The following is a 144,179-nucleotide window of genomic DNA, read 5'->3' as shown; positions in this document are numbered from 1 at the left end:
CATCTGTAGTGGGATCTGATGCCCTCTCCTGATATGTCTGAAGACAGCTACAGTGTACTCACATACATACAATAAATAAATCTTAAAAAAAAAAAGTCAGGTCTGAGTTCTATGCCAGCCTGATCTACAGAGTGAGTTCCAGGACAGCCAGGGTTACACAGAGAAACCCTGCCTCAAAAAAAAAAAAAAAAAAATCAGAAAAGCAAAGCAAAAGGAAAGCAAAAAGGGAGGGAGGGAGGAAAGGAAGAAACTTATCTGCCCATCCTCCTTGGAGTTGCTATGAGGGTAAGGGGGCCGGCTGCTTGGTTTGACCTGAGTGCCTCAGTTTTAGCTCTTACTGAGCTGGGCACGAGGAAGCCCTAGACACAGGAAAACAGAGCTGGTTATCCTTGGGATTATTCTTGTGGTTATGCTGGCAACCAGAATCCTTTCTTCTCTATGTTGGGGACATATGGTCAGGTCCTAGTAACGAGTAAGTCCTGTCCATGTGGTCATAGTGGTTGTTTAATAGATGGGTCTACACAAAGCTAGTTTATCACTAGGACTTTTTTGCTAGGGGTATTAGGAAAAATGGGCTGCTTTAAAATGTGGGTAACTTACCATGGCTGCTGTTCTAATTTCTATGTGGGCATATCCTGGCCTCACAGGGAAAACCAAGGCCCTCATTGCTAGACCACTCGAACAGTCTCAAGTGAAACCAGCTGCAAACCTGGACCACCGCCTCTCTAACAATACATTTACTTCTCTGCCTAAGCGGATGCTGCTACTGCTTGCCGCACTAAGCATCCTACCTGCTGCTGGGCAGGTTGGCATAGACCTGTAAGCCCAGCACTCAGGGGAGAGGCAAGAGTGCCATGAGTTTTATTTTATTTTGGGTGTTTTTTTTTTTTTTGAGACAGGGTTACCCCATGTAGCCCTAGCTATTCTGGAACTCACTATGTAGACCAGGCTGCCTCAAACTCAGAGATTCGCCTGCCTCTGCCTCCAAAGTACTAGGGTTAAAGGAGTTCAGCAGCACTGCCAGGCTACTCTCAGGGCCTGGTGGTACATGCCGGTAATCCCAGAACTTGAAATGCTGACACAAGATGGTGACTGGGGGTACCCTGAGCTACACTCAAGAGCTTTCTCAACAACAACAACAACAAAAAAAAAGAGGAGGAGGAGGAAAAATAAAAGGTAGCCTACTCCTGTATTGATCTAGTTCTTTGTCGGCTCTCAGGGCATCTTCTTAATGATTATCTTACATAGCTTATAAAGTAGTTTAAAACTGTACTCATACCAGCAGCCTTTAATTCCAGCACGGAGGAATCTGAGGCAGGTGGATCTCTGTGAGTCTGAGATCAGCCTGATCTACATAGAGAATTCCATGGCAGCCAAGGATACATAATCAGATCTTATCTAAAAAAAATGTATGTATTCATACATTCAAGCATCTCCATTCTAGAAATGTGACCCAACCAGCAAAAAGATATGATCATGCATGAGTTGTCAGGCACAAAATTTAACAAAGCCTTGGAGTTAGCGAGATGGTTCAGTTGGTAACATGATGGCTACACAAGCAGGTGAACATGAGTCTAATTCCCAGCATACACATAAAAGCCAAGTATGGTGTCTGTAATCTCCCCTCCACCTCGCAAGCATACGTGTCTGTAATCATATGCTTGGTGGAGGTGGGGATCCCTGGGCCCTGATGAACAACCAGTCTAGTCAAATCACTGAACCCTACATGTCAGTGAAAGACCCTGTTTCAAAAATGAGACAGAGCAATTGAAGACACCTGACACTAACATCTGGCCTCCACACACATGAACACACTTGGATATTACAGCCACAGAAACATATATGTGTTCATATGCACACACCCACCCATGTATAACAGCTAAATCTGATAATAAAACGGGGTGTTTACTTTGTGTCAACTTGACCAGGCCACAGGGTACCAAAACTATCGGGCTATGTGTTTATTCTAAGTGTAGCTGTTAATGTCCCTAGATGGGCTTATGTTCAAACCAGTGACTGGTGAAGAAAGAGGCCTCCCCCGACTCCAATAGGAGAGCTTCCCCCAATCCATTGAGAGGGCCTGAAGAGAACAAAGGGTGAGTTTGGCACAGTCTGTTCTCCATGTGAATCCTTTGACATTGGTCTCTGGCCTTAGACCCAGACTGGGACTTCCACCATTGGCCATTGGCTTCTCAAGCATTTATTTGTGGATTGAAGCCCATATCATCAGATGACAGTGCTCAGGCCTTTCCCCCATATGAATATTAAGAGGTGGTTAGGTTCCCGTGAAGCCATGACAGTAAGGGATTCTTGGTATGATCCGTGCCCTGATTAAAGGAAAATGCTTAACTGTCCTAACCGTCCGTGGTCACAAGGGCCAGAGGGTGGAGGACAGAACACACAGAGGAGCAAATCAGCTGGGATTGCTTTTATTAGGAGAGCTCAGAGGAGCTGGAGAGAAGATACAAGCTCAAATCCTCAACACCAACAGAAAAACAGCCAGGTGTAATCCCAGGCAGAAGAACTGCTGGGCTTCCTGGCTGCCAGCATAGCTCCAGAGTGAGTGAAAGCTCCTGCCGCAAGGGGTTAAGACAAAGAGTAGCAGGACGCCTGACATTTTTCTCTGGCCTCTGCAGCAGCACAGTCAAACAGGAGCCTCTTCATCCACTGCACCATGTCGCCAGCCCTCAATAGTCTTCAATACTCACTGTCCTTAACACTGGAAGTGCTCTTTTGGTTTGGTTTTTGGTTTGTTTGTTTTTTTTTTTTTTTTTAGAGGGCTGGAGGTAGGGATGGGGGTGGGGGCAAACCACATAGCCCAGGCTGACTTCCAACTTGAGATCCTCCTGCCTCAGGCCCTCAGGTACTGGGATTGGAAGAGTGTGCTACCACACCCAGCTAATACCAGAATCTTAACACAGAAAGTAGAAGAGATTTAATGCATCATGGGATATGCAACCTCAGCCAGCAATTTTACTGCAAGCATATAGCAGCTCGGACCAGAGCCAGTGTGAGAAGCTATGCAGCAGAGGGGGCTTAAATTAACCCACTTACTAGATCCCTGATTAATTATTAAGGTTTTTAGAGAAGCTTTCTATGTGGTAGTAGCCTGGCCCCTGTCGTAGCAAATTGCTATTTTAAAAAAAAATGTTACATAGTAGAGCACCAAGCTAGGATCTTAACACATTTGTGCTCACCCTCCCATGATTTGTTGTGACAGTATCCTGCTATGTACTCCAAGACTGGCCTGGCACTCGTGGTCTTCCTGCTCTAGCCTCTGAAGGTGATCACACATACACACTCTCGCTGATTTCTGTGGTTCTCGTGTGACTCACTTTTCTGGTGTTTTGATTGGATGTTGCTCTATAAAGGCATCTTTATATTGCAAAGACATGCTGTACACTTCACATCCCAGGTATGATTAGTTTTCAGACAGATCCAGCTAAGATTGGCCTGTTCATATTCCACCCCCTAGGGAGAAGGAACCCGGAGCCCTGGCCAAGATCTCTGTGTACTCCCTATGGTGCTGTGGGCTCATGGCCTGCTGGCTGACTCTGCTGAAATCTTGGTCTTCATTCGGCAGTCTGACTCCACCCTGTCATCAGTCCATCCCATAGTATTCATACCAAGAATGATTCCGAGGCTCTGAGTAGGTGGTGGTCTACCATGAACGGTCAGAGGGCAAGAACCGCAGAAGCAACTTAGCCTCAAGCCCCAGCCCCAGCCCTTCCCAGCTGCCTCCAGCCCTGAGCTCTGCTCTTGGCTTGCCTCAGAACAGAAAAACAAACCAATGTGAAAAAAAATGAATACATAAAATTCTTTCCATTTTTTTTCCTGTAGTGCAGTTTGACCTCCTCAAGTTCCTACTTCCTAAAGGAGACTTAAGCCTTCATTCAGGAATTAAAATTCCTATCTTTAGAACTCTGAATTAACTGGTATTTTAAGAACAAAATTTTTAAAAAGCCTTTTTGTTTGCCAGGCATGGTGCATGTCCATAATTACAACCTAGTATGTAGAGGCAGGAAGACCCCTGTGAGGGGGTCTGTGAGGGAGCCCGGTCTGTATGACAAGTTCTATAGGCCAGTCAGGGCAACAGAGTGAGACCCTGTATTTAAAAATAAATAAATAAATAAATAAATAAAATAAATGTTCTCTTTTTTTTTTTCTGTTTTTTCCCCATTTTTTTAATTAGGTATTTTTCTTCATTTATATTTCAAATGCTATCCCAAAAGTCCCCTATACCTTCCCCCCCACTCCCCCCTCCACTCCCACTTCTTGGCCTTCTTGGCCCTGGCGTTCTCCAGTACTGAGGCATATAAAGTTTGCAAGACCAAGGAACTCTCTTCCTAATGATGGCCGACTAGGCCATCTTCTGCTACATATGCAGCTAGAGACACAAGCTCCAAGGGTACTGGTTAGTTCATATTGTTGTTCCACCCATAGTGTTGCAGACCCCTTCAGCTCCTTGGGCACTTTCTCTAGCTCCTCCATTGGGGGCCCTGTGTTCCATCCAATAGCTGACTGTGTGCATCCACTTCTGTGTTTGCCAGGCACCGGCATAGCCTCACAAGAGAGAGCTATATCAGGGTCCTTTCAGCAAAAAACTTTGTTCTCTTATAATCCCTAAGAGAGTGTGACCAGAAGGATCAGGAGTCCAGGATCAAGTCCATCCCCAACTATATGGTGAGTTTAAGGGTGTTCTGGGCAACATGAGACCTTGACTTCAAAAAAGGAAAAGGAAATGAGAGAGAGGAAGATGGTGGAGGGAGAGACATTGGTTCTTAGACGTCGGTGCAAGGAGACCAAAATGAGAAAAGAGGGGCAGGGGGAGGGAAAAAGGAAGACACTGAAAAGGGATCCAAGTAGAAAGGTACTAAACCCCTGTTTTCATTTTAAATCCCATCTCCTCCTTGTGCTCAGTCTCTATTACCCCTCAGCGTTTCCATCCCCGCACTCCTCTCTTCCTTCTCCATCGGACTTCTGGGTTGGGTACTGGGGTAGGGCAATGAATTACCAAGGTAAATGGAATGTTACTGCCTGAAGGTTTAACTCCTCAGTCCCTGAAGCCAGAGACACGAGGGAAAGAGTCCCTTAGATTTTCTTCTTGGTACGCTCATTAAATGGTTACAACTGGTCAACCGTAACAATGAAGGAGGCTGCCAGTAAATAGGTAACGGGTCTTTGGAATTTGCAGTTTCATACATAAGACCATTTCTCTTCTTCACCAAACCATAGTAATACCTGAAACAGACCTTGAATCTCCAGGCTTCTGAGATAGGCAGACTGAGTCCATGCCCAGGACACGTGTAGACCTGTCAGAGGCACACCTATGCTGTGACTGGGACATGTCAGAGGCACACCTATGCTGGCCGTGTCTGCTGGATGGAGATTGGAACCCTTCTCCTCGGAATGACTTTACTCACTAAGATGTCTTTTAGAAGACTGAGCCACCTCTAGTTTTCCTAATGACTCTAGTAGGCAAGTAATGTTTTCACAGGCAGTGGAAAGTTTTCTGAAGTATAACTCAAAAAAAAAAAAAAAAAACCCTGAGAAACTCCCAGAGCTAAAAGATCTTTAAATAGAAATCAGAAGGCACCAGGCTGGAGTAGCACCTTGTAAATGAAGTGAATCAATGGAGTAAATTGTCAAAGGAAGCAATTGGGAAGACATGGGAAAGAGAATAGACAGTGAGCTCTTGAAGCTAGTGGTGGTGGTTGTGTCTAAGTAAGCTTTGTTGTTTTCACCCAGAGTCTGAGGTAGCGCAGGCTAGCCTGCGACTCGCTATGCAGCAGAGGATGACTTTGAACTGCTGATCCTCAAGCCTTCTGTGGATGCTGGGGTATCTGGGCTCATGCTGCCACATCTGGCTAGCAGCTGTGGTCTATCCCTCCCTGTACTCTCATTGCCAAGAACAATTGACAGACATTGTCAGAATGTGGGCCTGCATCTTTATGCTAGAAGACAGCAGCCAGCCTCCCAGAAGCTCACCCACTGTGACAAAGAGTTTAGAAGCTGTCTCTGATGTGGCTTATCAGGAGCCCTTAAATAAAGACCCCAACCAGTTCCCAGCTCTTCCATGCTTTTTGTCACGTACACTACTATATTGAAATAAATCTTGTGATGTGAAACTTCCTTCCAGGCCCCCAAACTTACAAAATCCCAATATCCCCTTTGTCCTTAGGATTAGTTCAAGGATGTGACATCTAAATATGCTCTCCTGGGCTCCCACTCACCATTCACCATCCCCCTATGGGACCCATCTCTCTCTCTGTCGCTTTTATTCTCACTTTTTAAAAAAGTATCTGATTTGTATGGGTGTTTCCCCTGAGTGTGTGTGTGTGTGTGTGTGTATGTGTGTGTGTATGCAATATCTTGGAGGCCAGAAGAGGGCATTGGGTTCCCTGGGACTGGAGTTACTATGGACAGTTGCCATTCAGGTACAGGAATAGAACTGAGGTCCTGTGGAAGAGCAGCCAGTGTCATTAAGTGCTGAGCCATCTTTCAATCCCCTCCAGAGCGTTTACTAATTCTTTGTTGAAAATGGACTTTTCTGATACACAAATAGAAAGCATGAGGATCTCAAGACTGAGACCCCGGATTCCCAAGGCCAAACGTGACCAAATGTTTTCTAAGTGAATGATTTTTTTCTTCCTTTCTCCTCTCTTCCTTCCCTTCTTCTTCCACAAAGATGGAGCCTAACAAGCAAGCGTTTTCACACACACACACACACACACACACACACACACACACACACACACATATATATATATATACATACATACATATACACACACACACATATGTGTATACATATGTGTGTGTATAGTGTTGGGGGACACTTGTTTGCCATATTGTCTGTGTGAAGGCCAAAGGACATCATTGAGACATTGAGAGTTGGTTCTCCCTTTCCATGATGGGGGTTTTAGGGTTATAGGTTTTGAACTCAGGTTGTCAGTTTTGGCAGCAAGCTCCTTTACCCACTGAGCCATCTCCATGGCCCTAGGTTTGTACTTTACCATTGGACTATATACCCCAGACATATTTGAGCTTTATTTCCCCACTTGCAACCAATATAATGCTTGACTAATGTAATCATAATGATCAAATGACACCTTTTTAAAATGTGCTTAAAATAAAAATGAATATTAGCTGTCTCTCAAATCTAATAAAAGAAAATATTGGGGAAAATTAAATGTGTGGGTTATGATGAGGAATAATATTTTAAAATAATTTCTTAATTTTTATTTTATGTACATTGGTGTTTTTCCTGCATGTGTGAGGGGTTGGATCCCCTGGAACAGAAGTTACAGTTGTGAGTGGCCATGTGGTTGCTGGGAATTGAATCTAGGTCCTTTGGAAGAGCAGTCAGTGCTCTCAAACGCTGAGCCATCTCTTCAGCCCTGAGGAATAATTTTAAAATAGTAAAACCTCTCAGACAATAAAAAAGTAATGAAAAAAATCTGAAAAAAAAATTCTTTTTAGTATTTGTAGAACTGGCCTCTCACCCAAAGCCGTCTGGACACCCAGGCTGAAGAAGCCGGTGTATCCTAAGACTTTGGGAAAGGCAGCGACAACCCGTACTTCTGAGCTTCAACCAAACCTAGGAATAAAATGAAATTCCATTTTCATTATCTCAATCGGAGCGGTAAGGCGTGGCGTATGTAACCTGCCAGTGCTCACAAGTGCCCAGCTGCTTCTCAGAGTTTCCAGGCGTGGCCTCATGCTGGGAACAAGGTGGACTTGCTCTTAGCCCACCATCAGCCCCCTTGGCCATCTGGGTTGCACAAGGACTCACCCAAGCCAATCCCCTGTGCTGCCTGGGTAATGCACGTTCAGGGGGGATAGAGTCTCCCCAGTGCATATTAACGTGATCATGCAATGCCTCCCCCAGAACCTCCCTCCCTACTCCCCACTTACGTGTTTAAATAGAGTCTTTAATCGATGGGGCTGGTCTAGAATGTTGTTAGGAGGCTGGCCCTACACAGAGGAAGTGGGTCTGTAGGGTAGGCCTCGAGGCTTGGGAGCTTGGCCCACTTCCTGTTCTGCTTCTGGACTTGTAGGACACCTATTTTTGCTGTCATGCCTTCGATGGATAGGGTTCTTTTTTCCTCTCTTTTAAAGAAAGATGTATGTCTACACGGTACATACGTGTATCACATGTCTGTCCAGTACCCACGGAGGCCAGAAGAGGGCATTACATTCCCAGGAACTACATCCAGTGAGTGCTGGGTACTAAATCCAGCCTAGTCCTCTGGAAAAAGCAATCAATACTCTTAACCGCTGAGCCATCCAGACACAATCTTTAAAAATTTAAGGATTATTCTATAGAGGCATACTTAAGGCCCATCTCCCAGGTGATTCTAGATCCTGACAAGTTGATGTAGTAATTCTAACCATCACTTCTAGTGTTTTGGAGGTGGAGGCCTGAGCATCAGGGGTTCAAGCTTATCTTTGACTGCATGGGGAGTTCAAAGCTAGCCTGGGTTATATAAGATCCTAGAGGCAGGGGCTCGTGTGTTGGCACATGCTTCAGGAGGTAGAGGCAGGAGGATCTCTGTGAGTTCAAGGCCAACCTGGGCCACACAGAGAAACCCTGTCTTGAAAAACAAACAAACAAACAAAACCACTAATAGGTTTTATCCAAGGACACAATAAGCTAATTGAAGCCAAATTTGAGAGGATAAAGGCAGGTTTATTGGGAGGCAGCTCTCAGGTGGATTCCCAGTTTCACAGTGAAGCCATGTACCCGGGCTAAGCACGGCCTTTTTATAGCTGCTTAGGTGAGGACTGATGATGTGTCCTCTAGGAGCTGGGATTATGCCCATATATGGTCAAAATCTGAGTCTTTGGCCAGGTACTCTTGGACTGGTCATGGAAACACAGAGCCAGTAGGTGATGACGTGTTAGCACAGTTTTTTCTCTGTGTGGGTGGGGTTGAGTGAAGAAAATGGGGTGGGGTGGGAGTGTTCCTAGCTTGTGCAGGGGTTACAGCTAAACAACAACAACAACAAAGAGTCCATTGTACCATTGATGTTATCTATATTTTATTCTTTTCTTTGGTATTCTTTCTTACTCTTTTTTTTTTTTTTTTGGTTTTTTTTTGGGGGGTGGGGTGGGGGTTTCGAGACAGGGTTTCTCTGTATAGTCCTGGCTGTCCTGGAACTCACTCTGTAGACCAGGCTGTCCTCGAACTCAGAAATCCGCCTACCTCTGCCTCCATAGTGCTGGGATTAAAGACATGTGCCACCACTGTCTGGCCTTTCTTACCCTTATCTTAAAGCCAAAATAAACCCTTCCTCCCATAAGGGTTCCTTGGTGAGTGTTTTGCTCAGAACAATGGGGAAGTAGCTAACACAGAGGGACATGGAAGCATCTTATTTCAACCTTTTAAAAAATGTTCATTTAATTCGTGGATTCTTTTCTGGGGAGAGGGGGGAAGTTTCGAGACAGGGTTTCTCGGTATAGCCCTGGCTGTCCTGGAACTCACTTTGTAGACCAGGCTGGCCTGGAACTCAGAAATCCGCCTGCCTCTGCCTCCCGAGTGCTGGGATTAAAGGCGTGCACCACCACGCCTGGCTAATTCATGGATTCTTGTTCTTTTGGCCACTTTCTAAGGATTATTCTATTCTTGATAACTTATTCTGGGGTGTTTTGTTTTCTTTCTGGTGCTGGGCTGTTTGAACCCAGGACCTTGAATAAAGCACAGGGGTTAGTTGCTGTTGTTGCTGTTGTTCTTCCCATGGGCTGAGGAGATGGCTCAGTGAGTAACAGGGCTTGAAGCACAAGCTTGAGGAACTGAGTTCAAACCCTCCGCATCCAAGTACAAAGCCAGACCTGAGCGCAAACCCTTGCAACCCGAGTGCTGTGGCAGGGGGGAGGCAAGATTATTTCTGGGAATTGTCTGCCACCTCACTCTGAATTCAGTGAGGAGTAGGATGCCCAACTTCCTCATCTGGCTTCTGCCTGTGTGCCAACATGTCCACATGCATGCACACTCACACAATTATACATACACTAAGCGTATATGCAACACACATAATTTTTATAATGCCCATCCCCCTTTATTTGGATATTTTTACTGGATACAGAATTCTGGGTTCACGGTTCTTGAGCATCCTTCTCCCGCTTCCTGTTGGTTTCCATGGTTGGGGACAAGCAATCTTTTGCCAAAGGAACTGGCCTTCTCTGTGGGTAGGACATCGCTTCCCTTCCATTTCTCTCAGGGATTCATTTTCCTGTCTCTCGTTTTTTCACAAGTTTGATTATGGGGCTGGTTGCGCAACTCAGAGTTGGCGATTGCCTGGCATGCACAAGCCCCCGTGCTCCACCTCAGCACAGGAAGCACTGCTGGGACTCAGTCAGCTGCTAGAATTATATAGGCTCCCATCGAACTTTGGTGAAATCCCCCCTACCCCCCCGTGGCTGTCAATCTCTCGCTCCACTTCACTGCTCGTTCCCTCTTCCATAACAAGGTATAGACTGCGTTCCACTTGCTGGCTCTGAGCTGCCGTTCAAGGCCTCCCATTAGGCCGCTGTCTTCATATTGAAAGTGAGAGTCCTGCTAATCTCACTCCAAGCCCACCCATTCACCTTATCCTCTCCAGTCTGTTCTGACCCCATCTAGTGTGGTTCTTTTTATTTTTATTTTACACAGAAAAACCTCAGTATATTTTACATTCCAGAAAAGGACAGGGAGCTTGGGAATGACGGCATGCACCTTTAATCCCAGCACTCAGGAGGCAGAAGCAAGTGGAGCTCTAAATTTGAGGCCAGCCTGATCTACAGCGTGAGTTCCAGGACTGGCCAAGGCTACCCAGAAAAACCCTGTCTTGAAAAATCAAAGAGAAAACAAAAACAAACATAGAAAGACAGACAGACATCAGACAGACAGATGTAGGAAAGAAAAGAAGGGATGATAAGGGTTTTTCTGCAATCTGTTAGTGTACCCAGGATGCTCTTCTGAGCTGTCCTGTCCAGAGTCGGTTTCCTCAGAGGCAAAGGTGATGGGCCCTCTCAACTCCCTGGCAGAGCCTGGGCTACCTGCTTCCCACTGCCTGGTGCCACCACACCCCTAGCCTTCATGGCAGCCACTGAATGGCGCTCCTGGAGACAAGGACCAGTCACTCATGTTGTTAGGCCTGCCATCATGGAAATAATATTCTGCCTATTGGAGTTCGTCGGAGCTGGACATGGGAAGAATCTCTCTCCATCCTTTAAAGCAGTGCTCCTTGACCATCCTAATGCTTCGACCCTTTAATACAGTTCCTTATGTTGTGGTGAGACCCCAACCTTAAAATTATTTGCTACTTCATAGCTGTAAATTTGCTACATTTATGAATCATAATGTAAATATTTTTTGGAGATAGACGCATGCCAAAGCGGTTGCAAGCCACAGCTTGAGAAATGCTGCTGTAAATAGTTACATTATTATTATTTTAACTTTATTTGTAAAACTATGTATATGTGTGTGTGTGATTGTGTGTTTGTTCATGTGAGTGTATTATTTCTGGAGGCCAGAAGAGGGTGTCAAAACCCCCAGATCTGGAATTACAATTATGAGATTCCTGGTGTGGGTTTTGGAAACTGAAAAAGTCAGGTCCTGTGGAAGAGCAGTACAAGTGCTGAACCATCTCTTTAGCCCTTACTCATGTGTGTGTGTGTGTGTGTGTGTATGTGTGTGATGTATGTTAGCGATGTGTGTGTGTGTGTGTGTGTGTGTGTGATGTATGTTAGCGATGTGTGTGTTAGTGGTATGTGTGATGTATGTTAGTGATGTGTGTGTTAGTGGTGTGTGTTATCAGAGTGTGTGTGTGTGTGTGTGTGCGCGCACGCGCACATTTGAGTGCTTGTTTCACAAGCCAGAGGCCTCAGATCTCCCTGAAACAGCAGTTGTAGATGGTTGGGAGCTACTTGATATGGATGCTGGGAACCAAACTTGGTCCTCTGCAAGAGCAGTTCCTACTTTTAACCACTGAGTCACTTCTTCAGCCCTCTGTTCATTGTTTTTGAAACATTGTTTTCATCTTCCACTATTTCATGTAGTCCAGACTAGCCTTGAACTCACTATGTAACTGATAGTGACCTTAGATTTCTCATCCTCCTGCCTCTCCCATCAATATTGAGATTGCAAGTGTGCATCATCACGCCCTATTTCTGTGTACAGGGGCTTCATTATTATAGCTAGGCAAGTGTTCTACCAAAAGCTAATGAGCTATGTCCCTGGTTTTAGTTTTTATATTTTCTATATTTTTTATAGTTTTTTACTTTTCTTTCTTTCCTTTCCTTTTCCTTCCTTGCTTCCTTCCTCTTCCTTTTTTTCTATGAAACCTTCCTGTTATTTGAGACATAGCCTATGAGCCCTAGGCTGGACTTGAACTCTCAAGAATCCCCTTGCCCCAGTCTTCTGAGGGTCAGGATTACAGGTGTGTACCACTGTGATGTTTGAGAACGGCCCCCATAGGCTCGTATATGTGAATTCTTAGTCACCAGAGAATGCCACTACTCGAAAGGAGTGGAAGGAATAAAGAGGGATTTGGGCCCAGAGTCTCTTTCTGCCCATGGCTCAAGCTGTAGTTCTCAGCTCTTACTCCAGTGTCCGCCTGCATGCTGTGATGCTGTCTCCTGTGATGATGATGGATTAGCCTCTGAAACTGTAAGCAAGCCCACAGTTACAGGCTTTCTCTTATAATAGTTGCCTTGGTCATGGTGTCTCTTCACAGTAATAAAACAGTGACTAAGAAACCACCATGCCTGGCTTTAACTGAAACTTTCCCCCTCTTCTTCAAGCATGTCCATAATCTCTTCCATGCCATTTTCTGAAGTCTGTGTCCAATCCTTTTCAGACATTTCCTGTGGTGGTTTGATAGGAATGGCCCACATAGACTCCTGTGTTGGAATGCTTGGCCATAGAGAGTGGCACTCTTTGGAGGTGTGGCCTAGTTGGAATGGGTGTGGCCTAGCTGTAGGAAGTGTGTCATCTTGGGCTTTGCTTTGAAGACTCTATGCTTGATCCATGCCCAGTCTGGCAACATCTCTCTCTGCTGCCTGAGGATCAAGATGTAGAACTCTCAGCTACTTCTCCAGTCCTATGTCTGCCTACATGCTGCCATGCTCCCTGCCACGATGAAAATGGGCTGAACCTCTGAAACCGTAAGCCAACCCCAATTAAATAATTTCCTTTATCAGAGTTGCCATGGTCATGGTGTGTCTTCATAGCAATGAAACCCTAACTAAGGTAGTTCCCATGTCTGACATCCTGGGAGTTTCCCCCAGTTCCTGCCTGTTCTCATTAGAGTGAGGTTTTCTCAGTTCTTCAATAATGAATGACATGTTAATAATTAGACACTATACATTTTGGACAGTATGTTAGGAGAGTTTGGGTAGTCTTAACAGGCTTCCTCCAGCAGTTCATCAGTGGTCCGAAGGTATCACTCTCTTGTTAACTGACTCAGGAATAAAAGACTGAGCTGAGAAAACATGAAGCTGTCCTCTAACCTCCACACACATGCCATAGCATGCCCATGTGCACATGCACACACACAATTTTAAAAGAAGGCCTCTTTTTCTCTCAGGCTTTTCTGGTTGACTGATGGCCATGTGGTGAGTGCTAAACAATACTAAGTTTAACTCCCTGCCTGTTATCTCTGGGCCTAGTATTCCCCTTTTTCTATATGCCATGGGTCTCTTGGATCAGGGATGGGGAATGGAGAGCAGACAGCTGTTTGGTGCGGTTAATCTACCACTGCCTTAGACCGTGTGGTCCTCAGGAAGATGCTTTTCTTTTTTTAAGATTTATTTTATTCATATGAGTAAACTGTAGTTATCTTCAGAGGGCATCAGATCCCATTGCAGATGGTTGTGAGCCACCATGTGGGTGCTGGGAATTGAACTCAGGACCTTTGGAAGAGCAGTCAGTTCTCTTACCCGCTGAGCCATCTCTCCAGTCCAGGAAGATGCTTTTCTAACTGGATAAAATCATCACAGAGGGTCTTGGAACTGAGCTCACTACAGGCAAAAAAGTAACTGTGATGTTTTGTTGTCAGATTGGTTAGTTACCTCATCAAAATGGCAACAGCCATGTGGCATGGCCACCGTCTTGGTTGGTGACATTTTCAAGATGAGGAAGGCCATGTCATTTTACCACTGTGAGCTATCAAGTTCCAGGTCTGGGCTACATATTAAGACCCTGTGTCAAGACAAAATGAAAGGGAAATATTGCCTGTGGAATGGGAGAAAATATTTACAAATCTTATCTCTGTGTAGGAACTTGGATCTACAATATATGAAAGACTTATAGGAACAAATAGGACAAATAATTTAAGGAAAGACTCGGGACTGAGTAAGCAGATCCCCAGGGATAGAGATGGCTCAGTGGCCAGAGGACTTGCTGATCTTCCCAAGGACCTGAGTTCAATTCTCAGCACCTGTCCTGGCTGGTTTTGTGTGTCAACTTGACACAGGCTGGAGTTATCACAGAGAAAGGAGCTTCTGGTGAGGAAATGGCTCCATGAGATCCAGCTGTAAGGCATTTTCTCAATTTAGTGATCAAGGGGGAGGGCCCCTTGTGGGTGGTGCCATCTCTGGGCTGGTAGTCTTGGATTCTGTAAGAAAGCAAGCTGAGCAAGCCAGGAGAAGCAAGCCAGTAAGTATTAATGCCTCCATGGCCTCTGCATCAGCTCCTGTTTTCTGACCTGCTTGAGTACCAATCCTGACTTCCTTTGGTGATGAATAGCCAGGTGGAATTGTAAACTGAATAAACTCTTTCCTCCCCCAACTTGCTTCTTGGTCATGATGTTTGTACAGGAATAGAAACCCTGACTAAAAGCCGGGTGTGGTGATGCACTCCTTTAATACCAGCACTCGGGAGGCAGAAGCAGGCGAATTTTGGAGTTCGAGGCCAGCCTGGTCTACAAAGTGAGTTCCAGGACAGCCAGGGCTATAAAGAGAAACCCTGTCTTGAAAAACAAAAACAAAAACAAAAACAAAAAAACCTTGACTAAGACAGCACCAAACTTGAGGCTTACGATTGCCTGTAACTCTGGTCCTTGGGGATCCGACCCTCTTCTATGTTATGGTGTCCAAAACCAGAAACCAACACCAAGATGCTGCAAGGCAAAGTTTTATCTTTATGGCCAGGCCAGACTTATGTTCTCCTTTGGCAAGAAAATAAAGCAGCATAGACCAGAAGCAAGAGGACACTTTTGTAACGAGCGATCGAGTGATTACAGAACCAGGATTTTGTAGTTATTTTTGTGATGGTGGGAAAGGTGCGTGCTATGAGTTTGGGGTCAGACAGTTAGCAAATCACAGAGCATTTTACGGTCAAATCAACTCTTGGGACAATGGAAACAGTTTACAATGTGCAATTCACAAGATTATTGGTGAAGAATAAATTAAACAAACAAGGTGACCTCTAACTAAGGGCAGGATCAAAGTCTACCATTGTTTAATAAAACTGGACTCAACTGTCCCTTAACATACAGCACCTGAACATATATGTGCACAAACTCACTCACACACAGACTACACATACATATACATGGCATTTTAAAAGCTTTTTAAAAAGAAGACACACAAATGGTCAACATGAACATTGACAAAAATGTTCAAAGGTTTAGTCATCAGGGAAATATGCAAACCCATAGTGGGAGATGCAGTTCACAGGAGTCAGGATGGTTATAATGAAAAAGTCAGGCAGTGAAAGAAGAGACTCAAGGTCACTCTTGGCTGTCTAGTGAGTTTAAGGCCAGCTTGTGATAAACTTGACCCTGTCTCAAATCAAATAGAAAAAGTAAAAAAAAACAAACAAACGAACCTGCTGACTGAAACAATCAGTGTACGAGGAATATGCATATAACTTGTTCATATGTGCATATGACATGCATGTGCAGGCCAGAGGTTGATATCGGGTCTCTTCCTCAGTTACTTTCCACCTTATGAGTGTGCATGTATTTATTTTGTGTGCACAGATGGAAGTCAAAGGACAAGTTGGGGGTGTCTGGTCTTCTACCCTTTGGTCTCTGGGTACTGAGCTCAAGTTACTTTTGACTGTCAATATGGCAGTGTTGTATCACCTGGGCGTGACATATCTAGATCAGGCTGGCCTAGATTGGGTTAATTAGTGGAAAGACCAGTGTTGTAAGTGACAACATGCTCTGGATCCTGAACTGTGTGAGAAGGGAGAAGTCCAGATGAGCACCAGCATGCACACATTAATTCCTTACTTTTAACTGCTGTTGTAGTAGAACTAGTGGCGTCACATTCTGCTACTGAGACTTTCCCACAAACATAGACTGCAACGTGGAATTTTGAGGGAAAATAAACCCTTTCTCTCCTCTGTTGCTTTTTCAGGGTATTCTATCAAAACAACAGAAAAGAAACAAAAGTGCCTGGGTAACCAGGAACCCCTGGGTGACGGGAAAGAGAGGGTGTCTTGTCAGCCAGGGTACAGAAGTTGTTGAAGCTTGGCCAACCCAAGAATTGCATTTCCATGCAGGTTTAGGACACGATGGTATGAACTATTTGGGTCAGGGATGGCTTAACTTGTCCTTCACAAACTGAGGCAAGCACACGTCATCCTCTGGGCCCAACAAAATGTGTGCCCAGCCTTCCCACCCACAGCACTCCTTACCAAGGTCGCTTGCCCTCCTTCTCCTCCCAGTGATTCTGTTCTGCTTGTCTCAGTGTTCAGAAACAATGCTGGCCTTTCTGTTGGAGAAGGAGGAGGATGTGGATGCCAGGGAGCAGTCAGCCACAGCTCCAAAGACTGCAGAAGTCCAAGACAATCTGAGTCATGCTAATCTCTCTCTGCAGGTTCCTGGGCCTCTGCTCCCCCTTGTGGTTCAGAGGATAGAGGACACACAAGAAGAAATTTCCGTCTCGCATTTTGCTGTTAAGATCTCTTGAGCACTGGTAAAGAGATGAACTTCAATGGCCCAGGCTAGAAGATCAACAATTGATAATGGGACCTTATGAAAATGAAAAGCTTCTATAAGGCAAAGGACACTGTCATTTGTACAAAACAGCAGCTGGCAGATTGGGAAACAGAATCTCTCTCTCTCTCTCTCTCTCTCTCTCTCTCTCTCTCTCTCTCTCTCTCTCCCTCTCTCTCTCTCTCTCTCTCTCTCTTTGGTTTTTCGAGACAGGGTTTCTCTGTGTAGCTCTGGCTGTCCTGGAACTCACTTTGTAGACCAGGCTGCCTTCGAACTCAGAAATCTGCCTGTCTCTGTCTCCCAAGTGCTGGGATTAAAGGCGTGCACCACCACCACCTGGCTTTTTTTTTTTTTTTAAGATTTTATTTATTTATTTTATGTATATGAGTACATTGTAGCTGTCTTCAGACACACCAGATGAGGGCATTGGATCCCATTACAGATGGTTGTGAGTCACCATGTGGTTGCTGGGAATTGAACTCAGGACCTCTGGAAGAGCTGTCTGTCCAGCGGGAAAACAGAATTCTCAATAGAGGAATCTCGAATGTCTGTGATGCACTTGAAGAAATGTCCTTAGTCATGGGAGAAATGCAAATCAAACTACCTCTGAGATTCTATCTTACACCGATAAGAATGGCTAAGATCAGAAACTCAAACGATAGCTCCTGAGGATGTGGGGCAAGGGGACACTCCTCCATTGCTGGTGGGAGGGGGCACTCCTCCATTGCTGGTGGGAGTGCAAACTCGGACAACCACTCTTGAAATCAATTTGTCAGTTTCTCACAAAACTGGGAAGAGTTCTACATCAAAACCCAGAGATACCACTTCTGGGCATATACCCCAAAAATGCTCCACCATCCCTCAAGGACACTTGCTCCACTATGTTCATAGCAGCTTTATTCATAATAGCCAGAAACTGGAAGCAACCTAGATGTCCCTCAACCAAAGAATGGATAAAGAAAATGTAGTACATCTATACAATGGAATGCTATTCAGGTATGAAATCATGAATTTTGCAGACAAATGGATGAAACTTGAGAATATCATCCTGAGCAAGGTAGGCTAGACTCAAATGGATATGCATGGTATGTTCTCACTTATAAGTGGATATTAGCCATAAAATACGGGTGCCATGTTATGCTCTGCAGACCCAACAAAGCTAAACAAGAAGGAAGGCACAGGCAAGGATGCTTGAATCTCACTTAGGAAGGCAACTGTCTGAGTTGGGAAGTGGAGGGGGAGGTGCATCTTGAGGATCCTCCAGAGACCTGGGATGAGGGAGGTGCCCAAGAATCAATGGGGGTGACCTTAGAGTACCTCACAACATTGGGCATATGGAACCTGAAGGAGCCACCTCCTGTGACCAGGCAGAAATTCCAGTGAAATTATAGGGACACCAACCCACCCACAAGACTTTCTACCCAATACTTATCCTGTCTACAAGAAATTCAGGGACAGGAGATGGAACAGAGACTGAGGGGAATAACCAGCGCAACTAGAGATCCATCCCATGTGCAAGCACCAATTCCTGAATGGTACTCTGGTATGCTTACAGACAGGAGTCTAGCAAGTCTAGAGAGGCTCCACGCAGCAGCTGACTCAGATGGATGCAGAGATCCACAGCGAAACAGTGGATGGAGCTTGGGGACTCTTATGGAAGAGTTGGGGGAAGGATTGAGGGAATAGGAACTTCTCAGGAAGATCACTTGGACCCTTGGGGCTCTCAGAGTCTGAACTACCAACCAAAGAGCATACATGACCTACACCTAGGCCTCCCCGAATGTAGGTAGCAGATGTGTAGCTCAGTCTTCATGTGGGTCTCCACCAACTGGAGGAGGAGTTATTCTTAAAGTTGCCTGTATGTGGGATATGTTCTTCTAGCTGAGCTGTCTTGTTTGGCTTCAGTAGGAGAGGATGCACCTAGCCCTTCAGAGATTTGATGTGCCAGGGTCAGGGGATACATGTGGGGTCCTTCACCCTCTCAGAGAAGAGGAGGGAGAGGGGAAAGGGTTGTGGGAGAGGGAGATGAGAAGGGGGGGCAGCGATAGGGATATAAAGTGAATAAATAAAAATAAATTAAAAAAATTATTACTAAGGTGGGTGTGGCCTGTGATCCCAGCACCCCTAAAAATGGAGGCAGGAGGATCAGAAGAGGTTCAAGGTTATTTGTCATTGCAGAGCTACGTAGACAAACTCTGTATCAATCTCGCTTTTGGTTTTTTTTTTTTTTTTTGGATGGATTTTTTTAAAACTTGGTTTTAAAAGTCAGAGTGTTTATGATGCTCATTGCAATCTGTGAGATGAGCTGGGTGCTGCAGGAGCTCCCCCCACCCTGGGTCCAGAGTGTTGCCCTTTTGTGAAATCCATGCCTGAATATGGGATGGCATGGTTTAAGTACCTGTTTTTGACCCGATCCCGGCAGTGCTTCAACTCTCAGCCTTGGCCCTCCAGTTGTACTTTCTTTTGGGCTTAGTACGGCAGCCACATTTGACACTGGCTGATCTCTCAGTGGCCGGCCTTAGAGCTGCCCTAGCAGCACAACATGTGTCTTGCTGGGATGCTTTGTAAAACTGCAACTTCTTTTGTAATCTTGTTTCTGTGCCCTCCTCTCATCTTGCTAGGCATCACCCCAAAGAGACTGGAAGAGAGCTTGGTGGTGCACCCTTTAATCCCAGTATTAATAGACAGAGGCAGGTGGATCTCTGAGTCTGGGGCTGGCCTGGTCTCCAGAGGGAGTTCCAGGAAAGCCAGAGCTACACAGAGAAATCCTGACTCAAAAAAAATATATTTGGGGTTGGGGATTTAGCTCAGTGGTAGAGTGCTTGCCTTGCAAGCACAAGGCCCTGGGTTCGGTCCTCAGCTCCAGAGGGAAAAACAAACAAAAAACCAAATCAAACAACAACAAAAAAAATTTATTTTTATTTTGTGTGTATTGGTGTTTTGCCTGCATGTATATCTGTGTACCACATATATGCCTGGTTCCCACAGAACCCAGAAGAGGTAACTAGGTTTCCTGGATCTGGAGTTACAGACAATTGGAAGCCACCATGGGGTGGGGGGTGGGGCTAGAAACCAAACCTAGGCCCTCTGAAAGAGTAGCCAGCAGCCAGTGCTTTTAACCTTTGAGCCATATCTTTAGCCCTGGATTGGTACTTTTAAATACAAAATTGTAAAGGTTTAAACTAGCTTATCTAATCAATAATCACACATTCTACCAAGAGGCTGGGTAGATGGTTCAGCAGTTTGTGGTACATACTGCTTACAGAGGACTGAGTTCTATTCCCAGCACCTACATTATCTTACAGCCACCTGAAATTCTAGCTTCAGGGGATCTGATGCCCTCTTCTAGACTCCAAGGACCAGAACACTTGTGGCATATAGTCACACAGACAACACACATATGGATGAATACAAAATAAAGATAAATGCTTAAAAAAGTAAGTCGGGCTCTGCCTGTGATCTCAGCACTCGGGGAGCCTAGGCAGGAGGCTGGTAACTGCAATGCCAGCCCGAGCAACCTAGTGAGACTGTGTGTAAAAACATTATGGAGCTATAGAGATGGCTCAACAGTTAAGGATGTATTACTCTTGCAGAGGACCCCAGTCAGGTTCCCAGTACCCAGATCTGGTAGCTCACAACCTGTTGCCTCTGGCTGCTCTCACATGTATACATACTGTAGGCTTAGATTTTTCAAAATCTACTTAAATAAGGGTTCTCAAATGCTTTCATTTCCTCCCCCCGTCCCCCGACTCTAGTCCACCGTCCAAAGGCAGGGGAGAAAAGATGATAAATAGGACAAGGGGATGTGGACCTATTTAGAAGTAGCTCTTTGGGATAATTATAGGGTGTTGTTGGGATACCAACAGTTCAGTTCAAAGAGTGTCACCAAACACGAATCAGTGGCAGTGGTAAGACTCAGCAGAAACTGCTAGGCCTTCACCCGATAGGCACATGTCAGTGGAAGCAACCAGAACCAGCTGAAATTCAGGGAAGTTCTCTGCTGTGCCTCTCAACAAAGTGAAGATCAGCAAAGACGTGAGACCGACAGACAGAGGAAGTGTTGCATGGCTAGCAATGCAAGCACCCATCACTGTCTGTTGGGTCCTACTTATCCATCTCCAAACATTGCCTGCCCTCTTGTGGAGAGTCGTGCCGTGAGCAATCGCAATTACAAGATGGCGCTGGCTTCCGCTGTGCCCAACTAGTAAACAAGCCTTGTGCGCAGGTGCGAGAGTGAATTCACGCCAAGTCACTGCCTATCTCGGGGCGTAGTAATGAGGTGATGGGCGAGCAACAAATCAGGTGCTGACACGCCACACTGAGGGCTATATAAGCAGCACCATTTTCCGGGTTCTGGGTCTTCCCTCCTGAAGAAGCAATAAAGCTTGCTGCAGAAGAATCCGGTTGTCCGAGTGTGTTCTTGCTTGCGAGAACAATGGCTCAGGACAAGTGGTGCCGAAACCCGGGAACTTCAGACCGTCACTGGCGCAAGGGAGATCCCCCGTTCGCATTTACCCCAGCTGCATGTCAAGCTTTACAAACTGTAGAAAAGGCCTTACAAGATGCTCAATTACACCACATTGAAGAGTCAAAGTCATTTGAATTGTGCATATTAAAAACTGCACAGTTACCAACAGCAGTCTTGTGGCAAAATGGACCCTTATTGTGGGTCCATGTGGGAAGCCACATGTGCCGTTGCAGGGTGGCACAGGCTATTGCTGGCCACCACACATAAGTTTGGGCAAACTACCAATGCGTACTTATGCAGTAAAGTTTTTCGCCAAAACACTGCCTGGCCCGGGCATGATAATGAGGCTCTGCAAAGTACTAAGAGAGTTAACCAATCAGATGTGAGACATGCAAATGTGGTATGATAATGAGGTACTGAGAGAATAACCAATCAGATGTGAGGCATGCAAATGAGGTATGATAATGAGGTACTGTGAGGTACTGAGAGAGAGTAACCAATCAGATGAGGAACATGCAAATGAGGCATAGTGCATAACCAATCCGGGTGTGAGACACGCCTCTCCTAGGCCTATATAAGCAGCACCAGTTCTGGGATTGGGGTCTCTTTGCCTCTGCAATCAAGCTCTCCCAATAAATGTGTGCAGAAGGATCCTGTTGCAGCGTCGTTCTTGCTGGTCGAGTTGGATGCGCGCAACAGGTCCACCCTAATGCTTCCCCTGCAAAAATCATTGAGTGGTATCCTAATGCAGTTGCTCAACTTGCACTTCGGGGGATAAAAGCAGCCATTACTCATTTTGGGAAAGAACCTCATATGCTAATTGTGCCTTATACTTCTGCTCAAGTTCAAACCCTGGCAGCAACAACTAACGATTGGGCAATCTTGGTTGCCTCTTATTCAGGACAAATTGATAATCATTATCCAAAACATCCAATCTTACAGTTTGCCTTAAGCCAAGCCATAGTTTTTCCAGTAATGACAGCCAAACACCCACTTCCGGATGGGGTAGTAGTATATACAGATGGATCCAAATCTGGCATAGGTGCATATGTAGTAAATGGCCAAGTAACATCTAAACAATATAATGAGACATCACCCCAGGTTGTAGAGTGTTTGGTGGCTCTGGAGGTCCTTAAAACTTTCCTGGGACTGCTCAATATTGTATCTGATTCCTTATATGTGGTTAATGCAGTTAATACGCTTGAAGTTGCTGGTTTAATTAGACCCTCTAGCAAGCTTGTTCACATTTTTCAGCAAATTCAGTCAACCCTGTTACATAAAAGAAATCTTGTATATATTACTCATGTCAGGGCTCATTCTGGCCTTCCTGGCCCCATGTCTCATGGAAATGACTTGGCAGACAAAGCCACTAGAATCGTGGCTGCTGCTCTGTCCTCGTAGGCAGAGGCTGCAAGGGAGTTTCATAAACGCTTCCACGTGACGCTGAAACTTTACGCCGCCGTTTCACTTTAACCAAGAAAGAAGCTTGTGACATTGTCACCCAATGTCAAAATTGTTGTTAATTTTTGCCTACTCCTCATGTAGGGGTAAACCCCCAAGGCATCAGACCATTACAGGTCTGGCAAATGGATGTCACTCATATTTCCTCCTTTGGAAGAAATCAATATTTACATGTTTCCATTGACACCTGCTCTGGTGTTATGTTTGCTACACCTTTAACAGGTGAAAAAGCCTCTCATGTTATACAGCACTGTTTAGAAGCTTAAAGTGCTTGGGGCAGGCCCACAATCCTTAAAACTGATAATGGGCCAGCATATACCTCTGCTAAATTTCAACAATTTTGTCATCAAGTGGATGTCACTCACCTGACTGGCCTTCCTTATAATCCTCAAGGAGAAGGCATTGTGGAACGTGCCCACCGTACACTCAAGTCTTATTTTATAAAACAAAAGGGGGGAGTTGATGAGACCCTGCCCTCAGTGCCAAGAGTAGCTGTATCCATGGTACTCTTCACACTTAATTTTCTGAATCTTGACGAGCAAGGTCGCTCTGCAGCTGATCGACATAGCTCAGACCCTGATAGACCAAAAGAAATGGTGAAATGGAAAGATGTCTTATCTGGTCTGTGGAAAGGCCCGGATCCTATTTTAATAAGATCCAGGGGAGCTGTCTGTGTTTTTCCACAGAGTGAAGACAACCCATTTTGGCTGCTGGAACGACTCATCCGCAAGATATTTATCAAGGATGGTGTGGAAGATGCTGACCTCCCGAGGACTGCTCCTGATTCTGACAATGCTGAACTTGTCTCAGGTTCCTAGTATGATGGGCGAACAGAGATGGGCCATTCTCTCGGCTTTTCCTAAACCAATGCCAGTTCGCCATGATGCTATAATTTTTCCAAAATTCTTTACTACTAATAAAAAACTGGACTTACCATATTTGCCATTTGACCCTTTACGGGTCCGGTTAGGAGAATATCGCTCCCTCCAAGAACAGGGTTCCCTATGTTTTCAATTATCACAAAAGGGGGACTGTATTCTGCTCAGTATCCGTATGTTAGGATCATTTTTGGAGAGTGGGACTGTAAATTTCACCCAAACCCGAGGAAAAGGAAGCAATGATATTATTCATGTTACATGGTTTTGGTGGCAATCAACAGTCTGGCTAAACAGTACATTCCCGGCTCCCAATTGGAATGAGACAGAGCGTCCTCGTCAACCCAGGATTGCTCCTCATTGTGGTGGAGAGGATGTAGGGGAGTTGCCACCATGGTCAGACTGCCAGTCCTCTGTAGCCAGATGGATTGATGAACACAAATATTTTACCTTCTCCCCCAATATGTTGTTTGGGCCTAAAGAAGAGTTTGTAATGAGAACGGGCCTCTTCTTGCAGAACCGCAAAATGAGCCCTTACTGCAAATGGCTACTTTGTGGGATTAAGAAAAGCTGTACAGTTCTTAATCCCCTTGTTTTCTTAAAAGGAGGTGCTGTAGGAAAGGCCATTTACACTAGTCTCTCCAATTATACCCTGATTGGGGCATATGGACCAACAAAAAAATATATAATTCATACTAAAGAAATCTCTGGTTTAAATAAGACACAGATTAATCCGACCAGCTATATATTGACTCCAGTATGTGTCTATCCTCCCTTTTTGTTTATTTTGTCTAATGATTCATTTAAAAGCTATGTAAATGATTCCTGTTAGATTTCTCAATGTTGGAATGCAACAAAAGACACCCGTGCCATGCTGGCCCAGATCCCACATTGGATCCCTGTTCCGGTGGAAACACCCTCCACCTTAACCCTGTTTCGACAAAAAAGAGATTTTGGCATTACTGCTGCCGTGATCATAGCAATTTCAGCCACTGCAGCTGCTGCTACAGCTGCAGGGTACGCTATGGGTAGTACGGTCCAAGCAGGCACAAAATTAAATCAGCTTTCAGTCGATCTGACTGATGCCATCAATGTCCAAACTTCTGCTAGTGCCAAGTTAAAGGGAGGGCTGATGATTTTAAATCAGCGCCTTAATCTGGTTGAGGAACAGATAGGTGTCCTATACCAGTTGGCCCAGTTGGGTTGTAAAAAAAAAATTGGGCGCTCTGTGTATTACCAGTGTCCAATATGAAAATTTAACTCATGCAGCTAATCTGTCTAGACAGCTCTCCTTGTATCTTGCAGGAAATTGGTCCAAGGGGTTCGATGAGACTCTTGAGGCCCTAAGGGCGACAGTTTTAAGGATCAACTCAACGCGAGTGGACCTCTCATTGACAGAGGGCCTCTCCTCCTGGATTTCATCTGCATTTTCTTATTTTAAGGAATGGGTGGGGGTAGGTTTATTTGGTACTGCCATCTGCTGTGGACTTGTGTTCATGCTCTGGTTGGTTTGCAAGCTCAGAGCCCAACAAACACGTGACAAGGTCATAATAGCTCAAGCACTTGCTGCCATAGAACAAGAGGCCTCCCCTGAAATTTGGCTATCTATGCTCAAGAATTAGTCGGCATTTGTCATTTTTTTGGCTGGCCTCTTTTGGAGAGTTCGCCCTACGTCATTTAGTAGTTACTGTCACATAGCACTGCAGTATTCAGGTACGGGCAACTTTCCTCATGCACAGATCAACCTAAGACACGGGGCCCAGTAGCGATAGGGCTACCCTATGACGGGAAAGGCTGTGACATTAGAGGAACGATCTAAGACAGGAGCCAGAGCGGATGGACATAATTACACAGACCTAGTCCAGCCTCATTTTAATAAAACAAAAAGGGGGAGATGTGGAGAGCTGTGCCATGAGCAATCGCCATTACAAGATGGCGCTGGCTTCCGCTGTGCCCAACTAGTAAACAAGCCTTGTGCGCAGGTGCGAGAGTAAATTCACGCCAAGTCATTGCCTATCTCGGGGTGTAGTAATGAGGTGATGGGCGAGCAACAAATCAAGTACTGACATGCCACGCTGAGGGCTATATAAGCAGCACCATTTTCCGGGTTCTGGGTCTTCCCTCCTGAAGAAGCAATAAAGCTTGCTGCAGAAGAATCCAGTTGTCCGAGTGTGTTCTTGCCAGCGAGAACAATAGCTTGGGACACCCTCTCACAGGTCTGCTTCAGCAACACATGAGTCTGTTTCAGCAAAACATCACAGGAGTCTGCATCACATGACATGACCAGAAACTTCCAGTTTAACACACACACACACACACACACACACACACACACACAGTTTTTAAAAATATAATCAATTTTTCAAAAAAAATATACAGGTAGATCTGGTGAGGTGGTTCAACAGGTAAGCACTTGCTTTCAAGCCCAATGACCCGAGGCTAATTCACAGAATCCACAGAGCAGTAGCAGAGAACTGACACCCCCAAGTGACCTCTGACCTCCACATGTAGGCTGTGACATGTATGCTCCTCCATGAAAGCTAAAGAATGACATAAAATAACTTTGTATCATATATAAAATGTGGTAAGAAATTACGTTTTGAACACTTGATGAAATACAAACCCAGACTTAATTCAGATTTAAATCATCCTTAATGTTCACTCAGTGCTTACTTAGTCTTCTGGGTGTGTGAAATATCTAACTTTTTGCTATGGAGAATTTCAAATTGAAAAAGTAATGGGAATGTGGTTCAGTTGGTAGTGTGTTTGTCTTGCATGCATGAGGTACGGGGTTTGGTTCCTAGTATTACAACCAACACCAAGCAAACAAACATCAATTTGCTTTAATGCACATGTGCTGCTACACTCGAGGTCCCAGCCCTTGGGGAGCAGAGCCTGGACTGCCCAACTCATTTGTCTTCATAAATAGAAAGAAAGAAAGAAAGAAGCAAAGAAAGAAAGAAAGAAAAAAGAAAGAAAGAAAAAGAAGGAAGGAAGGAAGGAAGGAAGGAAGGAAGAAAGAAAGAAAGAAAGAAAGAAAGAAAGAAAGAAAGTAAGTAAGTGTGGGGCTGGAGAGATAGCTCAGCGGTTAAGAGCACTGACTGCTCTTACAGAGGTCCTGAGTTCAATTCCCAGCAACCATATGTTGGCTAACAACAGTCTGTAATGGGATCTGATGCCCTCTTCTGGTGTGTCTGAAGTGTATTCATTAAAAAAAAAAAGATCTGGGAGGTGGGGGTGGAGTGGGTGGGTAGAGGGGAGGCTTTGAAGGCTCTTGTTGAGCAAGTCTGATGATGTCAGCTTAGATCCTCGAAACTGAAGGTAAAAGAAAACACACACACACACACACACACACACACACACACAATTTAAAGAGCAAAGAAGACCTGTGCCTAAGCATCGCCTGACCTCAACCCTTCATCAACATTCATCATATTTTATCCACGGCCATTGCCTCTTCTCCCTCCTCTGATTTTCTTTTTCTTCATGAAATGAGCCTTTGTCACCTGTCCTTGTGTTTGCACACAGCAGATTAATGATACAAACAGAATAACAATGCATCGACCCAGAAATCATAAGACTTGGGTGGTTTTCTTTCCCGAGTACAGTTCCTTCCACTGGCCTTGGTCAGGTAAGGGTGTATCAGCCATAAAGGGTGGCAGCCTTTCATGTTTTCATGCAGGTGACATAGAATTCAAAAAAACCTGGCTGGGTTCTAGGCTGGGTTTAAATTCACAACTATGGTATGACCCAACAGAATGAAACCGAGAGCCCACACACCACTGTATGATTCTTTGTTATTATTTGTGTGTGTGCATGGGCATCCCTGTGTGGAGGTCAGGAGCCAGTCCTTCCCTTCCAGGGATTCAGGGATGGAACTGAGGCCACCAGCTTTGCATGGCATGGCAAGTGCCTTTACCTATTGAGCCATCTTGCCAGCCTAGGGCTCGTGTTTTGAAGTGTGTTCCTCAGCACATGGCAAGGTCATTGGAGGGGGAGCGGGGTGGTGGCACTACGGAACCTTTAGGAAGAGGGGCCTAACGGGAGTAGTCGCTGGGACTGAGCCTCTGAAAGTCGCCACTTGGCCTGTAGTTCTAGAACTCTGTTGGCTGGTCTGTAATTATGGGAGGAGCCTTCCCTTCACATGGACTGAGGTGCTCGGAAACCATGAGCCAAAAAAAAAAAACCAAAAAAAACAAACAAAAAAAAAAACCCCAAAACAAAAAACCTTTCCTCCCTTAAGTTAGTTCTTTCTTGTGTTTCATAACAGAGACACAAAAGCAATACACAAGCTTTTCTCTAGCCTACACTAATAAAAGTACGTTGTTATGCTGTTATTGAAGTTTAGTTTTCACTTGTTATCTTAAAATCTCTCTCTCTCTCTCTCTCCCTCTCTCTCTGTTTCTTGCATTTTTTTTTTTTTTGAGATATGACCTCAGGCAGCCAAGGCTAACCTTGAACCCTGATTCTTCAGTTTTCACCTTCCATGTGCCAGGATCACAGGTAGGTGCCACCAAGTCTGCCTTTGTTGTATAGATTTCTATACATTAACATTCTAGCTTACTATTTTATTAAATAATATTATTAAGCCTAGTGGTGTCTTTTAAAAATTCTGCAGGACACTCTCCACCTCTAACATATGTTGAAAATATAGGTAGTGTCCCATCTACAAACCTACTAGCAAACCAGCATGCCCAGTCTCTAGTAGTTCTGACTGCGACTGGTTCCCTCCTCCCAGCTGCCTACCCCTTCAGAGAATGGAAAGGAGGCTGGCAGATAACGTGCTTCCCCAGAAGCAGCTGATGATAATAACTGGAAATCATGCTGGTGATGCAGCTTGGTGCAATAATCCACCTGCCACCAAGCCTGATGACCTAAGCTCAATTCCCAGAGCTCACGAGCTAGGTGGTGAGATGTAACTCTCGTGCGCTCTCCTGACTCACCTATGCAGGCACAAATGCATATATACACATGCACACAATAAATGTAAAAGGAAGTACAGCATCATATATACTATTTCGGGGGTGGGTGGGTGGGTGGTGTTAGCTAATGTCAGCAGAGAGCGCAGACAGTGTGGGCAAAGAGAACATGGGATACCTCAGACACAGCTGTCCCAGGATTCACAGCCACAGTCCAAGGCGAAGAGTCAAGTCCCCAGAAGCTGCAGCCTTGACCCTTCTGAGGACACACTGGCTCTAGCCCTAGACTGGCCTTGCCAAGCCCACTCCTGGACAAGGACTCAGAGTTAAAGTTTCCTTTGTCCTTTTATCAGGGCGTCTGAGAAAGTCTTGGGGTGGTTTGTCTCCCCACAGTGATGCACACCTGGAACCCCAGCTCTCAGGAGGATCATCAGTTGTTCAAGGTCATCCTTGGCTACACAGCTCGTTTGATCTTCTCCCTGGTTTAGTGATATGCTGTCTCACATTCTCTTATGATTCAGGGCAGCACAGTGAGTCAGTGGGTCACACAGTCCTGCAGGCAAACAAACCATCCTTCACGCTGTACCATGTTGCTAAGTGATAATGTTTATTGGTTAAAGATATTCAATACATTCTGACCTATGATGGGTCAGTTTACATGGGACAGACATGGTTCTATGGTAAGTCAAGGGGTGTTTGTAACACTATTCAAAATGAACACAAACTTTTCTTCCACAAAGTTAACATCCTAGTGGGAGCCGGGCGTGGTGGCGCACGCCTTTAATCCCAGCACTCGGGAGGCAGAGGCAGGCGGATTTCTGAGTTTGAGGCCAGCCTGGTCTACAAAGTGAGTTCCAGGACAGCCAGGACTATACAGAGAAACCCTGTCTCGAAAAAACCAAAAAAAAAAAAAAAAAAAAAACATCCTAGTGGGGAAGTCAGACAAAAATTTAGTCATCAAGAATGGGGTAGAATGGTGCATGCTGGCAATCCCAGACCTTGGAAGGTGAATGGCATGTGTGTGCTATTACAGCCAGTTTGTTCAGTGCTGGGACCAAACCCATGGCTTCAGGTAAGCCAGAGCAGCTCTCTGCTGACTGGTCTACATTGCCAGTCCCATGCCTATCAGGTCCCCTTCCCCTTCATCTGCCATGTTCTCCATCCTTCTTACAGCTCATCTCTTCTTGTACACTCTTCTTGTTGCTTCCTGCTGCCCCACTCATGTATTTGGCTTCTTTGGTGATGTACATCTTTGTGAAATTTAAAACATTCCATTTTTGCTGGTCAGTGGTGGCACACACTTTTAGTCCCGGCTTTAGGGAGGCAGAGGTAGTTGGATTTCTTTGTGTTTGAGGCCAGAATGGTTTACAGAGTGAGTTCCAGGACAGCCAGGACTACACAGAGAAACCCTGTCTTTTTTTTTTTTTTTTTTTTGGTTTTTCGAGACAGGGTTTCTCTGTGTAGCCCTGGCTGTCCTGGCACTCACTTTGTAGACCAGGCTGGCCTCGAACTCAGAAATCCGAGAAACCCTGTCTTAAAAACAAAACAAAACCACCACCACCACCACATTATGAGCTAGCAAGAAGGCTCAGCTGGTAAATGTGCTTACTGTGCAAGCCTGCAAGCCTGCTGGCCTGAGTTTGATCCTCAGAACATGCAGACAAAATCCAGATGTAAGCCATGTGTGTTGGTCCATGCCTTGGAAGGTACAGGCAGGTAGATCTCTGTGAGTTTAAGGTTAATCTGTGTAACTTAACTGTTTCCAAAGTCTACTTTTAGTGATGGTTCTTAAATGCTTTAACCTCCCTTCTAGCTCACCACCCCACCAGAGATAGTGGGAAAGAAAGGATACAGGGGAAGTGGACCTGTTTAGAAATGGTTCTTTGGAGCAACTCCCATCTGCGTTGTCAGGAAATCAGCAATTTAGTCCACAGGTCGGCAGTGGCAGCTCGATCCATTCACAAACACTTCACGGATACATCAGCAGTCCAGTTCAGTAGTGTGGGGATAGCAGTAGGTGGCACGACCTAGCAGGAACACCCAGGCAGGAGGGATTCGGACCAGCAGAGATGTCAGGAGCAGTTCTCAGCTGTGTCTATCTCGACTGAGCAAAGAGCGAAGAGCATCAAAGATGCTAGATCAACAGTTCAGTTATGCAAGCAAGCCAAGCCCAGCCTCCATCACTGTCGGATGAGTTCTTTTTATATTCCCTTCAAACATCAGGTGTCCTCCACAGGTCTTGCCTCAGCACTTGCGTCTTTCTCAGCTGACATCACTCTGTCCATCAGCCTGAGTCCAAGGAAGTGGCAAGAAACAGAGAGGCACACTACTAGAAGTTTTTTGGTACGTTTCTCTCTCTATGGAATCTAGACAAATGCAACCCAACTACGCAATGCAAGGCGGACCAATACATGCCTGTCATTAGCAAAGAATCCTTCACCACGTGTCTTTTCACATGCTTGCTTTAGCAGAACATCCTCTCTCCTGGGTCTGCTTCAGCCAAACGTTCCTTCACGAGTCTGCCTGAGCCTTTCACCTGTGTCCACTTCAGGAAAACACTCCTTCATGAGTTTGCCCCGCCCCAGCAAAACGCCATCTAACACAACTGACTTGTCAAAGAACCCTTAAGCTTCTGCTTCAAATCTGATCTACATATGGAGTTCAAGGACAGCCAGGGCTACATAGAAGGGAACCTTGTCTCAGAAAAAAAGAAAGAAAGAAAAAAGAACATCAAAGCAAAACGACAACATATAAAGCTGGATGCAGTGGAGTGCATCTTCACTCCCACAGTCCCTGCCATGAGCTGGGAGCTGAAGACAGGAGAATGAACAGTTGGGGGGGCCAGCTGCTCTGGAATACTCAGCCAGCACAGCAGCAACAAGGGAATTCGTGCCTCAAAAGCAAAGTAGAAGAGAGAGAACCAACCTCCGAAAAGTTGTCTTCTGACCTCCACATGTACTCTGTGGCTTGTGCATACCTTCATTCACACATGCATTTTTAAACTAAAAAAAACAAAACAAAACAAAAACCCCCCAAACCAAAAAACCTTAAGTTGAATCTTTAATTCTTGATAATTTTTGACCTATTTTATGTGACCCTTTGTAGTCCCCCAGATTTGTAAGTAATTTGCCTGCTGAAAGCCGACTCCTATGCAAAACCAATCTGTAGAACCCAGTCTCTTCTCTATCATCAGCACAATGATTCTCATGTGTGTGGGTGAGCACAGCCTGTGGAGGAGGTGGACGCTGCCACCACCAGACTGAAGAACTGTAAGGCTGAGCAGGCTCAAGTCCCCGGGGGAATCTCAGAACTGAGAATGGCAGACATGGAGGCAGCTCCCTGCCAAACTACCTGATCTGGAACGCCTAACTAACCATGACACCCCACTGAGAGGGCCATGACAATCGGCCACCTACCAGAAAAACCTGGAGTTCTCCATGCTAATGAGGCATCTAGATAGAACCCGGCTGTTCAGGCAATGAACTTCCCTTTCTGGGCATTCCTTCCCGCAAAAACTATTTAATCCGTGGTTCACCTCAAGTAAAGCGCATACGGTCATATCTACCATCAAATAAAAGTTTGGACAAGCAATGACCAGCTTTTCCACAAGAACCCCCGGGAGGGAAGGTGGTGGTGATGAGGCCTTTGTGGTAAAGAGCCATGACTGAATCTCCTGGAGAAGGCCTTTTCTCTCCCAGTCACTCCATATTGTTGGCACTCAGTTGGAGCAAAGCAGATTCCATCTCCATCCTGGATTGAGCCTTCCCCTTCCCGCCTGGTGAGTAGTCACCCTGAGAGGAAACACAGACCTTCAGACCCCGTTCACAACTCCCAGCCAGACACCGGAGGCGCCTGGGTACACAGAAGACTTGGAACCACAGCATCCGTCTCAGACTCGGCTGTTTCTCACTGTGGGAAACACGGACTGGGACGCCTATTATGGGGCACCCAATTAGTGAGGCAGATGCGCAGCCGGACATCCGCTGTCCCACGGACATCCACTGCCCCACGGAAGACATAACCAGCTGAGGCAGGCCACAGCCGGAACTCCTCTGGCCTACTCATCCACCCTGCTCAGTGAGTCTCACTGCCCTTCTTTCTGGCAACATGCATTCTCACCAAACACTCAGATACACAGGTACCCAAAGCAGGTGCCATTCTTGGTTACGTCCCTTTCCTTATTTTCCTGTCTGGGTGTTAGTAAATTCAATTCGAAACTCAAAAACCTATCAGTTTTGTTTATCTTCCTTAGGTCAGATTTGATGATTTTTTTTTTTTTTTTGCCTGATTTCTGTTTCACACTTTGCCTCACTACATCCTTCTGATGCACACTGGGCAGGGTGGCCGTGGCATTTACTGTAAGTGGAAAGTTTAACTAGAATAAAGACATTTTTATAGTGCACTGAGATGGATCAGTGGCTAAAGGGCTTGCCGCCAAATCTGAAGACCTGAGCTGGACCAGAAAAGGATTCCTACAGGTTGTTCTTTGACCTACACACACACACACGTTTCCCCCGAAATAAAAAGTAAATGTAAATGAATGAATGAATAAATAAAACTTTAATAAAATAAGCTTTATTGTTAATGAACAAATATAATGTATAAAGCAAAATTATTACATGAAGAAAAAATAAGATTAAAAAAATGTGTGCTTTTATTTTCAAAGAATCAGCACCACTCAGGGTACAATCCTTTTTCATCATCCATATATACAGATATTTAATTTTTTAAAACCAAGATAGTGTTACACAAATACCATTTTTGAATTGCCATTTTCTTAATGACCCCCAAGGTTTGTATGGCAACACAGTTTCATCTTATCAAATATCCCATGTTTTCATTTATCTTTCAACTGTCCTGAATATATCCCAGAATAGGATCTGGGGCAGGCTGTAATTTCCCCAAGTTTTGTTTTTTTTAATTTTTTTTTTTTTATACAGCCATTTTTTTTTCCAGGCCGATACATTTTGAAGTGTATACACCAGTTATGCTCTGGAACGTCACAGAATTTCTTATTTCGCCTGTTGTATTTCTTATAAATTGTGTGTTCTGGCATTGGAGAGATGGTTCCTCTGTTAAAGCACTAGCTGCTCTTCCAGAGGACACAGGTTCGATTCCCAGCACCCACATGCAGCTTATCATTTCTGAAACTCCAGTTCCAGGGGATCTGATGCCCTCTTCTGACTTCAGGGGGCATCAGGAACAAACATGGTACACAGACATACATGCAGGCAGAAACATATATATATATAATAAAAATATATTTTATCATATATATATGATAAAAATGAAAAAAATTGAGTGTTTGATGTGAAGGCTTGATAGATTCAAGTTAGTTTTGCCTGGAATGTTTCATGGACAATATTGTTCATCAACATCTGCTCCATCAAGAATGGTGAGATGGCTCAGCAGGGAAAGGTGCTTGCTGTCAATCATGCCCACCTGAGTTCCACCCCTGAGACCCACGTGGTAGAAGGGACTGACTCGGGAAGTTGACCTCTGACCTCTGCATACTCCTCAATAAATAAAACATAATAAAAATAAACAGTAAAAATATCAGACTTGTCTTCTGGGAGGCCTTCAAGAAACATTCTATGTATGTGCGCGTGAGGGCTGGCCCCAGAAGTAGCCACAAGTGGGCAATGGATCGCCTTGAGTTACAGGTGTTGAGCGTGTGCCTCAAGAGGCTACTGGGAACCCAGGTCGGCCTCTCACTCAGGCAGAGCAGCAAACAGTCGTTAACTGCTAATCTATTTCTCCAGTTACCCAGGGAGGCCTTTGTAAAATATATATAAAAAATTGCTTAAGTACGACTGATTGTACTAAACAGATTCTAGACACTGACTACAAGTTCCATAATGATTTGTGGTGTCACTCTTCAGCTTCCTTTCATTCTAGTCTCTACCTCCCTTTTAAGTTCTGGATATGGGATACATGTGCTTTTTGGTCTGGGGCCTCTTTCCACTTAAGTCTCTCCACCCGTGCTCTCTTTTAATGTCAAATTGCGAGTATTATTTTAAATTCATCTTCTGGGAGGATATTTCTTAAATTACCTTGCTTATGCTATGTTCTTCTAAGAGATCTCTTTTTACGTACCTTACTACCGACTGTGTCCTTACCTGGAAGACTGCGCGAAGGTAGGGACTTTGTCTACTTTGGACTGGTGGTGGTGGTGGGGGAAGACTGCACACACAATGGACCTTCAACAGCACATCACAATACTCCCCAGGGTCTGGCCTCATAGGAGAAAGCATAACAAAGGAGTATTTCACCACCGGGCAGAATATATTGATCTATAAAATTAATTTTTGTAATAAAAAAGGAAAAATACAATCAATTAAAAATATTTAAAAAGAAAAAGCAGAATCTAAGGAGAATTTAAAATCTTCTTGAGCCGGGTGGTAGTGGCGTATGCCTTTTATCTCAGCATTGGGGAGGCATAGGCAGGAAGATCTTCGAGAGTTCGAGGCCGGCTTGGGCTACAAGTCAGTTCCAGGATAGCCAGGGCTACACAGAGAAACCCCGTCTCGAGCAAAACAACCAAACCAAACCAAAAGAACCAAAAGAATCTTTTTGAAAGTTTAATCATCGCAGTAGGCTACCGCCTCATCCCACCACGCAGGCGCCGCACAGGCGAGCCCAGATGAGCGACGCTTTGGTGGCACCATCACGTGACCGAGCGGCGCGCCCCTCCGACTGCGCCTGCGCGGGGGCTCCCGGAAGTGGCCAGCTCGAAGCGCTGGCGGCTCAGTCCGTCGGCCCGTCGGTCCGCTCCTCCGCTGCAGGTGCCGAGCGCGCCTAGGCCGTGGTCGCTGTCCCTCGGTCTGTGCGGCCCGACGCGGCGGCCGGGCGCTCACCATGGCGTCGTTCATCTGGGTGCAGCTGAAGAAGACCTCGGAGGTGGACCTGGCCAAGCCGCTGGTGAAGTTCATCCAGCAGACGTACCCGAGCGGCGGCGAGGAGCAGGCCCAGTACTGCCGCGCGGCCGAGGAGCTCAGCAAGCTGCGGCGCTCGGCGCTCGGCCGCCCGCTGGACAAGCATGAGGGCGCCCTGGAGACGCTGCTGAGGTGGGCCCGGGCGGCGGGGCTCCCTCCCAGCCTCCCTTCCTGTCCCCGCTCCCCTCCCCAGCCTCGCTTCCTCCTCCCTTCATAGCCTTTTCCTCTCCCCCGCGCCTGGCCTCTCCACTCTGACTCAGGCCAGCAGCGTAGGTGTGGTCAGCATTCTTTCCTGGTGAGAGGACTCATAACCCTGCCCTCCCTTCCAAGTGCCTTCTGTCACCGAGGCTCCTTACCTGGGAGGACGTCTGCCGTGTAATGATCTCTCTGGTTACAGCCGTTTGACCGGTTTTCACTTTTTGGGTGTTACAACTGGAGTCTCCCTTTTACAATCCCTGTTTGTGACTTTATTGGACCACGTCTAGATTTCCTAATAATAGTTACAAAAGGGAAGGGAGAGAATTTGGACACTAAACCAAATGTCGGTGACTTATTACATTGTTCACTTGAAGTAAGTCATCTCATGTTCCGAATAATCAAGTGACAGACTGACAGTTGTAAAAGGTAGGAGCTTCAGTCATTTGAAAGAAAACTTGAATGACATAGTAGACCGCTGAGACTGGTTACTTAAAAAATCCTTTGCACGTATGGAATACCCTGGTCCTTTTTGCAATTGGTGACAACCCAGGTACTTGATAATGATAACATTTCCGTGATACCTTATGATCCAATTTCTGGTAATATGATCTCGTTTCATGCAAGGGACGCTGGTGGATTAGGGTGAGAACAGAGATGTCCAGAGACACCCCTTAGTCTCTTAGACCCCTTGGCATCATCTTGCTCCCGTGATGTTTCCTGCATGTGTTGCCAGATGGCCACTAGCAGCCCTTACTGTAGTTAGAATGACTCCCAGCACTGAGTAGACTTTATCTGTTGACAGAGTGTGGAGCCAGATTTCAAACAGTTCTCTCACGAGAGTTTTAAAGTGGATTTGCTTTAAAGTGCCTGAGTTTTGTAAAACTGTAAGGAACGTCTGAGAGTGCTGGGGTGTAGTCACATAGTGCTTGTCTACGGGTGGTATATGCGGCCTGTGTATCCAGCAGCTGTCTCAAGCGCTTGATGCACATTGTATCATCTGTGCCTCTAAGGCAGTGGTTCTCAAACTGTGGGTCACGGCCCTTTGGGGTGGCATATCAGACATCCTGCATATCAGATATGTATATGACCATTCGTGACAGTAGCAGAATTACAGGTATGAAGTAACAACAGATTTTATGGTTGGGCGTCACTACACCAGGAGGAGCTGTATTAAAGGGCAAAGCGTTAGAAAGGTTGAGAACCATTGCTGTGAGGGAAGCTTTGTCTTCACCTTACAAGTCTTCAGATAATGCCTGAGACATTGAGTGCATCCTTGGGCTGCGTGCTTTGCAGCGTTTGAGTTCTGCCCACTGTGATATACTTAAGTCTGCTTAAGTACATTTGTAATTGTTTTAATGTACTTATTTCTAAGAATGTTCTCTCCTACTCTCTGTTTCTGTCTCTGTGTGTGCATGCCTTGACATGTATACGGAGGCCAGAAGACAGTATAGTAGTTGGCTTTGTGGTCAGGCTTGGTGGCAAGCATCTTCCTGTACTTAGCTTTCTGGCCAGCCCTGAAGAGATGTTTATTTCTAAACTAAAATCCATAGGGATTTTACTTTACTGCATCATTTCCTATGTTGGATGTGTTTTGGGGGGCATCTTTCAGTCATGCTGAGAAAGCATATTGGCTTTCTTTCAAGTTGTGTTAAACTTGCATAGGTCTCTATACTGTTAGGTAAGTATCTTAGGCTAGAGTCTTGATTGCCACATCTTTGGGAATCTTAAAGAGAGGGGTATGGTGTACTCTTGCTGTTTTGGTAGATTGTCTTCCTGGAGAACTTTGGAATCTGAAACAGAGGCAGAACTAGAGGGTAGCTAGTTACTGGTGTCTGCTCCCTCTGTGGAAGTACATAGCTCATGTGTTTGTCTCTCCAGGAGCAGCATTTTGCGTATGGTATAGTAAGCTTTGTGGGCTCCCTCATGTAAAGCCATAGCTGATCTTGTTGGAGTTTGCTTCATGCTGGTCAGACATTTTTGGTTTCCACTGGCTGCTCTTCCCTGTCACCTCCCATAACATGTTCCAAGGCAGCCATCTCATACTTTGTGATCATGTACATGTGTAATATACATGGCCTCTTCTGCCCATGCAACAACTCTGGTTTTGCTTCTCGACCTCAAGTTGTGGAAGAAGAGGCTTGATACAGAGGATTCAGTATATTCTATGCAGTCATTCTTTTATACCTTTGAAGCAAGAGGCTTCATGTCCTATTTTCTTCTTTGCTTACTTATTAGCAGGGTCAGGATTAGGACTAATGGGTTGCCTGTTTATGTATGGCCCGCAGACAGCACTTGGGTGGGTTAGCTCTGAGTCCTGGTGGCCTAATGGTGTTTTGTGCTCACTCTGCCCTTTGCCTCAGCGCTTTTCCCATTGGCCCGTGTGCACACCACAGCTATCTAGGCTTATGGTGCTGTCACCCATACATTGGCTACTTGGCTCAGCCATGCTTGGCTCCCCAGTGAACCCCCAGTCTGGAGGTTCACAGTGTATTATTTTGTTCTCCCATAGGAGGGGAGAGTTCACTGGAATTTGGGTGGTGTTTATTGCTGTGACAAAAATACTGAGAGAAAAGGAGAAAAGTTTGTTACTGTTTTCGATCTGTGGTTGTGGTTCAGTTGCTTTGTGCCTGGAGTGAGGCAGCCTGAGTGTGTGATGGCAGAGGCTACTCACCTCTGGCAGCTGGGGGGATGGGGACAGTCAGAGAGGAGATGGTGCCCTTCAAAGGCACTCTTCCAGTGATCTTCTTCCATCCAGCTAAATGATACTTCTAGTAGCCAATAGAACTCACCAGTGGATTAACTCATGGATAAGCATTTCTTAATTCAGGCACCTCTCTAGAGTACCACTGGCAGGAGGCTAAGTCTTTAACAAGTCAATTTTGGGGTGACACTGAATAGCCAAAGTACAGGAGATGCTGGCTGTGTTGGCCACTTCTTCCTCTATTTCCTTTCCTGCAAAGTGCCACTTTTCAGAGAATGTGTCTAGTTGAGGAGAGTTGAACAGCTGTTGTGTCTTTAGGCTTGGGGTAGAGCAAGGCAAGGCCGGGGCAGACGTTTCTCTCTTGTTATGAAAGTACTTACAGTTTTTGCTTTTCCTTTTCCTCAGCAGTCTAGAATATCCCTTTTCTGAAAACGCTTGCCAGTTCTTGGTCTGTATCCAGCTTGGCCTTACTGTTGCAGGTACATCGAAAGGCTCTGCTGCCCCAGGCCTTGATGTAGCCTCCTTAGGATCTAGTGAAGGGAGTGAAGGCCCTGAGCCAGAGAGAATGTAATTTATTGACTCGAATGTATAATGAATATCCTGATGTTGAGCTCCAGAGTTGATGGGTGGCCAGGTAAGGCACAGCATCATTAAAAAATATGAAAGTAATTTTAAGTGTAATGGGTGTTACTTTTTCATTGCTGCAATAAAGCACCATGCCAGAGGTAACTTGGAAGGATTTATTAGAATCTATATTTCTAGAGTAGTGGTTCTCAACCTGTAGGATTTAGCTCCTTCGGCAAACCTCTATCTCCAAAAGTATTTACACTATGATTCACGACAGTAGAAAGATTACCGTTATGGTGGGGTCACTACGGCATGAGGAGCTGTGTCGAGGGCTCTCAGCACTCGGCTGAGCGCCACTGCTCTGCTCCATTGGGTGGGTTTACCACCACAGTGAGGAAGCATTGGCCAAGGCAGCTGGAGCAGCACACTGAGGGCTCACATCTCGCCTCTAAGCAGGGAGAGAGCACGTAAGAAACGGTGAGAGGCCCACCCCAGCGACGTACTTCCTCCAGCAAAGTTAAACCTCTGAAACCTCCCAGTCAGCACCATCAGGTGAGGACCAGATGTTCAAATGCCTGAGACCATAGAGGATATCTCATTCATTACCACAACAGTAATCCATCAAAAGGTTTGAATACTTAAATTTTTTCCCTAGGGATAAAGGCACTTTCTTGTATAACCCAGCCCCGTCTTTTATAATTAGGACGTTTGCTGACTTCATTCAGTCTGCTGTGCTGGCACTCCATTGGGGAGGTTTACAGGGCCAGGGGCTGGCTTCCACCAGTCGCCTCAGTTACTAATGCATCTTTAATGTCCTTCAGTCGGAGCAGTACTCCTTTTATCACTTGAGCCTTGCCTTTCTTTCCCTTCGATGGTTACTAGGAATCAAATGCAGGGACTCAGCCACTCTAGGCTAGTGAACTACATTCCACCTATGACTTTGGCAGTTTTGAAGAGCTCAGGCTAGTTGCTTTGCAGAATGTCCCTTGATAAAGTCTTTCCTTACCTTTCTTTTTCTTTTTCTTTTTCTTCTTCTTTTTCTTTTATTATTATTTTTTTATGACAAGGTCTCTCTAAGTAGCTTTGGCTGTTCTAGAACTTACTATCAAGACTAGGTTGGCTTTGAACTCAAAGAAATCCTGAGTGTTTTGACTAAAGGTATGTGCCATCATATCTGGCCCCTCTGACACCCGCCCCCCTTGGTAAGGTTTTGTATCATATTACCGTGTGGCTTGGGTGTTTGTGCCCAGGTGGACCTGTGTTGCTTTCAGGGCATGTTAGGAGTCTGGTGCCATATGATAACTTGGGTTTTTATGACTTGGTTAGGATACTGTTTGCCAGGTTCGTTGACTTTACAGTTAATGAGAATATTTCTTAATAAACATTTGTAGAATACCACATCAAACTTATTATTGGTCTGTTAAAGCTGGCCTCAAGCTCTTGTTCTTTCTGCCTCTGCCTCCTCAGTACTGAGATTACAGAGAGATTACTGAGAGCAGAGCATTGCCTCTAGCTCATATAGTGCCAGAGGTTGTATCCTGGGCTTTGAACACACAAAGCTTTGATTATTTTTAGTATCCATTGATGAATATTACCTGTACTTTCTGTTTTTGTGTGTCAACTTGACATAGACTGGAGTTATCATAGAGGAAGGAGCTTCAGTTGGGGAAGTGCCTTCATGAGATACAGCTGTGGGGCATTTTCTCCATTGGTGTTCTAGGCAGGAGGGCCCATTGTGGGTGGTGCCACCTCTGTTCTGGTAGTCTTGGGTTCTATAAGAGAGCAAGTTGAGCAAGCCAGGGGAAGCAAGCCAATAAGTAACATCCTTCCATGGCCTCTGCACCAGTTACTACCTCCAGGCTCCTGTCCTGACTTCCTTTGGTGATGAACAGCAGTGTGGAAGTGTGAGCTGAATAAGCCTTTTCCTGCCCAACTTGCTTCTTGGTAATATTTGTGCAGGAATACAAACTATGAACTCTAAGACATTACCACACCGGATATATACTGTGGGAGATTTACTAGTTGTCATTACAGAACATGTGGAGCAAATTTTAGTCACCTGCTTATTTACTTCCCAATAAATACTGTTCTTTTCTTCCGTGGATTGTGATTTGTCAGTGTGTGTGTGTTCATCAGGATGTGGTTGCATGTGTGTATGGGTCTGTGTGCATGTGTGTGCATTCGTGTGGAGGCCGGAAGTCAACCTTGGATGCCATTCTTCTGGTGCATCCACTTGTTCATTCTCCTTTAAGATTTGTCAGTCTGTCTCTTTAATGCATATGGATGTTTTGTCTGAGTATGTCTGTCCATCACATTCATGCCTTGTGCCTATGGAGACCAGCAGAGGGTATTGGATGCCCTGGATCTGGAGGAGAACATGTCTGTGAGCCACCATATGACTCAAACCCAAGTCCATTGGAAGATTGTCAGTACCCTTAACCATTGAGCCATCTCTCCTGACCTCCACTCTGTGTTTTGAGACAGGGTCTCTCATTGAGCTTGTAGAGTAGGCTAGGCTGGCCAGAGCTTCAGGGCACCTATGCTGAGGTTACAAGCAGGGGATCAAACTTTCCTCATTTTTGCGTGGCAGGCACTTTACTGACTGAGCCATCTACTCACTTCTTGTTTGATTGTTCTCTGTGTGGCCATGAGGAGTTCCTTGAGACCTGTTCCTTGGGGTTTGCTCGCTTTGCTCTTTGTTTTTCACGTCTTCATCACTTTCTGGCTTGATTCTTTTGTTTTCCCAGTTTCATCCATTTCTCTTTCCTTAGTGCAGGAGATTATCTGGACACTAAGTGTCTTGTTCTGGAGAGGTGTCATTACTTCAAGGCCCTCTCAGTATATGTAATGTATAATACACGTTTGTAGTTGTTCTTGTTTATCTCTAGAATGTTAAAAAAATGGGTTCACACTGATACTTCAGTCCAGTCCAGAATTACAGTTTGTTCCAGCCCCGCCCCTTCAAGTATCTGGGATTCTTTCCTCTAACAGTGAGGTAAATAGCTCCCATGAGCTTCTATGTGTGTTTAATGACTTAGTTCGTTCAGTTTGCAGCCAACTTATTGCCATGCATGTTGCTCTCTACCTCTCTTGCTTGCGTTCTTGAAACCGTCCCCAGAAGTAATCACTGGGAAGCTGGTCAAGATGAAGGTGGCGGGGTATGGGCAGGAATAAGTGAAGGGAGGAGGCCAGCCATCGAGCTTAGCGTTGGCCTTCTGTCCTCAGTTACTGGTTAAAGGCTCATCCTCAGTGCAGTGCTTGGGGAATGGTGGTCAGTTTGCTGCATTATGTGAGATGCCGATTACTGTGTGGATCATATACTGCAAAGGACAAGAAGTGAGGACTTTGGGTTGGTGGACCTGAGATACATGTAATTTGTGAGCCTTTGGGGGGCTGTGTGTCAGTAATGGCTATGCCTAAACTGTCTGGAAGTTGAAGATTAGTTGATAATCAGTTGATTAGATATGTGAACTTAGACTTAGTGAACCTTTTTTTTAAATATTCAGAGAGGCTATGTAACCATGGGTATTGTGGAATTTGCTGTGTAGAAAAGGCTGGCCTCACAGAGATAGGCTTGCCTTTGCCTCCCCAATGCTGGCAATAAAGGTGTGAGCTGCCACACAAGGCCAAACATAGCCATCTTAATAAGCTATTTTAAGAAATACAAAGTTTTCAATAGGTGTTTGTTGACTTGTACTGAATGGTATGAGGTGAATGTTTGTCCATGATGGTGAGCATCCTTTTTCATTTTTAGTATAGCTCTTTATTGTACATAATTTAGTGTGTGGTTTAAGGATTGCATTTAGTGACCTTAAAACAAATGGTTAAGTTGGATTTGTTGGCCACTGTAATTGGGGACAAGTAGAGTCTTAATCAATATTCTATTGCTGTGAAGGGACACTGTGACCAAGGCAGCTCTTAGAGAAGAAAACATTTAACTATGGCTTGCTTGTAGTTTTAGAGGTTTAGTCCATTATCAGCACAGCTGAAGGGAAGTCTTGCAGCAAGCAGGCAGACGTGGTGCTGGAGAAGTGGCTGAGAGTTCTACATCCAGATTCACAGGCAGCAGGAAGAGAGAAACTGGCTGGCTTGTACTTTTGAAACCCCAAGGTCCACGCCAATGACATAACAGGGCGATTCCCACTCCAACAAGGTTACACCTCCTAATCCTTGTCAAGTAGTGTCACTACTTAATGACCAAACATCCAAACCTGTGAGCCTATGGGAGCTGTTCTCGTTCAAACCACCACAAACAGTTTTGGTTTATTCTCTTAAAAATTTATTATTTTAATTATTGTGTATGGTGTTTTGCCTGTATGTATGTGCACTATATGTATGCCTAGTACCCACAGAGACCAGAAGAGGATGTAGAGTCTAGAAGATCTGGAACTGGAGTTAGAGATGGTTAGGAGCCACTAATTGTGTTCTGGATTGAACTCAGGTCCTCTAGAAGAGCAGCCAGAGTTTTTAACTGCTGAGCCATCTCTCCAGCTGTTGAGTTTATATAAATTCATGTCATTTTACTCTGTTAATAATTAGTCTTTCTCTCTCTCTTTTTTTAAATAGATATTATGATCAGATTTGTTCCATTGAACCCAAGTTCCCATTTTCTGAAAATCAGGTAAGCTGTTAATTTTGCTGTCAAGTTGTGGTTGTAGGTCACCCACTTCCTTCTACCTGTGGGTCTGTTTCATTGAAGTCAGTGATATGTCTTTACCATGGTTAGGCTTCTGTGGCAGTTTTATATAAACTAGAAGTTTTGACTCTGTCGGATGTGAATATTGTCTCCTGAAGATTCTCCTGAATTTTCTTTATGTCTTCAGTCAGTTTTGAAGCTTGTATAGAGTGTTAATCTCTATTTTATACCAATGGGATCTGTCTATTTTCACCCTTGACTTTTTTTGAGGATGGTTGAGACAGGGTCTCTGACTGTCCTGGAATTTACTATGTAAACCAGGGTCGCCTTGAACTCAAGAGCTCAGTTTGCCTCTGCTGGGATTAAAGGTATGTGCCACCAAGTTTGGGAAAGCCTGTTTGTTTGTTTGTTTGTTTGTTTTTTGTTTTTTTTGACACAGGGTTTTTGTGTATCCCTGGCTGTTCTGGAACTAGCTCTATAGCCCAAACTGGGCTTGAACTTAAAGAGATCCACCTGCTTCTGCCTCCTGAGTGCTGGGATCAAAGGTGTATGTATCCCTGCCTGGCCTACTCTTGTACTAGTAGTTTTGCAGATAAAGTTATCATTTGTTGAGACTCCCTTTAAGGAAGTCCAGGGTGAAAGTTTGATTGAACCTGTGGCTTCCAAACACTCTACCACCAAATTACATCCCCAGCCCTCTTTCTGTCTTTTATTTTGAGGCAAGCCCTCACTAAGTTGTTGAAACTGGCCTTCAACTTCAACTTATGTAACCCAGGCAGACCTTGAACTTGTGACCTTCCTGCCTCAGCCTCCTGAGTAGCTGGGATTATAGGCCTGTGCTAACAGGCCCAGCAAGTTTTCTGTTAGGTGAAATTTTCATTCATCTATAATCATGTGTAGCTTAACTCTTTACAGAGTAAGTATATTGTATAACTACTACTCAGATCAAGAAATAAATATTATCTTCTTCCATTCTCCCCTAAAAGCCATTCTCTTATGTCTTTAGATTTTTAAGATTTATTTATTTATTTATTTATTTATTTATTTATGTATGTATGTATGTGAGTACAGTGTAGCTGTCTTCAGACACTCCAAATCAGATATGTCAGATGGTTGTGAGCCACCGTGTGGTTGCTGGGATTTGAACTCAGAACTTTTAGAAGAGCAGTCAGTGCTCTTAACCACTGAGCCATCTCTCCAGCCCCCTCTTATGTCTTTAAAAAATACTTTATTAGTGTAAAATTTAATGTTGAAGCTTCACAGCTTGCATTTTGAATGCTATTTCTAATTGTATGTAACTTCATTATTGTATGGTCTTTGAGTCTGGTTAATTTTGGTGTGCTATTTTTATTTATTTCCAGGTTTTTAAAAATAATAAAGCAAAATAAAAAAAATATATTTTAGATCATATGTGGTGTCATATACCTTTCACCCACACATGTAGGAGACAGAGGCAGATAGAGTCTAGTCCAGGGCTACAGTTAAACCTTGCCGACCCCTCCCACCCCCCCCCCCCCAAAAAAAAAAAAAAAAAAAAGGACTGGGACAACTCTCGGAGTTGGTTCTGTTCCCTCCATCTTTGCATGAGTTCCGGAGATTGAACTCATCTTGTAAGGATTACGTGGCAAGCTCTTTATCTGCTGGGCCATCTCTGCAGCCCATTTCTCCTCCTTGGGTAGGAGAGCATTCAGTTTGGTCCACAGGAAGCCTCATGGTGCTTTATTTTCTTTTACTTCTCTTTGTTTATAAAGACCATGCAGAATAATGTTTTGAAATGACGTAATGTTAGTATTTTACATGGGGAGAAAAGGGTTCATAAGAGGGAAAGGGCTCATTGGGTAGAGGTGGCAGCTGCACAGGTTGAACTCTGTCTTCCTTACTGGATTCTTCTTCAGTATCTAACAAAGTCCAAAGAGGTAATAAATGTTTTTGTTTCCTCCCCTTCATCCTAGATCTGCTTGACATTCACGTGGAAAGATGCTTTTGATAAAGGTTCCCTTTTTGGAGGATCTGTAAAATTGGGTATGTAATGTTTAATAAAAATTATAGACTTGAGCATTTTTGCTGCTTTTAGATTTTTTAAAGTTGGTTTCATAATGATTCCTTGTGAATACTGCAGTTTTTAAAAAGTCTCATTTTCTTTTTTGACTTCAACTTCTAATCCAATGTAATTTCAAAATAATTGCAGAGCCCATGCCTTGCCAGGCACTGTCCTAGTTACAAAGATGAATAAGGCAGTTGTGTCCAGCTTGGTTGTGAAGGCAGTTATCTCACAGAAATGTACTATGTGTGCATATGTGCAGAGTGCAGCCTGGGATAATGTTGTGATCCATATGAAACTACATGTATGAGAGTGGCCATGTACGATTGTTGTCTGGTGATATTGTACCTGTCCTGGTTCATGTAACTACACACATAAGAACAAAGTGCTTAAAGGCTCATTTCTCAGAATGTATTGAAGTCATTGAGGTACGGCTGTAAAATCTCATGGGAGCCTGGATGAGCAAGAAGTTAATTTTATTTGTAGAAAGCAAGCAACGAGTTAGGTCTTGAAGGATGAGTTTGTATAACCAAGTACAGAAGGTGATACAGACGTCTAGATCAGCTAGTCTTAATTTCCTCATCTGAAAAATGGAAGTAGTATTTAGTTTATATAGTTACTATATAGGTTAAAAGAGTGGAAACATTTAAAGTCTTTAAATGTTTCACTTAAAAAAAGTTTCAGTGTTCATTAAGTATTAGCTACAGTGAATGAATAATAATAAATAGTAATGTTGTTACTATGTATAAACTATATTTGTATACATATATGATGTACATATTTTTATAAATGTGTTATGTGTGTATATTTTATATAGTAGATATGCATTATATAAGATACAGTATATACTAATATTTTATATATATATATTATGTCCATAGATGCACTTAAGTAAATATATGTTTTTACCTTTATAGGTATGAAAGTAGGATATTATATAATCTTATGTACTATATGTTCTATATAAAATGTGGTCAGTGTAACAATTATTATGGTTGAAACTGTAAGTTGAATTGGATTTTGAAGGGTCGTGGTAATGGAACATAGATTATAAAGAGGTAAAAATAAACTCTTGAATTTGCACTTCCCCATGTTCACATTAATAGCCAGTTATTATTACTTACATCCAGGTACTGTGGACAGGGCTTCATAGGTATTGTGTTACTGAATTCCCAGTAACACAATTAAGAAAGACACTTTGATGGCTAGTTGAGTATATTAGCTTGGAAGAGTTAAGTGACTAGTGAAGTGTGTGTGGCTAGGATTTAAAGGAGCTGAGAGGAATGTAGAGAGCCTGCCTCTAAGACTAGAGAAACAGACCATTGGGAGATCTGAGAGATGGTGAGTTAGACTAGGTCATGTGGGAGGTCACAGAAGGATTGGACTTGGAAGAACTTTGGTGAGGTGAAATTGGCTGGCTTTGTTGCCTGTCAGAGAGAGGAGGAGGAACAGAGGGTTGACTCTGAGATTCGGCTGATTGGATACTTAGTTTATGATATGTCTAATGTGGCTTTTCTGTTACCACTTCTCTCACATCTGGAAATAGTAGATTTGAAGCTCAGAAGAGAGAGTTCTAGATTTGGTAACAGTTAATCATTAGTGGTAAAATTCATCTCCTCTGAGAAATTATAGGCAAAAGCATATAAAAATCAGAACTAGAGTGAAGTTGAGAAAAAACTTTTGGGTCATGGAGGACCCAGGAAGTCACTGTGGAAGTGAATGTTGAAGTGTTCTCGGGGTGAGGCTGTCTAGTGCTTCTGACACGTGCTGCATGTTACAACAGTTGGGGGGCAGGTTAAAGGTGTAAATGCAGTATTGTGTGCCTAGTGCCACAGAAGGAATTGTTGGGGTGGGGCACTGAGTAACTGTCTCCAGCTGACTGGTGGTTGTGCAGACTGAGTGGGGTTGACTGTGGGGATGAAGCAGGTTGTGGTGGGACTTCTGGAAGATTCATTTCTAGTAGCAAAAATTAGAAATTGAATGTTCTTCAGTAGCATCTTCCTGCACACTTGCTGCTCTTGTGTCCTTTTAGAAGAGTAAGTTTCCATGCTGACATGTATGTGGTGGTGTGTGTTAAACTGTGCCCAGAGAACACTGAATTCAGTGACCTACATCAAACACTTTAAGGGCCCTTTGCTTGGGCTCCTAGGGATGTTTGTAACAAACCTCTTCCCTCTCCTCCTTGGAGCTTGCATCCAGGCAGCCTGAGCAGTGCAGTGACAATTTGTGAAAAGCTGTGTGTGAGCATGACTGTAGTTATTTGTGAAAATAGAAAACATTTATTTCTAAGAGGTAAAATAGTGGATGATTGGGGCTGGCAAGATGGCTCAGCAGGTAAGGACACTGACTGCTCTTCCGAAGGTTCTGAGTTCAAATCTCAGCAACCACATGGTGGCTCACAACCACCGGTAATGAGATCTGATGCCCACTTCTGGTGTGTCTGAAGACAGATACAATGTACTTATGAATAATAATAAATAAATCTTTAAAAAAAAAGATAGTGGGTGATTTTAACTTTCCTTCCTTTTGTAATTGTAATTTGTTTTTTAACAGTTGTTTGAATTTTGGAAAACAGTTAATATTTGTAACCAAGTCCTTTCCTTAGATGAACTTAGTGTAGAAGAAGAGATTGTGGCAAACAAGAACAGAGTTGGATGCTAGGAAAAAAATGGGCTCTATTGAAAAGAAGAATAGAATATTTATTGCTTTAAAAAGCTGGTTTCAGTTTAGATGCTATAGGAGATATCATGAAGTTAGAAAAGCGCAAATCTTAATTAAGAGAACAAAAAGTAATCAGAACTCTCTCAGATATGAAATAGTATGAAGATAAAATGGCGGATGGCAGCTTGGGGTAATGATAGCTATGAGAAATTTAACAGCATTTATTGTCGGTACAGTTAGTTGTAACACTTAATTCTTCAGCTCTTTGAAGTTTTAAAAAATATTTCTTTTTCTCCCCAACCTGCCTCTCTATTCTTTATTAGTCAGATGTTGATGGGTCTGAGTCCAGGCACACTGTCTACATTTTTTTTTTCTTAAAGAAAATGTTAGTATAGGTCTGGAGAGATGGCTCAGCAGTTAAGAGCACTGGCTGCTTGGCCAGAGGTCCTGAGTTCAATTCCAGCAACCACATGGTGGGTCACAACCATCTGTAATGAATTCTAATGCCCTCTTCTGGTGTACAGATATACATACAGATAGAGCACTCATTCATAAAATCAATAAATAAATCTTAAAAAAAAAAAGAAAATGTTAGTATCAAGTTTTAAATTTATTTTACCCAATAACCTAAAACCATCCTGCTTGGATTTCGTCCTGGCTACTCTGTAGCCCTAGAACTCTGGAGGCAGGATGATGAGATTTAGCTTGGCCTTGGCTCTCTAGAGTTCTGGGCCAGCCTGGGTAACCGAGAGTGTGAGATGACAGCAGCAGTAACCCTGTGCTGTTGATGCATGTTCTGCCTTAAGCTTTACTGCCTTAAAGTTTTTTGTTGACTTCTGGAATTTCCTACACTTATTCTGGGCTCACTTTTTAGTTGCCTTTGTTTTTGAGATAGTGCTTTATGTAGTCCAGGCTGACCTGAGCTCCTTTTGTAGCCAAGGAAGACTCCGAAGCCCTGATCCTCCTGCCTCCATTTCCCAAAATGCTGGGGATTCAGGCATGCACATCTTCCTCCCTTGATCATTTATTCTTCCTTAGGATCCCCTCTCACTATTTCCTATGTGGTGTTACCTTGGTTTCATGCAGTTATTTAGAGTTTGATTGGAGCAGTTACTATGTCTGCTGAGTGAGTAAGGAGGGTTGGGGACAAGTAGAGAACTGGCTGCCTTTAGAGAGATGCTGACTACTTCATGGTCCTACTGTGTAGAGTAGACAGCTGTCATTCTGCTCTGGTTCTCTGGGATGGGCTTGCAGTGCTCTGTGTAGGCAGCCTTCTGAGTATTTGGCCTGGCGGCCAGTGTCTGGTGAGCTATATAAGATGCTGAATTATACTCTGATTGAGTTTTACAAGTAACTGAGAGCTATTGTAGATTAAAAGAATTATTTTTAATTTTGATAAAATACAGTCTACTATCTTAACATGGTAAGCATACAGTTCCAAGTGGTACTGATTATGCTTACTGTTCTAGTTAGGGCTTTTATTGCCGGGATGAGACTCCATGACCAAAGCAACTTGGGGAGGAAAGAGTTTATTTGGCTTACATTCCTAGGTAACAAGCCATCACTGAGGGAAGTTAGGGTAGGAACCTGGAGGGAGGAGCTGATGCAGAGGCCATGGAAGAGTGCTGCTTATTTGCTTGCTTCCCATGGCTTGCTCAGGATCACCAGCCCAGGGGTGGACTTACCCACAATGGGCTAGGCCCTTCCCCATCAGTCATTAATTAAGAAAATGCCCTGTAGGCTTGCCTACAAGGTGATCTTTGGAGACATTTTCTCAATTGAGGTTCCCTCCTCAGATGATTCTAGCCTGTATCAAGTTGACATAAAACTACTTAGCACACTTTATACTGTGCGGTCATCATCTTGCCATCTGGTGTTACAGCTCTCTCCTCTTACAGAACTGAAATTGTACCCATTAAACAGTAACTTCCCATCCCTCTCTTCCTGTTAGCTTCTGGCAGACCTGTTTATCCTCTTGTCTTAAAATGTTACTGTTGTAAGAAAACTTATATGCCTGTCATTTTAAGAAGTTGTAGGAAACAATGTATGGAATTGTCTTTTAATCATTTTGAAGTACGTGGTTTTTGCAGGACAAGGTACATTTACATTGTAAAAATATCTTGAAGTACTTTATTCATTAAACTATAAAACCTGCTGACCCCCATTTTTCTACCCACTGTCTTTGTACTTTGGGTCTCTAAGACTTGGACTCCCTTAAGTATTTCCTGTAAGTGGAATCTTCAGTCTTTTTGTGACTGTTTATTTCACGTAAGGTTTGTCTTATGTTGGAGCATGTAAGTTCTTCCTTGGTGGTTGGCTGATAAGTACTTCACACAGGTTGCTCTTTGAGTAATGCTGCTGTGAACATAAGTGTAGAAATTCGTGGTGGCGCATGCCTTTAATCCCAGCACTCGGGAGGCAGAGGCAGGTGGATTTCTGAGTTCGAGGCCAGCCTGGTCTACAAAGTGAGTTCCAGGACAGCTAGGGCTACACAGAGAAACCCTGCCTCGGAAAAAAAAAAAAAAAAAAAAAAAAAAAAAAACCCAACAAATAAGTGTAGAAATTCTCCGATGACATTTTGTGTTCAGTTCTTTTTGGCATATACCCAGGAAGGGGATTTCTGAGTCGTGTGATATCTATTTTTAATGTTTTGAGGACCCACACACTGTTTTCCGCAGCAAAGGCTGTGGCTCATCTCTGTCGTCATCAACAGTTGCTCTTTTTATCATTAAATAAATAGTTACATTGAAGGATGTGGGTTGTGTAGCGTTTTCACCAGAAAGAGGGAGGTCAGGAAGACCATCCAGGCAGCACTGGCATTGACTCAGGATTATGGGGATTACGGGGCTTGTTTAAAGTGTGTGAGTGTGTGCATGTGTGTGCATGCACACATATACACATGCATTGTGTCTGGGCGGGGGGAGATAAAAATTTGAAAGGTCATGGAAAAATGGAAATGATTTATTTGAATTTAAGAAATAACATAAAAATAAGTTTTACATTTTGAACTTGACAATTGTAAAAATACGGGAACAAAGAGTAGGAGAGAAAGAATAATTTATTTTTCCTTTGAGTTTTTGATGATAGACATAATGTGGGAATACGGGCAGCCAGCCTGCAATAGGAGAGAAGGCAGGTCCTGGGAGAGCGCTTGGGGTAGATGCCATGGTGTTACTCATTTAAACATTGCTTTCTTTAGAAGAAATAATGATACACTTTTCCTTCTCAATTTTTTCCAGCTCTTGCAAGCTTAGGATATGAAAAGAGCTGTGTGTTGTTCAATTGTGCTGCCTTAGCTAGCCAGATTGCAGCAGAGCAGAACCTGGATAATGATGAAGGATTGAAAACCGCTGCTAAGCAGTACCAGGTATGCAGAAAAGCAGTTTCTACACAGGGATGCACACTGGATTCAAGGGGTGATTGGCATTTAGGTGGTAGCTGCTGCCTTCTTCATGACTGATGCTCTGGGAGAGTCGTGCTCTTAAGTAGACTGATCCTTGTTGTTGATAAACACTTCAGCACTGAAGCAGTTGTTCTCTAGCCTATGTCTGTTTTCCTCCCTGTGTACACCCACCCAGCACCTAGCACAGTGCCTGGCACATAATAGAGGCTCAATGAATGTTGATTGGACAACAAAGATGAATATGTGGAAAACCTCTTAGAAGTGAATGACTTCATTCAAAAATGGTTAGATATTTGTGTGTTTTCTCAGGGCGAGGCACATTCAGACTTTTAAGCGGTGTGACAAATTTAAGAACTTCTGGCAAGAAAATAAGTTAACTGTAGACTGTGGAGAAGTCCTGTTTAAATGTGGTCAGTGTGGTCAGGCCTGGAATGTTTTTAAGATAGCTAACTAGCTTAGGACTAGTCATAGGCAAATATAACATGCTGTTCTGTGACCGTTTATTATGTACTCAGTTTTTATTTTTTTGTTTCAGATAAAAGAACAAGTGTTTTTTCCTAAAGTTTCATTGAAAAAGTGTGTGTGTGTGTGTGTGTGTGTGTGTGTGTGTGTGTGTGTGTATGATCATATGTATGGAGGTCAGAGGACAACTTAGGGGAGTTGGTTTCTCCTTTCACCATATGGGTCCTATAGCTTGAACCCAGGTTGTCAGGCTTGGTGCAGGCACTTTTACATACTGAGCCATCTTGCTGGCCTCATAATGGTCTTGTTAATACCATGACCTTGAGTTTTGTCTGTGTAGTCTACCAAGCTAACCCACTTTAAAAATTCCAGAGTGATATTTCCTTTTTCTCAGCTTAATTTGTTTCATAAAAAGTAATTTTAGTAGTAACCCCAGCAAGATACAATTGCGAAGAAAAATATAAAGGGGACACTGAGTAGGAAGTTCTGAAGGCCAGATAGAATGTCAGCGCACGCTGGCCCTTTGAGTGCCATTGGGAGTGCTTCCTAAGCACAGGGGGCTTATCTGAGAGATGATGCTGGGATCAAGACAAGAGGATTTCTATACTAAAAGCATTTGTGTAGCGACTGGAGGAATGTCTCAGTCACTGAAGTATTTGTCTTGTAAGCTCAAGGACCTGAGTTTGATCCCCCAAATTCACACAATAAATGCTGGGCTTGGTGGTGTATACTTGTAATCCTGTTCCCGGGGGCTTGCTTGCCAGCCAAGATACCCTAGTGGGTGAGCTCCAGACCAATGAGAGGCTCTGTCTCAAAGGAAGTAGATGGTGGTCCTGAGGATGACACTTGGGATTCTCCTTTGGCGTGTACACACACACACACACACACACACACACACAGAGACACACACACATACAAACACAGGCACACACAGACACAGACAGAGACACACACACACACACACACAGAGACACACACACACACACAGAGACACAGACAGACACAGACAGACACACACAGACAGACAGACAGACACACAGACACAGACAGAGACACACACATACACACACACACAGACAGACAGACACACACACACAGACACAGACAGAGACACACACACACAGACACACACACACACACAGACACACACAGACAGAGACAGAGACACACACACAGACACAGACAGACACACACAGACACACACACAGACACACACACACAGAGACACAGACAGACAGACAGACACACACACACAGACAGAGACACACACACAGACACACACACACAGATTTGAATAGTGTTTTATTTTTTTATCTGTGAAGAAGTGTGTCTAATAAATTGTTTGATCACCTTTTACATTCACTTACTTTGTTTTCCCCATAGTCTCCTTTGAATCTTGGTTAAAATTTTGCAAAGGCCCATGTATGAATTGGGATGTACGGAATGTATGGAAATGTATCTATAATTACCATCTTTTCAGTTGGCATGTAGAAGATGTTTGTGTGTGACAGTAGAAAATTAAGTCTCAAAGTTAAAGAATTCTTTTTCTCTTTTTCTAGTTTGCTAGTGGTGCCTTTTTACATATTAAAGACACAGTGTTATCTGCCTTAAGTCGAGAGCCTACTGTGGACATATCTCCAGATACTGTTGGAACTCTCAGTCTTATTATGCTGGCTCAAGCTCAAGAAGTATTTTTCTTAAAAGCCACAAGAGGTAACTCCAATTTCTTCTTTACTGTGTTACATGTGAAAACAAGTGCTAGGCTTTTATGCCAAGACGGTGATTAGAACACAGTAGTCCAGGTAGGTAGGGTACTGAGAGGTCATTGAGTACTTGGTCTCACTTCAGAAGGAGAGTTACGCGGAAGAAGATGGAAAGCTTCATGTGGCAGTGGCTGGTGGTCTGCCTGGGGGGTGGTTATGGGATCGCTGCATTCTTCAGGCTAGCTAAGAATGGTTTCTTTTAAGATTTTATTCAAGTGTGTGTGCAAAGTGTCAGTGCTTTGCAGGTGAAAAGAAGGGACAAGACTCCTGGGGCTGGAGTCCCAGGCACTGTGAGCCACTTGTTATGATGCCGGGCGTCTTTTCTTCATGTTTGAGCAGCAAGTGCTCTTAGTTATTGAGCCATCAAGAATGGCTTCTTAAAGTAGTCCTGTTAAAACTAGATGTAAATGATAAGGAGCTGCTATTCAAGCAATGTCCTTGGTGTACCGGCTATAAAAACAATCCTTGTAAAGGTGTGCTAGTCAATATGAGAGGTAGAGACTGAATATCTAAGTACAGAGTGATTGAAAATGCAGAAGTACAAACACGTCTTATTTTTTTTCTTAAAATGGCAGCTTAGTTGGATTTGGTGGCTCATGCCTGTAATCCTACACACCTTGGAGGCCAATTCAGGGGGATTGCCATGACACTGAGGTAACGCTGTGTTACCTAGTGAGTTCCAGGGTACGAAAGTCTGGAACTCTGTCCACAAACAAAACAAAACACACAAAAAGTTCCCTATGTGGTGATTCATATGTATAATCATAGTCATTAGACTTACACTGAGCTGGAGGCCATCCTGGCCTCCAGACTGAGACTACTTTAAGAACTGAGGAGGGGTGAAGAAGGAAGAAAGGAGCTGCCGATGAAGAGATAGAAGTCACATGCCTCACTATCCCTTTACGTGACAATGCAGTGTTTTCTGGAGTGTTACAGACCGTCCTAGCCATTGCCACTACCTTCTGTTAGGGAACGGTCACGACCGAGAATGGCTGTCAGGACTCTCTCCTTTCCTTCTGCAGCCCCCAGCAGCCGTTAGTCTGTTCTGTGTCGTTGACTTGTTTATGGAATTACTTGTTTATTTACTTGTTTAGAAACAGGTTTATGGAGCCTGGCTTGGCCTCGAACTTGCTTTATAGCCAAAGATGGCTTTGAATTTTTGATTTTCCTGGCTCTGTCCCAAAGTGCTAGGGTTATATAGATTGGCACCATCATGTTTTGCTACCTGTGGAGTAGTTTTGTGCAGAAGACTAAATTTCATCACTCTAGATTTCTTAGACAGATGTATAAATTTTACTTTTGTCTTTTTTTCCTTTTAAATGTATATGTATATTGTAGATCTATGTACCACTATTGTGCTTGGTACCACTGGGTGCTAGACAGTTGTGAGCTGCCATGTAGGTGCTAGGAACTGAAACTGGGGATCTCTGGAGGAGCAGCCAGTGTCCTTAACTGCTGAGCCATTGTTCCAGTCCCAGATATATACATATTTAAAAAAAATGATTTGTGTCTGTGCCACATCATGTATCGGGTTATGTCATTTATTTTATTTTATTTGATTTGTGTGTGTGAGAGAGGGGGTGGGAAGGGGAGAGAATGCAGGTGCATGTGTGCCACGGTGTGTACGGGAGGCCAAAGGAGACTTTGAGGAGTTGGTGCTCTTCTTCCACCGTGAGTTCTGGAAGTGAAGTACAGGCTGTCAGAGGTGAGCAGGGCGTGCCTTTACCTGCTGAGTTTGGTTGCTGGCCCTTGTCTCGTTTATTTCGGTTATAATGATCAGCTTACCATTTTATTTCAGATAAGATGAAAGATGCCATCATAGCTAAGCTGGCAAATCAGGCTGCGGATTACTTTGGCGATGCTTTCAAACAGTGTCAGTACAAAGACACTCTCCCCAAGGTCAGTCACTGCCTTCATACACGGCTGGTGGTCTTGCATGCGGGGATGTTTTTTTTGTATAAGAAACAAGTTGAAAAGTATGTTTTAACAAATAAGTGTGGTATTTTAATGGACACATTTGAAGAATAGCTTTTAGAATTTTTTTAAGATGCATGAGCTGTTGTTTGGGGGATGCCTTTCTATTTGCTCTTTACTGAACTTCTTTTCCTGAGCTGAAACTCTTTCTGGAAACCTTTGGCCGTCTGTCTCCGTCTTGTTATCATTCTGGTTGTTGATAGCTTTGGGAGAAGCATGGAGATGGAGCATTGGCGACTCACATTTTTAATTATCCTGTTTTCTGAAGGATGAGCCTTAAAGCACAAACCAGACACAAAGAAAGGAACAGAAAACCTAGTTTCATCTGATTCCTTGATTAGAATTAAGTTTTAACAACTGGGATAGCAAATTTGGTTGCAAATGGACTAGGAAGGAAAGGCAGCCGTCCTGACCACATACTGCCGGAAGCATTGTTTTACTGTAGCTCTTCTGAGCGGTAATGGAAAAGACTGTTCCAAGACGGCTTGTAGATGACAAACCATGTACCTGGATGTGGGCACAAAGGAGGTTTTAACTGCTCTTCCTTACAGTTGGGCAAGAAATTGCTTATCTGTGGTAGTTGGAGGTCTTTGTAGGAGAATCTGTGAGTTTATGTTATTCAGGAATCTTTATAAATTATGAAACTGCAGAAAACACAGGGTACAGTTAAAAGTAAACCCAAGGTGCCTAATAGTACCCAAGCAGTGGAGAGCTGATGTCAAGATGTGGGGATGTAAAGCACTCCAGGCTTCAGATTGTTGCTAGGCACTTCCCAGCACCTAAGATACATGGGGACCCACCCACAGCACTGCCTTCATGCCCCCAGTTTAGAAGTCTGCTCAGGATCCTAGTGTGTTAGTGCCATTACTTAGATCCTCTCTCCATGGATTGCTGCACAGTGCACTGTCACATCCTGTCGCATCAATAATTCAGTCTTGTTCCAGTCTGACCACAGTCCTGTCATCTCAAAGACTTGGACACCACTCTGCTGTATGCCTGCGTCTCCTGAAACATATTTACAGAGATGCTCCAGCCTTTTTGGAGTGCCAGCAGTTTTAGACTCTGATGTCTTTGAATTTCTCCTTTCACTGAGTGTCCTGAAATAGTTTCATATCCAATTCTAACTGGATGTCCGTAAACAGCAAGTCAGTTCTGATTCTAGCTGGATGTCTGGAAGCATTGGCTTAGAGTGCTGGGGTTTTTCTTTTAGCAGACAGAAAACACGACAGTAATTTGGTTCTTAATAGAGCACTTATCTAGTGTATTCATTGGTTTTAAAAAATACCATGTACTTATAAAAACAGTGAAATTGTAGGATAGGGCTTGACATTTTGGAAGAGCCCCTAGCAATATCATGGCTTTTGTGATTTGCATTTGGATTTAAGTATATTAGACTATAGTGATTTCAAAAATAAATTAGGGCCAAGTTGCACTATATTGTCACAGTAATTAATGCATTTGTATGTCTGGGATGTATTTTTGAGTATATAATACTGAAATGTTAATAATTATATGATACTAAATCATTTTTATTGGCTTCCATAATCTTTATTACAGTCTCTTAGCGTATGAGTTTAAGTGAGAACTTAACTTACTGTCTTTTGTCTTTTAAACATGATGAAACAGTCAGCTCTAGAGCAGTTTCATTAGTATATGTGAGTAACGGTGGTGTAGGTACCTGAAGGCTGGGTAAGGGGCTAAGAGAGCATCTAAAGCCGGGCTTGGTGTTCATCCCCCATGAACTTCCCAACTCTTTCTAATGCATGCCTTTCTTCCTGTAAACAAAATGCTGATTTTCTGACTCCATAGACTGAGCTTTAAAAAACCTGAATTGGCTTCATTTAACAGTTTAAAACAAAGACAAACCCTAATTTTAACTGATAGAAAATTGAATTCACAGATGGCAATTCCTGCAAAACCAGGAGGTCTTCTCTGCTCACACCTAATGACTAACCTATCTAAACCATTACTGGGTGATTGTAATTTCTGTCTCCTTCTCCTTTCTCTTCCTGCATCCTTGTTGTCTGTGATGGTTTGTGTGGTTGGACTTTCCCCTGGTCAGTATTTTTATTTCCAGGAGGTATTCCCCACCCTGGCTGCAAAGCAGTGTATCATGCAGGCCAATGCTGAGTACCACCAGTCCATCCTGGCCAAGCAGCAGAAGAAGTTTGGGGAGGAGATCGCAAGGCTGCAGGTGAGTCTTTTGGTGATAAATGTTTAGGTGACATCCTTCTCCACACCCAGGTTTGCCCATAGCACGTTTCCCATTTATTATCTTTATCAGCAGAGGCAAGTGATGGTTTTTATCTTTATATTTTACCCAGAAACATGAATTGTAAAATCTTACACGTGTTATCTAAAAATTGCATTTAAACTTTTATTCTGTTCTCTTAATTTGTCCATGCTTATTTTAATATAAAAGTGTGCTACATTATGCTTAGCTTGTGTCATAGGCTGGTAAACTGGAGATTATAACCCTACAGTTTTAGAGGGATGTGGGGTTATGCCCTCTGGTCTTTTCACTGTGTGATTCTTTTCCTTCTACATTGTGTGTATGGGGCAGGCGCCCTTGCCCTTGTCCTTTCTGTGTTTGTGTGTGTGTGTCTTTGTGTGCATGCCTAGAAGCCAGAAGTCCATGTCAGGTGTCTTCTTCATCTAAATATTACCAAAAGATGAAAAGGGAAGCATACAGCAAAGCCCTAAATAGGGAATGTGCAGGACTGATATCTTTCTGTGTCCTTTGCAGGGTAGCTGCTCGTAGGGACATTAGCTGACTGTGTGGTTGCACTGAGTTTGGATAGGACAAGTGTCAGCTTGTGCCACAGGTGCCTTCACCCAAGTCACTCTCATCCTTTCCTACGAGGGCTTCTGCCAAGCTCCTTGAGCCCTGTAGCTGTGTACTGGGCAGGTTCTACCTGCCATCCTGAGATTACCCAGTTCCCCAGCCCTGTGGTGCCTGATTGTCCAGCTGTGAAGTGCCCCCTCAAGTATGTCGATAATGTGGCAAGTGAGCACAGCTGAGCTCTGTACTGGTGTATCTGTCATCATGTTAAAAACCCTTAGAGGTATGTGGCCATGGATGGCCTGTTGGAGCATCAGAGTTCTGCTGCTAGGTCAGTGCCCTTGTGGGCAAGTACATGGCTCCAGAGATTGATCCACACACTGCATCAGACCCCAGGGCCATTCTCAGGTTCGGAGTCAGCATCTACCTCCCAGTACACTTCTGCTTGCAAGGTTTAACATGTTAGATATAGACTCGTGGTCTGTTTCTTCGGGACTGCTTCTGAGGGCTGTGTCTCACCCTGTGGTAGCTTGACTTTAGGCTCTGACTATTGCTCCTTGTTCTCAGGCTCCTAGGGTAGCTCAGCTCTATAGTAGATTTCTACTCAAGATGGCCACCAGCCGTCATGAGTGTTGTCAAGTGAAAAACTGGAGCTCCTCCCTCTACTACTGACCTGTTCTGCTTGGAAGAGCCACTTTCTCACCAAATGCTGCGTCTGGATTTGAGCATCTAATAAGTGTGGGCTCCTCCTGAGGCAGAATTGGCAGTCTCTTTCACCAGGGTCCAGGCTCTCCCTGAGCCCCCAGGACAGGGCTGGCATACTGTCTGTCTGACCATCCTTGCTGTCCTTGAGTCCATTGGTCAGTTTCTGACATGTTTCCTCTTCCTCTCTTTGGAAGAGTGTTTGCTTTTGAATCTGTAACACACAGAGCGACTTTCTAACTGCCTCACCCAGAAGCTTCGTGCGTGTATTTTATTACTGTGGTTGCAGCCTTAAAATTTTAGTCTCTCCCTTCCCCCTTCCTCCCTCCCTTCCTCCCTTCCTTCCTCCCTTCCCCCCTCCCTCCCTTCCCCCCTCCCTTCCTCCCTCCCTCCCTTCCTTCCTCCCTTCCTTCCTCCCTTCCTTCCTCCCTTCCTTCCTCCCTTCCTTCCTCCCTTCCTTCCTCCCTTCCTCCCTTCCTCCCTCCCTTCCTCCCTTCCTCCCTTCCTCCCTCCCTTCCTCCCTCCCTTCCTTCCTCCCTTCCTCCTTTCTTCTCTCATTCCTTCTCTCCCCACACCCTCTCCTTTTTTGAGGCAGTTTTTCTCTGTGTAGCCCTGGCTGTCCTGGAAAACTCTTTTTAGATCAGGCTGGTCTTAAACTCAGAGATCTGCCTGTGTCTGCCTCCTGAGTGCTGGGATTAAAGGTGTGTACCACCACTGCCCGGCCTAAAATAGTTTCTTTAGCATGGAATTTTCATTATTTTTGGGCAGTACTTCCTTAGTAAATTTGGGAAGTTATAATACTCATTTGTTTGTATTTATTTATTTTGAGACATAGTCCTTTTTTTGTTTTTTAAAGGTTTATTTATTTATGTATGAGTACACTGTTGCTCTCTTCAGACCTACCAGAAGAGGGTGTTGAACCCCATTGCAGATGGTTGTGAGCCATCATGTGGTTGCTGGAAATTGAACTCAGGACCTCTGAAAGAGCAGTCAGTGCTCTGAACTGCTGAGCCATCTCTCCAGCCCGAGACATAGTCTTGTCTAACCCGGGTTTACTTCAAACTCTCCATGTAGTTGAGGATGACTGTGAACTCCTGATCTGCCACTTCCCATCTCCTAAGTGCTAGGATTAAAGGTATTTCTCCCCTCCCCTCCTGATAAACACTACCGGACTCATGTTTTCTTACACATGGATGGTTCAGAGTTGCGTCTATGAGATAGATGCCTTTTATTTACATGTGTTTGAATATGGCTGATTTTCCTGGATGGCCTTTGGCTTTCTACTACGGTTGTGTATGGGTTTCTCTGGTCTTTAGAACCTTGATGGTGTTGGAGGGAATTGTCCTCTATTCCTGTGCTTCCCATTTGAGCTTGTGCCATGGTCTCTGGTGTGTGCTCATCTGCTTTCTCATGCTTTAATTCTTCTCTTCATCTCTAGCATCTGGTAACTCTACCCTTAGGACTGGGTAACCTGACTCTTGCTCGGTGCCGTATCCCATGTTTTTCTTATGGTTTCCTGTTAAGTTAATCAGTTGGTGTTGGTTTTGTCTTGGCTGGTTTCTGTTTTCCTGTGCTATCTATCCATTGTTTCTGATTTGATCTAAGCAGTTCCCACTAAGGATGGTGCTCTGTATGTTCCTCTTCTCCAGGTTTTCAGGATCCCTCAAATTAAGGTTCTCTTTGAGGAAGTGTTCAGTGAATTTACAAATCAAATTTGATTTGCATGTAGTTAAGCTTGTATTTTTCCTAGACTATAATGAAGATACGTGTATGTTCATCTTTCTTTCTCTATAGTTTCATATTGCTCTTAGATGTTTTAAAGTGTAGCATATATTTTGTATGTTGTTATTAAGAGTGGATCTATTCCCTCTGTTACTTCTTCACATTGGGTTATGTGTTTATATTTGGTGTATGTATTTGTCTCAGGTACTACTCATGAGATACACAGTTTAGCAACTCTCAATGTATCACCTGTGACTAAGTTCTTGTTTTATATCTGTGATTACCTGCTTGTTCAGTTGCTTGCTGTGTCTGTGATCATGGTGACTGGTGGCTTCTACTTTCTGCTTTTAGGAATAGTACATGTTTATATTAAGCATAGTGAAGATTTTTATTATGTTTGAAGAACTGTGTATATGTTTCTGTTCTTTTAAGATAACAAAAAGAAAAGGAACACTGAACCAGGGTGACGGCTCAGTGGATAGAGGCACTGCTGCTGAGCCTAAAGACCTGGATTTTAGTCCCAGAGTTCATGTGGTGGAGGGAAAGAACTGACTCCCGAAAGTTGTCCTTTGACCTCCAGGTGCACCTGTATGCATACACACAAAAAAATAAATAAAAAGTGAAAAAGCCACCAGGTGGTGGTGGCTCATACCTTTAATCCTAGCTCTCAGGAGGCAGAGGCAGGTGGATCTCTGAGTTTGAGGCCAGTCTGGTCTACAGAGTGAGTTTTAGGACAGCTGGGCTACACAGAGAAACCCTGTTGTCTTAGTTGGGGTTTTACTTCTGCACAGAGACACCATGACCAAGGCAACTCTTGTAAGGATAACATTTAATTGGGGCTGGCTTACAGGTTCAGAGGTTCAGATCTTTGCCATCAAGGTGGGAATGTGGCAGTGTCCAGGGAGACATGGGGCTAGAGGAGCTAAGAATTCTACATCTTTATCCAAAGGCAGACAGGAGAAGACTGGCTTCCAGGAAGTGAGGGGAAGGTCTCGAAGCCCACCTCCACAGTGATACACCTATCCCAACAAGGCCGCACCTACTCCAGGGCCACACCCCCTAGTAGTACCACTCTCTGGGCCAAGCCTATTCAAACCACTACACTGGCATGAAAAACTGGAGAGAAGAAAAGTAAAAGAAAAACAGAGAAAAAGCCAAACCATCACGCCAGTCAGTTTTCTTACCCTCCAGTTTTGGAGGCTTCATCCTCAATGAATTACTTGTGTTGCCTTTGGTCCTGCAATGAGTCAGTACCTCATGGTGCAGTATTCAGACCATTTCACCTTATGGCCAAGATGCAAGAGAGGGCGAGTAAGAAGCCGATTCTCTCCATTCCATCATGGAGTACCTACCTCCAGTGTCACTAGCCTCCCATAAACCAAGCCTTTGACCTGTGGGCTCGTGAGATGCTTGTCCCAATGATGAACATGTGGTACTTTATTAAAAGTTTTGACATTTTTACATTTAAGTTTGAATATTTCAGAGAATTGTGTAAGCAGATAGTCTAGTATTAAACCACTTTATGTAGTGTGGGTTTGGTGTTTTAGACTTGCTCTGTCATCATGTGTCAGAGTTATACAGTTCTGTATAAACCCAAAGATCTGGTAAATTACACTGACTGTGCTGTTCAAGTCTTTTTATCTTTTTATTTTATTTTAACGTAGTCCCAGTATGGAACTCAACATTCAGCCAGGAATGTTAAAAATCTTTGATATGGATTGAGATATCAGCACCTTATAATCGCTTACATGGCTAGTATCATACATGCAGAATTAAGTTTTGTAGCTTATAATGGTAGATGTAAAACAAGTACTCGTTTCATTCCTGACAGTTATTTTATGAGAATTGCTGGTGTGGAGTGGGCATATCTCTGATTGCTGACTTCTGCTCCTGTTAAATGGTGTGGAGGGACTGCATCTCTGGTTGCTTACTTCTGTTGTTTCAAGACCTTTGTCTTGGGGCCCCGTAAAGGTGTCAGTACTTCTAATTACTGCTAATAGTTGTATAGCTTGTGGAAGTTATTTAACATCCAACCTTCATTAGTGTCAGGTTATGTTAATTGGCCCAGCATTCTTTTACTGCCTTGGCAGCTCATTTGTGTATTTTTAGGGACCTTTGCTCTCCCCCTTGTAGTCTTGGGTGCTTTGTCATGGAATTTCCAGGTTGCCCTGCCAGGCATAGCACTGGGAATCCTGAAGGCTTAACAAAAGCTTGGTAGAGAAAGCATTCACCTATAAACAAACTCTCTCTATAATGTTTACTTTCAGCACGCAGCAGAACTGATCAAGAATGTGGCCTCTCGCTATGATGAGTATGTCAATGTGAAGGATTTTTCTGACAAAATCAACCGTGCCCTTACTGCAGCAAAGAAGGATAATGATTTTATTTATCATGACCGTGTTCCGGACCTTAAGGATCTGGATCCTATCGGCAAAGCCACACTTGTGAAGCCCACCCCAGTCAATGTACCCGTCAGCCAGAAGTTCACGGGTATGCTATGTTCTACACACTTTAGTACAGTTATGGTTTTTCTAGGTCCTCTGTCCCTCTATCTATCTATCTATCTATCTATCTATCTATCTATCTATCTATCTATCTATCTATGTATCTTCCTCCCTCCCTCCCTCCCTCCCTCCCTCCCTCCCTTCCTTCCTTCCTTCCTTCCTTCCTTCCTTCCTTCCTTCCTTTCTTCCTTCCTTCCTTCTTTGTATTTTGCCCTTATAGACCCTAAATACTACTTCTTTTCTTTTCTTTTCTTTTCTTTCTTTCTTTCTTTTTTTTTTTTTTTTTTTGAGACAGGCTTTCTCTGTAGTCCTGGCTGTCCTGACTCACTCTTGTAGACCAGGCTGGCCTTGAATTCTGCCTGCCCTGCTTCCCAAGTGCTGAGGTTAAAGGTGCGCACTGGCACCGCTTGGATTTTGTTTTCCATTTCCATGAAGAAAGTGATGCTTTGGTGTAGCCTTCTCTTTTGTCTGGGCTGAGCTGTGTGATTCATGTAAGATCTCACATTCTTTTTCTAATCTTTAGATTATAACATTCATTTATGTTGTTTAAAAGAAATGTGGGCATAGACATGGTGGTGCATACCTGAAATCTCAGCCCCTGTGAGGCTGAGGCAGGGATCTGAGGTTGAGGCCAACCTGTTCCACAGAGTGAGTTTGAGGTCTAGCTTGGCTATAGGATGAGTAAGACAAGCAAACAAACTGCCAGCTAACTAGACAAGAAAGGGTGGGAAGGTTAAGTGTGGTGTCTTCTGTGAGGTTTTCAAGGGGAAAGTAAGCAGTCAGGTAACCAGATGGGAAGTTTGAGACAGGGTTTGATAAGATTCGGGCTTGAGACAAGCCATACCATTCTGTTAATGGAACATTTGCTGTATTTAAGATACCATTACTGAAAATAAATATGTGGTTATTTATTTACTTATTCATTTGAGATAGAGGTTTCATGAAGCCTAGCCTTCAACTCACTGTGTAACCTAGGTTGGCTTTGAACTCCCAATTCTCCTGCTTTAGCCTCCTAAAGGTTATGATTAGAGGCATGAGACCCATACTTGGATCAATAATTTTTAAACCATTATCTTTCTAGGATAGTATTTGCAATAGATCAATGTTCTTATAGCCTTCTTTTGATAGTGTGAATATATGTAGTATATGCAGTATTTTATAGTTTCTAGCAGATCTCCTGGATAATATTTAAGTTCCTGGGAAAGAGTGGTTATTGAGCTTATTTTTATTTAATAAACAGAAAGTGTTTACCATGTGCCAGTGATTGTTAAGCACCAAAAGATGAGTGTTTGTCTCTCGCAGCAGCCATGTGACTCAGGAACTACTGCTGATGTCTGTGCCCCTGATGAGGGTGCTGAGGTCCAGGCGGGCTTTCCCCAGGGTACACAACTAGGAGATGATGAACGGTGACCACATGGTCTGTCTGTCTAATTGGCAAGTGAGCAGTACCACCAAGACCCTCAGTTGATGACATACAATCTTAAGGGAAACAAAGGTTCAAAGGGAAGTGGTCACTGCTGCTGCCCATCAATGTGGTGGACTAGAATTCTCTTCACTGCTGCTTGCTGTTCAGTATGAGCTGGTGATCTTACGAATGTAGTCTTATAGTAGCTTGAGTTGGTTTGATATATTGCGTGGATCTTTCCCTGTGTTTTAGATTTGTTTGAGAAGATGGTCCCTGTGTCTGTGCAGCAGTCCCTGGCTCTGTTTAGTCAGAGGAAAGCTGACCTGGTCAACAGATCAATCGCTCAGATGAGAGAAGCTACGACTTTGGCAAATGGGTAGGTGGAGCCTGGCTTTCTGAACTGACTTACAGGTTCTCCAGTTTGTGTTCTGAATAATTTATGAACATTTTTTAGTTATTAGGTTTTCTTTTTCTTTTTTTAGTTTTATGAGTTTGGAAATGTATACCAGGCAGACGTAGACACAAACACACACACACACATACACACACAAACTCATTTTCTTGTCATTTTATTAAAAAGCCTTAAGTAAACTAGAGTTGGAAGGAATGGAATTAGAGAGAAAAAGTAAGAATATTTGACTCCTATTTTGTATTTTGAGATTGATTGAGGCAAAATGGTTAGGAATGAGTCCTTGAAGATGCACGGTCCAGGCTGATAAGATGGCACAGTGGGTAAGTACTTGCTGCCAAGCCTTCTGATCATGTTCTGTTCCTGGGACTCTCACTGTGGAAGGTAACTCCTACAAGTTGTCTCTGACACATGTATACTGTGGGAGGTGAGTGTCCACATGCATACTCAACAAAATAACATAAAATAAAATAAAATAAAACAAATAAAATAAAATAACATGTAGTAAGAAGACTTGTGGAACTGTACTGTAAACCAATTTTTAGATTAAGAAAATATTCTGTGGGTTAAAAAATTAGGTATAATTTACATATAATAATGTACCCATTTAAAATGTAGTTTATTCAGTCTTCTGAGTGCAGCTATCCATGTAATGACTACAAAGAGAACATAACCTAAATCAGTCCTCACACCTCCTTTCCTTCAGTCCCTCTGTCCTTGGTTCCTGGTCTGTGTGCTTTGCAGTTTGCCATCAATGTAACACTAGCGTGTGTTTTGTCCCCATCCCCATTTGTCACATTATGCACTGTACATGACGTGCCATTAGCAGTGCATGCTGCACTCGCAGTGTACGGTGGCCATTCTGCCCATCGGTGTCACATAGTGACTACAAGGTGCATCCTGGGGAGGAAGTCTTTGCTTTGGATCATGATGTGGTGGGGAAGGCTTGAGGGTGGGAGCAGCTGGCCATGGTACCGGGGATATGAGGTTATGTTGCATGGTCAGGAAGTAGAACTGGGCTATGACTTCTATAGCTTGTCCTCCATTAGTCCACGTCCTTCACATGGGCCTCACCTGTAAGGTTCCACAATTCCAAAACCATCTCCAGCTGGGACCAAGTGTTGAGGCTCGGAACCCAGGGAGGACTCAGCCCAGTCAGCCCATAATACTCACTATTTTATCATGTGACAGAATACTGTGGAAATTACTTGAGGAGATGTTTTAGTTTCTTTTCTGTTGTTATGATAAAGTACCTTGACAACAAAAAGAAGGTAAAGGGTTTATTTTGCTTTAGCGTTCTAGAGGACAAGGGTGGGTAAGGGTGTGGAGGGTCCCTGGGATTAATCCCAGTTTTTGTGTGTTAGGTGCATTTCTACCACCGTGTTTTTTTCTACCACTCTCAGTCATTTATTGCCTTTCCAAAACTTAGGTTTTCCTGAGATGAGTGAGATAGTTGAGTGGGCACAGGTATCTGCCTTCAAGCCTGGTCACTTGAGTTTGATCCCTGCATGGGGAAGGCAAGAACTGACTCCTGTAAGGGCGCCATGTGCATCTCTCCTTCGTAAATAAATTAAGTTTTTCTTTTTAATCCTCTTAAAAAAAGATCTATTTAAAGTCTTTTATTATGTTTGTTATAAGTATATTTTAAATTACTGTAGTATTTTGCTTGCATGTATGTATGTATGTATGTATGTGTACCATGCTTGTGCAGTACTAGTGGAAGACAGAAGAGGGCATCAGATCCCCTGGAGCTACCTTTATGGATAATTGTAAGCTGCCATGTGAATGTTGGCAACTGAGCCCCGCTGGGTCCTCTATAAGTGCAACAAGTTGTCTCATCTCTCCTAATCAGCATTGTCTTTAAAGGATTCTTCATATGTTTTGGATGCAAATCCTTTGTTAGATATGCGTGATTGCATTTTTTCCCCAATTTTGACTTTTAATGTTTTCAGTTAAAGATTATGTGAGTTTTGCCTCTTTTTTTAATGAAACATTTGAATTAGGTCCTCCCGCCTTCCTTCCCTCCCTCCATTTCAATACAGAGCCTCATGTATCCCAGTCTGGCCTCAAACTTCCTATGTAGGATAATCTTGAATTCTGATCCTCTTGTTGTGTTTGTGGAAGGCTGGGATGACAGGTGTGGTTTATGCTGTCTTGGGATCCAACCCCAGGTTTGTGACTAGGCAAGCACTGAGCACACACCGAGCTCCATCTCTAGCCCCTTGCTACTTGTGCTTATCACAGAAGATTTATGACGGCTCCTGGTTTTAGGAGCTATCAGGGCAGTGTGGCAGGCGTGGATCCATCCATGGAACAGTGGCTGGTGGCATCATTTGTTCGTATCTTCGCAGAAGTGGAACTGGGCTCTTAATTCTTCCAAACTTGCCATCCCTGACCTATCTGTTGGCTATGGTTACTGCCTAAGGGTTTCACAACCTCTCCAAACAGTGCCACTCCCTAAGAGCCAAGTGTTAAAACATGTACCTGTGGGAGCATTTTACATTCAAGTCGTGACACAGGATTTCACTCTGTCGCTGAGTATGTGCCACTATGTCAGGCATAACAAAATGCATTGACTTCTATATGGTTAAATGCAATCTGAGTTTAGACAAAACCGTGTTCTAAGCAGTCCATCTTATTATAACCTTTTACTTGCTTTTTTGGCATTGTGAATGATAAATAAGGGTATATTCCTCTGTCTCTTCATGTCAATGAAAAGTAACTGAAGAAGTTTATGGCATTATTGTACCAGAACATGAGAGAGTCTGCAATTGATACTTTGATCTCCTGTGTTCTTTGATTTTTGTTAGATATAAAATTATAGCCATTGTACATTATTGCTGATTTATTTGTGACAACATAAAAGACAAATATAAAAGATCACATCTTAATAGATGTAATTTCTGGTGGTAGGGTATTGGTCAGTGGTAGAGTGTTTGTCTCACATGCTTAAGGCCCTGGATTCAAACTCTAGCAACACAGAACAAAGAGTTTCTGATTTGAGAAATAATTTAAGTTTCACCTGTAATCCAAGACTATGGTAGAGTATTTTACCGGCCATATTTCCCCTCTCCCTCAATTTTGTTTTAAATATTGAGACAGTTTCTCTGTGTAGCCCTGGCTTTCCTGGAAATCACTGTGTAGACCAGGCTGGCTTGGGACCCACAGAGATCCTCCTGCTTCTCGAATCTCCTCAGTCCTGGTTTGCTCATGGCGTGTACCACTACGCCTACCATTTTTCCATTTTTCTTGCTTTTTGTCTTTAATTCTGAACTCTGACGTTAAATGTCTCAGTTTGTAAATTTTTTAAATACTTTTTTGAAAATTTATATATGCGTATAATGAATCTTGTAATTATCTGTCCTCTGCTTTCTTTCTCCAGCTCCGCCACCCAGCCAGCACATCTCTCTCCCCCCAATTCATTATTTTGTTTTAATTATATTAATTCATTGATCTCTCCCACTTATTTTTAATAGAAGTCATTGATAACTCCATTGTTGATTTGGGTGGATATAAGTGACTGTCATTTATTATTATTACTATTATTGTTATTTTGTTCTTTTGAAACAGGATTTCTTTGTTTTAGCTCTGGCTGTCTTGGATCTTACTTTGTAGACCAGGTTGGCCTTGAATTCAGAGATCCACCTGCCTCCCAAGTGCTGGGATTAAAGGTGTGTGCCGCCACCACCACCCGGCTAAGTGACTGCTATTTTAAAGGCAATGTAGACTTGCACATGACACAACTTGTTTCCTATTTTTGCAGAATATTGGCTTCCCTTAACCTTCCAGCAGCAATTGAAGATGTGTCTGGAGACACTGTACCTCAGTCTATACTTACCAAGTCTACATCTGTAGTTGAACAGGGAGGCATCCAGACTGTCGACCAGCTGATAAAAGAGCTACCTGAGCTGCTTCAAAGAAATAGAGAGATATTAGAGGAGGTATGTTTGAAAAGAGTGTTCGCGTGGTGTCAGTGGGATTAGGACTCGAGGTTCCCAGGGGGTGGTGCTCAGTGCCTGGTTGAGATTCCTGTGCCTGACTTGCCTTTCAGCTTCAGGAAGAATTTCCCTGAGTGACAGTGAGCCATTCTTAGGGGAAGAAAATAAATGCATATTAGCTAAATGAGTCACCTGACTGTGGCATAGCTAGTAAACCGTGGAGATCAAACAAACTGTTCAGGTATAACACTTCGTAATTAGTCACTTCTTTTGTGTATAAACATTAGGATCTGTATTAGATATCAGAGTTTTGATTCTGGTATCCAAGCTGGCCTGTAACCAAGGATGACTTTAAACTTAGGGTCCTCCTGCTTGTACCTCCTGAGTTCTGTGATTCCAAGCGCACACCCTCACAATGCTTGGGGACTGCACACAGGGCTTTGTGCACGCTAGGCAGGCTCTTTACCAACTGTGCTGCAGCACCTGGACTTCAGGTTTCTTAGTAAACACGGAATCACACTTCTCCTGAGTTAAGATCTTAGGGGCCGTGATACATTTCTTAAACTAAGAAGTTTGTTTGTTTTGTGGCTTTTTCTCTTTTTTTGAGACAGGGTTTCTCTGTGTAGCCCTGGCTGTCCTGGAACTCACTCTGTAGACCAGGCTGGTCTCGAACTCAGGGATCTGCCTGTTTCTGCCTCCCGAGTGAAGGCGTGCACCACCACCACCACCATGCTCACTGTACCTGTTTTTTATGTGGTGCTAGAGACTGAAGCCATGATGGTGTGCATGCTAATCAAACACTGTACCTATTGAGCACTCTGGGTTTTTTTTTTTTTTTTTTTTTTTTTTTTTTTACTGAGAAAGATAATAGCTACCTTTAACTCTGACTATGTCACACACATGTACACATGTGCGTGCAATAGAATCTAGTACCTTGCACCTGTTAGGCAAGCTCTCCACTATTACTGAGCTACCTCCCCAGAGCAAGTTTCTGTCATGTTGTAACTCAGATTTCTGCAACAAGAATGTACCACTTTTTGTACTAAGCTGATGTGGTGGCTTACAACTATAATGTCAGTTCTTAGAAGGCAGGAAGCTCACAAATATGAGGCCAGTATGGGTTATATATTGAAACCATTTCCAACAAAACAAAATCTACATAGCAGTCAATTAGTGGTATTGAAAAATTTTCACCTCATTAGTTATTTTCTTTATTTGGTATGATCATTAAGACAATAACAGGCCTGATGGCTTATACCCTATTATTCCAACACTGAGGGAAATGGAGGCAGAAGGACTGGTTTGAAGCCAACCTGTTCCACATAGCAAGTTCTGGGCTAGGCAGGTCTATGTTGTAAGACAATAAAACCAAACCATATGAACAACCTCCTCAGACCTCATAAACAACAGTAAACATGTTTGAGGTTTCTTTTTTTAATGCTAACAGTGCTGTCTCAATGATTTTGCTTCCTTAGTCGCTAAGATTGTTGGATGAAGAGGAAGCGACTGACAATGATTTGAGAGCAAAATTCAAGGACCGCTGGCAAAGGACTCCATCCAACGACCTGTACAAGCCCTTACGAGCAGGTAGCCATGGCACCGGTGACCTGCACACCCAGGCATTTCTCCTTAACAAAGATAAACGGTAGTGAAGCTTGTCCAGGGTCTCTGTGACGGGTGGAGTAAGCTGATCCTGTAAGGCTCGAGCTTTCCCAAGCCCCTGTGAGGTGATATGTATGATCTGGTAATTCCCTTTTGACTTAGTAGTGAATCCTAGGTGATTAAAAAAATGAACCTTAACAACTACTTTGAAATATATTATGCTTTTTAAGATTTTGACTATTAAGATTTGCGCTTACAATAAATATCTTCATTTTAGCTAGAGATTTTATTGTTATTAGTTATATCTGAAAATGGTTCTATTTTTCTTTGAAATGAGAGCATCCCTTGAGAGAGGAGAACTATTTCAGTGAGTTGTACCCGATTTTGGCATGAATGATTTCTTTCTGTATTTATATGAGTTCTAGATAAAAACTAGACAAATGTTAGTTTTCTTTCACTGGGCAGATGTTAACTAAGTGACTACAAATTACTGTACCCTAGCTTCATAAGTAATTTTGTTTTTTTCCTAAATCACAACTGCACAGATGGATAGAAGTTGAGGTCTATTGTCTAGTGAATTAGGGTCTAAGAAGGGGAAGGAAGATCAAGCTGAGGACCAGAGCTTTAAAAATCTAGTCTGCTGAGTTCTGGAAACTCTTTTCCCCAGAGGGAGCCAAATTCAGAGCCGTTTTAGATAAAGCTGTGCAAGCGGATGGACAGGTGAAGGAGCGCTACCAGTCCCATCGAGACACCATCGCACTTCTGTGTAAGCCGGAGCCTGAGCTGAATGCTGCCATCCCCTCTGCTAACCCAGCAAAGACCATGCAGGGCAGCGAGGTAAGAAGGGAGAACGTGATATGGGGAGTCCTGTGTTTATGGGACTCTGTTCAAGTTGCTATGTAGAGACTGCCAGAGTCTTACTGTCAACTCTGAGCCGAGGCGGGCTTGAGGTGCAGCTTCATGGAAGGCCCCTTGCTTAGCTTGCACCAGGCTTTGGGTTTGATTCCAAGTACCACACATTCTTGTATGCTCACACACAGACACATAAACACATATAGAAGTAAATCGGGGTTGTTATATCAAAACTAGCACTCTATACATTGAGTGATAATGGAGTTATTGATTAATGTCCTGTTGGACTTTTCATTTGTTGAGTTACTTTTGTGAGTTGGCACTTCATATGCTAACAGTGTTTAACTCAGATTTTGTAAAAGGGAAGCTTAGAAAGGACAGAAACTTCCCTTGGGGTGAAGAAGATGGGGAGCCTTCCAACTTTCTTTGTTCTTCATGATTTTCTTCGTATTCCACTTTGGGCTGGTTTGAAGGGAAGATTGGCAAGGTCTGCATGACAGTAAATGGACAGCATCAGAATGATATTTCTAATGATGGTAGAAGAGAGAACCCAGAGAGCCTCTCGTTAGGGAAGTCTTAGAGAGGAGAGAAAATGCAGGCAGAATGTGGTGGTGGCTGCTGTAAGGTCAGTTGTATTACACTAGAGGCTCCCTGCTGCCTAGGAAGTAAGTCCAGGCAAGTAAGAAACAGTGTATTGAAAAGGTACATTTCCAGGCACAATAGATTTCTAAAGTTGTTAATACTGTTCTTTATTTCTCTTTGTATAGAATAATGATATATATTCTAGCAAGACTTACTTGTTAAGTACTTTGTAAAGTTAGCAAATGAGTATAACCTTTCTTTATCTCAGCTTGTTGTCCAGTGTGGAACCTTAGTCATATACAAAGATGACAATGATTGGTTACAAGTTTATAAACTCAGCAGGAAAAGCATAGGGGGTTGCTGTTGGGATTTAGACAATAGTGTGGGGCACCAGTTTGGGGGTCTTCTTGGGAAATTGGTACACTGTGAGAACAGAGGTAGCATAAATGAACACAGGTAAGGTTCCTCATGGCCGTGTTTGTCTGAGTGCACTGTAGAGGGTGTGGGGGGCAGAGCAGGTCCCGGGCAGCACTCAACAGCAAGAGAGCTGCAGAGCAGTGTGTCTAAGGGATCCAGGGTTACAGGATGGGTGGACCAGGAATGCCAGCTACATGCCTGGATCTGGTCAGAACACGAGGATGTGAAGAGCAAGGAATCTAAACACGAGAATAGCCCCAGGAAACAGCAACAGGATCCCTAGCCCCTGCCCTGCAGGACTGAGGATTAAACCAGGGCCTAGTGCATATTATATGGGCATTCTACATTGAGCTGTGTCCCCAGCTTACTCCCAACCCCCCTTTTCTGAGACAGCCTTTCTACATGCCCAAGCAAACCTTTAACCTGAAACCGTCCTATGTCTGTCCTGGCAGAGCAGGGGATTGAATCTGGGGCATTGTGCATGCTGGGTAAGCATGCTATTACAGAGCTGCATCTCCAGCCCTTGGCATTTTTTTTTTTTTTAATTTTAGAGAAAGATAGCTGTGGGACATATCTTTCTTATTCTTTTTGGTCTCTTCTTTTTTCTTTCCATGCTGGGGATTGAAACCAAAGGTTTGTTAGGTTCTACAGTCCCAGACCATTGGTGTCTTATTGATAAGTTTATATGGATTGTTTTCTCTTTAATGGAAAAGCAAAAATCATTTGTGCTAAGCAAAATCAGAACTAGTAAGCCATTATTTTTTGGTAAATTTATTAATTTAAATTAAGAGAGGCTTTTTGATAATCTGTAATGCCATTGCACACAGAGGGAAAGTCTCTTTGGGGGTGGGGGGTGGGTTTCGAGACAGGGTTTCTCTGTGTAGCCCTGGCTGTCCTGGAACTCACTCTGTAGACCAGGCTGGCCTCGAACTCAGAAATCCTCCTGCCTCTGCCTCCCAAATGCTGAGATTAAAGGCGTGGGCCACCATGCCCGGCACTAGAGGTAAAGTCTTTTATAATCAACACTAAGTTATTGTATTGAAGCTGGATTTCCTGACAGAGGTGCAAAGAAAATGTTCAGCAGGCTGTGCTTATGTATCATGAGCCTCTGTTAATTAAGAAGACATCATATGTTATCAGAGCTGTTTCAGACTTTTACCGTAAACTTTGATGACTGTTTTCCCAGAGTGTCCATGGGAAACATTGCTGTCTGACAGCCAGGCATGGTGTGCAGGACTAGGTAGGACTTGTGAGGTCTCGGAGTTCCAGGTTAACCTGGTCTGCATAGTGAGATCCAGGTTAGTCGGGCTGCATGATTAGACTCTGTCTTAAATACATGTGTTTCTTGTTGTTTTTCTTTGGCTCGCTTTTCTTTTGTTTGTTTATTTTGACTTATTCCTGTTTGTTTTTGTTATATTTTATTACTTTTCATTAGATGCCTGTGCTTCTAAGGAGAGATAGGAAGGGCATGGATCTGGATGGATGGGGAGATGGGGAGAAATCAGGAGGAGTTGGGGGAAGGGAAACGGTCATCAGAATATATTGTACAAAAAAAAATCAGTTTTATTTTAAGTCTTAGAAATATTTATTGTCTGTTTTTCTTTTTTTGGTCTCGAGAGTTTCATAGATGAGTACAATGTGTTTTGATCCTATTCACAGCTCTGCCCACACTCCAGTCCTTCCAGTGTTCTCTCCCCAAAGCTTCTTCTCAAATTCATGTTGCCTTTTATAGTTACTATCACAAAATACATACATACATGTATATGTAAAATTAATGTTTCTAATTAATAGTACATGTAAGACTGAAAATGTGGGACAGATACACAATAGAATTCTTATTTTCGTTTTTTCTTCTACTAAATATATTCTTTCTCAGAATCTATCCTGATTACAGTTTCCCTTCCCTCTACTCCTCCCAGTTCCTTGCCACCTCTCCGTCCCCTCCTTTCTCCCTCCGTAAAAAGAACAGTATAGTTGTAAGCCACCCATGGCCTACATGAACTGGGTACTCCTGAAAGGTAGGCTGGGCCGAAAGAGAGACTAGACGGTGAGAAAAGAATGAAGCCAAGACAAATTTTCTCTGATCAAGGCCTGCGAGTTTACAAAGAGATTATGCTTATAAAGGGGGAAGGCCCCTATCCCCCCCCCCCCGCCCCCCCCGCCCCCCACCCAAGTCCATCCTTGGTGCCCGGAGCCAGCCTGAAGACTCCGAGCAACAAGCAACTTTGATTGACTCAAAGGTGTCTCAGCAGGCAGCAAGATCTCAGAGAAGGGCAGGGCAGTTGACACAACAAAAGATGCCAGTGACGAGGCTGGGGGAGGCTACAGAACGGGCTTTAAAGAGATAACAACCAAACATGACAAAATAAAATACAATAAATTCAGACAAAGACTTTTGTCTTGAAGTTGGACATAGCATCATATCAGGAGGAAGAGTCCCAAGAGCAGGCACAGGAGTCACAGGTCTATACTTGGTGTTCTTACAGTCAGGCGTCCCATAAAGCACTATGCTGATAGCTATGACACATGCAGAAGACCTGTGCAGACCCTGTAGGCCCTGCACTTGCTGCTTCTGTCTCCCTGAGCTCATGTGCACCTAGCCCAGTTGACTCAGAGGGTCTTTCCTCCTGGTGTCCTCCATCCCCTCTGGCTCTTAGCAGTCTTTCCACCTCCTCTTCTAAGAGAAGGGATTTGATGGCTCTCTCCACATAATAGTGTCTGGCTGTGGATCTCTCTGTCTGTTCTTATCTGCTGTCAGAGGGAGCCTCTCTGTTGATGACTAGATAAGGTACTGATCTATAAGAATAGCATGATATATATCATCAGGAATCATTTTAAAAATCTATTTCCTGTTTTAAAAACTATTGATTATTGATCAATGTGAGTTTCACATGTTGCACCCCAGACCCACACATCTCTCTGTTCTCTCGTATCTGCCCTTTGCCCTTGCAACTTCCCCCTATAAAATAGACACACACACACACACACAAAATATAAAGCATAGAAAATATCTTTGTAATGGTAATTTTAATATAAATGTATGCAGTAAATATCGCAACTGTTTTTCTTTATCCTAGCTGATTCCCCAGTAATGACACATGGAGACAAAGATTTATTTAGTCAGGCTTTACCTGGGCAGTCATTGATCTCTCTCTTAATCCTCTAAACTAATCTGGTTAACTCCCAGCCAAAATCCCGAGATACTTGTATTTCAGTATTGGCCTGGCCTTCTGGGCTTGAGTTACGTTCTGCCTTGATGTTTCTCTGGACACCTTCCTCATGTCTGAGTCAGCCTTAGTCTTCTCACCTTTCCTCTCCTGGCTGGTAGAACTTCCACCCTATCCTCCCTTCTGCCCAGCCATTGCCTGATCAACTGTTATTGACAAGGCAGAGAATAAATGATAATCATTGTGTATAGAAACGTGAGACAGGAGATTCATGAAATAAACATTATGGGATTGAAGTAAGATATGAGGGCAGAGAAATCAACATTTGATAACACAAAGAATTTTTACACAGTGTGAAAAACATGCCTACAGATCTCATCGTGGAAGCTATAGTATATAACAGTGTGTCCCCCTCTGTCTACACATCTTCACTTGCAAATGTTCACTGCAGTGAGTCATTGATCTGGCTTGAGATCTCTGGCTTCTGTGGCACCATCACTATTGGATCCTAACGGGGCGTCTCCAGTTTTCCTGTGTTGCCCTGTGTCATGGAGATCCTGCAGCTTTGGATCAGCAGGGCTGGCTCTTTCAAGCCTTTCAACTGTTTGCAGATGGAATAGATTTTGGATTGGCCACTCAGAACAGGCTCCTCCTCTCCAGTCTTGTGTCTCTACTTCCATTTCCATAATGGCCAGGTGTGGGCTGTGCCTGCCTCTCTCCCCTGGCTCCCCTGGATGCCATTATCATGTTGCTCTGGGAAGGCGAAACACAAGCCAAGACTGGGGGGCAGTCCCAGCCCGTGTTTCCCCGGTGTGAAACAGCAGGGGTTGGGTTCTCAATTCCCTGTGTACCCAGATATCACCAGGATTCAAGGAGTTGAGAACAGTGGTTCCCAGCCTCCTGTGTACTCGGGTTTTGCTGGGGACCATGAGGAGTTGGGAACGAGGGTCCACAGGTCCCCACTTCCTCTACGTATCAGGCAGGAAGGGGATGGCTGAGCCCAGGATGGGGCAAATTCTAGTCTGTTCAAGTGAATGCTGAAAGTACAGAGGGGTTGGAAGAGAGGCCTTTTCCGGGAGATTTAGGCTCAGCTCTTTATGTCCAGGCCCTGCCCCCTTCCCTGCAGTGATCGTTGGTGGAGGACCTTGCTTGTCCAGAGTGTTTTATTGTTATGGAGGATGGGAATGCATACTTACTCTGGGTGAAAAGGGATTAATACCTTTTGCAGAAAGGGATGCCCAGGGAGGGAAGCTAATTGGATAAACACTACCTAGATACTGCCCCATTAGCAGGGAGAACTCTAGGTTTTAATGCTATGTGACAGGCTATCATGGTCCTCTCAATGGGGTGTCATGGTTCTGTGTTCCAGGACAGGTAGAAGTGGCTGGGAGCTGGCTCTAATACCTGCCATTCTCAATTATAAAAATTGCTGGGGTTTTCAAACCTGCTTCAACCTTACCAGGCCTTCTGTCTGGTGCCATGGTCTCCTTGCCCCACACTCAAGCTGCTCCACTTCTCTTTCTCTTCCACTGTCCACCACATACCTTCACATTGTGGTAGCTCCCTCTGCAGGCTGGCGACGTGGCTGGTGGGCCTCTAAGTGACATCTTCTGTCCTTGCTGTGTGGCATGGCAGCAAGCAGGTATCTATAGCTCACTGTGCAGTGCTCTGGAGGGCACGTCTATCTTTCTCCTGTGCTGTGCTGTCTGGATTTAATTGATTTTTATGAGTCCTATGCATAGAAAAGCTTTGGCTACCAAGCCAGGCATCAGGCTAACATCAACAAAGGACTCTGTCCCTGACTGATAGAAAAGCACCGCCAAGGGTCTCTTGACTCATTGTCAGGGATGTTAAATCTATTTTCATAAAAAAGAAAAACAAAACAAAACACCAAAAACCAAACACATAGCCATTTGCAACATTATTGAATTGATAAGGTTTTGTGACATACACTTTTTCCAGAAGCCAAAGTTTCTCGGTTCTGTGCTGTGGGAAGATCTTCCTTCCCTGATCTGTTAACTCCATCCTACCCAAGGAGGTTTTTACATTTGTATTTTCTTTAAAGACTTTCCACTCTACCATAACTTTTCCTTGTCTCAGACCCAGCCATTCCTCCATTCTTGCCATATCAGTCTGTTGTCTTCTTGTGAAGCGAAGGAGTCTCTAACGGGAGCGGTAATTAACAGAGGTAGCAACACAACCACTCTGAAAGCTGCCCCACATTTGATGGAGTAGTAACCGCTGGCCGCTTAATTTAATAAAATAATTCTGGTAGTTGCATTTAAAAGCTGATTATAAGGAGATGTATTAGCAATGACAAAGTTACACCTATAGTCCCAGCACTCGGAGGCTTAGCTGGAGGGTAGAGAGTTTAAGGCCATCCTGGTCTACATAATGGCCCTGTTAAGAGAAGGTAATATAATGGAGCTGCTTAAACGAGAGAAAGAAGTTTGTAAGACCCGTGTAGTTTGATATGGTAATGCATGTGCAAGCCTCAAGTTTGAGTTTACAAGATTATTTAGGCAGTGGGTTTGTTGTTGTTGTTGTTGTTATACTGGCCATTCATCTGTGCAAGCAGCTTAATCCATTTTTCTTATTATCCACTTTCTTAAAATTAGGGCATTATCACACAGTCTGAACTATAGTTAAGCTAGTGTAGGTGCCCATTAGTTATCAGGGTAGAGTAGAGGCCCCTGTGACACAAAGGAGCTAGCTGTTTGTGGTATTCACACAATCATAAATCAGCTGTTTAACATGATATATTTTTCAGAGACTTAGAACCATAACATTTTGAAACAGCACAAGACTTGTTAAGTGTAGGAACTTAGGCATTATTTCCATGGTTAAAAAGTGATGCACATGAAAATCAGGAAGTAAGCAGGCTTTAGCTGTAAGTAGAGCTGACTTTAGACTCTTTCTTGGAAACCGTGGGGCTCTTCCTACATTTCCCACTGCTTGTGTGCAGATCCTCCCTAGGAGGAACCTGTGTCCACGTGTGGCCCTTCTGTCTGCTCTTGCTGCAGCTCACTAGTGGGTGGTTCTCACCATCATTTAGGCCTGCTATTTGGTGAGAGGATCCAAGTTTAAGTTTCTATGCTGTGTCTGAGGCACATAGATTGTTTTCAGACAGTGGTGCTCTAGCTGTGGGTCCTAACTTGTTTGCCCTTCTGCAAATTTCCTTTTTTTCTACACGTACTTTCCTTTTTGGCTGATGAGATGTGAGAACTGGGATCAGGAGCAAGTGAGAGAGGCAGAATCATGGGCCCCGGGGAAACAGGTTCCAGAGACCAACATGGAGGTGCAGATGTACTGCACTGTGCAGCAAGCAGGCATTAAATACAGCCTTTGGACCAGTAGGGAGTCTGCACAAGCCTGGAGTAGCCAGCCATTCCAGTGGCACTATGGGGAGGTGGCAGGCTGTCAGCACCTGAGAGGACTTCTGTAAAGATGGGAAGCAGCCATTGCCCTGTTCTGGGCCTATTCTGAGGCTCCACTACTTTGCTAGGATCCTCTATTTTGTGTGCACAGTGTGCCAGTGGACATGGGCAGTTACACTGTTGGAGTGGTGGGGAGGCCTCCCTCGTTGTCCACCGGGCCCATCCGCAATGAGACCTGAGGATGGAGCCACTTCTCCTTTCCTCCATCATTCATTCTGAATTTTTTGTTAGCCATACAGTTTGTACAGAGATTTAAAATAAACTTAGTCCTTTACCAAATTAAATGTGCTAATAGAAATTTTTTTCTTTTTTCTTTTTTTTTGTGGTTTGTGCATACAAGCACATGCTCACATATGGTGAGCAAACTCTTGAGGTCAGAGATTGCCACTGAATGTCTTCCTCTGTCATTTCTTCTCACTTTTGGAAACAGGATCTCTCAGTAGGTCTGGAGCTTGATGTTGTTCAGCTTGACTGTCGGCCCATAAGTCCCTGTGTTCCTCTTCCTGTTCCTCTTCACTTCCTCTACCGCTGGGGTCAGGTGAGGATGGAGAGTGGTCACAGGCTGTGCTACTGCTTCTAGCCATTTTTTTTTTTTTAACAAAACAGAACTGGGGATCCAAGTTCAGGCCCTAGTGTTTACCCACTGAGCCATCTCCCTAGCCTCCCACCGGATAGATTGTCTAACATTTTAAACTTATAAACCCTACTTCACCTTGCCGGATAAAATTATGGCACATAATTAAAGAGTTAAGTTTAAATTCACTAAATAAATAAGACTTTTAAGTCCTGATCTGTTTCTCATTGCTTTTTAAAAAATCTGTCTGAGTGCTTAGATTTCTAAGCCTCTATGTAGTTGAAAATGCATGCAAGGTTTGCAGTTATACCATAAAGCTCAGGTGCCTGGATGTATAGTGGGCTTGGCCAGCCCTGTGCTGGGAATTACAAATCTTGAGTACCAGGGAGTAATGGGTACATGGTGCAGGTGCTCTGCCTTCTGCAGGGAGTTCTGTTGAACACTTCATATCGGTCACTGTGGTCTTTACAGTGGTCCTAAAAAAGGACTATTTCTGTCTTGCAGTGGACCTTTCCAGGGACACATCTGCCCTGGTCACATAGTAACAGTCCATCATGTTGACTGCTGGTACCCAGTGCTGAAGTACTCTTTTCTTTTCTTCCCGTCCCCTTCCCCTTCTTCTCTATCTTCCCCTTCTTCTCCATCTTCTGCTTCTTTCCCTTTTCCCCCTTCTTCCCCTTCTTCTTCTTCCCCTCCCTGTGCTCCTTTTGAGACAAGCTCTCTGTGTGTAGTCTTGGCTGGCCTGGAATTTATTATGTAGTTCATGTTTGCTTGAACTCAACAGTTCTCCACCTGCCTCTGCCTCCCAATGCTTGGATTAAAGGTAACACCAAACCTAGTTTAAAATATTGTCTTTGCAGTAACTGTTTGATAGGCCCGTTTGTTTTCAATAGTAAAGCTTTGTGTTTTGAATATATAAAAATGTTGAGAACCCTGTCCTCAGGGATTATGTTCCTCAGCCTGAGCTTTGTCCCCAGGGATGCTCTACCATTGACCATGTATGTGTTTGTTGTTTAGGTTGTAAGTGTCTTAAAGTCCTTATTATCAAATCTTGATGAAATAAAGAAGGAAAGAGAGAGTCTTGAGAATGACCTGAAGTCGGTGAATTTTGACATGACAAGCAAGTTTTTGACAGCTCTGGCCCAAGATGGCGTGATAAATGAGGAGGCTCTCTCTGTCACTGAGCTGGATCGGATCTATGGTGGTCTAACAAGTAAAGTTCAAGAGTCTCTGAAGAAACAGGAGGGACTTCTAAAAAATATACAGGTAAATTTGTTTTTTTAAATAGGAGGTGTACACCAGCCTATGACCATTGAAAAATGTAAAAATGAAGAATTCACAGAGTAGAACATGGCATATCTGTAGAACTTACAAAAATAAAGGGTCTTTTCAGCCCAGGCTGAAACTAGAACTCAAATATCACTGTGTAGCACAGGAAGGTCTCAAACTTGCCATCTTTCTGTGTCTTCCTCCCAAGTGCTGGGCTTCAGAGCAGCGTGCAGTCTCAATGGCCAAGCATCTCTAGGGTAGGTTGCATTCACCTGGTATGTGTGAGGGCCTAGGTTCAGTTTTCTGCACTAGAAACAAAGCCACCTCTCTGACTAGGGTGCTGCATACTGGTTAGAAGGCCTTGTTACCTCAGACAAGTGTTTCCAAATCATTTGTAGTATTTGCTTTTTTATTTTTCTTGCTATTTGTAGGGAAGAGTCAACATTAGTTAGAATCATCAGTGCTTACAGAATTATCTGGCTAATACATAATAAGACATTAGCTATGCATTTACACATCAGTAGTTTGTACTAATAGGACTTGAGACTTTGCCTTTTTATACTGAGTGTGCAGAATTCTATAGTGGTATAAAGTGTTCTAAAGTAAACAGCTTTTATCTGGGTGTTTTTGTGTATGATAAAAGTTGGTAACTTACTAATCATGTTTTGATTTCTATTGGATTTGTGATATTTTACTTAAGTCAAAGCAGTGTACTGGCATAAATCAAATTCTAGATATTCTTGTAAATTTGCATATCAGCAATCATGATTTCCTAATTGGAAAAGAGATCAATGCATTTGTTGTTCTTTGAGGTGACAGCTTCTGCTTGCCTCTGCCTCCCCAGTGTTGGGATTAAAGACATGTGCCATTACACCCATTCCTATTACAAATGTTTTGATTGGCTATCAAGATGGCTCAGGGGATAAAGGTGCATGCCACCAATCCTGATAACCTGAGTTCCATCCCTGGGATCCATGTGGTGACAGGAGAGAACCAACTCTTGACATTTGTGCTCTGAAATCCCGGTGTGTACTGTGGCATAAGCACACCTGCACACATACAGGTGTATTCAGTAAATAATGAATGAAAAATTAAGTATTTCAAGGTGAATTAAATTTATAAATAAACATATATTTTGTTTGTGTGTTTGTTTTTTACAAAGGTCTCACACCAAGAATTCTCCAAAATGAAGCAGTCTAACAACGAGGCTAACTTGAGAGAAGAAGTTCTGAAGAACCTAGCAACTGCGTATGACAACTTTGTTGAGCTTGTAGCTAACTTGAAGGAGGGCACAAAGGTATGTGTGCACACAGAAGAGACTAGAGCTGATGAGTAAGGATTGGAAAGGAGTGGCCACTGCTGCTATTTCCAAGTAATCAAGCTCTGTGCTTTTGACTTGGTTTTAGTGCCTTCTGCTTCTGTTGGGCTTGTGGAGGCAGCAGCATCTTAGTGGAGCTTTGAAAAGTCAGCTTTATAGAGAGGGGACTAGCGTGTTGTAGGAACCAGAGCTATCAGAAGCCTGTGAGACATCTTAAGGGGTCTTTGGGACTGATGTGTGGAGGAAAGGCTTTGATCTTCTGTGCTGGTGGTGTGGTGAGGACAGACTTGGGACCTGCCTGAGTATCAAAGATAGGTTCTAAGTGCTTTCTTTGCTTTGTCCTTTAAAGGGTTTAGAGAAAGGCTTTTTAAATTTCTGATTATTTTGTTTTGGAGACAAGGGGTTTTTAAATTTTTCCCATGCAGAGTTCCTTTTGGTTCTTACCTCTGTAACGGCACTGAGTACAGTTGCCTCGGATGAGATGCAGTGCTTAGACTCAGCGGTACTTTGAGTAGATGGCACTGTGAAGCCTTGGGGTGCTGACAGTGTGGTGGTGTTTACTGGGCCTCCGTGCTTTGTTCAGTCAGATGACCTGAGGGATTCTCTGAGCACTTTGGACTTTAAGTTATCCTTAGTTGGGCCTGGATTGAAGTTAGTGCACAGGTTTTCCTCAGCATGAGCACGGATTCAGAATCAGCACTTAGTAGCTGGCTTCTGTCTAAGAATGGGGAACACGTTCAAGGTTATAAAACTTAACTTACTGTCTTTGAATATTTAGTGTCAGTGACCAATCTTAGGACATACTTAGTACTAAGCTACTCGACTGATTGTATGAATGCTTCTTGTGTAAATGATTTCAGCTTCTAGTTTGAGCAGCATTGATAAATTATTGTTAGAATGTATTTTTCCCTAGATTAAAATCGCTTTTTACTTATTATGTGTATTTGTTCTTTGCTTATAGTTTTACAATGAGCTGACTGAAATCCTGGTCAGGTTCCAGAACAAATGCAGTGACATAGTGTTTGCCCGGAAGACAGAAAGAGACGAGCTCTTGAAGTGAGTTTGTTTTGTGCATCAGATGCTACTCGGAGCTGTGTCCTGTGTTTGGTGAGCTGGGTGATGCTGATGCAGCAGTTGCCCTTCTCCTCTCTGAGCATCTCAGAGTCATGGGGCGTCTTGATCTGGCATGAAAGAATGAAAAGGAGCAGAAACCCAGGCTGAGGAAACCCTGTGGGGTACAGAGGGGAAAGGCTCAGGTATATTAACCTGCGGAAGATGAACAGTTCAGAAAATAGCACGGTCCCTCCTTGAGGAGACACTGTGAAAGCAGGGCCGGTAGTGGAGGACGGACACAGCAAGTAACCCAGAGAAAGCTGAGCCGTATTCACAGATACTGTGTTTAGGATGTGAATAACAGGACAGGATTTAGGAACTATTGACTGACACCTTAAGGGGAGAGATTCATACCTGCTACTTGACTTCTCATTTAATAACCAGAACACTGTCCCCTGTGTGCAGAAACCACAGTTAAGCCTACACACATGCACACACACACACTCTCTCTCTCACTCTCTCTCTCTCTCTCTCTCTCTCTCTCACACACACACGTATATAACACAACACATATATATACATATGCATATATATGTATATTTACACGAAAATACACATATATGTACATATACACATGTATATATATGCACGCACATAGATATGCATCTCCATATATCTATATATATTTAGGAAACATAAAATTGTATGTTTCTGGATGGCTCTTTCAAATATCCCTATTGTTTGGTTATCCCTCTCCCAAGCCTTCCACTGCCTCACCCTCCTTCCTGTTGCCCCTCCTTTTATCTCCCTCTTTCTTCTCTTTTCCTTTGTCAGTTCACCTCTGTTCTGTTACCCATACCTCCCTTCAGATCTTTCTCGTTTCCCGCCTTGTGCAGGTATTCCAAGTGAACACACAGATCTAAAGTGAGTGGGAACGTTTGACATTGGTCTTTCTGGATCTGGGTAACCTTGATCAGTATAATTAATTATCTAATTATGACCATTTGCCTTCAGATTTCCTAATTTCACTGTTAACTGAAATGTTTAATTAAAGGCAAAGCATTTGAAAGAATTGAATGTCGTTGGCTTTTACTTCAGTTTCTTTTCACAGGGGATTTAAACCCTAGTTTCCATGGGGAATGTTGGGTGGAGCAGCTGTGGCAGCTACTTTCCATGTCGTACGTTGTTGAGCTGTGACTTCATAGCTTTTGAGTTATATCATTAGTAAGGCATGGGAAATTCTCATTTCCCACAGATATGTTAATTACTGGAGTTGATTAAGGGGGAGTCTTAAGCCTTTGTAGTATATGTATATATTTTAGATCTTTCAAAGTCTGACCGTTAGAATATTATCATTGACTAAGTGTAGGTAGTGCTGACTTACATTAAGCGCCCACATCGATTTCTTTCATTGAAGAATATACCTCTAGTGTATTTTTACCTGGGGCCTTTTTTGAGAGTGAGGGTGTAGGTGACAGGTAGGAGGAGTGGCTGTGATAAGGGTGACTGCTGGTCCTACCTACTGAAGCTATTGATCATGCCCCAAGAAGCTGATGACCACCATGTGTCATTGAATATAAACCTTGGGGTTTAGTGAGACTTTTGAAGTTAATTCCAATTTACCTAACAGACTTTGGATTTGAAGAGACTTTAAATCTGTCTCTTATTACTTCTGTGTTTTGATGTCTTTTCAGTAATGTATCTTTTGTGAGTTTACCCTAGTTACAAAGTACCTGAGTAACAGTACCTTCGAGACAGAGTACCCTAGTAACAGAGTACCCTAGTGACAGTACCTCAGTGACAGAGTACCCTAGTGACAGATGACCCTAGTGACAGGTTACCTAGTTACAGGTTACCCTAGTGACATTGTTATATTATCTTTGAAGATAAAATAATTCAGTGCTACATGTCTTTAAATAATAGGTTAAGAATTGTTCTAGAAATTTACATAATGATTTGCGTAGATTAGCTCCCAGCTTTGTTTTATTCCTTTGTTGTTTGTTTGAGAGCAGCTTTCTGCTACGTAGCCAGGGCTACACCCAGACTATACTCTTTCTGCCTCTATTTCATGTATTTTGTTTGGACACTGATGTCATATCATGATTGAAATGTTAGCCAGGTGACTGACTAGGCTGTAGTTTTTTTTGTTTTGTAATTACCTCTTATTAGACAAAAAGCAGTCTTCTAAGAAGGCTGTTTGCCTAGTTAATGCATTCCATATTTGGGTTGTAACTAAGATGTCTGAAAAATCTACTCTCTTTGCTAGTTTTTGGGAATATTCTATTTATTTATTTATTTATTTATTTATTTATTTATTTATTTTTCGAGGCAGGGTTTCCTTGGCTGTCCTGGAACTCTGTCGACCAGGCTGGCCTTGAACTCAGAAATCTGCCTGCCTCTGCCTCCCGAGTGCTGGGATTAAAGGCGTGCACCACCACTGCCTGGCCGTTTTTGGAAATATTAGGCTATAACCTTGTTTTGCTGCAGGAATAAAGACTTACTTTCTAGGCAGGATTAAAAACATATCATAGAATACTGTCATTATTTGGAGGAAAACAAAAAATGACCTAAGTGGTTTTTTTCATGGTGTCAATCTAACCCCTTGTCCTTCATAAGGGATCTGCAGCAGAGCATTGCCAGAGAGCCCAGCGCTCCTTCAATCCCTCCTCCAGCTTATCAATCCTCCCCAGCAGCGGGGCATGCAGCAGCTCCTCCAACTCCAGCCCCAAGAACCATGCCGGTGAGTACGGTGAGTAGGCCATCTTCTCAGCTGGTCAGTGCTGGAGGCTCAGTGAGGAAACCGGTGGGCCCTGCCTGGCCAGGTCCAACCTTCTGATGCCTGCAGTGTACATAGTGAATTCTCTGGGTGAAATCAGTGTTAGAGTGGACTTTCTCTCACCAATGAATGAAGTGATGTACGTTATTGCTCAACCATGGCCTCAGAAATAGCTAAGCAGACCTAGAGCATGGCATGCAGACGCTGAGACACCTGCAGTCAGGAGGGAATTGTAGATGAGAATAAACAATTCAGCTAGAGAAAGTACCCAAGGAGCTAAAGGGATCTGCAACCCTATAGTTGGAACAACATGATGAACTAACCAGTACCCCGGAGCTCTTGTCTCTAGCTGCATATGTATCGAAAGATGGCCTAGTCGGCCATTACTGGAAAGAGAGGTCTATTGGACTTGCAAACTTTATATGCCCCAATATAGGGGAATGCCAGGGCCAAAAGAATGGGAATGGGTGGGTAGGGAAGTGGGGGGGGGTATGGGGGACTTTTGGGATAGCATTGGAAATGTAATTGAGGAAAATATGTAATTAAAAAAAAAGAAAAAAGAAAAATAATAATAATAATAAAAAGAATGGGGGAATCACAGCAGACAATACAACATTAAAGGAAAAGAAAGGTTATAAAAAAAAAAAAGAGAGAATAACAATTCATTATGGCCTTTGTGGCATGAACCTTGATTCGAATTTGGTTCACCAAAGCAGCCATAGGAGCCCTTTCTTTCAGGTGACTAGGGGATCTTGGATCTGACTTGGTATTCACTAGTCCTAGGGAATAGCTTGAGTGTTTTGGTGACATGCTGAGGGTTGCTGTCTGGAGGCTGGTGCTGTGAAGCTAGCAGCTTCAGGTGGTTCTACAGAAGCATAGGAGATAAAGTCGTGTTAACAATCGCTGAAGTTCACTGCTTCACATGCGGCCGAGAGTTTTAAAAGTTTTCACAGGTTTGAAGACTTTTGTAAAAAGAATTTGGGGCCTGACAGAAGGTCCAGTAATGTGTCTGACTGCTGGTGGAGGCAGCATGTGACTAGACGTCAGCACCAGGAAGAATGGTGGCTCTTCAGAGTTGGGGAGAGCCTTCTACTCAGCCGAGTTCTAGTGTAGTAAGCTGGTATTAGTGGCAGGTGGAGGAGGGTTTGGTTGAATGTTCACGCTGCCGTCTGTGCTCCGTTGGTTTACTTCACCACTCTTTGAGACCCACACTTGACGTTCTGTCACTGCTTGTCTCTTCCAGCCTGCCAAGCCCCAGCCTCCAGCCCGGCCTCCACCTCCTGTGCTTCCAGCAAACCGAGTTCCTCCTGCTTCTGCTGCTGCTGCCCCTGCAGGCGTGGGGACGGCTTCAGCAGCGCCGCCACAGACCCCTGGCTCTGCTCCCCCGCCACAGGCTCAGGGACCGCCATACCCTACCTATCCAGGATATCCCGGGTAAGGCAGTGGCACCCTGTGTCATCAAGGATTGAGTAATTTCTAGCTGTAATTAATCTTTAATGGCAGGTTTGTCCCTTCTCTCAACACAGGTCTCATGAATTAGCCATGTTGTCAACTTGCCCAGAAATTAAAAAGCTCATGTTACAATTACTTGTTTGAGTAGCTGACTAGCCATTTACTAGGTGTCTGGGATGTATATTTTTATTTTTTGCACCTTGCATTTATATAAATTTATCTCTTCTGTTTGAAATAAAGCATATGTTTCATGGCTGCCCTTCCTTATGTGAAGCAAAGACAGTAGGCCTTGTTTATTACTGATGCTTGGAGATCTCAGCAGCTCATAAGCTGACGAATAGGAACTGAGTTACGGGATACATTTGAAGGGTTAGCCTTGTTCGGGGATCAGTCATTCATTCATTCTTCTGTCATTCCATCCATCCATCCATCCATCCATCTACTCACCCACCCACTCACTCACTCACTCATTCATTCATTCATGGATCTATCCTGGAAGAGCAACCAGTTCTCTTTACTATCATGCTATCTCTCTAGCTCCACAGGAACATACTTAGAGAACTGGATTGCCTCATTAAAACAAACTGTCTCTATTTTTATTCTTCCTTTAGAAGTTGGATTCAACATTATTTTTTCTGGGAAGTATTAAAAGTGTGATACTCTTTTTAATTAATGGTAGGGAATGCTTTTTCTCTGTGTGTCTTGAAACAAGACCTTTGCCTCTCTCCCTTTCCCCAGAAGAATGAAAATAGAGGAAGGAGGCGCTTGTTGAAAACTGATGTCACAGCAGTGACTGTAGGGTCTCTGTAGGGTCTGGTTTACCAATGCAGTGTTTTGTTTTCTTCTCACCATCAGGTATTGCCAAATGCCCATGCCCATGGGCTACAACCCCTACGCATATGGCCAGTACAATATGCCGTACCCACCGGTGTATCACCAGAGCCCCGGACAGGCTCCATACCCAGGACCCCAGCAGCCTACCTACCCCTTCCCTCAGCCCCCGCAGCAGTCCTACTATCCACAGCAGTAACGCTGCCACGTGCTGCTGGTTCAGATCAGAGCGACAGGACAGCAGCTGCCACCAGCTCTAAGCCACGCTCTGGCCACTCGAGAGTATCTTGCTCTATTGATTGCTGTGGATGATTTCTGTCTGTGGCTAAAGCCGAAGGCTGGGCCCCACCTCCACATTTGATCGCACTCGTGAGATTCTGCTGCTGTTGCAGTATAAACGCTAGCTATAATAGCATTTGAAAAAAATTACAGTTCCATAAAATGCTGAAAATGAGAAATTAAACCTGCAAGTGAAACATTTGAAATTAGCATACTTTATAAGATGCAGTTGGGACAAAGATGGCTTAAGTACTGATATTTAAGGAAAAACTTTTCTTTCTCTTTTGGTTTATTGATTTAGTTTAATTTCTATTATGATATTTTGCATAATCAAGGCATTGTAAATCTTATAATTTAAAAATAAATTACTTACGAACAGTTGTCATTGTTATGTTTTGTCATTGATTCTCATTGCTGTCTAGTTCCTTTCTGGTATTAGCCTCTCCTTTTGTATGTTCACAGGCTCCATTACTGTGTTGAAATGCGTGAGCATCAGGTGAGCAGTCAGGGAGGGCTGCTCTGCGGAGCCCAAGCGCAGCACCAGCTTGTCTCTCATGCTCAGTAGTCAGCTCATCTGGACATTTACATTTAAAAGTCCTTTAATGTGGAAGATACACACAATTGTTACCAAAGATTCTTCAAATAAATATAACATTTAAAAAGTATGTATTAATGTTTTATTGTTAGATTTTCCAAAAAAAATGATGCAAATTCTGGTAATATTCATTTCCCTCACCCATAATTTGGTTAAAATGAGTAGTTTTAGCCATACAGTCTCATCTGCTGTGGTGGAACCTGGAGAAAGTCCCCTGTGCCTTTCTAGCCCTTGGTTCTATTCTCACCCTGCAATGTCTACTGCACAGTGTGTTTGAACAGATCCTAACCCTCCTTTCACAGTTTCTTCTTCTTACTTTCTTATTCTTTTGTGGCTCCTGAAATCTGAGGTTATTTTGTAATCCAGGAGCATGCAGGACAATTGTTGGGACATGTGCCTAGTCCATTCGGAATACACCCCGGGACAGCAAGGAGATGCGTCCTGGACCAGGAAGCTGTGCAGGCAGGAGCTGTCCAAGGTCTCGGCAGCTCTGCCTGTGTGAGACACGAGGTGTACGAACAGATTGCTAATCTATGTTTTCTAAGTTTAATGCTGATGTTGTCTTGCCTTATCTCATTTAAATGATATTGTCACCCAGTCCACCTTCGCTCTCATTGCCAAGTCAGGCTGTAATTTCAAATGTAAGACTGAAGATACGATTGTAAAAGGGAGTAAACTGGTTTACACGTGTTATTCTAAAGCACCTTACTTTGTTGTTGTATGCAGAAAACACAGATGCGCGAATTCAGTATAAATGACTGATTGCCTGGAATATGGACGTTGGCTTAAAGTCCGATAGCTAAACCTTGGCAAAACATAACAAACATTTCATTGCTCAGCTTCAGTGCTCTGGAGTATTCAGTGTATGAGACAGGTTTATTTGAGTCCTCTGTAAATGGCATTTGAATTTTATATTCTCCCCTCCCGAGTATCTTATAAGACATCCCCTGAGTTAGGGGGTTCCCAGACTGCTAGTCTATTCCTTACTAATGCAAAACAACCACCAATAGAAAAAAGAAAAAGAAAAAAAAATGGCCTGAATATTCTCTTGGGAAAGGGGGTTGGAGGTCTATAAAGGGAAGGGTAAGTGTATCAGAAATCCAAAGGGAGGAGGGGTCAGGCCAGCAGCCATTTCCTCATGCCCTGTGTTATGCCTGCAGGGTCACAGAGGACAGGCAGCGTGGGGGTGGGGGGCAGCTCCTTCCAGTCCCCCTGCCCCAGCTCAGCTCCTGAGGGACGGACGCCTCTTGGCGACTCTCTCATCCTTTAAGTTGCTCAGGATGCTCTTTGGGTCTCAGGCTAGGTACCACTAAGCTGCAGTGCTAGCTTTGCCTTCTTAAGCCTGTCCGCTTTGACCGGTGGAAAACCGACTCATGTGCCTACCTACCGTGCTTCCTAGGAAACTAGATGGCGGCCCTCACCCGGGTGGGTTTGTCAGCACACCCTAACCTCTGCTTGGTTTGCTGTGCTCTTCAGAAGGCACTGCAGAAGTTACTGTGCACGATGGCAGTTTACTTGGAGGTCGAGGGTTCCACTCTGGCTCCAGTATGTTATCCAATTTATAATTAGACTTTCTGCTACCTTCTTAAGTGAAGGCACCTCCCCCCGACCCCCCCCACACACCCCGGCCATTTGTGTTGGCTCTCTAAGCCTCTTATGAAATGGATCGATTACCTGCCAACTACTGAAGCTTTGCCGAGACACCAGTCAGAAGAGTGGGAAAGCCATCCAGCTTGGATTTCCCGTCCCCAGAGATGGATGACTTGACTACTCAGTATGGTGTCAGTCTCTGAGCTGGAGAACTGTTTCTCTGTTCCTTGCTCCCTTTCTTGATTGAGAAAAGTGCTCGTGTCACACTGCACAGCAGCCAGTCTCTGAGACGCCGCGTCTACACTCTGGCACCCTTGCATTTATGTCCCCAGTATCAGTGTGGATGTGGCAGTTGTATCCCCACCTCTGTCCCAGCCAGCTACCTTTTTAGTCAAGACAGATTAGTGTTTTGTTTTTTGTTTTTGTTTTTTTCCACTTGTGATTTACAGTTTGTAAGCATTCCTTTGTATACATTTCCTAATTTCATGAACAGGATAGAATAGTAAGCAGGCCTCAGTTGGCTAGTGGGAGTTTTTAAACCAATGACGAGTATGTCTTGAAGCCTTGCTACAGCCCTGTGGCCTATGATTTCTAAGACTTGTGCAGCTAGTTGACTCACAGTGTAGAACCGGGCACAAGCTGGACAAAACCTTCGAAAGAAGAGTTAAAATTATTGGTTTAAGTACAGACTTTAGAACTAAATGGAAGAGCATAGAAGGAAAATTATATTTTTAACAAAAGAGAATATTCAGGCTTTATTTCTGGTATGAAATTTATATTTTTTAGAAAATATATCCTATATTATCACACCGGAGATTTTAGATTCCTTTCTGGTTACAAACATTGCTGGTAGTTGGATTATATTTTTATTGTATTCATTTCTCTTAGGGGGAAAATTGTAAAGAAACAAAAAGATTCCGGATGAATGTATCCTAGAAATAAAAGTTGAAAGATTCTTACTTCTGTGGAGTATGAATTCTTATTTAAAGTGTTTCTACTTGAGCTTCATTTTCCATGAATGCATTGATAAGTGGTGGGTTGGGCAGCGACACCCTCTGCCTAGTGTGTGAGACTGCAAAAGGAAGCCTGTTAGCTTTTAATAGCTGTCCAGCTCATGGTTTAATTGTTACGGGCAAACTGTGGATCTCATTAATTAGCAATTCGGCTGCAGCTTTTCCAGACATGCATTTTCTTCTAGACACCTTTTTTTGGTCTAATTTTTGGGACAAGTCAACATGATTACTACAGTATTCACTTCATTGGAGGAGGGGTGATAACATGTTCCTCTTTATTAATGCATGTTGGTTATAAAAATAATGCATGTAATTATGGCATTTCATATATATATGTACACACATACACATATCTATATCTATTTCACGGGCTTGGATCATACTCCCCCCCCCATGTGTTTTCTCCAGGAACAAAGTTCAGGAGTCAAATTACCACCTCCTTTCTCCCTTCCTCTTTTGTGTCCTTTTTTTTTTTTTAATTAGATTTTGCATATGAGAGATAACATGCATATTTATCTTATTTTGTTTGACATAATCTCCAGGTTCGTTTTCCTGGGACACGGTTTTATTCTTTTTGGCAGAGTAAAACCGTTGACCCGTCGTTAAGCACTCCTGCTGACTTTTGATCGAGCTGTTGTGAGTGATACCACAGTAAGCGTGAGTTCAGGCACTCTGTAGACTCTGTCTCTGGGCATATACCCAGGAATGGGAGGGGGCATCAGATGGTGGTTCTGTTTTTAGTTTCTTGAGTTCCTTTTTCACAGCACTTGGGCATTTACAGAAAGTTGAGCAGAAGGCACAGGCCCCTCCACCCAGCTTCTATTAACATTTTGCGTTAGTGTGGTTCATTGACCAAATGAATGAATCAGTACTCACACGTTAACCAAAGTTCATAGTTCCCATTAAGGCCCATTTCTGTCCTGAAAGATGTCAAAAGCGTATGTATCCATCATTACAACTTCATGCAGAATAGATTTGCAGTCTCCCGAGTCCCTGTGTGTCAGCTGCTACCCCCCTCCCCTCCGCCCTTTAACTCCCCGTGACCATTGGTCTTCACACCATCTCTCTAGTGCTGCCTTTTCCAGATTGGTAGAATTCAGAGTTGGAATCACATAATACATACAAGCCTTTCGAGGCTGATTCCTTTGTTATCTCTTTCCTCGATGCCTCTTCATGGCTCAAGAGCACTGTGTGGGTTTACCAGGACACGTCACAGCCCAGATATTTACTCCTCTCTTGATGGAAACAGGAGGGAACGTTCTTGTACAAGTATGTGCAGCCATACAGTTCCAGAGCCACCAGGGTGAAAGCCTCAGTGCAACTTCTGGATGGACCCATGGCAGCTTTGAAAGTCATTTTCCAAAGTCGCTTTAGTATTTTGTATCCCACCAGCAATATATAATAGTTCCTATTTCTCCCCATTATTGTTAATATTTATGTGATCTGTTTTCTGGGTTGTTAGTCATTGGAGTGAATGTGTGTGTGGTGTTATGCTGTTGTTTTGAATTCATAATTCATTGAAGATGCTGATCATCCGCTCATTTTAAAGATTATTTTGTTTTATGTGTGTGCGTGTTTTGCCTGCAAGTATATATGTGCACTCCATGTGTGTGCCTGTTGTTCACGGAGGCCAGAAGTTAAAGATGCTGTGAGCCATGGTGTGAGCCCTAGGGTCCTGTGCAAGAGCAGCCAGTGCTTTTAACTGCTGAGGCAGCTATCCGAACTGAGCTCTTCTCTTACTGAGTTTTAAAGATTCTCTGTATATTTTGGATATAGTTTCATTGTCAGATGTGTTTTGTTATCTCGCCGCCCCTCCCAATTTGGTGGCTTGCTTTATTATTTTGCTGACCTTCAAAGTTCAAGTAGTTATCTTAAAATGAGTATTATATTGTAGAAATACCCAATGTAGATTGCAAAGAAATTAAGACATCTTAAAACTTTATTATAAAAAACGTTGGAAATAAAAACATCCCTGACCTTCTTTATGGGGCTCGCTCTTTCTTCCTTTCTTTCTTCCTTCCTTTCTTCCTTTCTTCCTTCCTTCTTTCTTTCTTTCTTTCTTTCTTTCTTTCTTTCTTTCTTTCTTTCTTTCTTTCTTTCTTTCTTTCTTTCTTTCTTTCTTTCTTTCTTTCTTTCTTTTTCTTTTTTGGTTTTTCCAGACAGGGTTTCTCTGTATAGCTCTGACTGTCCTGGAACTCACCAGGCTGGCCTCGAACTCAGAAATCTGCCTGCCTCTGCCTCCCGAGTGCTGGGATTAAAGACGTGTGCTACCACACCTGGCTCTATGAGGCTTTTTCTTTCGGAGCATGCTTTTGTTGTGTCAAAAGAGTCCAACCTGGAGTCACCTAGATTGTTCTCCTGGACTTTAGGAGTTTGTAGGATAGTGTTTCACATGTAAATCAACATTGACAGTTCAAAGTTTTTTTTTTTTTTTTGCCAATGCAGGATTCTAGGCTGGGGTCATTTCTTTTCAACATGTAACATCTCCCCGCACTGTTTCGTTGCCTGAGCAGTTGTGTGAGGCGTTCCAGTGAGTTCTGTTGAAAGCAGGTAAAAAGAGCTCCCCTCTGACGTTTAAGATCTGCGTCTTCTGCAGTCTGGAACCTCTTTGCTGAGGTGTAGGTTTTCACAGTTCTCTGAGCTTCTTCACCTGTGTTCCTCCCGTGTCTTTCCAGAACTTTCCAGCGCTCTGCTGTCACAGAGACAGGGTTCTGTGTGTCTGGTTAGCCCAGGCTGCCCTTGACCTCCTGATCCTCTTGCTGGTTCTGACCCCCTTCTCCGGTGCTGGGAATTCCGGGCACGCACCTGTGCACTGCCTGCTCTTAACCTGGCATACTCACCGTGCCTGTGGTCTCAGCTGCCTCACACTCTGTAGATACTTGCTCCAGCTTTTTATTCTTTTTTCTCTCTCCACATTCTCACTTGGGAAGTTTCTGTTGATGTATTTTCAAGGTTTCCAGGTTTGTTCAGTGTGCCCTTCCCCTAGTCTGTATTCAACCTACTAGCATTTTTCTTTGTGTGGGGCTGGGAATTGGACTCGGGGCCTCAGACAAGCTAAGCAAACCACTGAGCTGTATTTCCCAGCCCAGGTTTCAGTCTACTGGGGAGCCTGCCTGAGGTCTCTCCCTCTCTCCTACGTGGCTTTTGGTTTCCAGCAAGATCAGAATCTGTGTACCTGACTCGTTCTTGTACAATGTCCATTTTTATACCAGTAATGCGTTACTTAAAATATGTACTGGGAGCTTTCCCAAACCCTTGCCGTGTATGCGTCTGCTTCTATTGCTGTGTTTGTCTCTTTAGACTCTGCCTTTTAGTATGTATTGTTGGAAGGCAGACACTGTATGTTGGATGAAGGGATAGAAAGAGAACCAACCGTAGGATCAGGGCTAATGTTCCTCTGGCTTGGTCACTGGTTACAGTTTATTGTGGCTGTTATGTCTTGAGACTTCATTTAAAAAAAATCACTGTTATTTATGTATATGTACATGTGTGTGTGTATTTCTAAGGAGGCAAGGGCAGCATTGGCTCCCTGAAGTTGGAATTTCAAGCAGTAGTGAGTTGCTTGATGTGGGTTCTGGGAATCGAACTTGGGTCCTCTGCAAGAACAATAGGTGCTCTTAGCCAGGGACTCATTTTTTCCAGCTCCTTCATTCCTGTGTGTGTGTGTGTGTGTGTGTGTGTGTGTGTGTGTGCGTGCATGTTAGTTTTTTAAAGTGCCTTTGCTTCCCTAGGAGCTCCTTAAAGTAGCTACTTCAGCAGTAGCTCTTTATGGCCATCAGGAGCACGCTTGGTGTGGTAAGGGGACCACATGGGTTAAGTGTTCTGGGAAGACCCTGGGTCTTAAGCCTGTGGCCCTGAGCTATGATCTTTAACAAGCACTCCCCATCCAGGTTTTCCTCCTTATGGGAGATCCTAGGGTAGCAGGGGGCTGGAATTGGCTGGAATTGGCTGGAATTGGCTGGAATTGGCTGGAATTGGATGTACCCCTGTAAGGTCCACACTGACAGAGTAGAATGTAGAGGCAGCCACTGTCTCTTCCTTCTTGCTGGATCCATGAAGAAACTTTCTCAAATGGATCTTGGAGGTGTGTATGTGTGTGTGTGTATGTGTGTATGTGTGTATGTGTGTATGTGTGTGTATGTGTGTATGTGTGTATGTGTGTGTGTGTGTATGTGTATGTATGTATTTGTGTGTGTGTATGCATGTGTGTGTATGCATGTGTGTGTATGTGTGTGTATGTGTGTGTATGTATTTGTGTGTGTGTATATGTGTGTGTGTGTATGTGTGTGTGTATGTGTGTGTGTATGTGTGTGTGTATGTGTGTGTATGTGTGTGTATGTGTGTGTATGTGTGTGTATGTGTGTGTATGTGTGTATGTGTGTGTATGTGTGTGTATGTGTGTGTGTATGTGTGTGTGTATGTGTGTGTGTATGTGTGTGTGTATGTGTGTATGTGTGTGTGTGTATGTGTGTGTATGTGTGTGTATGTGTGTGTATTTGTGTGTGTATGTGTGTGTGTATGTGTGTGTGTGTGTAGGGAGCTGGGACTGAGCAGCAAGAAGCTTCACCTTCACCTCTCAGGCTAGCCCACACCAAATGTCCCGCAGTTCATTGTTCCCTTTCTGGCTCTCATGCATACACTCACAGTATGCAGCATCTATATTTGCCTGTTTGCGTACTTCTGGGGATTGCCTGTTGCCTGGTGAGCTCAGTTCTCTGATGGCTCTACAAAGAGTTGTTGGTTTCAGTTTGCTTCTCTTATGGTTAAGAGCTCTGACTACTCTTGCAGAGGACCTGGATTCCGTTCCCTGTACCCACATGGTGCCTGCTAATGTCAGTTATGGTTACCAGTGCTGTGTGAAACACGGTTACTAATGCAACTTAGGGAGGAAAGGGCTTATTTGGCTTACACTTCCACATCGCTGTTCATCATCAAGGGAAGTGCAGGACAAGAACTTGGCAGGGCAGGACCCTGGAGGCAGGAGCTGATGCAGAGGCCATGGAGGGGCGCTGCTTACTGGCTTGCTCCCCATGGCTTATTCAGCCTGCTTTCTTCTAGAAGCCATGACCACCAGCCCAGGGGTGACTCTACCTACAATGAACTTGACCCTCTCACATCCATCTCTAATTTTAAAAGTGTCCCACAGGCTTGCCTACAGCATGATCTTACGGAGAGTTGTGTCAAGTTGACAGAAAACGATGCAGCTGCTGTGGCCAAGTCTGCTTACCTTGTGCTTCTGTGTGGGTCAGAAGTCAGTGCTGGGCATTTTCTTCTCTTGTCCTCCTCCATCTCATGTATTCATTATTTTTCATTCCTTTTTTTGTTTTATGTGCATGGGGGCTTTGCCTACGTGTAAGTCTGTGTACCATGTATGCATGCAGTGCCTAAGGAGGCCAGGAGATCATGTTAGATCGCCTGGAACTGGAGTTACAGATGACTGATGACTGTGAGCCCCATGTGCTCGCCAGGAATTGAACCTGGGTCCCCCAGAAGAAAAGCACAGTGTTCTTCACCACGGAGACATCTGAGACACTATGCAGGCGGGGCCCCTTCACAACCATGCTCTAAGCAGGTTGTGTGGCCGCTAAGGAGCTGAGCTGGGTCTGGGAAGCTTCCAGCTTCTACGGTGCTTCTGCTGCTGCTGCTGCTGCACTAGCAGGTAGCCTGAACTCTGGGATTTCAGCAAGATTTGAGCATGCTATTCCAGGTCGCTTAAGTATTTAGCTCAACAGCCACGCTGGAGGTCTCCTCTCACTTTGCCTCACTTTGTTGGAATAGAAGACTCGTGACCCAAAGAAGAGAGTGTCTGGGATATGGTGGAACTGGGCTTTCAATGTGATCAAATGTTAAAGTTTCTAAAATTTCTCTTTCTTTGGGGTTTATTTATAGGTGCTTTTGTTCCATCTGTCTACCCATCTGTCTGTCTGTCAGTTGGTCCATCCACCCACCCACCCATCCATGTTTTCCCCTACTTAGCCATTCAGAATTATATGTTTGAGCCTGTGGATGTGGATCAGTTGGTAGAATGCTGGCCTAGTATCCAGAAGCCCTGGGCTAGGTACCCAGCAGCACACAAAGCTGGTGCCTATAATCCCGAACTTGGGAGGTGGAGGAAGGAGAATGAGAAGTGCAAGGTCATCCAAGGTCATCCTTTGGCTAAATAGCAGGTTTGAGATCATCCTGGACCGTTTCTTTGGAGACAAGGCTGGCCTCTAGACCAGGCTGGCCTCAAACTCTCTCTCTCTCTCTCTCTCTCTCTCTCTCTCTCTCTCTCTCTCTCTTTCTCTCTCTCTCTCTCCCTTTTTCTATCTTGCCAGTCATAGTAGTACACATCTTTAATCCCAGCACTTTGCGAGGGAAAGAAAGACGATTTCTGTGAGTTTGAGGTCAGCTGGTCTGTGCAGTGAGTTTCAGGACAGCAAGAACTACACAGAGAAACCCTGTCTCAAAACAGCAACAACAAAAATGGGGGGGGGAGAGGGAGAAAGAGAGAGAGAGAGAGAGAGAGAGAGAGAGAGAAAGAGAGAGAGAGAGAATATATAAAAACTAACTAAATTAAATTGCATGGTGACAGACTTATATTCTAGGTTCTAGGGATATTGCTGCTGCTGCCTGGTATTTGCATTTTGAGTGAGAGTGAGGTTGAAGGAGAAAGCGTGAAGTGAATGCTGTATTAAAATGTATGAGGCTAGTATGATAACCATTACACTGTGGAAACCTCTCCCCATGTGGAGCAGTCATAGGTGCGAGCAGGAGCTGGCCTGCCTCTATGTCTAAGAGTCAAAGATAAGATCTGGGAGGAGGGCTGGCATAGTAGTAGTGGAACATTCCTAGAGGTGTCATGCTTTCTGTAAGGTGAAATGTCCACAGCTGAAAGGACAGGGTTTGTGGCTATCCAGGGTGGTACCTGCACCACTGTGGTTGACTGTGTGAAGATCCAGACAGTGATCACTAAGATGGTTTCTCATCACCCCAGATGATGTGCTTCAGAGATGGAAGCAAACCACATTCAAAGTGTTTCTCAGTTAATAGGCTTAGTTCATAGTCACTTCCTGCATCAGGCCATATTCAATGGCAGAAGTACTTGCTACTACTGCTAGTGTGTCTGAGTACGTGTGCAGAGGCTCACGACTGGAGGTCAGAGGGCACCATGTGGAGTTGTTTCTATCCTTCCACCTTTATGTGGGTCCCAGTGATTGAACTCAGGTCAGACTTGCACCGAAAACATCCCCAGTCCCTGACCCTTGCCACTGGGACAGATGTATTTCTGCTGTGCAAGCTTTCAGCCTGCCACTTCTGCAAAACTGATACTGATGTTTGGGTCTAGCAGCTGACAGAATTCAATAGTCTATTGTGTATGGAATAAGAATGGCAATTCCATAGGTGACCACAAGATGGCGACATCTCACAATGTATGTTTCAAGACCTCGCAGCAGGGATTTTCTTCTGGCCTCTTAGCCTTGTTCTAAAATTGGTTCAAGTTTTCCTTAGAGTTAACAGTGTGATCAGAGCCCTGTGATGAGGCTCTGTGGTGGCTCCCCACCAGGAGCTGAAGAATTCTTGTCTTGTGAATCCAGGAAGGATAGATGAAAGGGTGGGTTCCCCAGGGTTAGGTGAGAACATGAAGGTTAGTGTTCACAGCCTCCCCCCCCCCCCCCCGTGCCGCCTGTATCCCCCCCCCCCCACTCCCGGTCCCCAGCCACCGCCCGGTGCGCTACCGCCCTGCACCTGCCCACCCACCCCAGACCTTGCAGAGTGTGGAGAAGATGCTATTCTGCGATGAATAGGCACATAGCTGGAGGTTTTCTGTTAATACAGCGTCTGTGAGGTGTGTGTGTGTGTGTGTGTGTGTGTGTGTGTGTGTGTGTGTGTGTGTGTGTGTGTTAGGGGATGGGCTGGAAGGGTGTGAAGGAAGGGTAGGAGAACACTCTAAATGGACGTAGGCTGTGATCTTGCACTAAAAACCTGAGGACCCGGCCAGGCTTTCTGCTTGGTTTTACTGTTTGCCCCAGGGCTAATTTTAATGGGAACAATTTCACATCGTCCCTTGTCCTTTGGCCACATCAGCACTTAGGTCACTGTCTTTATTGCAGGGACAGAGGAGAGGTCTCAAAGCATCTAATTGCAAAGGGCAGCAGCCACTTCTACAAGTCAGCATCATTTGTTCAAGGGAACAGCTCTGCAAACCCTGCTTGGCCCAAAGTAGGTCAGGCTGGAGGAAAGCAGTTGGCTGTGTGTGTATGAAGCATCGGTTCAGAGGGCTCCGAAATGAACATTCCTCAGTCGCCTGTGCCTTGGCCCCAAGGTCTTTTGGGTGCCCGTTCTCACCCTTATATCAAATATGAGCCATCTTTTCTTCCTTCCTCCCTTCCTTCCTTCCTTCCTTCCTTCCTTCCTTCCTTCCTTCCTTCCTTCCTTCCTTCCTTTTCTCCCTCCCTCTCTCCTTTCTTCCTTCCTTCCTTTCTTTCATTCATTTGTTCACAAAGCTATTGAAAGCTGTCCTCTCCAGACTCCATCCCAGATTCTGGAGCCCAGGAGAGGGAGAGGACCTTTCAGAATGCTTGGGACATTCTGGGGGAACTTGTGAGTCCTCTGAGACATGCCAGCCGGGTGCTAACTTACTGTCTTTTCTCACATACAGAACAGGAATTATTTTGTTCCTAGCAATATTACCAGTCTCACAGGATGACGGTTGGAGAGCATCAAACAGTCTGTGTATACAGCGTGCATGGTCAGCGTGGGGCCTGGCTGTGGGAGGCGGCTTGCCCTTTGAGCAGGTGCTCAAGGTGGATTGTTGTAGCCAAGGGTGTGAGCTTCTACTGTACCCTGCTTCACCAGATGGCACTGGTGTCCTAAACCCAGTGAACCTAACAGACACCCTTCCCTAAGGTGCCCAAGACTGAGTTTGTGAGCTGACAGCATGATGAATTGTTTAAGGGCACAGGCCCTCAAGCTGCCCCTTCCATGGTAAATCCCAGTCGGACAATTACTGACTGCAGGCTTTAAGCCAATTACTTAGGGTCTCAGCGTTTCAGTTTCTAACCTGTAAAATAACAGCAGCTTCCTGAATATAGCAGTTATGAGCACTTAGGCCCTGGAGGGCTGCAGCTGCTTCAACGCTCTGCTGTGGTCATCACTCCTGTTGTTCCAGCTAACTTGCTAATGGTGCTCTGGCAATAAATTTAACAGCGATTGGACAGTGTAGACCTGTGATCTCACATCTCTGGATGCCGTTTCCTGAACACTAGGCAGATGGAATGAAGAGAGAGCAGGGGCGGTTACAGGCGGAAGAGCAGGGGCGGGTAGTGGCGGGCCTATAGCGGTAGGGTTGTAGTGAGGATGAAGGCAAGGTGGTGAGGAACTGGTGGTACCGTTGCTGGGGTGAAGTGTACAGACAGATGAGGTGTTGGTCGGGTGGCGGGGGGTGGGGATGGGGTGGGATCACTTCACTCACCGTCTCAGAGGGCTCGTGCACGTATGACTCTGGTACGGGTCCGCTTGGTGAAGCGGTACTTCATGATGGTAGGAACCTGTGGAGGAGGCTGTTGTTCCCTTAGCTCAAGTTCCCCCGAACCTCCCCAAACAGCACAGCCAGCTAAGGACCAAACACTCAACATGTGAGCCCTCTTTAGGACACATTTTAAAGTCAGAGCAAAACAGGCAATGGAGGTGGTAGGTGGTCAGCTGGTTTGGTGTGGTCTGTGGGATAACAGTAGGGTGTTGGTGGAGGAGGGATGATGAGGGATTGGTGCGTGCAGGAGGAAGGATGGGATAGCTGTTGCTGGAGCTGTGGGGAGGTAGTGTGGGGTCGGGCACTGGCAGGGTTGGGAGGTAAGACGCGCCTTCTCTCAGCTCTGTGACCAGCACCACAGGTCGCCTTCAGGAACTGACATGACTCCAGCCCCTCAGGATCCCAACTGTTTTCTTGGAGGTCCTGGTGTGTTGGCAGCTATACCAGTTTCTGATCACTGCCTAATAACTTGCCTCATTCATTTATGAAATGAATTACTAAAGTAATTGATCAATTAATACATTTTTTATTTTCTGGCTTTGTGTGTGTGTGTGTGTGTGTGTGTGTGCGTGCATGCATATGTGTGCTCATGTGGAGACACAGGGTTAATGCCGGGATTCATCCTGTATAGAGGCCTGCCTCAGTGAGTAAGAAGGAAGTGAGATGCAGGATGAATCCCGACATTAACCCTGTGTCTCCACATGAGCACACCTCACCTCCTTCTTACTCATTGAGGCAGGCCTCTTAATCAAACCCAGAGCTCACCGATATGGCTAGTCTCAGTAGCCAGCTTGCTCTGAGGGTTCCGTCTCTGCCTTCTGAGGGTGGAATTCCAGGCAGACTATCACACATCTCCTACATTTCTGTGGATTTAGGGGGACCCAAACTCCAGTACTCATGCTCGTATGGAAAGTGCTTTAGCCAGTGGGCCATCTTTGCAGCCCTGTTACATTTATACAATTTAAAAATATTTATTTTATGTGTATGGATATTTTGCCTGGATCTAAGTAGTGCACCATCTATGTTCCTGGTGCCCAGGGGAGGAGCTAGATCTCCTGGAATTGGAATTATGGGCTGCTGCGTGCGGCCATGTGGGTGCTGGGAATCAAACCCATGGCCTTTGCAAGAACACGTGCTAACAGCGGCTCTTCCTGAATTTATTTTAGAATCTCATCTTATACTCTATTTTTTCCCCTCTGAGAGACCACAGGCATTCTAAAGATATTGTTCAACTCTTTCTTACAACACGCCTTTGATGTGGGGTCAGGTACAAGAACCTCACTTTACAGGTGACAAAATTGAGGTTCGTCTCTAGGCCTCATGTTTCCTAAGCAGAGTGGCTTCTGGTTTGCAACCCTTTCTGGGGCTGGTGGAATTAATTTTCGTTGGAGGAAAAAGGCCGTTTGTTACATTTCCAGCTCTCTCTACGGTAGAAGGAAAGATGCCGGGAGCAGCTGTTTCTTTGGTCCTTTCAGGGAGCCAGGCTGAGTGGCTTGGGCATGGGTGACCTGGTTTCCTTGCTGACAAAGGCAGGACTGGGGTGGCGGCTGAGCCTCAGAACTTGGTGGTGGTGGTGGGATAGACAGGGGCGTGTAGGTTTATTTATTCATTTATTTATTTTTATTTTTTTATGAATCTTTTAAGATTGAATGCAGTGTGTGCTGCCTTTGCCAGCTCAGGAACCATTTTGGAGAGAGAAAAGAAGAAGACCTTAAACACTTTTGTTATTTTTGATCACTCAGATTTTTTTTTTGCCTCACTGTTGGTAAAGCTGAGAAAAAAAGATCACATTTTCCTTAGTGAGAAAAGCTGCAGTTTCTTCCAGTATGCCTTTGAAGAGAGGGGCCCACCGCGGTTCTTGTCCTTGGAGATGGTGTATTGTTGAAGCGGGAGCTGTGACAAAGGCAGTGAGCCTTTGAGGTGCGTTCCAGCGGAGAAATGGATGTGAGGTCCGCACGCGGGCCACGCATCTCCAGCAAGCAGCGACCTCAAATGCTAATTGCGCATGTTAAACAGAAGCATGGGCTCCCAGCAGCCTCCCTGCTCCTTTTCATAGATGTTATACGGAGATGTTTAAGCCCTAGGACTCTTCCTTTCTCCCCCCTGGCGAAAGCTCTTCCTGTTGCCCACTTGTGTTCCCATTAAGGGCCTGAGATTGCGGTCCTCTGCTTGCAAAAAGCGGGCAAGTGCCATCAGGGGAGATACTGGAGCCTCAGCGGTGATCCCAGAAGTTGAGCAGTGTCATGGCAACTTTGCAAACTTAAAAACAGCATGGAAGGCAAAACCAACCAGCCAACCAACCAACCAACCAAGGGAGCCACATAAGCGCGATTTTCTTCCCTTCCTGTCCTGGGCGTGTTGGGGGGGTGTGGGAAGGAGGGAGAATCAGGAACCCCATTGCAGTGCTTGGTCAAGATCCCTAAAGGCCTGACGGGAGGCTCTGTGATGTCTCAAAGGACTCCTGGTGTGGCCAGCTGCAGCTGTGTGGTGCCTGCCCACCTGGGTTAGCTCTCTCAGCTGTCAGGAAGGAATAACCCAGACCCCAGGGAAGGGAATCTGGGGTGAGGGGGAAGTTGCACGCCCCTGGAAGTGTTGGGCACTGCAGAGTGTGCTGCAGTGGACTGTGTGGAGATGTTACTCTGTGAGGTGGGGCGGCAACAGATGCCTGGGCCTGGCATCGGGGTTGGGTTCCTAGTTTATTGCACAGAAGGAAACCGCAGCGTCTGAGGAAAGAGGGGCCTGAGTTTATGAAGTGATTTGGGCACACGACGGAGGGGGCTTGACTACAGTGGATTTGGGTTCTGTTCTGGGTTAGTTTTTCAGAAAGTAGAGTGATTTGTTGGGTGAGCGTCTTGAGCTAGTCACACTCCTTGATTTAGCCTATAGGAATGGAAGATGAAACTATCTGGAGCCATTGTTTGGAAAGGAGCAGCAATGGCTCATACCAGTCAAGGGAGAGGAAACCTGGGCCTCTCCCTCCCTCCCTCCCTCCCTCCCTCCCTCCCTCCCCTCCTTCCTCTCCCTCGTCCCTCTCTCCCTTTCTCTCTCCTCTCCCTTCCTTCCTCTCTCCCCCCTCTCTCCCATTTGTTCAGTTATGAAGTGATTTTCTTTGTATCTTGTTGGACTTCTCAGTTGATGCTGGTATCTTGACACAGCTGTGGATATTGGGGACATCACAGTCTAGCAGGGAGCAGCAGGTTGACTCCCAAATGAAACACCTCAGCGATGCCCTCCCCTCAAACTGATGTTCTCCATCAAAACACTTGGGACCTGGGAACTGAGAGACAAGTAGGCGTGTTCTTGATCAACTGAGTGGTGTGGTGTATCCCAGGAGGCAGTGGACAAGAGCAGGTCAGGAATGAGTGTGTGTGGAGAGTTGGGGGTTCAAGATCATAAAGAAGAGCTGTGTATGGGGTAGGCTGCCACCTTCCCTGGAGAGTGGATAGCCCTGGCCTTCGGCAGTTACAGAGATGAAGGGACCCTTCCTGCACAGTACGGGATTCCATGGTACTTTACAGCTTCGACTCAGAAGCCACAGTGACATGCTTCAAGGGTCTTTCTTCTACTTGTGCCTCTCAGTGCCTCCAAATGTGCCTTGTGCCAACACCCAAGCTGCTTATCTGGCTATGATCAGGTAGTACACATCATTAATCCCAGCACTTAGGAAGCAAGAGTCAAGCAGAGCTCTGTAAGTTGGAGGTTAGCCTGGTCTAAATAGTGAGATCCAAGCCAGCCAGGGCTACAGTGAGAGACTCTGCCTCAAAACCAAGACAAAACAGACAAACCAAAATAATTCAACAATGTCCACATTGAGACACGAGTCTGTCATATTAAGGATCCGTCACAAACCCTATTTTTTCCTCCTCAGTGCTGGGAACCCAGCATCCTGATTGTAAGGTAAGTGCTTTGCCGCTAGGCTCTCCCCAGCCAGTGGCTGCCATCTGCAGACACGAATTCTGTATCACATCTCACCACCAGGCCAGAATAAGCCATTCTTGAACTGCAAAGTGAACAGACCATTGTATGCAGACAGGGCTTTGGGCCAAAGTTCCAAAGACTGTCAGCAGAGCTACATCTCCAGGACTTTTTGTAACATTTTGCCGTGCGAGCATGTGTGTGTGTGTGCGTGTGTGTGTGTGTGTGTGTGTGTAGATTCACAAGTATGTACAAGCCAGTGGAAGCCAGCCATTGAGCTCAGGTGTCTTCCATGATTGGTTGCCACCATATACTTTGAGACAGAGCTTCTCACTGAAGCTAGAACATACTGACTGGTTAGACTGCCTGGCCAGCAAATTCCAGAGATCCACCCACCTCTGTCTCCTTAGTGCTAGGTTTATAGGAGCTTGACTGTGTCTGAACTTTCCATGGGTCACGACCACGAGAACAGAGATTCTCCAAAGTTTGTGACAAGCACTCTACTGTTGAGTTAATTTCCCCAGACCCTTGTCTAAGTTCTTATTTTGGTTAGAGTTGGGGATAGTGAGTGCCTTCCAGACTCTTCCTGGCTCATTTTCTGTTATTCAGCAGATATAGATGAGACAGTGAGTACCTCCCAGCCTCTGTGTGATGCTGGTGCTTTGAACTAATGGCCTAAAAGAGATTGCAGCCACTTTGGTAAGGGGCAGGAAGATGCTGCGGGTACCAGGCTCGGAGGGAGGGCGTCAATGGAGGGAGGGCGTCAATGGCGGGATGGAGCCTGCTCGGGGAGACTCTGCTCATTACTGAAGTGACAGGAAGGGTCACAAGGTCTACCCGAGGGCTGGACTGCTGAGGTGCTTTCTAACATACAGGTCCAGTGTGACTTTCTTTCCTCATGGGGCGGAGAGGTACTGTTAGCATGTTGTTGTTGTCACAGGAAGGGACAGCAAGTTAGGGTGGGAACTCTCTTCTTCCCAGGTTAGTAGGGACTGGAATGTACACCTATGGACACAGGCCATGCTGCAGAGCAGGCCCTGGGCCTGTGGGCCTCTGCTTTTTCAGGGGATTCTCTCCTGCTGTCTAGGAAGACAGGGACAGGGGAGGCCTCAGGAAAGAGGATGGCTCGAGCTGGTGTGGATATCGGGGAAGTTTCTGGTATATATCTCTATCTCTATCTCTATCTCTATCTCTATCTCTATCTCTATCTCTATCTCTATCTCTATCTCTATCTCTATCTCTATCTCTATCTCCATCTCCATCTCCATCTCCATCTCCATCTCCATCTCCATCTCCATCTCCATCTCCATCTCCATCTCCATCTCCATCTCCATCTGCAAACCTACACGAAAGGATGCTTTGCAGATGGGTGCAAGTGTCTCTGATGAAATAGCCACAGGGGTGCTAAATGGCATTGTGTGTGGTGACAGAGGCCACCGTGCCACACTGTGCCTGGCTAGAGTGTCCAAGAGTGTTCTGTTTTCTCTGTTTTGTCTCTTCAAATTCTCAGGCCTGAGAGGCAGGAAGCATTGCTGTTCAGTTTCACAGGAACCGGGGCACAGGGATGTTGAGTGACCTAGCCAAGGTTTTCAATTAATAAGTAACCAGGAAAGCCTGGATCCCATGTGCTAGATTTAGAAGTGGGTAGTGATGCCAGGGGCATGCTTAGCAGTGCTGTAGTATGTTGGTCAACAGTCACTGCTTGCTTACTCTGTGCTAAACCCCACCCCAGGTAATTATCATGGCCTTCAAGCCTCTGTTCTTTGACCCCCCACTTCAGGAATGAGAAAACCAGACATTGCAGAGATGCAGAGAGAGGGAGGCAGAAGGAGCAGGATGGAAGACAGGCTTCACACCTAGAAGGGCCTAGTACGGCACCCGCAGGACCATGAGGCAGTCACAGAGCCAACACCGATCACCAGACAAGACCCCATTGCTATCTGGGGGCTTCTCTTTGATCCTGTTTGGGGGTCAGACTCCTTGAGTTCCATAATTCTTTTCCTATCGGGGGCAGGAGCTATGTCATTGGCTTGTCTTGCTTTCTTCAGTGGCTGCTGTGTGGTCCGGTTTACACTGTAGGCTGTTGGCAGTGATGGCAAGGACCAGGAGAGCCAGTCTCAATACTTACAGTTCCCTGGGATTCCTTGGGCCTGCAGAACATTCTCTGTCTGCTGAGTTTTATCTTTCCCTGGGTGTGACTGCTTCATCTAAATCTCACCCATCCCCTGGTCTGCAGACCTCAGGAACAGGCAGCAATTGTGATGGGCAATGCCGACATGATTCGGCTATGGAGTCCTCAGGTATTTGGTCAGACTGTAGACAAACAGCCAGATTTTAAATTTAATTTAATTTAATTTTATTTCTTTACAGAGGTATATTTCAGCCGGTCACTCATCTCTTCAAATGCCTCCAGTGGGCTTTCCCTGACTTCCAGAGTTTTTGGAGCTGCAGTCTGTACTCCATGGCCTTGGGGTGCGAGTGAGTGGCTTTCCCTCACTCAGGTCCAGTGGCTTTGAAATTCTGAACCTTGGGATGGTCCTTGCCATCCTCTGTCCATTGCTTTTGAGGTTACTCATGCTCAGGGCTGGCCATCCCCTAGAGGATGGTGAGAGGGTCCACTGTCTCCACAGTCTTTCGTGATGGGTGGCGGGACGTGGGGCTTGTCTTTGAGAAGTTTTCTGCCATGTGCTTGGAGGTGTAGCTTGTCATTTCCCTGTACCATCCTGGGGATTCTTGAGCCTTTTTTTTTTTTTTTTTCAATCTCCTTATTCTACTCTTGTTCCTGTGACATGAGGTCACCTCTGTCCCTTGTCCCTTACTGAATGCCTTTATGCTCTGGCAGAACCACACCACGTGTGGTTACTTCCAGGGAGGTGGTCATTCTGGGTTGTCATGAAGGTCTCTCTTACAGGCTTAGAACCACTTACGGTAGCGGGACACCACCCTAAGGTGCTGGTTGGGTTGATGGAAGCAAAGGCTTGGCAGTGAGAATAAAAAAGCTTGAGGCTTACAGAAGATTTAGAACTTAATTCAAGAAGCTTCAGAAATGGAAAGGTGGACATAATATCAGAAACCATGGAAATTAAAAAAAAAATCATCAGGTCCTACTACAAAAGTTTATACTCAGCTAAACTGGAAAATCTGGATGAAAAGAAGCTTCAGTCTATGATCTGGGGACCCCTCAGCGCCCCATGGAGCGCCCTGAAGGACCCAATACGGGAAGAAGAAGGAACACTGGGCAGAACTCAGAAGCCCTGGCTTGCTGGAGCGTCTGTTAACTTTATATAACGGGACCAATCTGCAATATCGTCTTTAAAACTTTTAGTGCAGTGTCTTCTGTAGCCCAGGCTGGTCTTGAACTTGCAACAGAGTTGACAATAACCTTGAACTTCTGATCTTCCTACTCTTACCTCCTGAATGCTCCAATTATGGGTAGGCACCTTTACAAACGGTCTCTGAAGTGCAGGGGATTGAACTCAGGACTTCACGTACTCTGCCCACCAAGCCACATGCCAGGCCCTCTGCACCATCACTCGGAGGATTCTGATGCTCATATATTTCTGCACACTCTTCAGTTGAGTTCTTCTCTCTTATGTCAAAGGTAACCTTAGCACAAAGAGAATCGGTGAGGGGGGGCAGAGATAGGACTTGAGCTCAGATCGTATGTAAAGTCTTCTTTCCTTCCTTCCTCCCTTCCTCTCTTTCTCTCTCTCTTTCTCTTCCTTCCTCCCTCCCTCTCTTCTTCCTTCCTTCCTTCCTTCCTTCCTTTCTCTCTCTCTCTCTCTCTTTCTTTCTTGTTTATGAAAATACGTACACAGCCGTACATGTTACCATTTTTGCAAGTATGTAAGGTACCATGCTTATCCATGATTTGTGGTGTTTTGTTTTTTAATTTGCATGCCCCAGCTATGAGTTTTATTTGCTACAAAAACTGGAATGTTTACCATTTGGAGTTTGAAATTCTTATTTTTTATAACTTAAGAAGCACAAGGTAAATTGAACAAGCCTATAAAGATGTTCAGAGTTTTTTTTTTTTTTCTCTCCACACACAGAGAATTGAACCCCTAAAGAAAATGTCCTAATGGGGTTAATAAAGGCCAGCATTCCTCAGAGAACTGGGAAATTAATCTGCCGGTTCAAACCTCGGAGGGGTTAATGGAAAGTGTAAGGCAACCGTTGTGCATATTGAAGTGTCTATAAATAGCTCAAAGCCCTGAACTGCCTCCTGAAGCTGCCAGAGCTTTCTTATTAACTCGGCAGCTGCGTGCCACGCTAGGATGAGACTTGAATTCATTCCAGGTGTATCCAGGAGACCCCTGCGGTACCTCTCAGCCATGACCAAAGAGAGAGGTGTGGGGGCAGATTGCTTGGTTATGAGTGATACGCAAGATCCTCTTACAGTGAGTGCTGGTGTGTGTGTGTGTGTGTTTAAGGGAGAGGGGAGAGTTTGTTAGAGTATAAAGCTTACCTGGAGGTTAGAATCTTCTTATTTATTTACCATGTGTGTGTGTGTGTATGTATTTGTGTGTGCATGCATGTGCACATGCATGTGGAGGCCAGAGGAAAAGATGAAGCATTGCTCATACTATTTGATGCAGATTCTTCACTGGCCTGGAACTTTCCAAATAATAGGCTATGCTCACTTGCTAGCCAGTCCCAGCGATCCACCTGTCTCAGGCTCTCCAGCAATGAGATTTTGAGTGTGTGCCATGATGGCTTCTCCCATCTCTTGTAGATCAAACTCAGGTCCTCACGATTGTGAGTCAAGCACTTCCTTGGCAGAGTCTTCTCCCTAGTCACACATCCTTCATCTTTTCTTCATAGCAGGATCTTGTGGAGCAGGGCATGGAAGACTTACAAACCTGACAGCTTCCAGCCCCTCGATTTTCATGACAGGAGTCCTCCCTCCCAAGGAGGGCAGGTAACCTGATGGAAACCATGACTCCAAAGAGAACATGGGTTGTCCTTACTATATCCGATAGCTACCCTTCCTCTACATCTCTGAGGTGTCCTGTCTTACCTGGTATTTGTCACTTCTGCTGCCCTGGGATTCCCTAGATAGCAGGATTATCTCATTTGATTTGAATGCCCAGTACTTGGCAAAGTTTCTTGGCACTGGGTAGGTGCTCAGTAAACTTTTGCAAGCAAATTGACTGATTGAAAGAGAGCTTTTTTGGAGAGATTATCCAAGAGCCATTTTTTTTTTTCCTACAGAGAGACAGGAGAGGCCATAAGAAGATATTTATTTATTTATTTATTTATTTATTTATTTATTTATTTATTTTTGAGATAAGGTATCACCATGTAGAACAGTCTGGCCTTGAATTCACAGAGACCCAACTGCCTCTGCCTCCCAAGTGCTGGGATTAAAGGTGTGTGCTCCACCATCCTTGGTGGGAAGAAGATTTGAACAGAAGCCAGGAGACAATGGTGCCTCACATCTATTATGGCCACTGTCTCCTGTGAACTTGAGAACACTTCGAGCTATTACCTTCATGAGTGAGTACACTGAGGCCCTGGGAGACAGAACACCGAGTCAAGGCATTTCTGCCCAGAGGCCTGACTGCACCCCTGTGTGCTCTGCCAAAGCCCCATTCTTTACGTGAGGCAGCCGCCGTCCTGTTTGGCTGACAGGAATAGAGAGGAGGCATCTTGGCCAGGTGTTTTGAGAAAGAAAACTGGAGTTATCTCCTATTCTTTTGATGTGTTTCCTATCATCAGTCCCCTCCTTGGTCCCCAGACACTTTGCTGCTCAGCTCCAGGCCATGGCTCCCTGCCTAGATGAGGTAGCAAGGATTCTGTCCCCACCAACATGGCAGTAGCTGATGGCACTGGGAGTGAGCCCAAATGAGTCACCAAAGTCTCAGCTGCATTCATGTTCCACAAAACCTCTGCCCAGAGAGCAACAAAGCAGGTCTGAAAGCAGAAGGGAAGGCAGGAGACTGGATCCAGGGTACAGGCAGACACGCAGTTTCAGGCCAAAGGCTGTGCCTGAGCTGGGGTGACTGAGGAGGCTCTGGCGGGTGGGGCTGAGGAGACAAGAGCTAGGCAGAGATGGGAAAGATACTGCAGGAGACCAGGATGCCTGCAAAAACAAACTATGAAAAGACATGAGGCTTATCATGGAAGAGAGAGGGAGGGAGGGAGGGAGGGAGGGAGGGAGGGAGGGAGGGAGGGAGGGAGGCGCCAGCCAAGAGGATGTGAAGAAACAGAACATAGACCTCATCCCAGGAACTGTTTTTAACCTGCTGAGTGTCAAGAGATGTTATTTTTGTGTTTGTGACATTTTGAGCTGCAGCCACTTAACAATTTAAAAGGACAAAAAAAGAAAATCCTCAATCAACCTAACTCATCCTTATGATGGGGAAAGACACAATGCTTAGCTGCTGGCTGCTGTTTTGAGGGTCATGGAGACCACCCTTAGAGTATTTAAGAAGCCAGACTCACAGTTCAAGGTTCCTTAGCCCTAAGGAACCAGGGCTGTGCACCCGAAACTGGGATCAGATCAGGGCAAGGATGACATCATCAGGAGGTAAAATCCAGGGACAGGAAGGGCAGGCACCCAGCAGTCCTCCCAAGGGCTGGGTCACCTGCCAGGGCAGGGACTTGCAGTGCCTGGCAGGGGTCTGCATAGCCTGAGCCCTGAGGGAGGTCTGGCTCATCTCTTTGCTCAAGGTTTTGATTGATCTCAGATTTAATTTTGTCTTCGAGGCATTTCTGACAAAGCTCTGAGCAGGAAAACAATATTAGTTTTCTTTTCTCTTCATGAAAAAGAGGGTAGGACCTTGTAATCATTTTCCTTTGTGAGAGGGGATAAATTGAGATGTCTGTGGGCAGGAAGGAATAAAAGATGATCGTAGCTAGGAGGAGCTTGGGAGGGCCCGAAGATTGACTGCCCAACTGTTGCTGCCTTCGACAAGCAACACTGGTGCACTGGTTCTTTTTTTTTTTTTTTTTTTTTTTTTTTTTTTTTTTTTTTTTGGTTACTTTGACATAAAATAGCATCGCCTGGGAAGCAGGCACCCCAATTGAGGAATTGCCTCCTGAATTGGCCTGTGTGTAAGGCTATGGGGCATTTTCTTGATAAATGTTTGATGTGGGCGGGGCCAGCTCACTGTGGGCGGTGGCATCCCTAGGCAGGTAGTCTTGAGAAAACAGGCTGAACAAGCATGCAATGGAGAGCAAGGAAGGCCGTTAGAAGTGTTCTTCTATTCTCCTTCCAGGGTCCTGTCTTGGGTTCCCAAAATGATGGACTGTAACCTGTGAGCTGAAGTTATCTCAGCAATGGGAATTGAACCAGGACAAAAATTGTTAACAGAAAATGGGATGCTGCTGTGATGGACCCGACCTCATAGATTTTAGATTTTGGACTATATAGTTGGAAGAAAGTTAATGCTTTTACAGCTTTGGGCTGGAAAAGCCACTGAGTGCTCGGAGCTCAGTGAGCTGAGCTGAGCTGAGGTAGGAGCTTGGAAGACAATGCAGGGAGCAGTGAGAAGGCTGGAGGCCTGGCGTGGGAAGTTTCAGAGCGATGTCTCAGAGCCCCTTAAAGACCTATGGGGGCCATTCATGTGATGCTTTGAATGAACAATCTGTAACTTTTGGTCAGCTTGGACTGAGAAATCAGCTGTAATCACAGAGAGACCAGCATCACTGAAATGAAATCTGGAATTTGTTCAGTCAGGGTCACCACTCAGAAGGCCGTGGTCTAGGGAGGTAGCCAAGGCTGCCTCTCAGGTTGGTAGTCAAACTTGGTAATATGTAAGAGTCTCCAACATGGTACTGGCTTTGAAGGCAGGAAGGAGTCATGGATAACAGCCAAGGCTTAGCCCGATATGGCAGGGATGGAGTTCCAGTAGAGGGGCCATGAGGCTGCGGGTGAAGCTGTTTCCGTGGAGACCCCAGCATACTGGAGATGCAAGACTGGTGGGAAGACCACGAGGACAGTGGCAGGTGTGGAGCCTGGGTGATAGCCTTCACATGCTGCTGATGGCAGAGCCAGAGCAATGGGGCTACCCAAGCCCTTTGGAGCCCAGAGGATCATGGGTGACTCTAAGACTTCAGACACTATTTACACTGTTGAGATGGGCACTTTAATAACAGTAGTCAAAACAGAATGGATTTGAAATAAATAATTTCTACCCTTCCAGTTCCTTACACTGCCAGCAAATGGGACATCAGCTTGGGAACTGGGTAGGATTGACCATTACCCACCTGTCCCAGAAGAGGTGCCACCCGAGGGAGCAAACGTCTCCCAGGCCGGCTGACTAGCTCTAGCAGTCGAAAGCAGAGGGGCAGAATGCCTGCTTATCAGCGCCCCCACCTCTGCTTCTCTCCACTTCCTGACCTGTTTTGCGTGGGAGTCTGCTCTTTGGGCTCAGAAGCACCCCTCTCTTTTAATATCCATCGTCTTATAGACTGAATCCACAGTCAAGAGCAGAGCAATAAGGGCTTTAGTGCTTTCCTTTGACTCAAAGGTGAAGGCTCCGTGCTACACACAGTGCTGCCCTGCGCATCCTTTCTACTGGGTCATACGGTTTCCTACATTTTACTGAGGCAAAAAGAGGTTCTGACAGGGTCAGTGTCTTCCTCAAGGCTGCACAGCAAGGAGCAGTCAGATGTCAACCTCCAAGCTCAAACTGTTCTTAAACTGCTGGTGTTAGGGCTTGCTGGGTCCAGCAGGCTACGATGTGTTTGTCCCGTGGAGAATGCAGACCCCTGTGCTGTTGAGAGTCTGAGCTAAGGTTCCTGCCTCCTCAGTGGTGGCGTCTCTAGCTCTTTGTTCAAAGTGGCTCTCAGTTTGTTTGTTATAGACACAGAGCCTGGCAACCCTGACTGCTGCATCAGAATCTGCACTTTAATTAATCCATTATTTTTTTTGTGTGTGTGTGTGTGTGCACGTATCTCTGAGGGTGCATGTGTGTGTGTGCATGTGGAGGTCACAGGACGACCTCAGCTGTCGTGCCTCAGGTTCCATTCACCTTGCAATTTTGAGACAAGGTTTCTTGCTGGCTGGGAACTTGCCAAGCAGGCTAGTGTGGATGCTCACTGAGTTCAGGGATCTGCTTGTCCCTGTTTTTATGTGGGACGTGGTAAGCATGGACCACTACGCCTGGGTTTTTTTTATTATTGTTATTATTATGTTGGTCCTGGGACTCAAACTCAGTTCCTCTTGCTTCAAAGCAAGCACTTTATCATCTCAGAATCTGCCTTTCTTTCTCCCTTTCTCCCTTTCTCCCTTTCTCCCTTTCTCCCTTTCTCCCTTCCTTCCTTCCTTCCTTCCTTCCTTCCTTCCTTCCTTCCTTCCTTCCTTCCTTCCTTCCTTTCTTCCTTTCTTTCTTTCTTTCTTTCTTTCTTTCTTTCTTTCTTTCTTTCTTTCTTTCCTTCCTTCCTTCCTTCCTTCCTTCCTTCCTTCCTTCCTTCCTTCCTTCCTTCCTTCTTTCCTCTCTCTCTCTCTCTCTCTCTCTCTCTCTCTCTCTCTGCCTTCCTGCCTTCCTTTCTCTCTTTCTTTTTTTGTGTTGGGGAATCAAACCTTGGCCCTCACATAGGGCAGGCAAGAATCCTACTATAGAGAATATGCTATAGAATATGCATTTTAACAAGATCTTCTTGTGATCAGAATGTACCCGGAAATCCAGGAACTGCTACAGAGGGGTCCTTCTGAAAGGAAGGGCTGCAGGCTATATGGGGAGGGGGCATCAGGGACACAGCAAAATGCTCCATGCTAGCGTGTCCCCAGAAATAGACATTTCCCTGCAAGGATGGACAGAGACAAACCCACCCCTTGCATTTATTTCCAGGGCAACGGGTACCTTAGAAGCTCCTGGACTCAGTCGTTGTGACAGTGTGTGCACACTAGATGGCAGCAGAAGGATGTCGGAAAAAAGTTTGCTAGGCAGTTGGTGTTGCTGTCTAGGGGGTAAGACAAAATGATAAAGCCACATGGGCTGGGGAGGGGGGCAGCTGAGCACAGCTGGGTCATGAAAGGAGATTGTTGGGGTGACGTGAAAGCAAGGGGGACTTACCGGCAAGTCCAGAAGGCTGTCTTGTGGAATGAGAGATTTGGGCATTTGTCATTGTTTCTTCTTTTCTTTTTGCTTTTTTGGCCTTTAGCTATGTTAAGCACATGCTGTCCCCAACAGGGATGGGGCGTCAGCAGCTGGAAATGGTGAAGCTGCAGAGAATGAGGTGTGGGTAAAAAGTCCCCCATCCTCACTCCTGTCCTCTTGGTTCTGCTCCCTGAGGTCAGGGGAGGCAACAGCCGGACAGTTTGTAGCACTCGTCAGTCACAGGCAGGCTGCATGAATGGGAACATCCTTTCTCACCATGCACCGGGCCCTTGGCATGCACCTGCACACCTCTTAGATGCTGACTTTTGCTGCCTTTGGCCTGAAAGACTGGAGCGAGAGTTGTTGGTGTATAGTCCATCCACATCCACATAGTTGGCTGACCAGACTGGGAAAGAGTATTCAGGTTTTCTTTGGTTCTCTCCGTTCTTCATTTCCCTTGGGCACCCAGTGACAGCCATGTTAGAGAGGCTGGAGACCATCTGTGGACTGGAGGAATTTGGCTTGGAACAAAAGGCAAAGGAAGGCTCTGTCACCCCCCTGAATTGTGGGGTCATCTTGTTAAACCTGGTCTCTCTATTTTAAAAGACTTATTTTTATTTTATGTGTGTGTATTTTATTTTACGCCACATCCCTGTGGGGGACAGCATGTGATTAACATAGCTAAAGGCCAAAAAAGCAAAAAGAAAAGAAGAAACAATGACAAATGCCCAAATCTCTCATTCCACAAGACAGCCTTCTGCTGGTAAGTGCCTCTGTGTACTCTGTGTGTGCAGTTCCCTTGGAGGCCAGAAGAGGGCCTCAGATTCCCCTGGAACTGGAGGTAGAGATGGATGTGGGCTATCACATGGGTGTTAGGAATCAAACTCGGATCCTCTAGAAGAGTAGTCAGTGCTCTGAATTGCTAAGTTATCTTTCCAGCCCCAAATCCTGTCTCTTTATCTTATGGTGCTTGGTTTAAGCAGGCCTATTTGGTCAGTGGAGATAAGAGTTTGAAATTTTATTTGGGAACCCACTTAAAAAAAACAAAAACAAAACAAAAAACAGAATGAATTTCAGCCTATTTGATGGCCATGATGTCTGAAATAACCTGGGGTCATGACAGATAGGTGGAGACACTGGTTTTAGAGATTTCGGCATTCAAGTTTAGACACTGATTTTTTCAAGTGACTATCTGTCTTTAAGGGAAGGAAATTGAGGCTTGGTGAGATTGCCAATGCTGTAGAAGTCTGCAGGCTTATTGGCAGTAGGGTTGTGGATTGTAGGATGGGTGTGAGAACATGTCTTAGCTGTGTCTTATTGGAGGCTCTCAGAGATCCACTGTGCTCATTTTAGCAAAGCCAAGACAAGCAGACATGAGCCAGGCTCTGTGCTGAGGACTGAAGACACAGGGGACTCATATGTAGCACAAGTCTAATCAGTGCTGCTCGCCCTCCCTCCCTCCCTCCCTCCCTCCCTCCCTCCCTCCCTCCCTCCCTCCCTCCTTATTCCCTCCCTCTTTTCCTCCCTCCCTTCCTTTCTCTTCTTTCTCTCTTAAACTCTTTCCCTTTCCTTCCTCTTATTTCCTTTCTACCTTTTTAATTTTCAACGTTATTTTGTTTTATTGAGAAAGGTTTCGAGTAGCCCAGGCTGACCTCAACATGCTGTATAGCTGAAGGTAACCTTGAATTTCTAAGTCCCTTGTCCCTCTGCCTCCTCAGTGCTGGGGTTACAGGCATGGCCATCATAGCCCGTTTCTATGGACCAGGATTGGAACATCTATGCATGCTAGGTATGCACTCTACCAACTGGGCTACAACCCCAGCCTCTCCTGACCTTTTACAAAAAACTTCTGAGATGGGAGGTGGTGATGCACACCTCTGATCCCAGCACTCAGGAGGCAGAAGCTGGCAAATCTCTGAGTTTGAGGCCAGCCTGGTCTGCAGGTTGAGTTCAGTAAAAGCCAAGGCTATCCGGAGAAATCCTGTCTTCAAAAAAAATACAAAACAAATAAACAAAAACGACATCAGAAAAGGAAAAGAAAAAAAAAAAAGGAAAAGAATTCTGATGCTATTTTAAGTCCCAAGAGGATTTTGCACATTACCAGCCGGAGAAGACTAACTTGGGGACTCCAAGGGCATAGTTGATCTCTCTTGTCCTTCCCCAAAGGAAGGCTTAATACAGGACAAGTACTTAGAGATTTTAGAAGAAAGTTTCTGTTTTATTATAGTAACCTGCTCTGTACTCTGAGAGAGAAAAATAAACTGAACTAGTTAAACGTTGTTTTTTTTTAAGTTCTTTTTTTCCCCTGGCCTGAGGACATATACCTTCTGCCATAGAAAAGCTCAGACGCTCTCTCAGGAAGGTGCTGTCCAAACGACCCAGTCACAGTTTGCTGTGGGCTGCCCCTGTTCCTCAGGCTCTGGGTTTTGGCTCTTTTGTTAGGGTATATTGCTTAAGTTTTGCGGATAGAAGGAAATGGGGAATTAGCAAGTGAGATGTGTTACCATGCTTTCTGGCATGTGGCTAGAGAACTGAGGCCCACATTGATAGCCAATGAGATGAGAATCCCATGCAAATTGGGTGCCATTTGTCCTCATGCGGCCAAGGCTGGCACAGTCTGTGGCCCTCTCCTCTGGTCTCTGCTGACCTACAGAGTGAATTAGAGGTCTGACATCAGGCGCCTGAAGTTTGCATATAATTGGGCTCTAAAATCTTACATTTTCTTCACAAACACTGGCATCTGCTGCTAATTAAAGTATCAGGGTATAATTATACCCTTTCTTATTAGTAGATATGGAATCTGACAGTTGCTTAGATACAAAATAAGCAAGTGCAGATTGCGTTCTGAGCCCTTCACAGGCTGGGGAGACAGAACAACACAGTTTTCAGAGGCTGTGTGTAAGCGACTGTTGTTGCCCAGTAGATGTTAAGATCTGAATTATGATTGGTATATTCGCCTTCAAACAGATGTTCGGCCCCGACTCAGCTCTGCGGTTTGAGCGTTAGTAGCTCGCTTCTGTTTCCATAGTTCTATACCCTCCGTCCTGCATCCTAAACACCAAACAGAAATCAGTTCTTTTCGACCCACCCACAGTTCACAGTTCAAGCTGTGGCCTCACTAACAGCAAGCGCTGGGAGAGGGCTTTCTCAGGGCATTCTGGAGTCAGGTGAGAACCACTTAGCACAACCTTGTTGGATCTGGCTTGGCTTTGGGTTGTGTTCAAGACCTACTGTGTGCTCAGTGGTGTGGATTCCATGTCCTTTTGACACGGTCTCTTTTCCTGCTCCAACACTGGTCTTCCCACCAGCCCATCAGAGGTCTCCCTGACAACCATCGGCTCTAGAATGTCTTTTCTGGATGGTTGGCCTGCTTCCCAGCATGCAGCATGGTCGAGAACAGTAGGAAGCTGCTGAAAGCTAGCGACTGGGGAAAGTGAACTTCAGAAAAATCATTTTTATTATCTGCATTTTATTATTTTTGCTCGAGAACTTCACACACAAATGTATACCGTTTCCACCTTCCTCTCTCCCTGCCACCAACTCCCCCTCAGTCCCTGACTCTAACTCCTTTGCAAACTCACGACCTCTTCTACTTCAATTATTACTGTTTCTGATCTGGGAAAGGTTGGTATTTCAGCCCCAGTGTTGGCTCTTTATTTCCCAGGATACTGTGCTTGCTTAGATGAAGGCTTAGGCCTTTTATTGTCTTTATTGCTGTAATTATATTTTATATATAATTACACCCTGCTAAGTTTATTTAATGTTGCTCCTATATATTTGTGTTTAGGGCTGACTACTTGGGACTGGATAACCTAACAAGGGTCTTTTCCCGTGGAAGAGACTGACCCTCCTTCTCTTAGCAGCCATTAGTTGCCCGAGGAGAGGCTCTGTATGTCGGGTGGGGCTGAGCTGGCTAGTTTTCTGTCTACTTGACACAAGCTAGGGGTCACTTGGGAAGAAGGCATCTCAGTTGAGAAAATGTCTTCATCACATCATTTGGTGGGCAAATCTGTGTGATGTTTTCTCGATAAATGATTGATACAGCCCACAGCCAGCCCACCGTGGATGGTGCCAACCCTGGATAGGTGGTTCTAGGATATATAAGGAAGCAGGCTGAGCTTGCTTCCGTGGGGAGCAAGCCAGTCAATAGCACCCACTCATGGCCTCTGCTTCAGATTCCTGCTCTGACTTACCTCCATGGAGGACAGTGAGATAGAAGATGCAATAAACCCTTTTCTTCCCAAGTTGCTTTTGGGTAAAAATAAAAAAATAAAAAAGCCTTGGCTTTTTATCGCAGACACAGTTGCACACCAGCTTGTATTTAATGGTAAGCCTTGTTTAAGTGACCATATTGTTAAGATTTTATGGGCATGTCTCTGGCCTATATAGAAGACATCCTGGTCCTCTGGCTTACAGTTTTCTTCTCTTCTTCCACAATGTTCCCTGAGCCTTATGTGTAGAGGTTGTTTGTGGAAGTGTTAACTGGTGACAGGCATCCATGGTTAGCTGTTCTCTACATTTTGGCCACAGTTTTGGAATAAAATGGACCCCAGATACTTTAACATGCATTTTGCCTTGGGGAAGGCTGATATTTCAGTCACAGCACTGGATTTTCATGTCTCAGAATATTATTCATTGGCTACATGAAGACTTAGCAAGCTCCTGGGATCCTGGGATAAATTCTGCCTGCCAGCCTGGTTTTATGTGGTGTGGGAGCTAGGAACGGGCTTTCCAGCTTTAAATGGTTGGGGAAAGAATAATATTTCGCAATGGGTAAAAGTTACACGAAACTCACATTTGTTGTCCATACGTAAAATTGTTATAAAAACAGCTATTCTTACCAATTTACATATTGCCTATGGCTGCAGTGGGTTTGTGGGGGTCACAAAGGAGACCCCTTAGTCTGTGAAGTCTATAATATTTACTCTCTGCCTCATGTTCAGGAAGATCACTGCTCAGTGTTAGCCTTTAAGCCTGGGGCTTGTGGACGGAGGGAGGGATAAGATTTTGGGGAGATTGAGGACAGGTTGGCCAGGGTAAGGGACTGGCAGGAAGCCTGCAGCACACTTCTTCCTTCTTGGTGGGTGCACCAGCCCCAGGAGTCCATGTTTGCCGGGAAAGAAGGAAGCCACAATCACCTCTCTCTCAGTCTCTGTGCTACTCTGACTCAAAGGATGGTGTCTGTCATTTCTTAGTCACTGCAGTCCCTAGTCTCAACTGTCCTTTCCTTGTCAGACATGAAGTTTTGCTTTCCAGACAGTGTTTGGGTAGTGCCTCTGTATGTGCCAGTGGGTATGAGTAGTGGTTTGTTTTGGAAAGCAAATAGCTTCCATCTTTAGCTATCCAGCCACACACAGCCCTACATCTTAGCCTCCCAGGCTGTGTTGAGCCCCAGCCCATGGAAGCCATGAGCTTCCTGTCTCTAAACTCCTCCCCGGGATGGAGCCCTTTCCTTCCAGTGAAGTGCCTCTGTGATTAAGCCTGAAAGGATGCAATCAGCCTAGTTAAAGCCTCGATAATCCACTTGATCCATCCCAGTTATCGGTCCAAATCCCAGAAGGCATCTTGCCGCCTTGGCTGGAGCTTCATTTCTTAGGGGTTTGCAGGCACCACCGCCTTCTCCTGTTAGCCATCTAATTCTGAATTAGAGTCTAATTTCCTTTAAACTGGACTGTCTGGACTGACCGAAGCCTCTGGCTTCCTTGATCTCTCTCTCTCTCTCTCTCTCTCTCTCTCACACACACACACACACACACACACACACACACACACACAAGCTGCCTAGGATTCTCTGGTGATATATTTAAGGGGCTAGGCTTTTCCTCGTGAGTGACAGTGAGCGATTAGTACTGTTTAGCCTTGGTAGAAAGAGGCTTTGAAAATCATAAGCAACATGAAGGTTTCTGTGGCTTTGCAAGGGTCAGCTAAGTAGATCTCTCTGTGGGATTGTTGGCCAATGATCTGGTCTGGAGGGTTTATTCCTTTATTTTTAGTTTTAAAAAATTTTCATCTCTATGGATATTTTACCTGCATGTATGTCTGTGCACTATCCATATGCAGTACTCAAGAAGGCCAGAAGAGAGCATCAGATCCCCTGGAACTGGAGTTACAGACAGTTGTGAGCTGCCATATGGGTGGTAAGAATTGAACCTGGGTCCTCTGCAGGAGCAGCCAGTGCTGTTAACTGATAAGCCATCTCCAGGCCACAAAATTTTTATTTTATTTTATTTTATTTTATTTTATTTTATTTTATTTCATTTTATTTTTTTCGAGACAGGGTTTCTCTGTATAGCCCTGGCTGTCCTGGAACTCATTTTGTAGACCAGGCTGGCCTTGAACTCAGAAATCCGCCTGCTTCTGCCTCCCACGTGCTGGGATTAAAGGCATGTGCCACCACGCCTGGCTCTAAAATTTTATTTTATTTTATTTTTTTAAAGAACCATTCTTCCCCCCGCAGGTTTTCTTTTATTTATTTATTTATTTATTTATTTATTTATTTATTTATTTATTATATGTAAGTACATTGTAGCTGTCTTCAGACACTCCAGAAGAGAGCATCAGATTTCGTTATGGATGGTTGTGAGCCACCATGTGGTTGTGGGATTTGAACTCAGGACCTTTGGAAGAGCAGTCCGCACACTTAACCACTGAGCCAACTCACCAGCCCTAAAATTTTATTTTTAAAAGAAATGTGGGAAATGGAAAGAAGCCACAAGTTTTTCTTCTGAAAAAATCCTTAGCGATTGTTTGTTACATCTATTTGGTGCTGGCTGCTTCCCTTCCCTTCCCTTCCCTTCCCTTCCCTTCCCTTCCCTTCCCTTCCCTTCCCTTCCCTTCCCTTCCCTTCCCTTCCCTTCCCTTCCGTTGCCTTCCCTTCCCTTCCCTTCCCTTCCCTTCCCTTCCCTTCCCTTCCCTTCCCTTCCCTTCCCTTCCCTTCCCTTCCCTTCCCTTCCCTTCCCTTCTCCTTCCCTTCCCTTCCCTTCTCCTTCCCTTCTCCTTCCCTTCTCCTTCCCTTCTCCTTCCCTTCTCCTTCCCTTCTCCTTCCCTTCTCCTTCCCTTCTCCTTCCCTTCTCCTTCCCTTCTCCTTCCCTTCTCCTTCCCTTCTCCTTCCCTTCTCCTTCCCTTCTCCTTCCCTTCTCCTTCCCTTCTCCTTCCCTTTCCTTCTCCTTCCCTTCCCTCCTCCTTCCCTCCTCCTTCCCTTCCCCTTCCCCTTCCCCTTCCCCTTCCCCTTCCCCTTCCCCTTCCCCTTCCCCTTCCCCTTCCCCTTCCCCTTCCCCTTCCCCTTCCCCTTCCCCTTCCCCTTCCCCTTCCCCTTCCCCTTCCCCTTCCCCTTCCCCTTCCCCTTCCCCTTCCCCTTCCCCTTCCCCTTCCCCTTCCCCTTCCCCTTCCCCTTCCCCTTCCCCTTCCCCTTCCCCTTCCCCTTCCCCTTCCCCTTCCCCTTCTCCTTCTCCTTCTCCTTCTCCTTCTCCTTCTCCTTCTCCTTCTCCTTCTCCTTCTCCTTCTCCTTCCCTTCCCTTCCCTTCCTCTTTTTGGTGTTTTGAAATGGGGCCTTGTACAACTCAGGCTGGCCTTCACTTGCCTGTAACCTTGAACTCAGCACCATTCTGTCCCTCCCTACAAATGCTGAGATCCTAGGTGGGTGCCATCACAACTGGTCTCATTTTACATTTTACAGAAAGGATTATCTCTTTGTAAACCAGGCTGGCTTGAAACTCACAATCCCCCCCTTGTGTCAGCCTCCCATGTGCTGGGATTACAGGTGTGTGCTGCCAAGAGGCTGACTGTCTCTTATTTTATTCAGCTAAAGGTTTTCATCTCCCTTCTTGTTAGACATTAAACCATAATTGTAAAAACAGGGCTAAATTTTTAAATTAAAATTTATCCAATTTTTTAAAAATGTTGTTTGATAAATTCAAAATCTGAAAGGGAGATATATAAAGAAACATGTAAAGAAAAATCTATAAAGGACGTAGGGTATCTACCCTGGGACACCTCTCAGAGATGTCCTTCTGGGTCTAGGCCAATATGGCTGACTGCAGAAGTGGTCCCAGTTCTTTCCCTCCTTGAGTCAATACCTTGTTGCTCGGTGACTTTGCGGCTTCTGCCTGGAGAGTTGTGTTTGACTCCTTAGCCCTTGATGTAGGCTAGTCTCTGTCAGGCTATGGTCAGTGGGACTGGGACTAAGTGCTGGTTCTGAGCCTCGGTGTCGTGTGCTTCCTTCCTCTCCCTCTGAAGCAGGCTAAGCTACGACAAACAAGCCCAGGCTTAGCTTGGAGGATGAGAGACTACGGAAAGCAAATCATCCAAGCATGCGTGGAAGCTGTGATGATCAAGGATGCTGGATGTGTTTGATGAGGAGTTAGGGAACCAGGGTAAGCAGAGAAGAGAGTAGGGAGAAATGAGCTGGAGGAGTGGTTAGCAGAGAGGTGGCTGGGAGCCTGGTCAGCCATGAGGGGAAATTTCACCTGTAGAATAGAAATGGTTGAATACATATGCAAATTACTATATAGATGCGGGCATCAATGACCAAACAGGGGTCAGGAAGGTGGCTGCTTGTCTGGCGACAAAACTTGTCTGGGACTTGACTCAAATTCCATATTGCTCAGTGTCAGACTCTGCCAACAGTGAGCAAAGCTGGCGAAGGCCAAGTGGGTGTCTTAGTTAGGGTTTCCACTTCGGTGAAGAGATACCGTAACTAGGACAACTCTTAGAAAGGATAACATTTAATTGGGGTTGGCTTACAATTTTAGAGGTTCAGTCCATTATCATCATGGCGGGAAGCATGGCAGCATGCAGGCAGACGTGCTGGAGGAGCCGAGAGTTCTACATCTTGATCTGCAGGCAGCAGAAAGAGACTGTGTGCCACATTGGGAATAGCTTGAGCATATGTAATCTCAAAGCTCACCTCCACAGAGACACAACAGCAAGGCTACACTTCCTAATTGTGCCGTTCCCTATGGGCCTAGCATTCAGGAGCATGAGTCTATGGGTTCATACTTATTCAGCCACCCTAGTGGGCAAGTCCTGGAATCCATCTAGCCTGACGCCTGCTGTTTTCTCTTTGGATACAGGATTCTCCGTGTACTGAGGAGTTCTTGTATTGATTGTTGACCTCTGACACATGTGTGTGGGGGTTCACATGCATGAGAAGAGAGAGCAAGCCCTGGTATGAACACACTTTGCTATCTACTCCGCCTACGCCATTGTTAGCTCTCCATTAGCCCAAAAATGTCCCAAGGTGAGTCCAGATGCAAGAAAATGAGAAATGGCTCCATTCCCCCTTCGTTGTCTTTATTTTTACTTAAACAACCCTGCCAAGGAATTATTTATTGCATTTTTGGAGTGGAAGACTGAACCAAGGGTCTCATGGTTACTAGAACAGTGTTTGACCATTGAGTTATATTCCCATCCCAAGAGAACAGTTCTGTTTTAAAATGTATTTCATTAGGTAGGAAGCTTCTGATAGCCCATGTGGCTAAGGCTGACATCAAGCTTTAGAACTGTCTCTGTATGTTTTATATACCATAGAAATTACAGGAAGGTATTTTTAGAGATTTCTTGGGCAGTAGTGTGTGAGTTGGCAGATAGTTTTCCTATCCCGTTTACATTTTCAGCTGTGTTAGTTGGATCCATATTTGTATTTCAGTACAGACAGTTCGTATGCAGCCAAGTTGAGGTCCCTCTTGGAAAGGTCAAAGTCAGGAAGACAGTATGACGTCAGGGGAGCTCTAGGCAGCTCCTGATCTAGTTCTAGTCCATTGTCAGGCAGGCAATAACCTTGGGGAGAAGTCCTTTGAACTTCTCAGGCTTACAATTTTCTTTTACAAGTATTTACTTCATTATTTTGTGTGTATGTGTGTGTGTGTGTGCACACATATGTGTGTGTACATGTGTGTGTATGTGTGTGTGTGTGTACCAGTACCCACTGAAGCACCCACTGGTGATCTCTGTAGAGACTTCTGTGTGACCTCTAATGGTTTTGCATTTGCCGGTAAGGCAGCGAGTCTCAGAGAACAGCTCCTCATCTTGGTGGTTGCTCCTACTGCCTGGTCTTAAAGGCTTGCTATACACTACACTCAGCTTCTCCCTTGTGTGACCCTCAGGACTCTATGCTCACTACTTTTGGGTTATTAGTTTATCGCACCAGTGGACACTTGGCTTATCTCATCTTTAGATTTGACTTGAGGTTCTGAACCAGTTCATACCTTCCTAAATGCCTGAGACCACAGGTCAGAAAGAGTGTCACATGAGGAAGGGCATGTTTCCCTCCAGCTTTTTGGCACTTAAGTTATGGTAGTGGTGGTGTCAGGGCATGAAGAGCCTCAGCAGGTTTCAGAAATAGGTTTTGTGGTATCAGAGGTGGTGACGTCATGGAGAAATGGAGATGAGATACTCCTGCTAAAGACCCCTTAGTCAAATTTTGAACCATACCATAAACAAACCCTGCCTTTGGTCAGGATGGAAGGATGCCTTCTATGAATCCCTCCAGTTAGAATGAGCTGCACATGGAAGCGAGGATGGAGTCTAATATAACCCAGGCTGGCCTCAAACCCACAGTGAAGCATAGTCTGTTCCTCAACTCCCGCTCATCCTGTCTCATCTCCTAAGTGCTGGGATTGTAGGCACGAATCACCACACCTGGTCAGCTCTATTTCATCTCTACGGCTCCAGGGCAAGATTCTTACACAGGGCTCCAACTCCTTCCTCATCTTCCCTAGGATGAGGCTTTTGATTTTCAGTTTCCCACTGTGAGAGGTTCTCAGGGATGCTGAGCCCAAACTGACTCCACATTTGGGTGATAGTAAGGCAAGTTCTATGAGATGGGAAGGCCTTGTCACCCTGAAACTGGGATACAGCAGGGCTCTTTTCTGCCTTGGCTTTGTTTGCATTTTCTCCCAGGTGTCAACAGATTCAAGGACAGTAAAGTAGCCGAGCATATGGGCAGCAGAAATGGAGAGTAAGAATGGCCTTGAGAAATATTTAGGGTTAAAATGGACGCTGGAAGAGGGACTGCAGAGGGGAGGAGGGGGTGGAGAGGAAGGAAGGGGTGGAGAGGGAGGAGGGTGCACAGAGGGGAGAAGGGTGTACAGAGAGGAAGAGAGGGTTCAGAGGGGGAGGAAAGGGTGGGGTTGGAGGCAGGACATGTCGGGAGATCCATCATCTTCATAGCTCATTCTCACAGAGATGCCTCGAACTGTACATTTGAGAGGTGGTCGGCCCATGTGGAGAGACGGGTTCTTAGTGCAGAAAGGACAGATTTGGGGATCCAGGTGGAGACGGCACACACATTTATTCTCAGTACTTGGGAGGCAGAAGCAAGTTAATCTCTGAGTTCGAGGCCAGCCTGATCTACAGAGCTAGTTCCAGCACAGCCAGGGCTATGTAGAGAAATCCTGTCTTGAAAAACCAGGGGAAGAAAAAGAATAGATTTGGAACCTGGAAAAGACTGAAAGGGAGGAAAAGAGGGGAAAAGCTCTGGAGGAGAAGGGGAGACAGAGTCAGAGACAGATAAATACCCATTAACTCTCCTTCCTCCATTACTGACAAGGATTGAGTTCTTTTTTGAGAAATAAACTTTGTAGAGCATCTTTCTAAGGTGCTTTCATATTTTAGTTGAATTGCTGTTGAAAGACATAGTTTTTAAATGCATAATATGATCTCTACCCCTTTAAAGCAGAATACCCTAAAATCAAATTATCCTTAAAAGACTCTTTTGGCTAGATTGAGAGAAATCCCAAGCATAAACGAAAGTCAGAACATCATACAATAAACCCCACGAACTAACAAACAGCCACAACAGCCCACAGCTCACCTTGATTTATCTAGACCCCACTCCCCTTCATTCCATGCTATGAAAATTCACCTCTGTTCTGTGGACCCAAGGTGACCTTTATGAACGTCCTTACACATACATGAGTGCTGGTACTTTTTCATGTATTCCTACAGCTGCCTCCTTACCTTCACCAGGACTTTCCCTAAGCTCACTGCCTGCAATCTAGTCAGGAATGGTACACAACTGGAGTAGTTGTTAGATCCTGTGTTAAATAAAGCACATGGAACAGGAGATTTTCTGTGATGGTTAATCACCAATGTCAACTTGATTGGGTTTAGAGTCACCTAGGAGACACAGCTTTGAGTGTGTCTGCAAGGGCTTTTTTTCAGAGGTTTACCTGATGTGGGAAGAGCCACTCTGAATGTGGGTGGCGCCATCCCATGGGCTGGAGTCCTGGACTGAGTAAAAAACTTGAAAGAGAGAGGCTGTGGAGGTGGGTAAAGGGTTTGCTGTGCAAGAATGAGAACCTGAGTTCAAATTCTCCACACCTAGGAGCCAGACAGGGCAGGGTGCATCTGCAACTCCAGCCCCGGTGGAGGGAGACACACAGGCCCCACAGGCTTGCTGGCCAGACACTCATGTAGAAAGGGCAAGCTACAGGGTTAGTGAGAGACCCTAACTCAAAGAATAAGGTAAAGAGTAATAAAGGACACACCCAACACCAACCTCTGGCCATCACATGTGCATACAGGGCGAATGCACCCACCACCACTTGAGCCTATAGGATGAATGTATACCCCCCACCATGTGTATTCAGGGTGAATGTACCCCCCCCCCATGAGCATACAGGGTAAATGTAACATCCCCCCATACACATGTGCACACAAGGATGAGTGTACCCCCACCTCCCACCCACATGCTTAAAGATAAAGAAAGGCCAGCTGAATGCCAGCATCCACTCTCCATCCTGGCTGTGGGTGCTGTGTGACCAGCTGCCACTGCTCCCATGTTTTCCTCCTTGATGGACTAGATGCTCAAACTGTGAGCTCAGATAGATCTTCCCTTCCTTAAGGAAGGAACTGTTAGATACTTCATTGACACAGCAATGAGAAAAGAAACAAATATACTTTCCTACCTTGATTTTAATTCTGGGTTTGTCTGGGTCATTCATAAGATACTTCTGGAGGACTATAATTTAGGATTAAAAAAAAATCTCTCAAAGGTGGGGGCTATTTTATTGTATTGTCCTGTGGTATTTTACTTTCTTTTTAAAAATAAAGTCATCATTCTCAAATGCAAATAAATAGAAAACACTCATTTTTTTTTTTGAAGGATGATTTTGAGACATAACCAAGAGATTCTAAGTACATGGAACATAATCTTTATTGGATGATGAGGTCCAGTTTGTTTGAAGCTTCAGCACTATCTCTGTGCTTTTGATCAAGAGTCGTTCTGAAATCTGCTAAACACATGAAACTCAAGAAGAATGAAGACCAAAGTGGGGTCACTGTACCCCTTCTTAGAATTGGGAACAAAACATCCATGGAAGGAGTTACAGAAACAAAGATTGGAGCTGTGACGAAAGGATGGACCATCTAGAGACTGCCATACCCAGGGATCCATCCCATAATCAGCTTCCAAATGCTGACACCATTGCATACACTAGCAAGATTTTGCTGAAAGGACCCTGATATAGCTGTCTCTTGTGAGACTATGCCAGGGCTAGCAAACACAGAAGTGGATGCTCACAGTCAGCTAGTGGATGGATCACAGGGCTCTCAATGGAGGAGCTGGAGAAAGTACCCAAGGAGCTAAAGGGACCTGAAACCCTATAGGTGGTACAACATTATGAACTAACCAGTACCCCGGAACTCTTCACTCTAGCTGCATATGTATCAAAAGATGGCCTAGTCGGCCATCACTGGAAAGAGAGGCCCATTGGACACACAAACTTTATATGCCCCAGTACAGGGGAACGCCAGGGCCAAAAAAAAAAAAAAAAAAAAAGGGAATGGGTGGGTAGGGAAATGGGGGAGAGGGGGGAGGGTATGGGGGACTTTTGGGATAGCATTGGAAATGTAATTGAGGAAAATACGTAATAAAATATATTAAAAAAAAGAGTCGTTCTGAGAAATTATATTCAACTTTAGACCAAATGGCTTTAGACAGTTTCTGCATTTACAACACAGAGAGGGGAACTGTAGGTTGCCAGGTCAACCAGATAACCCTGCCTGATCCTGTGACCAGCCAGTGTATGTGACATTGTGTCTGCAACATACGTTTTCTAGAGAAGTGAGTAGCCTCCTGTGCTGGCAGTGGGCTTCCTGAGTCTTCAGTGGCAGGCTCTGAGGATGAAGATGTGGGTAAGGTGCATAGAGCTGGGGGCACAGTGGCAGGCCATGAAGACCAGGAGAGGAATTTCATGGTCCTTTAGAGTCAACAGGGTACCCCTTTCTTCTGGAATCTTCTAGAACTTACCAGTACTCTCTGGAATCATGTAGGGAGTGGGTATGGAGAGGAAACATTCTATGGATATTCTAACTATCTAAAATGAAATGGCAAGGACTAGGCTACGGAGGCTGGTTGGCTCACCTCCTCTCCTTTCTGACCACTTGGAATCTGCCTTCAGCATTTTCCTTTATGCACAAACCTTTGGTGACAACATTATCTTTTGGGATGAAACCAAAGGCACACCATCAATCCCAACTCTGAGAGTATTCAAACCTCACTTATCTTGGGAGAACAGAGCCACACTGAGAACCAGGTGTGTGGCCACTGCAGTTGTGATCCCCGCACTGTGTGTGTGTTGGGGCGGGGCATAGCAGGTGCTCTGACTGAGTCAGGAGAGTTTCCAATTCCAAGATAGCCATGGCTGCACAGTGAGATCTTATCCAATAAAGCCAAAATTGTCAACTTTGGTGGGAGCTTATAGTTCCACGTTGTGGGATGTCGGCAGGGCTAGGAAAGTGTATGTGTAAGAGTGAATGAGTGTTTGTGTGTTTGTGTGTGTGCACACAACAGTCTTGTTTAAGAAGAATGAGCTACACTTGATTGCCTTTGGTACCCACTGACTTCGGGCTCTGGGCTGTCTGAGGTCAGTACAGTAGAGAAGGTTTTGTAAGCACAGGCAGCGGCTCAAGGTCAAGTTCCTGGAGTGGTTTAATCCACTGCAGCTTCATGTTCTACAGATTTAGAAGAATATCATCAGCTGAAGTCCAGCCCGTTTTTTATCTCAAACATCACAGATGTAGTGCAGAGAGAGACAGAGATGACACATCTTACTTGGCTGTTATCTTAAAAATAATCAAAGCCTATGTAGCTGTGGGTTTTCCCACATGGAACTAGGACATTTCTCACCTATATTCCTGCTCCTTTGCAGATGTTTACAACAACAACTCAACCTCAAAAGGTTAAAACAACCTTCTTTTCAGCAAGGTGATACAGTTTGCTGTTCACAGTCCTTCCTGCCCTTGTCTGAGGACCCTCTCCTTCAAGGAACTGGAGATACGTTTTTATACTTAAGATCTCTTTCTCTTAAAAAAAAAAGATGTTTTTTCTTTACTTTAAGAAAAAAAATCCCATCCATACATTATTAAAAGAATAAAGATGAAAATCTGATAAAGCAGGTTAAAGAGAGACATATTGTCTGTCTAAAATGGGACACTCCCAGTTAGCGCCCCAAGGATGTAACTGATTCTCAATAGTGCTCTGCTGTGGTGTTTTGAATAAGAAAGGCCTCCATAGTCTCATATACTTGGATGCCTTGGTCCCCTGTTGGTGGAAGTGTTTGGGGAGGATTAGGAGATGAGACCTTGTTGAAGTGTATCTCTGGGGGCAGGCTTTAAAAAGACTTGTGTCTTTCCCAGTGTGTTCTTTGCCTCTTGCTTGTGGATCAAGATATGAACTCTTCCCTGTTCCTGCCTGCATGGCTTTGCTCTGCTGTCATGGACTAACTTTCTGAAACCATAAGCCCAAGTAAACATTTTCTTCTATAAGTCACCTTGGTCATTGTGCTTTGTGATAGCATTGGAACAGTAACTGATGCAAATACAAGTTTGCCTCCCATCTTCTTAGTTAACTTGGCGGCATACCTCTCATCCATTAAGAAAATCTTGGTCTTAGCCTTAGTTAGGGGCATGGTTCAGTGATGTAGTACTTGTCTATCATGTGTGAGATCCTGAGTTCAATCCCTAGCCACCCCCAACCCCTACTGATCTAAACAATTGGGCACCAGTCACAATTGTCAAGACACTTAATGCAAGGTGCTTTGGTCGTAAGTTTGACTTATTCAAGGTTTGCTTTCCATCATTAAAGTTGTTAAGCGTGGTTTTCTTCTACCTCAAATAATGGTAAACTGTATGAGCCTATATTACGGTTTTATTTCCTTGTGAATGTGGAACTTCAGTCTATCTCGTTGCACACCTCTCATCTCCCAGGTGTGTGCTGCTGGCACCTAGAGGACCAGGTGAGTGTGAGTGGGTACAGATTCAGCCCAGCTTCCGTGAGAGCAATTCAGCACTGCAGGTCAGTCTCTGAAAGTTGAAGTGCCAGCATGAAGCCAACAACATCCATCCGTTCATCCATCCACCCATGATCCATTCACACATCCATCTGTCCATCCATCCTTATGTATCATCCACCCACCCATCCATTCTTCATCCATATATATATCCATCCTTCATCCATGCATCCTTATGTATCCATCCATCTATCCATCCTCCCATCCATCCTTCATCCATCCTCCCATCCATCCATCCATCCATCCTTCATTCATCCATCCATATGTATCCATCTATCCATATCCATCCATCCATCCATCCACCCATCCTTCATCCATTCATTCTTGTGTATCCATCCATCCATCCATCCATCCATCCATCCATTCATCCATCCATCCATCCATCATCCATCCATCCTCATCTATACACCCATCTGTCCAGGATTCCAAGTATAACTTTAATTTTTTTTCAAAACCTATTTTTTTATGCTTTTTAAATTGGGTATTTATTTCATTTACATTTCCAATGCTATCCCAAAAGTCCCCCACACGCTCCCCCACCCACTCCCCCACCCACCCACTCCCACTTCTTGGCCCTGTCGTTCCCCTGTACTGAGGCATATAAAGTTTGCACGACCAATGGGCCTCTCTTTCCACTGATGGCCGACTAGGCCATCTTCTGATTTATATGCAGCTAGAGACACGAGCTCCAGGGTGGGGGTGGGGGTGGGTACTACCCAGATGCCCCTCAACAGAGGAATGGATACAAAAAATGTGGTACATTTGCACAATGGAGTACTACTCAGCTATTAAAAAGAATGAATTTATGAGATTCCTAGGCAAATGGATTGACCTGGAGGGCATCATCCTGAGTGAGGTAACCCAATCACAAAGGAACTCACACAATATGTGCTCATTGATAAGTGGATATTAGCCCAGAAACTTAGGATACCCAAGATATAAGATACAATTTGCTAAACGCATGAAACTGAAGAAGAACGAAGACCAAAGTGTGGACACTTTGCTCCTTCTTAGAATTGGGAACAAAACACCCATGGAAGGAGTTACAGAGACAAAGTCTGGAGCTGAGACAAAAGGATGGACCATCTAGAGACTGCCATATCCGGGAATCCATCCCATAATCAGCTTCCAAACGCTGACACCATTGCATACACTAGCAAGATTTTGCTGAAAGGACCCAGATATAGCTGTCTCTTGTGAGACTATGCCGGGGCCTAGCAAACAAAGAAGTGGATGCTCACAGTCAGCTATTGGATGGATCACAGGCTCCCCAATGGAGGAGCTAGAGAAAGTACCCAAGGAGCTAAAGGGATCTGCAATCCTATAGGTGGAACAACAATATGAACTAATCAAAACCTATTTTTAATGATGGTTCTTAAATGCTTTAACTTCCCTTTTAGCCCACCACCCATCAGAGGTAGTGGGAAAGAAAGGATATGGAGGTGGGGGTGGGGCTAGTGGACCTGTTTAAAAAAGTAGTACCAGGATGGCAAACATAAAGCAGCAGCAGTGGCATTACCTAGCAGAGACAGCCAGGCCTCTGCCTTGGCAGTAGTCATCAGGAGGGACCAGGAGGAACGGCAAGGGACATTCTAGGCTGTGTCTCTCTCAGGGAAACTAAGATCAGTGAAGACTCAAGACCCACAGCTAGCTCTATAAGTTAGCTCTATAAGCAAGCCTAGCTCAGTCCCTGTCACTGCCGAGTCCTTTTTATAGTCCTTTCAAACATCACGTGACCCCCCATGTGTTTTTTGCCTCAGCTGACATCACTCTGCCAATCAGCCTGAGTCCAAGGAAGCAGCCAGAAACTGCAGCACACCACCAGAAGTTTTTTGGTGCCTTCTCTCTATGGAGTCCCAGCAAATGCAGACCAATACATGTGTGTTGTCAGCAAAGAATCTTTTATCATGTGTCCTTCATGTGCTTGCTTTAGTAGAACATCCTTTCACCCGTGTCTGCTGCAGCCAAACATTCCTTCAGGAGTCTGCCTGAGCCTTATACTTGTGTCCACTTCACCTAAATGTTCCTTCATGACTTTGCCCCAGCAAAACACCATCCAACACAACTGACTTTCCAAAGAACCTTTTAAGTTTCCACTTTACCAAAGAATATTGAACAAGACCTATTTTAAATAGAGTGCAGTCTGATTGCTTGGAAAGGCAGATACTATTTAAGTCACAAGACATGGTGAGTAAATTTTAGAGATTCCTTATAGGGGTTTCATCTATCTACAGTCAAAGGAATGCATCTGAAGTGTATGTCTTGATGACTGTTTACAATTGTGTACAACTGAGTGGCTACCAGGATGATAAAGATACAGCAGTTTTCTATCAGCTGAGAAAAGGTCCTAGCTTACCTACATCCTGTTCCCCTCACCCTGCCTAGAGATAACTACCATTCTGACTTGTCTACATAAATCAGTGTGCTTCAGAGGGTATTGGCCTCTTTCACTCAAACTCTCGACTGTGAGAGTCATTTTTATGTCGCCACATCACTGGCTCGTCCTATCTCACTGGTCTGATTTATTGAGGAACATTATTTTCTTATGTGGGCTCAGGTTTTATCTCTTTTTCTGTTAGTGGAGATTCCAGTAGTTTCTAGCCTTGGACTATTTTGCATAAAGCTGCCAGAACACTCAAGTACAAGTCTTTTGATGTATATTCATTTGTTGTTGTTTTCTTGAACCATAATCTTATTATCACAGTCATGGGTAGCCTGAAACTCACTATGTAGCTTAGGCTGGCCTTGAGCCCTCTCACCAACCCTCCTGCCTCAGCTTCCCATGGGCTGGCATTATAGGGGTATGCCAGCACTTCTGTCTTTAGTGTGAGTTAAATTTAGGACAATAGAGTCAACACATTCTTAGTTATTCAGTGTGAAGGTTGATAGGATTTCGAGGTTGGCTAAATGTGAGTGAACCTTCTGAGCTGCTGTACCTCATCTGGATGGTCACATTCTCTGATGCTTAGTGGAGGAATGGGTTAACTCTGCCAGGTGCTAGGTGCCACCTCTAGATTGTTTATAGATGGGTTTCTTCCCGGAGGGGAGGCTCCTGATGGAGTGTGCTGGTTAGTTTTTGTCAACTTGACACAGATTGGAGTCACCTGAAGAAGAGGGAGCCTCAGCAGAGGAACTCCCTCCATCAGATTGACCTGTGGGCATGTCCATGAGGCATTTTCTTGATTAAAGACTGATGTGGGAGGGCCCAGCCACTGTGGGCGGGGTAACCCCTGGGCAGGTGGACCTGGGTTCTATAAGAAAGCAGGCTGAGCAAGCCAGTAAGTAGTATTCTTCCATGACTTCTGCTTCTGTTCCTTCCTTTAGTTTCCTGCCTTGAATTTCTGCCCCGACTTCCCTCAGTGATGGACTGGGGCATGTAAGCCAAATCTTTCTTCTCAAAGACCATTGCTTTACCATTGCTTTATCTCATAGACCAAATGCCCTATCATAGCTATAAAGAACACTAATGAGGACGCAAACCTCACTGTTCCTGGGGAACTGGAGACCCTTAGGTGAGATCCTCACCTATGGAAGAGACAGGTCGGCTTGCCCAAGTGTAGGGGATCCCTCATCTTTTGTTGAACTGACTCAAGAGTCTGAGTAGTAGAGAGGCAGAGCTATCACTGCCCTGCGTCCGGTTGTCAGAGTTTCCAGGCCAGCAGCTCTTTGGTACCCAGAACTCTCATCTTGTTGGTTCAGTGTGTGTAGCAACATGCAAGGCCAGTGTCTTGTGACAGGCAGTTTAATTTTACCTGCCTGCTGTGAGCTACACACACCATCCTGGAGAATTGCAAAGTGGAAATTGTCTCTTAACACTGATAAACAGTAAGGAGGAGGGAAAAGCCCTGACAAAATATTACAACTTAATTGTATTTCTCAGCTGGGCTCAGGAAACCTGCTTCCTCCTTAGGCGAGGGGTGTTTACCAACTCTCCCAGACCCACAATAATTATTTCTTTAACCCATGGTGGGCTAGCACCTTCACCTGGGAGGGCTAGCTGAGCAAGGCCTTCTCAGGAGCTCAGCAGGGGAGTCACGCCTTTGTGGCTTCTGGCTTCTGACTTCTGGCTGTGCCTTCTTGGCTTCTGGCTGTGGGGGCGGCAGGAGGGTGAGCTTCCCCCCTGGAAACAGGAGTGGGGGAGGGAATGAGCTGAGCCTTTCTGCTGGCCTGGTTTTTCTGGTCACAGGTGTTAGCGACTCTAAATAAATGTGCGGTGTCAGGACTTAGCAGCCCATCAGCTGAGACTTATAATGAGGGCTGAGTAGGGAAATAAGATCGGTTCTCTCTGGGCGCTTGTCATTATGTTGGATGGACCCGAATTCAGGCCTAATTACAAAGCAGGGAGAACTGAGTTTGAAATTGGGAGAGACAGGGAGGAGGCCACCTGTCAGGGGACCCGTGGTTGTGGCTGTGTTTTTGGTTGGAGAGATGCCTCTATGCATCCCGGACAGATTTTAAGAACAATGCATTTTGAGTATCCGTGCAGAATGAGCATCCAGAGGTGATAGCAGCATCCAACAGTGAGCTCACAAAGGCTCATCTTGCTTTGTTTCACCTGGGTGTCATGAAGCCCAGCATTTGTCTGCCCACTCATTTGCTCTCACACAAGTCAAGTAGAGCCTCAGGTCCTCACTGCAGTGTTGAACAGCAGCTCTCCAAAACTCTCTTTCCCTGAACCTCAGAATGTGAATGTACTCGGAAGGATGCATGTGTGGTCATATCGGGCCAGGGCGGGCTCTTCATCTAGTGCAACTAGTGTCCTTTGGATGAGAGGAGAAGGTGGGCGTGGTGACGCATGCCTATACCTGGCATTTTTGAAATTGGTGCAGAGGATCTTGAGCTCAAGGCCACCCTGGGCTACATATACATCAAGACCGCATCTCAAAGCAAAACAAAAAAATAGAGGAGACGCAGAGGAGAGTGTAACCATGTTGCAGCAGGGACGGAGATTGGGGCTGGGTGTCTACATGCCAAGGAGCACAGAGGGTGGTGGTCATGAAGAGCTGGGAGAGAGGCCAGCGGTAGATCCTCCAGGGGTAGATCCTCCAGAGGGAACCTACTAAGCCAACACCTTGGTAGTGGACTGTGAGAGAGAGGATGCATGTCTGCTGTTTATGCCATCCAGTTTGTGGCTTTGTGACAGCATCCCTACAGAATACTTCACTCAACCTCACTGTTGGCATTTCATCTAGGCTCTGCCCCACAGTTAGCTGGCAATAGCCAGGTATGCCTGACTCACTATAAAAGGGTCTGTTTGCCCCCTCCTCAGTCTCTTGCTCTTCCCTCTCTGTCCCTACTCTTCCCATTCCCCTCCCCTCTCTATCCATGTGCTCATGGCTGGCCTCTCCATCTCTCTCTCTCTCTCTCTCTCTGCTTTTCTCTGTCTCTACTACCCCCTCAACACCCTTCCCCATGCCCTGAATAAACTATTCTATACTGTACTGCTGTATGGCTGGTACCTCTGGTGGAAGGGATGCTTCAGCATGGGCCCACAGAGGCAGACCCTTCCCCCATACCATACCTTACCTCCACCAAACATACTCCTTTCTCTTTTTCTTTTTATAAAACACAACACTCGCTCCCAGTCTCAGGCCCTTCCCTATCCTCATTTCTTACCAGCCCTTCCTCAGCTCAGCCTCTTGAGGGCTAGCCATGCATGTGGAGTATGCTTGGTCCTCAGGCATCTTGCCTTACTGTCTTCTCATCTAGAACAATTCTTCTTCAGAGGGTCCCATGATTTGTCCTTGTATTTTGTATCAAATGCTACTCCTTCAGAAAGACCTGCTGTAGATATCTTATCAGAAATATCTCCACAAGAGGTGAATATAATCAGCTTATAATATGTGTGTATAAAAATGTCATAAGGAAAACCAATCTCTTGCAATTACTCTATGCTAATGAACGGGAGAAAAAGAAAACCTGCATCTTCTTTGTCACTCTCGAGCCCTTGTGTACGCTTCAATGATGTGGGACTTACCATCATCAGTGTGGAAATGTGAATTACTTTTCTAGCCCCTCCAACCAGCCTGGAAGCTTCAGGCAGGTAGTGCCTTGTTACTGCAGTATCCACAACATGATTTCATAGTGACTGTTCAATAAGTATTTATTGTCAATGGTGCCATGCCAGGCAGGCACAAGTCAAGTCGGCTTCTAGACTTTCCATCCTCACAGTGCATGCCATGGAGATGCTCTGAGGAGCTCTGAGGGAGGAGAGGACGAGAGGTCACACAGTTTGAGGGATCAATATGACTCTTTTGGACAAGTGGTGCTTGAGATTTGATTGTGGACCCGGGCTTGACCAAGTAGAAGGCAGGGTAGAATGTTTGAGAAAGTGGAGAAGGTGGGTGTGGCTGGGAGTCTGAAAGCCAGGCTGAACTGACTGAAGTGCAGTCTGCTTGTTGGCCAGGCAGAGATCCGGATGAGCCAGAATAAACCCTTCTCCCCTCGCCTTGCTTCTTGTCATGTCATAGTGAGAAAAGTAAAATTACAATAGGCTACCATGAATCTCCAGCTCCAGACTCCCAACTTCTTAGTACCGTAAGTAATCACAGCCCCAGCACATGTAGAATTAGGTGGTGGGGTTGCATTTCTGGTGGGCCCCTTGTGGGAGTGTCTCCCCAGTAGACACCACCTAGAGGACCTCACTCCTAGAAGCATTTTCTCTCCTTTACTCTACCTCCTGTGATGGCCTTGTGGAGAAGAGTCTGTCTCAGATGTTCAGGTAACCCTTCCCTTCCTGAGGTTCCTCTCTGATTTTCCCTCCTTACTCTTCCATGCCTGTATCTGAGCCTGTGTTTCCCTTCTACCTTTTTTTCCCCTCTTCTATAGCCCAAGAAGCCCTCAAGGCTATAGAGGCTTCTGGAACCTGGTTCAGGATTTGCATTAGAGACTATCCCCACCATTCCTTTTGTCCCTTGTCCTTGCACTGGAGCAAAATTAGCTCTCTTTTTGAGCTAACAGGTTTGGCCATTGTTATCTGGCTATATTATATAATAGGCTGAAAAGGCTGTTTGTGAGCCTTTGTCAGCCAAGACAGGACCAACATGGACGCCTTCTTAATTATGCGCCATTAATGATGTACTAACTGCAGTTGGGGGACACTGCTGTTTTAGTCCCCGCTTTAATTCTGTGCCTTGTTGTTAGAAAACGCTAATGAGTCCAGAAATTCTCAAAGGTCATAATCTGAATACATTTCCTTTTCTTTTTAGGGCAATGGGAATAGGATTTAAAACAATGAAATGAAATTTACTTCATCATTTGGCTAAGCACATCCTCGCTAATGATACTGAGGCATGTATTCATTCACTGGTCATTTGGACACATCTGAGCATGCCACACTTCTTGCCCTGTTTCTGAATTCTGCACAGTTGTGTGTGTGTGTGAGTGTGTGTGTGTGTGTGTGATAGTTGCTTATCCTATTGATTATGAGAAATAACTGGAAAAAAAGTCCACCCAAATCCTTACGATATGAAAAGTGCAAATTTAGCAGGAGCAGCATTGGGTTTTCCCGGGAGTCATTTATCATCCTTAGAAAGTTTTGGTTCTTTGCAAATAAAGGAGAGAAAGGAGTGGTAATTGTCCCCCTCAGCTAATTGACGGAACTGTGTCAGGAAACGGAGGCATTTCAGCGCTGCCTCCGATGATGACATTTGAAGGTTGTTCCAGTTCTCTCTGCTCGGCTAAATTAGGCAATCATTATTTCCCCGTGAATCTTTTTAATCTAATGGTGGCTTCTCACTGCAAACCCCTCCATTAGTTTCAAGATCCAGGTGGAAACGTGGAAACAAAACGGGGAATGTTGGAAAATAGTTTGGTCGGTGGTGTGGGACGCCTGAGTTTTACGGTTCTGTCCATCAGTTGGATAGAAAGCGGCATCTGTTTAAATTGCAGCCTGGGGAATTGGAGTTATCTGTTAAGAAGGGCCTTTTAGTTATTTTAAAGCAGCCCAGCAGATTTGAAATGCCTCTGGATTTGGAGGATAGAAGAGTCCACATTGTGTTGGGAAAGCAGAAGGCTGGAAGTTAGAAATGGCAGACTGTGGTGTTTAAGCCATTTCCCTCTTCAGGTGACCTCCATGGGGACAGGAGGCTCCATTGACTTTCAGGGTTAATGACAAGCGCCACACCCCCCCAAGCATGTTTTTCAGATGGTGATCTTACCCTGGGCCTTCTGATGAGATGCTAATGAGGGGAGGGTTGGATTAAGAAATTCAATGCTCAGTTGACATCAGACATCATCACCCAAATGCCAATTTGAGATGGAGACAGTGCAGACTGGCTGTTGATAAAACGGTACTTCCTCAGCAGGACAGATCAACAGCCATCCTTGGTGGCACTTGGAGAACAGATAGCTTCCCTGGGATAATGACCACATAATTCCAAGGCTATTTGATATTCCAAGGACAGCAGCTGCTGTATCTATGTGTGCCGCTCTGATGGAATATCTCAGACTCGGCAAGGGCTGATGGGTGGAAACATGCTGGTTTGAAGTCCTGGAGGCTTTGAGGCCCAAGCATGAGTGTCTGCTTTGGCCAAGAGGAGGACAGATGAAATGGGTAGGGTAGGGGTAGGGGAGTAACGATGAAGTGGAGACTCAAGGGTTCTTTGGAAAGTCAGTTGTATTGGATGCTGTCAACCTGAATTTGGGAATGTACAAGCATTCAAACCATAGTGGTGACAGTTGCTGCCTATGCTCAGGCAAGCCCTTGAAGGTTTTTCTGCCTTGGAATGTCTTTCTACTGCATCCTCTCTCCTGTTGATGTTCCTCAAAGCAGCTGTCAGCAAGAGCAGGTAACATCTGTAATTGCGAAGAGGAAGCCAAATACACCCAACAAGTGCAATCTGGGATACCTTGCTACCTGTTCCTTCTGCCTTCTTGAATTTCTTATAACAGGTAGGCAAACACATGAAGGTTTCTTCACTAAGGACACGTGTAATTGAGCTGCATTTGTTGGGAGTCCATGGAGAGAAAAACACTAAAATACTTCTGATGATGTGCTGTGGCTTCTTGTTGCTTCCAAGGACTCGGGCTGATTGGCAGAGTGATGTCAGCTGAGACTTAAGTGCTGAAACAAGACTTGTGGAGGACACGTGCTGAGGCTGAGGCGTGACTGTCTCTGCTAGGTACTGCCACCACTGCTGATTCCTGTTTGCTATCCTGACACTACCAAACTCGAGGGCTGGTGTATCCGTGAAGTGTTTGGAAGTGGATTGAGCTGCCACTGTTGACCTGTGGACTGAATTGCTGATTTCCTGACAACATGGATGGGAGTTGCTCCGAAGAACTATTTCTAAACAGGTCCACTCCCCCCAAATCCTTTCTTTCTCACTATCCTTGGTGGGTGGTGGGCTAGAGGGGAGGTTAAAGCATTTAAGAACCATCACTAAAAGTAGACTTTGAAAAAGTGAAAGTTACACCAGCAACTATTGACTGTATATAAATCTGAGAGGAGCAAGGCCCCAGAAGGTTGTCCACCCTGTTCTCACAGGTAATGATGGCTCTGTCCAGTTTAGGAGTGCAATGGCCAACGGTCACATCACAGTCAGAGCCCATGTTCCACACCATGAATTTATTCTTTAGTAAGGAACCCGCTCATACGATAATGGTATTGGCTCATTCATAAGGCAGACAGCCCTCGTGGGCAAAGTCACTTTTTCAAGGCCCTACTTCTTTACTGTGTTGTATGGGTGATTAAATGTCAACCTGAATTTGGGAATGTACAAGCATTCAAACCATAGTGGTGACAGTTGCTGCCTATGCTCAGGCAAGCCCTTGAAGGTTTTTCTGCCTTGGAATGTCTTTCTACTGCATCCTCTCTCCTGTTGATGTTCCTCAAAGCAGCTGTCAGCAAGAGCAGGTAACATCTGTAATTGCAAAGAGGAAGCCAAATACACCCAACAAGTGCAATCTGGGATACCTTGCTACCTGTTCCTTCTGCCTTCTTGAATTTCTTATAACAGGTAGGGAATAAGAGCAGATCTCTGTGGAGTTAAAAAAAAAAAAAAGGAAAATATTGCTTAAAAGTAAATGACTGGGGCTGGCAAGATAGCTCAGTGGGTAGAAGTGCCTGCTGGGTGAGCATGAGGACTCAGGGACAAAATCCTTGCCTCTGACTTCAGTGCTGTGGGGGGAAGTTGGGGGAGCAGGAGGGTTGCTGGAGCCTGCTTTCTGCCAGTCTATCCTAGCTTCAGCCGGAGAGGCCCTGCCTCAAGGGAATAAGGCAGAGAGTAACAGAGCAGGACACCTGCTGTCTTCCGATGGCCTCTACACATGTGCATACATCATATGCGCATGTGCAGACACCCACAGACACCCGCACCCACCAGTGACGTGTGCATACCCTTAAATTATTCAAGCTAGGAATGGTGAAATATGCTGTAATCTCAGCAGCTAGAAGGCCGAGACAGGAAATTCATGAGCTAGCCTGGGCACACATACACTGTCTAGCCTGGGCATACACTGTCTACAAGTAAGTTTAAAGTTTAAAATAAAATCCATTTAAAAAGCCATTTTGAGAGAAAAAAAAATTAAGCTGAGTGCAGTGGCTCACCCCATTCATTCCAGCCTCCTAGAGGCAGAGGCAGGCAAACCTCTGTGATTTCTGAGACCAGCCTGGTCTACGTAGCTAGGTCCAGGCCAATCAGGTAGTAAGACACTGTCTCAAAACAACAAACAAACAAATGCCCCAAAACAAACATTAGTCTTTTGTTCTACAAAGTCAAATTTAACTATATGTCATCTCCCTTCTTCTTTTTTTCTCTATTTTCAAATTGCCTTTGTGTCCCCTGGGGTAGGTTCCATGTTTGGTCATAACATGTTGCCCTCTAAAGTTATCATAGAAGAGGGCCAGATGGCTGAAGAGTCCTTGTTCTTGGTTGGGTTTTTTGTTCTTGTTCGTCCATCCTCTGCACAGGAACCTCACTGAGGATGCTTGATGCTGGAGCGTAGCAGGAACGATGGAGTTCTTCATTTCTACTCTTACCACCCCACCTCTGTTCCCTTTTAATACAACTTTGGCATTTAGGGGCCATGCCCACCAGGAACTGAGTGCACATTAATTGCAGGCGAGTCTCCCGTGGGCACGTCGGCGTGTGCAGTTGTCAGCAGAAGAACAAATCGGATTTCACTTCTGTGTCTAGCTTTGATAGCACGACCCGACTTCCTAGCCTACAACTAAAACGTGGTTGTTAAAACGGTAACATGATATTTAGAGGGTAATTTTGATCAAGGCTGTCATAATTTTCTTTCCTGAGTCAGTCTGTCTGTTCTTTGTTATATCTCTAATTATCCTGACAGTTTTTTGGAAAAAAAAAATGGTGGGCTAGAGGTTATTTAAATATGAACCGAAGGGTTGACACCAGCGGGGAGGGAGTGACTTTGATTTTCTAACATGTACTTTAATGTCATATGAGCTTATGGTTTATCTCCTCTTCTGAAGACTCGCACTATTGTTATTCTTCTTCCTCGTGGAGGAAGAAAGTCGAGCTCAAAGTCGAGCTCATCTCCTCTGTCCCTATCTAGGCTCTGAGAAACCCAACGTAGGATGACTCCTCAGTTCCGATGCTCAGCACTGATGGGGCTAGGGGTGTAGATCAGTGACGACCCCCTTGCTGTTTCAGACTGGTGCCTCGGAGCATCGCAAACCATGGCTGTCACCATGAGAGCAGCTGGACTCCCTGCAAGTAATCCTCAAGATTGGGTCTGCTTATGATCTCTCCTAACCGGAGGGGCTGGAGAGGGTCATTGCTCTCCAGTTGTTTGGTCCTGCATCCCCTCTCCCCTACACCCCTGTCTCAGCTTATGTTCTTCTGGGAGGAGCTGGAATGTAAACAGGGTGGGACCTTAGCAGAAGGGGACTCAGTCTGTGCAGCTATGAGGATGTCATTATCCATACTAGGGCAGGACATGTGATAATATGGTTGGTTTGGGGTCATCCATGAATTTTATTTATTTATTTATTTATTTATTTATTTATTTATTTATTTATTTATTTTCTAACAGGGTTTCTCTGTTTACAGGGCTCTCTAACAGAGCCCTGGCTGTCCTTCAACTCACTCTGAAGACCAGACTGGCCTTGAACTCACAGAGATCCTCCCACCTCCAAGTCTTGGAATTAAAGGTGTGTGCCACCGCACCTGACTTACACCCG

General features: G+C 44.7%; 1 protein-coding gene across 4 annotated transcripts; it reads left to right on the top strand.

The window, feature by feature from the left end:
• The first annotated feature begins 35,362 nt into the window (after positions 1-35,362).
• Pdcd6ip (programmed cell death 6 interacting protein) lies at positions 35,363-92,210 on the top strand. Of its 4 annotated transcripts, none has more exons than XM_021173407.2 (18): positions 35,363-35,721; positions 43,622-43,676; positions 45,644-45,713; positions 51,633-51,760; positions 53,818-53,971; positions 55,820-55,920; positions 58,073-58,189; positions 63,469-63,691; positions 65,363-65,486; positions 69,283-69,460; positions 70,933-71,044; positions 71,727-71,896; positions 81,106-81,354; positions 82,520-82,654; positions 83,637-83,731; positions 86,345-86,477; positions 87,748-87,938; positions 88,812-92,210. In XM_021173407.2, the coding sequence occupies exons 1-18, from the start codon at positions 35,513-35,515 to the stop codon at positions 88,984-88,986; spliced, it is 2,619 nt and encodes an 872-aa protein (XP_021029066.1). In that variant the 5' UTR covers positions 35,363-35,512; the 3' UTR covers positions 88,987-92,210. The 4 variants fall into 4 exon arrangements, with proteins under 4 accessions (XP_021029066.1, XP_029337242.1, XP_029337243.1 ...); XM_029481382.2 differs by having other exon boundaries at positions 58,058-58,189; positions 86,345-86,468; XM_029481383.2 differs by having other exon boundaries at positions 58,058-58,189.
• Positions 92,211-144,179: the final 51,969 nt, after the last annotated feature.

This window comes from Mus caroli, unplaced genomic scaffold, assembly GCF_978045245.1.
Source record: "Mus caroli unplaced genomic scaffold, Mus_caroli_1 scaffold_11, whole genome shotgun sequence".
Lineage (NCBI taxonomy): Eukaryota > Metazoa > Chordata > Mammalia > Rodentia > Muridae > Mus > Mus caroli.
Note: the sequence above shows the minus strand (reverse complement) of the source record. Positions and strands in the feature narration are given on the sequence as shown.

Bases quoted from the DNA above. Each gene is read 5' to 3' on its own strand.
- Pdcd6ip (XM_029481383.2), top strand. From the start codon at position 35,513: ATGGCGTCGTTCATCTGGGTGCAGCTGAAGAAGACCTCGGAGGTGGAC. The intron at 58,190-63,468 runs GTGAGTCTTTTG...GTTTACTTTCAG, and splicing joins AGGAGATCGCAAGGCTGCAG to CACGCAGCAGAACTGATCAA. The intron at 71,045-71,726 runs GTAGCCATGGCA...TCTTTTCCCCAG, and splicing joins GTACAAGCCCTTACGAGCAG to AGGGAGCCAAATTCAGAGCC.